Source organism: Conger conger, chromosome 13 (assembly GCF_963514075.1).
Source record: "Conger conger chromosome 13, fConCon1.1, whole genome shotgun sequence".
Classification (NCBI taxonomy): Eukaryota; Metazoa; Chordata; class Actinopteri; order Anguilliformes; family Congridae; genus Conger; species Conger conger.
In genome coordinates this window covers 3099628-3243463 of record NC_083772.1, presented here as the reverse complement: position 1 = coordinate 3243463, position 143836 = coordinate 3099628, and the positions used below count along the sequence as shown (strand labels likewise).

The 143836-nt window shown below is 48.7% G+C and overlaps 3 protein-coding genes across 3 annotated transcripts in view; all 3 read left to right on the top strand.

Annotated features, from left to right (window-relative positions):
• Positions 1-9052: 9052 nt before the first annotated feature.
• foxl2a (forkhead box L2a) lies at positions 9053-11106 on the top strand. Its single transcript, XM_061217100.1, has one exon. It carries the CDS (start codon positions 9272-9274, stop codon positions 10187-10189), a length of 918 nt encoding a protein of 305 aa, XP_061073084.1. The 5' UTR covers positions 9053-9271; the 3' UTR covers positions 10190-11106.
• Positions 11107-26771: 15665 nt separating this feature from the next.
• pik3cb (phosphatidylinositol-4,5-bisphosphate 3-kinase, catalytic subunit beta) lies at positions 26772-108881 on the top strand. Its single transcript, XM_061217115.1, has 24 exons — positions 26772-27088; positions 46288-46359; positions 64809-64995; positions 69658-69886; positions 71822-72045; positions 76871-77053; positions 80211-80378; positions 83922-84011; positions 84928-85179; positions 86108-86204; positions 86714-86844; positions 87689-87742; positions 88030-88218; positions 92697-92818; positions 93350-93493; positions 94178-94277; positions 96180-96376; positions 97808-97917; positions 98078-98156; positions 101537-101704; positions 105200-105323; positions 105425-105570; positions 105669-105801; positions 106938-108881. Exons 3-24 carry the CDS (start codon positions 64843-64845, stop codon positions 107073-107075), a joined length of 3231 nt encoding a protein of 1076 aa, XP_061073099.1. The 5' UTR covers positions 26772-27088; positions 46288-46359; positions 64809-64842; the 3' UTR covers positions 107076-108881.
• Positions 108882-125904: 17023 nt separating this feature from the next.
• Positions 125905-143836, top strand: part of LOC133108211 (period circadian protein homolog 2-like) — a 19455-nt gene continuing 1523 nt past the window's right edge. Inside the window, exons 1-20 of the mRNA XM_061217668.1 lie at positions 125905-126200; positions 128252-128341; positions 128870-129024; positions 129513-129634; positions 130538-130739; positions 131045-131096; positions 132389-132531; positions 132833-132911; positions 133035-133141; positions 133651-133804; positions 134058-134166; positions 134445-134588; positions 135042-135147; positions 135764-135905; positions 137370-137509; positions 137773-137964; positions 138977-139222; positions 139652-140427; positions 141144-141354; positions 142021-142231. Of these exons, the coding sequence (XP_061073652.1) occupies positions 125905-126200; positions 128252-128341; positions 128870-129024; positions 129513-129634; positions 130538-130739; positions 131045-131096; positions 132389-132531; positions 132833-132911; positions 133035-133141; positions 133651-133804; positions 134058-134166; positions 134445-134588; positions 135042-135147; positions 135764-135905; positions 137370-137509; positions 137773-137964; positions 138977-139222; positions 139652-140427; positions 141144-141354; positions 142021-142231 (3677 nt within the window). The remainder of the gene's footprint in view (positions 126201-128251; positions 128342-128869; positions 129025-129512; positions 129635-130537; positions 130740-131044; positions 131097-132388; positions 132532-132832; positions 132912-133034; positions 133142-133650; positions 133805-134057; positions 134167-134444; positions 134589-135041; positions 135148-135763; positions 135906-137369; positions 137510-137772; positions 137965-138976; positions 139223-139651; positions 140428-141143; positions 141355-142020; positions 142232-143836) is intronic.

Sequence of the window (143836 nt, the reverse complement as noted above, 5' to 3'; positions counted from 1 at the left end):
CAAGTCCCTGTTCAAAATGTGCATTCTGTCAAAATAACACCAAAAACATGATCAAGTCCCTGTTCAAAATGTGCATTCTGTCAAAATAACACCAAAAACATGTTCAAGTCCCTGTTCAAAATGTGCATTGTGTCAAAATAACACCAAAAACATGATCAAGTCCCTGTTCAAATTGTGCATTCTGTCAAATAACACCAAAAACATGATCAAGTCCCTGTTCAAAATGTGCATTCTGTCAGAATAACACCAAAAACATGATCAAGTCCCTGTTCAAAATGTGCATTCTGTCAAAATAACACCAAAAACATGTTCAAGTCCCTGTTCAAAATGTGCATTCTGTCAAAATAACACCAAAAACATGATCAAGTCCCTGTTCAAAATGTGCATTGTGTCAGAATAACACCAAAAACATGATCAAGTCCCTGTTCAAAATGTGCATTGTGTCAGAATAACACCAAAAACATGATCAAGTCCCTGTTCGAAATGTGCATTCTGTCAAATAACACCAAAAACATGATCAGGTCCCTGTTCAAAATGTGCATTCTGTCAAATAACACCAAAAACATGATCAAGTCCCTGTTCAAAATGTGCATTCTGTCAGAATAACACCAAAAACATGATCAAGTCCCTGTTCAAAATGTGCATTCTGTCAAAATAACACCAAAAACATGATCAAGTCCCTGTTCGAAATGTGCATTCTGTCAAAATAACACCAAAAACATGATCAGGTCCCTGTTCGAAATGTGCATTGTGTCAGAATAACACCAAAAACATGATCAAGTCCCTGTTCAAAATGTGCATTCTGTCAGAATAACACCAAAAACATGATCAAGTCCCTGTTCAAATTGTGCATTCTGTCAAATAACACCAAAAACATGATCAAGTCCCTGTTCAAAATGTGCATTCTGTCAAAATAACACCAAAAACATGATCAAGTCCCTGTTCAAAATGTGCATTCTGTCAGAATAACACCAAAAACATGATCAAGTCCCTGTTCAAATTGTGCATTCTGTCAAATAACACCAAAAACATGATCAAGTCCCTGTTCAAAATGTGCATTCTGTCAAATAACACCAAAAACATGATCAAGTCCCTGTTCGAAATGTGCATTCTGTCAAAATAACACCAAAAACATGATGAAGTCCCTGTTCAAAATGTGCATTCTGTCAGAATAACACCAAAAACATGATCAAGTCCCTGTTCAAAATGTGCATTCTGTCGAAATAACACCAAAAACATGATCAAGTCCCTGTTCAAAATGTGCATTCTGTCAGAATAACACCAAAAACATGTTCAAGTCCCTGTTCAAAATGTGCATTCTGTCAAAATAACACCAAAAACATGATCAAGTCCCTGTTCAAAATGTGCATTCTGTCAGAATAACACCAAAAACATGATCAAGTCCCTGTTCAAAATGTGAATTCTGTCATTGGAGTTCTCAGCATTTTGGCCTCTAGATGGCTCACTGTGGGCAGTCAGGGATTTGTCCTCAGGGAGAATCTTACAGGCCAGCGTTATGCTGCTCACAACTGAATCTAAAACCTCAATTTAAGTCCTACCGTAGTGCGCTTTTCTCAGTAACTTTGTGCAATACGTTCAAGCAGCAGCAAAGTTTTCTCATTTCTTACACATTTGTTTCAGTGATTCCCAACCTCCCAACCTCGTGATACAGTGTAAATGTTTAAATATGAAACATTTCCTGAAAAGTTCAAGACAATGCACATGGTGGTTCTATTTAACAGTACATTTGAACCAAATCCTTGTACCTGTGCCTTGTACTCCTCAATTTCGATTTTTTTTTTTTTTTTTTTTACGTATTTGAAGAAATACATATTTCATTTTCCAGTTTTATTCCAATTTGAATAACATATCAATGTATAATATAAGGCAATGCGTTCTGGTTTTATTTTCTCATTTGGATTGTATGGATATTCATTAGAACATGCTGTGTTTTAATTCAGAGTAAGACTGCATTCAGGACACAAAGTGGTATGTGTCTGTAAAATCGTGTTTGAGTGCTCGAGAATATCAGTGTCAAACATTGACTTTGATCTGTCTGCAAACTGTCTGCTGACAAAGATGTTTGTTTGGCCACATAAGTAGCCTGTTACAGTAATTACTTCTAACAAATTGACTTGTTTTGAGTGTGTTAGACATCTAATCCTCCAGAAAAGTTGAGGGAAAAAAAAGCAAAACGTTTGCTTAAAGTCATCTCTACCCTGACAACACTTTCCCCCACTGCATGATGTATGATGATATATGCATGTCTCTCTGGTGTGAAGCTTGAATTGTGTGAAGCTCCCTTTCCATACATTTCCTCTGAAGCATTTAGCGCTGGCCTCCGTTCAAGTCTCAAAGAACTCCTCTTGGCAGGATGCTCCCGCGATTCACCTTTTAGCAGAGGTTAGCAGGAACGCATTGTGTCTTTTCTATCAAAATAGTTAGATCGTATATATTGTTGTACTCCAAGGAATAGAAATGCAGCTGATAAACTTTGCAGAGGAAAAGCGAGTATTGTGTATAACAGGCTATTGTGGTGCAATCGTGCCCGCGACTTCGTCCAGGACCACTCTGTTTTTCTGTAATGTATTATAATTATGTGACAGGGGAGCAGTTGAGAGAACGGCGTACAGCTTCCCATAGGTTTCCTCTCTGTGATAAGGAAGATAAACACTCCGCTTTGCGCAGGACAAAAATACTCTCCACCTTCCGGAGAGGTAGTAAAACTGGAGGGGGGCCCTTGGCCCTTTTTAATTTTAGACAATGATCTCTGTGGAAGGGGCCTGGGTGTACAAAGTAAGGAAGCCCAACTCCCCCCCCCCCCCCCCCCCTCAGTAGTGAGGTGTGCTGGGGTTCTTCCTGCGGGAGGGAGGGGGGACACTGAAGCTATGCACCAGGAGTCCTCTGCCGCTCACACAGCCTTATCTGCGCGGGTGTTTATTTTCACAGTGCCCTCTCTTCTTTTCTGGCGGAATGAGAGCACTTTTTTGAGTCGCTGCATGAGGGATGTGGGTATATCCTCCTGTTTTTTAACCGGCCACCAGTCTTGGTATTAAAGACTCCATTCAAAGGGGATGGTATTTTGACAACTGGCTCAGTATACCTTATCCAAGCAAACTGGAGAAGTACAAATGAGCCCAAAATCCTATTTTTTTTACTCAGCAGCAAAGAAAAAAAATATTATAATGGTGTGAACCTACGAGGCATTTAGCCGCCCCTTCAATACACCTCTGTGACGTACTACAGAATACTTATTCCACTTCGCTTTGATATCGCGGTATTTGTTGAGGTGTGTGCTGTCAACATGCCTTCAAAGGACAAAGGCATGACAGCCGACGTGGCCACTGTCAAGTGACCTTAAGCAGGCAGATGAGGTGTTGCGCGCCACTTTCTCCGACACTCCCAGCTAAATGTGTTTTAAATCAACTGAGTACACTTCAATCTGAAAGAGTACCTTTATCCGTTTACGATTTATATGACCACTGTTACACGTGAATCACCGCTTCGTTGTAATCGTTATTGCTGTGCACAGTCTCCTACATGACTATAGATACAGTGGTTATGGTGTTTCACGCCAAACAAGTTAAATGAACGAATCTTCAGTACAAAAAATAACAACCAAAGTTAAATCACAATGTGTACAGCATATCCGTCATAGACAAAAAAAACGTTACATGAAAATATAAAATGTACCTTATAGACTAAAATATCGGATATAGTGTGTTTTTGGAATTATCTTTAAGCAAACGAATAATTGTTGCAGTTTGAAGTTATAGGAATTAAGTTATTTGTTTTAATGAATCTCACACACTCTCGCACTAAACTGTATGTAATGTACGTGCACGCCCTCCAATGATACTGCGCTCTTAAAGTAACTAAAGCGATGAAGCATTGCACAACACAATTTAATGAAAAGTATCCTTAATACATTAGACGGATATAGTTGATCTTGAACTCTTACTAGCCTATATTATTTAAAAGTGAATTTCGGCAAGATACATGTCCTTTAGCTTCCTGGGTGCCAGCTGTGTTGTCTGAGTAAACAGTTTTCGGTAAGCTATAGTCAAATAGCTGTAAAAAATATTGTCAAATATTTAAAACGTTTGGCTATTATGAAAAACACAAGCGCGATTAATTACACCAGTACGCACAGATAGACAAGCAGACATCAGAATGAAATATGTTTTTTAGTTGAAACCAGAAAACGTGAGTTGATAGAAAAAAGTAATATTATAGCAAGGACAGAACCTGCTGCGGTAGGCTAGGTAAAATACAGCCTACATAACATAATATAGGCAGTTTATAGTTCAAATAAACAAACTTATATTATAATCAGCGTCCAATTTGCCTTTAAATGCCTTTATGTTTCAGAGTTCATGATCTCAATTTTTATTCATTTTCTATTCTTTGCAATAATATCTGTGATGGGACTACACTACTAATAATAATACTACGGCTACTACTACAACCACTACCAATACTACTACTAGCTTTCTACTACGACTACTACTAATAATAATAACAATAATAATAATGAAATAATCATAATCATCATCATCATCATCATCAGCTAAATAAAAACGACATTATATCTTTCTCCTTCTTCTTCTCATTATTATTATTCTTATTCTTCTTCTTCTTCTTCTTCCTATAATAATAATAATAATAATAATAATAATAATAATTATTATTATTATTATTATTATTATTATTATTATTATTATTATTATTATTATTTTCATCATTATTATTATGAAGCTTCGGTTTTAAGTGAGCTGTAATATAACAACTAATTCAGCAGTACTGGTTTGCCCGTTGCGCCCGTGACTTTATTGCAGGCGCTGGTTTGAGTTCGCTGCTCTGACCTGACGGGTTTATTCCTCCGCATTCCTACCGCAGTACCAACGATAAACATCCTCGTTTCAAACTGAGGACAGGAAGTCTGTAAGGACAGGAATTTAAATCTTTCAAAATCCATTAGCGCTGAGGTCCAGTTAGAGAGGCGATATTGCCATGTTCGTTTTTATTGTTTACACACGCTCTGCACGCTGCCACACACACTTCAGCTATAATACCCGTTGTTGTTCGTGTTATTGTTATTCTGTATTGTGGCTGCAGTGGTTGATAATGAAATAATTCGCGCTGATTGGCATAGTTTATTTTGATTATCCGTATTTTGACTAATGGAAAACAAAAATAACAATTCAAATCAGTGAAAATGGCAATATCATGATTTAACCCAATTTGGTTGCAGTTGCTTTTCCAGTTGAGCATTCTGCAGAAAATGTATTTTTTGTTTTTTTTAAATGTATTTACACCAGCGACCTCTAACACATTGCTATCCATTGCGGGAGCTCATGGCCTTCCTGACATTTTTTCAGTATTGCCAAAATATTTAATTGTTGCAAGTTGTGTTTCCTGTGTAAACACTACCTTGTAAAAGTTGCGGTTTTAACTTTGAAGGGGTATTTTGTCTCTTTTGTTTTTTTGTCACAACATCTAGGCCTATAAGAAGGCCTCTAAGTCAGATATAGCATCTTTAGAGGTAAAAACTTTATTCCTTGAGGTAAAAGCAAAATAAATAACCATCGATCTCGCATTTAGCAGAACTATGTATTTAAGTCATTGAGTCATTGAGCATATCTGTGACTGTATTTTAATGATCCCAGAAGTCCTATCACATAACTAGCTGATTGTTGTTAATTTTGAGAAATACATTAATTGTGGTAAAATACTTGAGAAGCATATATAGCCAATGTATTTTTATTTATTATTATTTATTACTGATATAAAGACAGGTCACATTTTATTTATGGTAATCAAATCTCCCCTTTAATTATAAGCCTATCCAATGCGTAACGGTCTATGTTAGGGCCCTGCCTTGCTCCATTATCCAATATTTGTAAACAATTGTGTTGCAGAAGTGGCAAGGAAAACAAAAAAATCCACCAATTAACATTCCACTGGGCTACCGGGTCAACCTGGGCGTTCTGGTTTCACACTCGCGCTAGTCAGTGTTTACAGAATCTTAACATGTTTATTTACAGCTTGTTTTGACTTGCCGCGTGAGTCCATCCGCGGAGATCATAGATGCTGAGGCCAGGTGAGCGCGTGTGTGCGCGCGGGAAAGCGCCTCACGTGTGCGAGCTACTCCAGCGTGGGCTACTCACATATTTGTCTTGGTCTGACCGACGAGAGGCAAGAATAAAGCTGTTAATGAACACTGCAGCTGCATCTCAAAAGGCACTTAAAAAAAAAAAAAATTTTCTTTTTTTTTTTTACACTTTCTATCTTACTAAATCTGTAATGGAAAATAAAACCATTGCTACTTCTGTAATGGAAAATAAAATAATAATATTATCTTATTACCGAGTGACTTACTTCGTCCGTTTTTTATTTTTGAACGTTTTGGATATTTCAGGTTGGAAAAGATAAAGCACGGCCTATTTTTTCTCATGATGTCCAGTTGCATATCAGATCTAAGATAGTCTTCGATAAAGAGATGGACTTTGACGAGGAAACTGGGGTGATAGTTCGCAGCGTTGTATAATGGAGACTGTAATTATAAAATATCATATTCGCTTAATCAATTACGGACTACGAATAGCAGCAGCCTATGTGCCTCCTTGCCTCGTTTAAATTTCATGTAATCTCTGCGCGTGTACCCTACTAGTTTTACGCGCGTGGGTGTGAGAGTAAGCGATGGGGGGTAGGCGGGGGGGAGAGAGAGACTTAGACAATTTTAGCCTATACGTAAAGACAAAATGTTGCGTCAAATTATGAACACATTATATCAGCTGAGCACAATTTCTCCAGTTGACCCAATCAAACATAAAAGAGCAAGTAAAATAGACAAGCTCGCATGTGAGGCAACCGGTGTAAAATGAATACATGAAGGTAAGACTGATATTTGTCGAAAATATTAATTATTATAGAAAACAGTACTTATAGCAGGGCAATGTAGAAGACAAAACAATAGCAAAACAACCGAAGCAGCTGGTATTGCCGATAGCTTGCGCAGTCAGATTTAACACAATATCAATATTGTGCCATATATAGCCATTTAAAAACATATGGTAGACTTCATGCATAGGCAAAAAAAATGTTATAAAAGACTATTAAAATGATTTAATATAAAATGTAAAATAATAATAATAGGCCTACTAACAATAATATTAATAATAATAAAAATAGAAGATGAAGAAAAATATATTAATATAAATAAATGTATTATGTTATGATGATGATGATGATGATGATGATGATGATGATGCTTATTAATATTACTATTATTATTATTAGTAGTAGTAGTAGTAGTAGTAGTAGTAGTAGTAGTAGTAGTAGTAGTAGTAGTCGTAGTAGTATTATACCACGACAAGGAAATGGTGACGTGAACCTGGAAGAAACAGATGATGATTAAATTCAAAGTTCTAAGTTCACACTGCTAAACTGTAGGCTATCCCATAACATAGCGTTAATGTTTAATTTGCATGATATTTTACTTTGTCTAATATGACGTGCAGGTTCACCTCTGAGTAAAAGCTGATTGCACCTTTAGAGGATATTCAGTAGCGCACCACACTGAGGCTGCGCAAGATCTCCTAAAATTCCACAAAACAAATCAAATCAACCAGTAAATATAATCTCGGATATTGCACGCGTATGCTATTGTATGAACATCTGACTTAAACATATGTCACTATTGTGACAGTTTTTAATTAAGATATATTTGCATGAATACATACTATTTGCTATTAACACTGCCCGCTATAATCCTGAATAAATTGCCAATGTACAAAATAGATACATTTAAGCCTAACACGTTTGCAGCACTTTATGATGTGAGTCCTTGGTAACAAATGTGTTGAAAAGTAATGCAATGACATTCAGACTGCGTAAATAAAACTAGATTATCTTAAATCGTAGTAGCACTTTCCCAGTTCAGCTGTTCCCCCTTGGCGATCTCTCAGGCTGCCGGGCTCAGGCTGCCGGGTACAGGCTGAGGCCCAGACAGCGGGCCGGTGGCGAGGCGATGACAAACATGAAAATGCTGTTCCACCTGCGCCAGCTCACATCGCGGAATTATCCTTCTGGAGATGGCCGAAAGAGTCCGCATGGGTGGTCACAGAAATGTATACCTCCACCCCCATACACTTCCCAAAAAATGCGAGCAATTAAGTACTCTCCATAAATCCCTTTTTCTTTTCTTTTTTTTCTTTTTTTTGACAAAACGAGGCCAACTACGGCTGTTACACGTGAGGGGACCTTTATATACAATATGCCTAGATCAATAATATAAATCTTATATTGTATGCATTCATAACTTCATATAAATATTGACGTTGTTATTTTAATTAAAAAGTATTCAAAAGTTTTTCATAACTTTAAATGAATTGTATCTTTGTGAATGACATATTTAAACAAAAAGCCAAAATCTTCCAAATTTACGATATTTTAGGGGCATTGAACCATACGAACTAACTAATAGTAAATTAATAATTATTAATTTAAAAATATTGTCACAGGAAGAGCATGTACTAGTAGGCCAATACTCCTGTTGTGACAGCGTAACTTTCGCTGAAAATCAACAAACATAACAAATGAAAGTGCGTGCTGCTTAGTAGGCAGAATTATTGTTTTACTGGTTCTCCGTGAACTTCACCCTAAATCAGTGACGTTGTCACGTTTTAATGTTCAAAATGAATGACTGACATAATCTGACTGCGTCGGGTCATCTTCAAAAGCCTCGAAAAATGAATCATATTGGCTACAGTAAGTTATTTTACGGCTCGTGCGTAATTATGTAAATCAGTTCACTAATTTCAAACATCGCCCATGAATGCGGTAACTCTACTACACTTGCCCGTAGAGAAACGAGATAGTGACGGAGGCGGAACAAGTTGACCCATACAAATCAGAAAGCAGTACATCATCGCTGGTTATATGAGAAACCGGCAGAGAACCCTTTCAGCTTCTGGGAGGAGAAAAGGGTGGGATTAATCGGCTGGGCTGTTCCTGTATCAGAAACAATCCCATAAGAAGTTGTGTTAACTTAGAAGAGAACTTACTGCTTCACGAGGACAGGAATTGTGGTACTAATTACATCTTCTATCGCGCGCCAGACGGAAAAGACACTTTTTAACGTCGGGCACCGTGTTTAACGGAGATTGCTGCTAAAGGTTTTCTTTTCTTATTATTGCTGTTTAACGGCAAGTATTATTCGTCTTATATCTCGAGTTTTGTTGGGTTTGTTTTTGTTATTGTGTGCGTAATGATGGCTACTTACCAAAACTCTGAAGATGACGCAATGGCCTTGATGGTCCATGACACTAACACGGCTAAGGAGAAGGTGATATCCAAAGACGAGCCGAACCAGGAGAAGAGTTCGGAGAAGTCGGATCCGTCTCAGAAACCACCGTACTCTTACGTCGCCTTGATTGCCATGGCGATTCGGGAAAGTGCAGAGAAAAGACTCACATTGTCGGGCATTTACCAGTACATAATCACAAAGTTCCCTTTCTACGAAAAGAACAAGAAAGGCTGGCAAAATAGCATACGGCACAATTTAAGTCTTAACGAGTGCTTCATCAAGGTACCGCGCGAAGGCGGGGGCGAAAGGAAGGGAAATTACTGGACCTTGGACCCGGCGTGCGAGGACATGTTCGAGAAGGGAAACTACCGAAGGAGGCGGAGAATGAAGCGGCCGTTTAGACCCCCACCGACCCACTTTCAGCCTGGAAAGTCTCTCTTCGGGGGCGATGGATACGGCTACCTGACTCCTCCAAAGTATCTGCAGTCCAGCTTCATGAACAATTCTTGGTCTCTCAGCCAGCCGCCCACACCTATGCCCTATACATCTTGCCAAATGGCAAGTGGAAACGTGAGTCCCGTCAACGTCAAAGGACTGTCAGCTCCATCATCTTACAACCCGTATTCCCGAGTGCAGAGCATGGCTCTGCCCGGCATGGTGAACTCCTACAACGGCATGAGCCACCACCATCACCCGCATGCTCACCACCCCCAGCAGCTGAGCCCGGCCACAGCGACGCCGTCCTCCGTCCCTTCTAGTAACGGAGCGGGGCTCCAGTTCGCCTGCTCCCGTCAGCCGGCGGAGCTGTCTATGATGCATTGCTCGTACTGGGACCACGACAGTAAACATTCTGCATTACACACACGGATTGACATTTAAATTATCTAGGGGGGATCCATTCGAACACACGGGACTCCTGAAAAAAAAAGAAAAAAAAATGGAAGTCGAAATGCGTATTTTCAAGATTTGTTATCATTTCAATGGCTGTTTTAGTGCGTAGCCTCCTGGAAAGCAATCTCGTTTTCGTCCCTGTGAGTGATCGGGAGTTATGAGTGCCGAGACATGACAGTATGTACTTTGACAAACTGGAAATGTTGAAGAAAACGAGAAAAGCGGGAGGCAGGGACATGGAAGCGCCCTGTCCCTAACATGGCCGTTGCGCCTCTGTGCCGCAGCGCTATAGAGGATAGTGTGTTTGTATGGTACATCTGTACAATTCGACCATTTTCCTGAACAAGGGAATCACGATTTAAAACACTATTTAAAATGTCTGTCGAATGCAAGCTCGAATATGCGTTTATGCTGTACCGAAGTAAATATCATAGTCACATGAAATAGAAAATAGTCCAAACCCCAATTGCTAATTCATTCAAAAAGATTGAAAACAACTAATTTTTGAGTAAGTGTAAAGCAAACTAACATCGGGTATTGGGCAGAGACGGACAAGGTGATAAATTCAGTTCTTAGTCCCGAAACCCACATTGTCTTATTAATGTTTTTACATGGGGCAAGTTAATATGTGATGGATTTATAGAAACTGAGAAGTCAAACTTACCTGTGTACTTTGTTAGACCAAAGATATATTGTTCCTTCAGGAGTCATTTATTTGTAGACTTTGTGACCTCTCATAGAAATCGTTAGTTTGCCATAACATCATCCAGTGCCAGTTTTTAACTTTCTTATTTTATAAACGCAATTATTTTGTCTCATACACGTTGGGACCATGTTAAATTAGCACTTTCTTCCTTTTTTAGTATTGTGAATTTCTTAATAAACCTGTATTTCTTTCAAAGTAATACTCTCGTCATGTAGTATCATTGGCCTTACAAACATTTCATTGTCGTTGGGTTTGCTGTCAGCACGAGTTGAACGCTTGCTTTGGAATTTTGATATGACGCACATATAGCAGAGACGATTATTATCATTAGTATTAGCAGTAGTTGCAGAAATATTATTATTGTTATTGTTGTTATGATTATTGTCTTTATTATTGTTGTTGCTATTGGTAGTAGTAGTAGTAGTAGTAGTAGTAGTAGTAGTAGTAGTAGTAGTAGAAGTAGTAGTAGTAGTAGTAGTAGTAGAAGTAGTAGTAGTAGCAGCAGTAGTGGCGATGGTGGCAGTTGTGGTGGTGTGCCATACCTGAATTATGAAAATAAATGACTTTATTTGTTCCGTAGGCAAGGTTGGAGGACAGTGCTCCTCTTGATTACGAGAACATATAATAGATAGTATATATAAGCCTAGAAAATATAATATGAATATAGTTATCACGTCACCAAAACAGAGGAAACACTGCTGCCTAATTTCTGGCATTTCAAGTTATTTGCATACAAGTTAATTGTTCTGCTGTTCATTATAAAGTTCAATGAATGTGCTTTTTTGCATACATACGGCTAATTTTAAAATGCTACAGACCGAAGTGTCTCCAAAGGTCTTAAGATAAAGGAGCAAGAAAAATAACTTTGCTACATTAAATCCCAGCGAACACATATTACAAATTGACCTTTTAGAGAAAAGCAGGATAAATATTTTCGCATCAGGTTGTATGTTAAGTCATGTTATGAGACATAGCCCACTTTAATCACTTGAATACGCAGTCCACTTCATTACATTGATCGACTTATAATTAGCAATTCTGTAGGCCTATGAATTACAAATATGAATTACGAGATGTAGATATCCTAAGAAAAAATGTACTGTTACTTACAATAACCAGAAATGACTTAAATAGAATGCTGGTGCATGTCGCAAAGCGGAGATAGAGAGGTTGTGTTTGTTAATAAATGGAAATACCGTCACTGATTGGAACAAAGCTTAGCTCCCAATTTTACCACGAGGCCAAGGTCAAATGTCAATACGCATAATTGATAATTGCAGTATTGAAATTACAATATTATTGTTTAAGTATCAGCATCATCAATTATCGCCATAACTGTATAATACTATTATTATTATTATTATTATTATTATTATTATTATTATTATTATTATTATTATTGTAGTTCTTCTTCTTCTTCTTCTTCTTCTTCTTCTTATTATTATTATTATTATTATTATTATTATTATTATTATTATTGTTGTTGTTATTATGCTTTAGTTGTCAATACCCACACAATTCAGTGTCGTAGCCAGTGCTTAATTACTTTTCTACATTTCAGAATAACATTTCAGGAAGTAACAGATTAATTCTGTCATTTTCAAAAACTGATCATGTACAACCAGGAGGAAAACAATTATTTATATGGTGTGTGTGTGTTCTTACAAATAGCCTCAACCGTGGAGGGTGTGCCAGCCTCATGCATGGTAGGCCACTCGATGAAAATGAAGGCTTCAAAATAACAAAACGCTGTATGTGGGCTATATGCTACCTATAGGCTGTAGCTTTTATGCACTGACTTTCTCTTTGGTGCGTGGATTTAAAAGGCCCTGATGATACCGTTACAGTAATAATGTCCGCTTTGGTCTGATGTGATGTGACAATAGAATTGAAACCGATCGCAAGGTTTTCCAATTGCTTGTTAATGTACACCAGTGAACCCATTCTCTCTCTCTCTCTCTCTCTCTCCCTCTCTCTCTCTCTCCCTCTCTCTCTCTCACTCTCTCTCTCTCTTTTTTTTTTAAAGTGCTGGATTCGTTCTCGCAGAAGCCGACTTCCCTCGGCGGGACTTGATCTATCACTTTGTCCCCTGAGGCTCTATTCAAGAGAAACTCTGACGAGTGAAAAACTCAAAATAAACCGTAAATTCTTAATCACTTTGTTTGTACAATGTAGCAATTATAGGCCTAGTGGTGGAGAATGGCAACTTGAACACGTGCGTTTTAATAACTGAAACTATAATGCCATAATAAGAATAAGGCTAATCGTATTTACGACTTTCATTATAATAATAAAAATAATAATACGAATAATAATAATATGAATAATAACCATAATACTACTACTACTACTACTACTACTACTACTACTACTACTAAATAATAATGGCTAACTTAAAAAAAAAAAAAAAAGGGCCACTACATAAACAATTTTAGACGAAATACTATACCCAATATTAGCCAAAAATGGAAACATGTAAACACAACATAGTACAGGCTGTATTAATGTAGGCTAATACTCTACTAATACTAACACTAAAATAAATACTAATAAAGGCTAAATAACAATACAAAGCATGTGATTATTATTATTATGATTGTTATTATGATTGTTATTATTTTATTATTATGAGTATTATTATGACTAGTATTATTATTATAGTTGTGTTGTTATTGTTCATTTTGAAATTCTATATTTCACGTGCGTCATTACCGTTGAAGGCGGATTACAGAATAGTGACTCATTAACTAATACTAATAATAGTAGCTAGTTATTTTGACAAGCATAAGTAGGTTTACCTATTATTATTATTATTATTTATTTTATTTCTTTATTTGGGGGGGGGGGTATAATGTATTTTCTGCTTTGTATATTCATGATTTTTTCTTTTTTTGTCGTTTTGATTCAGTGACAGTTTAACTGCTGCGGTCAATCATTCGGCATAATATATATTACGCATTAATAGTCATATATTATCGTGCCACAGGTAGATAATTCAAATTGCATTGACAGTCAGCTTAAAATAAAATCAAACCGAATGGAGACCGACCGTCACTTTCACATGGAGAAATCAGCGTCTTCAGGTGAAAAGCTCAATGCATTTGAAAAGTAAATAAAAAAGACTTTCGATTAATAAACGCTTCAAAATCATTTAGTGTTTCAGTACTTTGCTTTCGTAAAACTGGAACCTACTCTGGTCAGCAGTCTATTATTTTCTCTTATTTATTTGCTTAGCTGACGCCCATATCCCATGTTCAGGACCACAGACTGCGCTTTCAGTCTCACACACCAGCAATGCGGTTATTCCAACGGGCTCCTACCACAATCGCAGGGAGGAAGCACAAAGAAAGAGTTTAAATGAATGTGAGAAAAGGGTAAGTCTGTGGTTGATGCTGTTTAATGAAGTGTTGCCCAAATAAATGTAATAACAACTAGTTGCCAATCACCAACAGCCCCACATGAGGAATGCATTATCCGAGAGTGTGGTAGAGTTAGTTATAGTGTTCTAAATGTTTAAATCTAAAAATGTCTTACATTAACATGATACACAATTAAATTAATTAAATACTTATATATATATATATATATATATGCCTATATGTATGCTATATGATGACATATATAATACATTTAGCACATGTTTGTTTACAGTTTGCAGTTCACTATACACGAAAAACTGCGACATTATCAGGCTCCTATTCTTCCTCAGGGTGAACGAATCAATTACGTATTAGCTTGGTTATTTTTTGCTTTTGTTTTGCATTTATGTATTCCTTATTTTTTCGTAGGCCTAGTTTCATTCATTTTCAAAGAAAACTATCCCTTAGAGAAAAAACAGACCGAACCCCGAACAACGTAAAAGCGAAGGTGGAGAGATGAACGGGTTGGCTTCTCAGAGCCTTAGCTCGAGCCACAAGTTAAGAGGTCCAATTAACAGCGTTCAGCGCCTTTCAACGCTGAGTGGCAGCGTCAGCTGGTGAGTTTATTTTTCCTGTTTTCTAACGTTGGTGTTTGCAAACAGAATTGATAAGGACGTGTAATCGAGAGGATAGGACAATAAACTAGCCTACTTCAAAAATTAGAACAAAGAAGAGGAGAATTTCTGAGAATGGCACGTTACAAGTTAACAGTTACTGGGCAGGCCTATTTGGCCGGTGTCCGTTTTTATCAGGGAAAAATGTAGGATAGAAACCGGCAACCTTTCTTGAAGTAAACACTGAACTATAAGGTCTTAGGTATCAAAAACATGCGATTGCATATTCTAAATTGTGGGAAAGCACAATGCGATCATATTACATCTGGGCATAAGTCATATTAATAGCCTATGTTAATATGCCTTCATTTTATAAGATCGAAAGTGGAGGACGCATCATGTTGATATTTCAAGAGCTTTTGTCAAGGTGAAAATAAATAGCATGCATTGACAATAATAATTTGCATACCTTTAACGATTTGATCATTTACATTTCCAAAAAATCCAGCAATTGTCATATACAATTCATTTCGGCAGAGGGACAACATCTGCAAACAGACACAGGAAAAGTAAAATAAAAAGATGGATGTAACATTATCACAATAAATGTTCTTGCGGAAAATGCATCGTCATAAACCTATTGGTGCACCACTTCTATTCAAATTCATACAAATGAAAATACGTTTATAATGGAAAGGCTAATTTCTCGTAGGCTATGACAAGTACGGAAACACATTTATTTTTTAATGTATCTCTCTCTCTCTCACACACACACACACACACACACACACACACACACACACACACACACACACACACACAGGCAGCAGACACCCACAAACCGGTCTGAGGGTGGGGGGGAAACTACAGGTGTGTTCTTCAGCAGAGCAAGGCAGTCCTGAACAATGATCGTTTATGCAGGACGTCCTCGTTGTGTTCACTGGATATGTGATGGCATGAGTGTGTGTGTGTGTGTGTGTGTGTGTGTGTGTGTGTGTGTGTGTGTGTGTGTGTGTGTGTGTGTGTGGAAAGAGAAAGATAGAGAGAGAGAGAGAGAGAGAGAGAGAGAGAGAGAGAGAGACAGCGAGAGAGAGGAGTGTGTGTGTGTGAGAGAGAGAGAGAGAGAGAGAGAGAGAGAGAGAGAGAGAGAAAGAGAGGAAGCAGCTGAGCTGTTCAAACAAAACATACATTTAGCCTACATTATATGTACACAAACATATATATAAACACACACCCGCAGCATATTGCGAGTGATTCAAATTATACTGTTAGCTGCACACTGCAGCAGCGCAATGCATATAAATTAAGCTTTCACTTGCTTATCTAATTAACTAATATTACGAATGTAAACGAATGTACATGTTTTCAAGAATTTGCCTAAGTATTTTGAAAATGAGCCTTTTGGATAAGTGTTTAAATTTATGTGCAAAGCACAGATAAGATCAATTACCGCACAAAGCAAGTATATGCACGTCTCCGCACGTGATTTCCAATCGAACCTTTTGCTCATCACTCCACTAAACGCTGTTAAAACACGGTGCTGCTTGTCTTACCTTTCAGGCATAAATGCAAAATGTTGCAGAGGCAATTGAATAGGGTATATTCCTATAAATGCTTAACTTTAATTCCATTTCAGTTCGCTGTTCACTTGATCAAATATAGCCAAATCCAAAGGCCAAACCGAAGTACTTTTAAAACAAATTTAACACGCATTAGGCAGCTTTTCTTTTTTCAAACCTCCATGAAATACCAAAGACAAACACAACCGGAGAGTTATCCTGTAATTTGGCAACATTGCTCGACAACCCCTCGTGCCGTGCATGATTTGCATCCATGTTTTTGACCTGGATATGTTTTCAGTTAACAGTAACTTAAATTCTCGTAGAATGTATCAATCATTGCAATGCACTAGCATCTTGAAAAATGCAGTGTGAATTGTCCGATTAAGAAAATCTTAATTCAAGGTTTCCAACTGCTGACATGGGCTAGGCCTACACTCTCCGAAAAAAAACCGGTTATTCTCTTCCTGGAGGAACCGATTTCAGGAACGCTATATCGAATGTGTGAAGTATGAAAGCTCCCAGCCAAAGAACCATTATTGAACAAATAATTATTGAACTAGATAGGGTTCTTCTATGTTATCAAATGGTTCCTTTTTTCTGAGAGAGGGTTTAATATAGTGCACATAGACTAAGACTAGGCCTACACAGTGCAGTAAGACAACAAACTAACTGGTGTTCCAAATAGCGAAATAAAAAAATAAAAAAAGTATTGTGGTCTAAGCCTATTAATTTGACGGACAAGCATCGTGCATTTAAAATATACACTCAGTGAGCAATTTAATGTTAATGCGCATTTAATCAGCCAATCATGTCGCAGCAACTAAATGCATTTTGGCGCACAACAGTCTTTAGAGCTTGCAGATAATGGAAAAGCAAAAAAAACATCCAGTGAGCAGCAGTTCTGTGGGCAAAAACGCCTTGTTAATGAGAGAGGTCAGAGGAGAAGGGCCAGACTGGTCGAAGGTGACAGCAACGCAATTAACCACACATTACAGCAGTGGTATGTAGAAGAGAATCTCTGAACACACAAAACGCGTCAAACCTCTAAGTGGATAGATTAGCAGAAGACCAGTACGTCTAATAAGTTTAATAAATATATAATAAAGTGCTCACTGAGTGTATATTGCCGATGTCAGGTGGAAAACACTTTTTTTTCCTATTTCCATTCTTGTTTTGCTATGAAGCTAATAGGCTTACGGTCCGAAATTGTTTTATGCCACTTTCAGTGAATTACTATGATTGCGTCCTTTGTCGTGCGCAAAAGGATGATAAATCGTAATCAACGAGACACGCATGAGATCAAACCGTACGCAGAGCAAACATTTGACCCGTGTCGCCCTTATAAACGTACCTGGGCTTGTCTGAAGCATGCGCGCGCGCCTGTGCGGCGCACCCGGGCGAGTTGACCCGGCCGCCCGAGTCACATGCAGGTTGTCGCTTTCCCAAATGCCTTTACACAATTGAATGCCTGACATTCTTCAGAATGTTTTAGATTTAAGCACAACTATTTCCAGTTGGACGGCGCACACATCACCCCAAAGCCATTGAAAAAGGAGAGTGGGGTCATAAGTGTTTATTATACACTAGATAGGAACAGGAAAATATGCAAAGATTGGATTCGCAGAAATCCGGCAATTGTTAAGACCTCCGTGAGGCTTTTTTTTTTTTTTTTTTTTGGTAAATCAAAAATACGTTTATCTAGCAATATTCCCTTTGTCTCATTTGAACGAGCATGTACATAAATACTTCATTCTTTCTTAATTGTATTCCCAGGACGATTTCGAGGAGTTATGAGCAAGAACTTACACTGTGATATCTTTCGATTCCGTTGTTGGATTTCTTTCTTAATGACAGCTCCATGAAACAAGTTTAATGACTAATTTGCAAGCCAAAATAATAAGAAATGCAGAAATGTATAAATAAAAAATATAAAACGCAATAAATATGGCCTACACGCGGAGAGAAGTCGGCTACTGAGAAAGAATATCTGCCATGTGTAACGTTATGTATTGGCGTCTTTGTTCCACCCCCCCCAAACCAAAGGGCATTTATAACGTTGCCTCTCTTTGCAAAGTCAAAAGTTCGTGACTGAAAAACAGTCCCCAGAATAATATTTTTCTCGACTCTTAGTTATTACAGCATGAATACAAAATTCGCCAATCTTGGAGAAGGACAGTTGACATGATACATACCGCGTGACGAGCGATGAGCCAAAATTAATATTGTTGCGATGGATATATTCTTACGCAGTCTATATTTATACGACAGGCTTTAAAAAATATAGACAACAAACAATTCTAAATTCAATATTAATCTAAAAATAGATAATTTACAAATTAGTTTACGGTATACGAAGTGGGAAGAAATACAATCGTTGATAATGATTGAAATGATATCATACACGGCTAAAATCAACGCCTGTAATTATTGTGCTATGACCCCACTGAATCCGGCTTCAAACTGTAATAACATATTATGGCCTCTAGAGGGCACGCTTGGCTCGAACGCTGCAGTCTATCGCTAAGTGACAAAAGTATAGTTTAAGACAATAAAGCCTTTCTGCTTTGAATATTGTGAGGTTTAAATTGATTTGTCGATTGGCATTGTATATGTATGTATTTTCCCCATAATAGACAGTGATTTGGTCTATTTTTAAAACGTTTATTCCCTGGTCTTTCTTAAAAGTTTCCTGTCGGCGGGGTATGGCTTGCAGTAGGTTATTGCAAGTCTACAGTTCATTAATGGCGTTACTTATATCTCTCGCGGGGCCTGTTGGTGTAAGATTAAGGCAAAAATAGGCCTTGCTTTAGTTGTAGAAATTACAGGCTCACATCACAATATGATAGCACTTGGTTAGCACAGCAAAAACAGTAAAATGTCAATTGAAAATAAAAACCTCCCTGTATCCTATCATTTTAGTATACAGCTACCGCAGAGCTGTGCCAGAGCCATCATTGTCTTGCTGTTGGAAGCACTATCCAAAGAGTTTGGAGGCCTGAGCAAGTAAAATGCTTATGTGCACTTCATAATTCATTCTGCTGCTGCGATCAGCAGCTCCGTCATCAAGGAAGTGAGCCAGCACCACGACATACATTGTGTCAATGGTTCGGGCTGCTGGTGGGGGTGTACTGGGGTGGGGAATGTTTCCTTGGCACTCATTGGGGCCCCAAAATACAAATTGAGCGTTGTCCAATTGCACAGCCTACCTGAGCGTTATTGCTGAACACATGTAGCCTGTTATGGCCACCGTCAGCCAATCCTCTGACTGCTGCTTCGTGCAGGATTGTGCACCATGTCTTATCAAGCTGCTTCCATGAATACGACAGTGTGACAGTGTGCTGCAATGGCCCCCGCAGTCACCAGATCTCAATCAAATAGAAACGCCCTCACGCTGTGGTGGAATGGTAGATTTGCAGCATGAATGCGCAGCTGACGAGTCTGCAGTGACTGCGTGATGCTACGACGTCAACATGGACCGGAATCTCAGTCAGGAATGGTTTCAGCACCGAGTTCAATCCCCGCCATTAAGAATTTAGGCTGTTCTGGGCCAACGGGAGGTCGGGTACTAACCAGTACTGGAAGGGTGTACCTAATAAACTGACTGTGTGTATATACAGTGTACAGTATTTATACAGAGCATTTCATTGTATTTTCATCTCAAATAGCCTTTATTTAGTTTTTATGTTGGCAGCATACAGTCCCTGAAGTGCATATCATTGTTCCACCGATATAACAAGTCACATCATATGAGAAGGGCCGGAAATCATATGGCAGTAAATACTAGTGCATGGTGGGAATAAACGCCTGCATAACTATATACTGTGCATGCACTGAATTAAAAGTATATAAAGGATTATCCTGTATGCACACATGAATAAACACACACACCACACGCGCACGCACACACTCACACACACACACACATGCACACGCACACACACGTTGGCTCTCTTCTCAGTTGTGTGGGCAATGCTGGGTAGCTCTTTCTGTATTTGTCTGTCCTGCTTGTGGAATGCCCATATAAAGCCCTTTCATTACTCATATGCTGATTAACTGCTTAAATAACCCCAGAGTCACTATAGATTTTGCCTCACATGCAAATAACAAATTGAAGAAGTAAACAGCCAGTCCTGTCGGTATGGGAGAGAGCTGAAACCGAATGTCATTCCAAAATGGGATGCTACAATGAAAATGCTTTTTTCTCATGAAAGATTTTGTGCATTAAGCAAATCCATTGTGTATCACATTTATGCAGCTCAAATTATATTTCAGATGAAACTATCAGCCAAACCTGTGAGTTGGCGAAGCTTGTGACTTATTCACATATATTTTTGGTATGCAGCAGGACTGTTGTGTTTGGCAGTGTGCTGTATCTGCCGTGGTAGATGTTCTCCTCTCTATCTTCCTCAGATTTCCTGGCAGGTAACTCTAAGCTTGCCGCTAAAATCCAGGACATTTTTCTTTGCAGAAATAACTGTTGAAAATAAAACTGTATTGAAGGGTTGGCTGGAGCCCCTGAATGCCAGCAATGCTGTATGGCCTGGTTATTTTTTTGTATTATTCTCCTTGACATACGGTATATACTGCATGACTTAGCCAAGTTTCCTGTAACACAAGGAGTGCATGTAGCATGTACATCCGTCCAGGACTAGGCATGACAAGGCTTTTCCTATTTCTCAATTTCTTCCACAAAACGCTCATAGATTTCAGGCCAATGTCCGAAAAGCCTTTGTTTGCGATGTCTTCCAACAGTGCCAGTGCAGATTGCTTGAAGCTGAGTGCGCAACACATCTTGCGAGGCTTGTAGTTATATTTGCATATTTCTTCTAGTTCATAATTCTATCGTGGAATTCAAACATCAACGTTCAATAAGCTTCGATCAATGCACTCGCATTCTGCTTGTCTTTTGCTGTCTTGTCTCTCGCTCAATATTTGAATACATGTAGATATGTAAATGTGTGAACACGTTTACGTTATTCAAGTATTATCCCTACCGCTAGATTGGGGAAATAAAATTCAAGATTGGGGAAATATCTCTGCAATACAACAGCGCACCAACAAGGGGCAATTCCAGCGCGTGGTCCAGGCGCGCGGGCTGCACTCATGTCCAAGACGAGTCAAACTCTCGGTTTATAAACCATTGTTGGCTTTTGTTTCGGTCAACAGTTTTCGATTTAATATGTGCCTACAAACGTTAAAAAAAGAGACTACCATAGTTTCTAGTTATTGTAGCGAGGAAAAGGACTGTTATGCTTTGAATTTGTTTAGCTATCTATCGGAGTTTATTTTATTTTTACAGCTTGGGTGAAGACACGATGGTGCGTAACAATAGAAAACACCGCTGAATTTCTGACCGCAAAACATCTATATGTGTTCATTTGGCTGGAACTTTATTTATTTTTGTTGGTAATAAACGATCGGTCCTTTGCACCGGACACTCACTGTGTTTGCTGGTTTTCGGTCCAACAAGTGCAAACGAGCTATTAAATGTTCTTAATTATTGAATGACTTAAGAATGACGTATCCTGCCATGGTCAGATAAGTCAGTAAAATGCGGGGTCGTGTCATTGCGAGGCTAATGTAATCGCGAAGATACAGACATTTAGTTCTCAGAAGTTTGATTCTGTGAAATCAAATAATGTTTTATTTTTCTGTAATGTTCTGTATAACCTGTAAACTTTTTCTCTCGTAAAAGGATTTTAGTTTTCAGTTTTAGACTGAGAAATGTAATCAGTAGGGTCCGTATATCTGACTGTGGCCCTTCATCACTGAAACTGAAAGCTTGATGACAAGTTTAATGACAGAGCAAATTGCAATAGGCCAAACCTTATGCTGGAAAAATGAAAGTTATTACGCTAAACACATTTTCAACAATTGTAATTTATCCGGATAATAGCTTATTGTGATATTGTGACAGAAACCAGCAGAACGGACTTTATTATTATTATTATTATTATTATTATTATTATTATTATTTGCAAAGACATGAGTGTTTACCATACTGTACTTGCTATAACGGAGAAACTAGTTCTCAAGTGACGAGCCTGCTTAGCTAAAACTAAAAAACTACAATGAATGAAGGAGTCATGTAGGGGAGACAGGCTGGTTGACTGCAGAGGTGGGGGGGTCATGGTGCTTTTTACGGCCACACTCGAGTGTCACATGAGTCTCGTATCAGACTGTTTTGAACGTCTCTACGCGGTTACTTCCACAAGGAGGACCACAACTGTGATGTGAGGATAATTCTAGTCTTTTTCATCGGTCAATGTAAATTTTCATCTTTGTGGGGTTTAAACAATAAAATAGTTGGTGTATGTTCCATATATCCATAATTATGTTGAAAAGAGAAGGGGGATAGCTCAAAAATAGCTAAAGAAGTTGGATGGGGCTGGCTTGCTTGCTTGCTGATTGTTATTTAGGCCAGTGTAAGACAGGAAGTGGATTGTTGCAGCTGAAGTTCTGAATAACCTTTGGAAAGAGAAGGTCAGCATTCCATTCATTGAATAATGCTGTTTTTTGCAAATACATTTTCGTTCATTCAACTTTTTTTTCTATAAGGATGAAAGACTGTAAATGCTCACTGAGTCTGATAATGTCAAGAGAGGTTAGATGAGCATCGCAGAGACAGATATTTCACAAAAGTAAAAATAGGTTTGGTTTCTCTGGGTTAAAAAACAAAAAATCTATGTTATAAAATGTTTTTCTGCGATTGATCCATTGAGAAATATAGGGTCAACCCACCCTGTATCTTGTGACAATCCACCCTGCAGTCTGGCCAAATTGCCACAGTGGGCCAGGACGTATTTGCTGGTTAATAACTTTCTAATCAAAGGTTTTGCACGGATAAAAGAGATGCCAGTCTACCCAAGACTTGAAGCTATCTATTGGTCTTGAAATAAATCTGGTTAGATACACTGATTCTGAGAAATCAACAAGAGAGTAAGAAGTGTGTCAGCTAGCCCCAGTCTCCCCTAATTGCTGTTGTTTTAACACAATGCACTTGCAGGCAGTGAGCAACAAAGGCTTTTCCTTATATTTGCATCTGGGCCAAGTTTTACTGATGTATGGAGATGGCCTTGAGTTTGACCTTGGCATTTTGCCCTCTATTCAAGTGTGCCCCATGTCAGATCTGAGACCTTCAATTTACTTTCAATGGAAAGTACTCCTTTCAAGCAATTACATACGTTCTTGGCTGGCATTCACAATTAAACAAATTATATATTTCGATATCTGTATTATACGTATTCATATGAGGTCTCCTTTTAAGTCAATGTGTTTTTTATTACATGGTAATCTCATATTATCCGATTATACAGACTTCTAGTTTGGATTGAATTAGAGTGCATTTAATCAAATAAAAATGGAATAACTCTGTAATGGAAGCATGCTGGACATAGCTCCGCGGGCTGTATTTCTCTCTTAAAGTTGATCTTATGTTTAGCAAATTAAGGGCAATAAGAATGTTATGGTGGTATACGCCTCTATGAACGGAAGAACAAAGATGCTCGCATAGCCGATGACGCATGACGCAAGTGCACCAGTGTGGCGATCTGGGAACTGCTGAAAACTGATCTCTTCATTCGTCATATTTTCTGCATTTTCAGCATAGCATAGGGAACGTTAACGCTGCAGATGGGGGGGGGGACGGACGTTAACCCCCTATCTACAGCGTTACCTTCTCAATAAATAACTGCTATCACAGAATCGCAGAGGCATCTGCGCCCCCGTGTGGAAGTGGCGACTGAGGGGGTAACTTGCGCGCTACTCGGCTACTGTAGCCCCGCTTTTCGGTTTCCTGCGTCGTGCACCAAGCAGGCGAAACGCTAACATATAGGTCTACTTACGTACTTCAAACGGAGAGGGGGTGAATGCATCTCTTTTGGTGATTATACGTTAAAAAATATGTATGACGGCGAGAAAGTGTGGATGGGTGCACTTTTAAATAATTTTACTCATTATTACACTCGTCGCATTTTGATGAGCGTTCCCTACACTTTTCACTCTTTGCCCCATTTCTCTTGCATAATTTGTGTTAGAATATTCTAAGCAGTAACAAATGGAAGGTTAAGGTTTTATTTATAAATTAATATCTGTTAATGTGCAGATGTTTCGCCAGATTTGCTGATTAAAGTCATGTCGCGCACCCAGGCTGTTGGTTGGCACATGTTACGGGGTTGGTACAATGTTCAAATGCCATAGTTACCAAGAATGAAGCAACCAATAGACACTATTTTTCTATATTTAGAAAACACAAATACTCAATGGGATAAATACAATGTATACAAAATGGAATGTAAAATAAAAATCATGAAAAATAAAACCAAACTGCTGTGTGTGTGTGTGTGTGTCTGTGTATCAGGCCTATGGAGCATGCATGCCTGTGTGACTGGTGGTTCAGTAACCCTTTCACACACACACCCACATGCATATGGATTTTTATATAATTATGTTTAACACATGAATACTGCATGAATTATCAAACGATCAGTGTGCCAACCAACCCTACTCCCGCTGGAACCCACCTCTGTGATAATAAGATACAAACCAGCTAGCATCACTCATCACAGACTTTCAAATCTTATATCAAAATGTAGCTGTATAATAACTAGAAGCAAGGCATTTCTGATATCTCTATGGAACACCGTTTTATGCTACATTTAGTGTGATTTTTCAGATTTTGTATCATAACAGATGAGTGCAGTACAAGAAAACAAACATTTTGATGTTACATTTGTGTGTCTATGACCTTCAAAGGACCAGAAAATAGCTGCATGCCAACCGACCCGTGTGCCAACCAACCTCGATCTCTCCTGCTAAATGTGTGCCGATCTGGATCTGTTGCAGGGAATTGGGCGTCTAACCCTTCTCGTAAACTGTCTTAATCATATTCATATAATCATAGGACCCAGACCCTGAACGATCGATTAAAATATATATGTATGTAGGTATGTAGTAACAATCGACAATCCTACATTTGAAAACGGATTTAAAATTTCCACACATAAAATGTGGAATTAGTAGGCCTAATCCAGTGCCTTGTTAGTAGTACTATTTACTAAGTGCATTACAAACTTACATGGCTACGGGGCGACATGGCTCAGGCAGTAAGAGCAGTCGTCTAGCAGTCGGAGGGTTGCCGGTTTGATCCCCCGGCCGGGCTGTGTCGAAGTGTCCCTGAGCAAGACTCCTAACCCCCAAATGGTCCTGACGAGCTGGTCGGTGCCTTGCATGGCAGCCAATCGCCGTCGGTGTGTGTGTGTGTATATGAATGGGTGAATGAGAAGCATCAATTGTACAGCGCTTTGGATAAAGGCGCTATATAAATACCAACCATTTAAAATGTGCTTATTTTCTACAATGCTATTTTTTATACATACAAACAATTGGAGGAGTAAACACAAAATTGCTTCCATTTAACACGAGTCGCGTTACAAATGAAAAAAAGCCAGTCTGTTCCGGCACTGTTCTCTCACAACCACCAGATGCCGACAAAGATCGCAAATTATCATTGAATTGCATAATTCCTTCTTGCAACTGTTATTTATTTATTTACTTACAACTACTTATTTATTTATTCATATATTAATTCATTTATTTTAAAACATTGGTTTTCCTGGTTGGCGATTTCTTATATTTTTTTTAAAGGAGGGTACAGAGAAACATTCGGCCATTTTGTTGCAAGGTCACAAAGAATCTAAATTTCTGATAGGTACTGCAGTGGGCGTGCTCAGGTATGCGTCAGGTGGCGTATTTTCTGAAGCGCAGAAAAGAATAACAGGATTGCCAGTTATCACTGTACAGAAATACGCACAATAAAATCAGCGTTATGCCGCACCTATTTTACATTGGATGTGCTTGACTATTTAATAAACTTAGCTCTTCGATAAGCTACACACGAGTTGCGACTAACGTGTAGCCTACAGCCATTCACAGTAGGTTACACGGTATTCGAAATTGGCGAGGCTATAAAATCTAAATAACTGTGTAGTACGCTCGCCCTAAACAAAGTGTAGACCATAGCCTAAACACAGCCATCATAGATGTGCACTAAGTGACGAACTATCAATAATTATCTAAATGAACTTCCATAGAGAGCAAATGTGTGGCGTAATAGCTACCAGAACTTCAAAATTAAGCAATTCCGATGGACACTGTGTCGCATCATAAACAAGCTTACTCTGAATTTCCTGTAATTTGGCTATTTTGTTCATTCTTTCTTTCTCCAATGAAGGTTTTAAGACTTTGTATTTCCGGGTGAAATCACGGCACACATTATTCAGAAAGTTGGGGGTGTGCATATGGGAAGTCGCCGGCTGCGCACTGCTGCGAGACTGAGGAAGGGAGGGGAAATCGGGGAGCGAGCGAGTGAGAGAGAGAGGGAAAAAAAAAGAGAAAAAAAAATCCGCAGCTGAGCTGTGCGTGTTTCACCTTCTGAAAAACAGGAAGATACGCACTCTAACCCACCTGCTCCGCATTTTCTCAAGTGTTAGACGCCCCGTGAAGACGCCGGGCTGGCAGTACTCGTCTTCGCATGGCCAGAGAATTCCAAAAACTAGCTGCCAGGTGGATTGAAATCTGAGAAATTAAAAACTTTCTTTAGAACAGTTGAGCGATCGCATAAAACGCCGACAGGGCTGCATACAGAGGTACGTACTGCCTGGGCACTGTTACACGTTTGACTGCTCTGTTGTTTTATTGTCGCCAATGCTATTTGTTTAATAATAGTGACGTTATTACAGTGACGGCGTCGTTCTCCTGTTGTTTCGGTACATGTATATCGTTTGTTTTTCTTTAAGGAATCGAGCTGTCACCCTTGCGGTACAACAGTTATTGTCAAGCTACGCAACTAGCTAGGTTGTTTGTCGAAACGTCCGTAGAGGTCCACGGCCTCAGGAGTGTGTGGATTTAAGCCTTGTATCTTGTTTTAGGTAATCAGGTTGCTGCATTGTAATGGCTCGGTGTTTTGAGGTCCGGTACTTGAAAACAAGGCTCGGTGAACGTATGGGGATGACTATGGGTGTTTTGAGAAGACTCGCATTAAGTCATTCGTCAAGTTAGCCACACAACCTCACAAAGTAGCGCAGGCATTTCAGTCATTCATTTAACCTTCTGTTGGGAGTTGAGGTTCCAGTGTTCCTTCTCTTTCTTGACCGTTTTCATGTGAAGCCGGAAGCCTGAACTGTTTGTCATAATAATAATAATAATAATAATAATAATAATAATAGGTAAGTAATAATAATCATGAACGCATGCAAGGGCGTTAATAGTGTAGTTTTATTTTGTTTGTTTGTTTGTTTGTTTGTTTTGTACGGGCGACCAGTGTTGTCATGTAATTATTGATTCCCACTGCTATTCCGCTGATCCGTTGCAATGGGGAATAGTGTTGAGAACATTAGAATTTGCTGTAAACAATTATTTGGATCGGTGATAAAATGTGGTAGAATGTATTGACGTTTCCCTTGATTGGTTTATATTTAGCTCAGCTCAGACGTCACATTGGATGAAGACCGATGCTGTTTGTGTGGGGACAGGGAGTGGTGGTGGTGGGGTAAGCTAGAGGGTGATGTGCATACTGTGAAAGTCGAACTTTGTTAACCAACTAGTCGGTTTCCCTGCGTTTGACGCCGAAAGCCGGCATTTATTGGTGTGTATCCACGCAGCATTCCTGTTTAACAGACAGGTAGCATGCATGCTGTCCAGAGATTCCCAGCTCTTGAGACTTGATAGTAACGGGAGAAAGATAGGATATCAGTCGCTGTCGATTACCTTTAGTGCTGTGCATGCTGTTTGGCTGCGTTCCGTTCTGTCAATTTGTGAGGCGCAGATAATGTTGTGAATTGTTAAATGGATCGGTGCCGTCTTGACCATTCAACGTTTGAAACGTCTTTGTTCCCATGTCACCTACTGAGATGTTCCAGACTGAGCCTTTGGCTTTGCACATTCAGAACTGAAGCAGCCTGTAGCTCGCGCACATGCTCAGTGCGGCTGGTACCATTTCACTTTTTATTTCGCGTCAGACTCTCTCCCCTACATGTTCCAGCACAGTGACGCCCCTCCTCCCCTTGGCTGCTTCTACGAAGCCTGGGCCGCGGAGTGAGCATTCCTGATGAGAAAATAGCACCGCGGCAGGTTATAATGCGGCCCAGCAGCCCTTAGAAAACATTCAAACACGGGCAGGCTGTGGCGTTCGACTCATCTTTGTGTTTACCATAACAGCGTTTGAGTCTGCTGCCTGTGGTGTGTGTGGTGGTGGTGCATTGATGGGCAAACTAGCCTTTTATGTGTTCCATACTTTTGCATTGGTATCACCTGTTTAAAAAATGATAAAATTTTGAGGCCGACAAAAATATTTCATTTTTAATGTCCTCACAGTCAAGCTAATTTAAGTTACAGAATCCAGTATTACAGTATTAGCTTAGTCTAATCAACTGTAAGTCGCTTTGGATAAAAGCGTCTGCCAAATGACATGTAATGTAATGTAATGCAATGTAATGTAATGTCATGTACTGTACCAGTATTACATTCCCTATCTTTCCATTGGATGAAGCTCATTTGAAAAAGACAAAACTTGAGGGTGATTTAGCAGGCCTGGCTGCCTCCCCCCCCCCTCAGACGGCCGCTTGCGGGCCCTTGCTGTGCGCGTTACGGAGCAGAACAGGGAACGCTGTGCAGCTGGCACTGCGGACGAGGAGCAGTGCTGAGGTACAGAAAAACAGGGGGGAGGGGGAGGAGCCGGAGCGCTGGTTTTTGTGAATCGGTGCCTGGCTGCGGCCCAGGAGCATGTGACAGGGCATGAGCGGGGCGGCGCATTGGCCGGCGGCACTGAAATAGCTGGCGTGATGTCACCGGTCAGAAGACAGGGCACGGAGGGTAACCGGGTCAGGGGACGGGAGGGAGGGGGGGGGAGTGTATGTGCCTCGCTCTCATGGCTTGGGCCCTGGGTAGGGAAGCCAGGACCAGGGCGCGGAGTGCACACAGAGTTCCTCTGTCGTGTCATGTGAAAGCTTCTGCTTTTATGAGGAAAAATATTTTTAGTGTTACGCACACAGACGCGCATACGCACTCTGAGACTGGCTCTCTCGCACGCACGCACACACACACACACACACACACACACACACACACGCACAGTGTGACTCACTGTAGCACACATAAACACACACTTTCTGTGCTCCGCCCTATTCCATGTTGAACGGATGCCTCTGGGGTGGAGAGATGGTCCCAGATATTTATCGTGCACAACTTGACCACGGTGGAGTGGAAGTCGTGCCGTGGGGAGAGCTGGGTGCAGACGGGTCCAGACGGGTCCAGACGGGTCCAGACGGGTCCAGACGGGCCCTGGGCTCCCCCTGCTTCACCGCGTGTCCTGAGGTGGTGGCGTATGACTGTACAGGGGGCTCAGGAGCCCGGGTGCGGTGGGGTGCACCTCTGTAGCACCTCTGCAGGGCCCTGCGGCCGGCGGGGCTCGTTAAACGCAGCAGAGCGGCATTCACACGGCCCTTTACGGAGCGGTGGGCTCGCCAAACGTAATTGAGCGGTTTACAGAGTAGCGGGTTGGCAACGTGAACCGGCTGAAAAAGAGCAGGCGTCTGTGCTCTGTGCCACTGAGCCCCCGTGCACTCCTGTGCAGCTAATCCCACCCCCCCTTCACACAAAAACAGATTAGCGGGCAGTCCCCCTATTAAAAAGTGGTCTTAAACAGGACGCTGTTGTTCCGTCACACTATATTTTCAGGGAAGACATAACTGCCATGTCTTTGACCTTTTGCGGGGTGCAAAAAAATTTGGGCACCCCAGGTTTAAAGCTAAACATGAGACCTTTCTGCTAATTTTTAAGCGGCATCGCTCACTGTTTATACAAAAAAGGAAAAGGGCCCTCTGCAAAAAAAGTCTGCAAAGTTATTATTTGTTTCTTTTAAAAAGAAAATGACTTAAGGCCCAGTCCCAGGTGAGAAATGCTCAGAAGTATAGTATAGTATACTATAGTATAGTATAGTATAGAAGTATATCAAAAATAGTAGCAAACATGCAGGTCTAGCTGTTCACAGGACAACAATACAACATACTTTAGACAACAAATACCTACATGGTATTGAGTTGCCAGAAATCAAAACCACCACACAAAATTAATCATCTGAAGTATGCAGAAGAAAACATTGTGAAGCCTGAAGCCTTTTGGAACAATGCGCCTTGCACTGACAAAACCGAAATTGAGCTTTTTGGCCACCACCAAAGAGAGAAGAACACCTTGCCAACTGTTAAGCAGGGAGGTGGATCCATTATGCTTTGGGGTTGTGTGGCAGCTGGGGGCACAGGAAATATTGTGTGAGTGGAAGGAAGAAAGGATTCTATGAAATATCAAGAAATTCTAAAGGCTAATGTTCAAGGGTCAGTTTGGATACTCCAGTATAGCTCAGCTAGTTTGCTAGTAAGCACGGCGAAGTGCAGAGAAAACAAAGGCTCAAAGCAGGTTACCGCAACAACGATGACGTAACCCTCAAATTCAAAAGAACGTTGTTGCCCTTGGCTAAAGCCGATTTCGTCGGTAGCTGACTGGTAACGCATTCCTCCAACAAGTATTTGGATCTGGATAAGGTTCAAATCTGAATATTTCTCAATATCTCTCTCAATGTCTCTCAGTATTTATCTCAATATCTCTCCCTCGTTACACCAGCAAGACTATGATCCAAGCTTACTTTGAAATCAACCGTGAAGTACCTCCAGGAAAGATGAATGAAGGTTTTGGAATAGCCGCCACAGTCCCCAGACTTGAATATTTTTTTTAATCTTCTGGAATATTGAAACGTCCGTAAATGTCAGAGGCCAAAGTTTATAGTTTGCTTCTATTCATTGTTCATATTAATTGTAAAAGGCGTTTTGACCAGGGCTGCTCAAATAGTTGCACAAATGTACCTTGTGAAGCCCCCCCTAAATACAGAGAGATGTGAGAGATGTGAGAGATGTGAGAGGTGTGAGAGGTGTGAGAGATGTGAGAGATGTGAGAGATGTGAGAGATGTGAGAGATGTGAGAGATGTGAGAGATGTGAGAGTGTGAGAGACAGCAGGCCCAGTGTAGCGTCTCTGAGCCAGTGTTCAGCAGGCCCAGTGTAGCGTCTCTGAGCCAGTGTTCAGCAGGCCCAGTGTAGCGTCTCTGAGCCAGTGTTCAGCAGGCCCAGTGTAGCGTCTCTGAGCCAGTGTTCAGCAGGCCCAGTGTAGCGTCTCTGAGCCAGTGTTCAGCAGGCCCAGTGTAGCGTCTCTGAGCCAGTGTTCAGCAGGCCCAGTGTAGCGTCTCTGAGCCAGTGTTCAGCAGGCCCTGTGTAGCGTCTCTGAGCCAGTGTTCAGCAGGCCCAGTGTAGCATCTCTGAGCCAGTGTTCAGTAGGCCCGGTTCTGACTCACTCTGCCTCCATCTCTCCGTTCATATTCCCCTCAGAGTTCTCTCTGCTAGTGCTCTCACACCCACCCGCGCCCCCTGCCCGCTAATAATTACTGTTTGATTCGTGCCAGTCGTAGCTGTTCTTGGAACTTGCGCTTCGAATGGCTGGTTCACAAATAATGCTCAGTAGGGGCCACGGTGGGCAGACTTCAGTTTCTTTTCTTGCGAAGGAACCCTTCTGTGATGTGTGCATTGAGGTTGAAGTATCCATCCATTCTGTCTGTGCTGCCTCTCCTCTCCTCTCCTCTCCCCTCCCCTCCCCTCAGCTCAGTGAGGTCTGGCTTGGAGCCATTCATGTTGGATCTGAACCTATGAATACCCCTAAAGGCTCTCCACCTGCTGGAGAGGAGGAACACTTGACCTCACTGCATTGCTTCAAAATCTCTGTCACTCACACTTCCTGTAGTAGGTGGAGTAACATCCCCTCACCCCTCCCACACACACACACACACACGCACACACTCGCACACGCACACTCATTGATCAACAGCGTTTGCCTCCTTGTGTAACATCCTCCCTGTGAAATGGCAGAAGTCTCTCGGGAGTGATTTCGCAGGGAGGGCGCGGGGTTGGGCGGGGGCTCGCTCCAGGAACAGGAAGCGGGGCGGGAGGCTCGGAGCCAGGCGGGCGCGGAGGAATGTCTCCGGCTCTGCGCTGGAACGAGCCGAGGCCTGCAGGAGATTCCGGGGAAAGACGGGGAGATAAAGAGCGCCCTCCGTCGTGCCCCCGGGGGGGCGCCGTGGCTTTGTGTTACCTGAGAACAGGTGACTCTCGCTTCGCCATGGTTACGTTGCCCGGGGGCAGGAGACGGCCCCCCCCCCCCACCTGCGACAGGTCATCACTGCTGCATTGCGTTCCCTGTTCCTGCGCAGGGCTCCCCTCCCAGCCAAATGCCCGTGCTGTACCCCTCCTTTTTGCCTCTCCTTCTCGTCATCTATGACAGGGACATTTATCTGTCTCTGCCACCCACCCGCCCTCGTGCTGTTGCCTCACAGATCTGCTGGAGGGATGCATGCTGGGACAGGCTACCGTTAGTGGAGGAAGCTTAGCCGCACGCAGAGCAAATCGCGTTGCATGCTGTCAGGGTATTAGGGAGGACGCCGTTTTTGACCAGGCAGGCTTTGTGTGGCTTGCTGCAGATAACCCCCCCCCCCCCCACCCTTTCTGAGGATGCTCTGTGGGTGCTAGGAGCCTTTTCTCACTCTGGTCTGAAGTGCGAGTGAGTCTCTAAAAGGGCCGGAGCAAATCCTCTGCAACGTGCGGTCATCTGTCTCCAGTCCGCGTTAGCGCTGACCATTAGCCAGTTTTAGCACACCCTGCACTGGTGTCGCAGTGGAGGCACTTCCTGTTTTTGTGTTTGCACTTGTTGTTTGTCGTGGCTATCTGGTCCGCTAGCTTCTCCGCTGCTTCACCTGCATGCATTTTTACTGAGATCCGTACAGAACACAGGGCAGCAGTCACATACAGGACACAGGGCAGCAGTCACATACAGGACACAGGGAAGCAGTGCATTACAGCAACCATCTTGCGCAAGATGGTTGCTGTTTTGACAGCTTGTTTTTCTTTTGGTCATTTCCTCTTCCGACGAGCAGAACAGAGCTGCTTTTCAGTCAGCGGGCCGCTGATGGGCGGAGCCGGTCCTGTGGGCGGTCCAGTCACGCGCAACACTGGGCCGATGCTTCTGTCCCTTTCTCTGCGTCCCTGTTCCCTGTCTCTGTCTCTGTCCCCTGTCCCCTGTCCCCTGTCCCCTGTCCCCTGTCCCCTGTCCCCTGTCCCTGTCTCTCTGCCTCCGCCTCCGCCTCCGCCTCTGCCTGTAGCCTCTGTAGCATTGTGGTTAAGGTGCATGACTGGGACCCACAAGGTCTGTGGTTCGATCCCCGGTGTAGCCACAATAAGATCAGCACAGCCGTTGGGCCCTTGAGCAAGGCCCTTAACCCTGCATTGCTCCAGGGGAGGATTGTCTCCTGCTTAGTCTAATCAACTGTACGTCGCTCTGGATAAGAGCGTCTGCCAGATGCCGTTAATGTAATGCTCTGCCCCTCTCTCAGAACCGCCGTGGTCTTCCCGCTGGGGTCGGGCCCAGTTCCCGGGGGAGCCTCTCCACAAACGCTAAACTCCTCCGCCGTTCCACGGGGGGGGGGGGGGGTTTCTGTGCACTCCACGCTGGGCCCCTGGGAGGGCCCCAAACCGGCCCCCTCCTGGCCCTTAAACAGGGACCTTTGTTCTGTCGGTCAGGGGAAGGTAACGGAGTAACAGGCCGGGTCCCCCCGGGCCCCATTGTGTTGCTGAAACCTGTGGCCCTGGATCCTAAAGGTCGCGCTCACAATAGGCTCTATATATAGTGTGTGTGCGCGCACTGGGAGTGGGCGGGCTGGTCAGACATTGTGGCCCTATATCTGAACAGCAGGGTTACTCACTCCGAGCGCTTCTCTTTCTGCGCTTCCTCTTCACCCCCCCCCCCAGATATCACTGATGCTGTTTATCAACTTCCCCATTCCTGTGTGACTGCACACGTGTGGGTGGGGAGGCGGTTACGTACATGTGTATGTACGTGTGTGAGAGAGACGGAGTGTATGTGTGTGTTTTTGTGTGTATGGGGGTCGGGCGGGGGGGTCGGGCGGGCGGGGGGGGGGGGGGTCGGGGTCACTGCGGAGAGAAATGGCCTGAAACCACTTCGGGACGCGCACACAGTTCCCTTTGTCCGATTCTGCAGTGGTGACGCAGCCATCTTTGTCGTAATGTTGCCTGGAGGTCTGTTTGCACTCATTGTGTGGGTCTCATAAACGCTTTTACCAGCTTGCACTTTATTATGTAAATGACTTGTTTATGGCACGGAAGTGCACTTGGGAGTGTGGTTTTGCAGTGAGTAGATAACTTAACTTAATGTTGTACTGCTTTTTTGACCGATGCCCTCATGCCCTGAAGTGTGGTAAAATGGGGAAGGAGGGGGGGGGGCGGGGGGGTGGGGGGGTGTCAGCTTTGCTTTTGGGAGTTAAAACTCCGTTCATCTGACACGTTCAGGCCTCCACAGTTGCAGTCGTGGGTTTTACAGCTTCCAGGCAGGTCCTCCATCACAAGCAGAAAATGACTTGTTATCCAGCTGCTGCCAGTGATGTAGCCACTGTGCATGTGCTGCCTGCAGACTGCTCACGGCTCGTGAGGGGCAGACGAGAGGGCCACAGTCACTGCCTGTGCTGATGGTACGGGGGAGGCCTGTAGCGTGGTGGTTAAGGTACAGTGCTCAGCGTAAATGAGTACACCCCCCTTTGAAAAGTAACATTTTAAACAATATCTCAGTGAATACAAAAACAATTTCCAAAATGTTGACAAGACCAAGTTTAATATAACATCTGTTTAACTTATAACATGAAAGTAAGGTTAATGATATAACCTAGATTCCACATTTTTCAGTTTTACTCAAATAAGGGCAATGCAAAAATGAGTACACCCCACAACAAAAACTATTCATCTAGTACTTTGTATGGCCCCCATGATTTTTAATGACAGCACCAAGTGTTCTAGGCATGGAATGAACAAGTTGACAACATTTTGCTACATCGATCTTTTTCCATTTTTCAAGAATGACCTCTTTTAGAGACTGGATGCTGGATGGAGAGTGATGCTCAACATGTCTCTTCAGAATTCCCCACAGGTGTTCAATCGGGTTCAGGTCAGGAGACATACTTGGCCACTGAATCACTTTCACCCTGTTCTTCTTCAGAAATCCAACAGTGGCCTTAGATGTGCGTTTAGGATCATTGTCATGTTGGAAAAGTGCATGACGACCAAGGGCACGGAGTGATGGTAGCATCTTCTCTTTCAGTATAGAGCAATACATCTGTGAATTCATGACGCCATGAATGAAATGCATTCTCGACATTTCTCTTCCATGTGGTGCCATTGCTAACAACATGAAATGGGAAGGGAAGTAACACCCTTTTATAGTCAACAGTCTGCTGGACACCTGTGTAATGAATAATTAGACTCACCTGTGGTTGATTATTGTTAAATTAGACATTTGTAGTCTAAAATTGAGCTTTGCTCCAGAGACTTTCAGTGGGGTGTAGTCATTTTTGCATCACCCTAATTTGAGTAAAACTGAAAAGTTTGTCCTCTAAGTTATATTATTAACCTTACTTTCATGTTATAAGTTAAACAGATGTGAAATAAAACATAGTCTTGTCAACATTTTGGAAATTGTTTTTGTGCTCATTGAGATATTGTTTAAAATGTAACTTTTCGAAGGGGGTGTTCTCATTTACGCTGAGCGCTGTACATGACTGGGACCCGCAAGGTCTGCTATGCAGGCGGGCGGATCGATAGTCGACGGTGCCTCTGGGAACTGCGTTTCCTGTGTGGGAGCTGAGGGGAGCAGGATGAGCTCTGCTTCTCTGAGCGGGTCGGTTGGGGCGGGTCGGTTGGGGCGGGTCAGGAGGAGCGGGTCGGTTGGGGCGGGTCGGTTGGGGCTGGTCGGTTGGGGCGGGTCTGTTGGGGCGGGTCTGTTGGGGCGGGTCAGGAGGAGCGGGTCTGTTGGGGCGGGTCGGTTGGGGCGGGTCGGTTGGGGCCGGTCGGTTGGGGCCGGTCGGTTGGGGCGGGTCTGTTGGGGCGGGTCGGTTGGGGCGGGTCAGGAGGAGCGGGTCTGTTGGGGCGGGTCGTTTGGGGCGGGTCGGTTGGGGCGGGTCGGTTGGGGCGGGTCTGTTGGGGCGGGTCTGTTGGGGCGGGTCAGGAGGAGCGGGTCAGGAGGAGCGTATCGGTTGGGGCGGGTCGGTTGGGGCGGGTCAGGAGGAGCGTGTCGGTTGGAGCGTGTCGGGTGCTGCTTCACTGACTCGTCCATCTTCTTAGAGTGTCCATTTCTCATTCCCGAGTTTTCAGATTTCTCTCTTCGAAGTGGCAGCAGTTCAAACATCGTGGAACGTGGCCTTTCCCCAGCACGGCATCGCTAATCTCCTTAGTGCCCTAGAGCAGGGGTGTCAAACTGCAGTCCTGGAGGGCTTCAGTGTCTGCTGGTTTTTGGTGTGTTCCAGGACTGGACTTTAACACCCCTGCTCTAGAAGTTCCCCCGCCACACTCCTGGCGGTCTGCTGCAGGTGGCCTCACTCAACCCCGTTCCTCCTTTCTGGTTCTGATCAGCCCCGGTCTGACCCGTCCGCCCTGGGCCCGGTCACACCCATTCGCTGGGCCCAACTCCGCGGCGCCCTGCTTTGCTTCCTGAAGTGCTGACCAGCCAGATTGAGCCCCATCCCCCCCCACCACCTCTCCCCCTTGCATTTGAGTGCTCTGCCCTGCTTCCTTCCCTCCTAATGGACAGAAGTGCATCACGCTGAACTCAGAGCCAGGCCTTTCAGCGGCAAAACAAATATAAAATGGACGCGACGGCTCAGCGGTGGCAGGGTGAGAGGAGGAGCGCAGATGTGTAGCAGGTGTGGCTGGGCTAGTTAGCGAATAAGCACAGTGTAAATAGCAGTGAAGCTAAATCCTCCTAGCAGGTTACGGGGACAACATCAGAGTGAGTTTACCTTCAGCTGACAGGTTTGTCTTCGGTGCCTTCAGGCGAGCGAGAAGCGCGTGCTTAAAATCGCACCTCAGCGAGTGCTCCTCACTCCTTACTTCGGTGCCGCGAATCGTAAAAAAAGGTTCCTCCGGAGTTCAAAATGGAGGGGCAGTCGAAGGGGGTTGAGTGCAGCGGGCGTCACTCAGTGAGGTGAAGCGGAGCTAAGGCCGCGCAGCAGGTTACCATAACAACACTGTCTGGCGAGGTAACCCTCAGGTTCAACGTGACAATGTTATCTCTCAGCTTAGGGCAATTTAGCTTTTAACGGACCGGTAACTCCGTTCATCTATGGATTCTTTGGTTGAGCCAGAGACACAGTGGGCCTGATTTTAAAGACATATGGTGTGTGCATGTGGAAAACCTTTTAGCACATTTTAACACTAATAACACAGCCAACGGTTGGTGCAAAACAAATCCCATGAACAATCACTGAGTAATTGTACTGGCCTTGTGTACATGCTAACAGTGTTTGCTCATCACGCCCAGTGTTCAGAGACGCACCACGCTGTTCCAATGCGGGAACCTTCTGCCTGTTAGTCATAGAAGGCAGCTATTTATGACACTGTTTTCCCGGTGACACTGTGTGTGTGAGTGTGTGTGTGTGTGTGTGTGTGAGAGTGCGTGCGTGCGTGAGTGTGCTTTTGTCAGTGTGAGTGCTTTTGTCAGTGTGTGTGAGAGTGTGTGAGAGTGTGTGAGAGTGTGTGAGAGTGTGTGCTTTTGTCAGTGAGTGTGTGAGTGTGTGAGTGTGTGAGTGTGTGAGTGTGTGTGCTTTTGTGAGTGTGTGTGAGTGTGTGTGAGTGTGTGTGCTTTTGTCAGTGTGTGTGCGTGTCAGTGTGTGTGCGTGTCAGTGTGTGTGCGTGTCAGTGTGTGTTTGTGTCAGTGTGTGTTTGTGTCAGTGTGTGTGCGTGTCAGTGTGTGTTTGTGTCAGTGTGTGTGCGTGTCAGTGTGTGTTTGTGTCAGTGTGTGTGAGTGTGTGAGTGTGTGAGTGTGTGTGTGTGTGTGTGTGAGTGTGTGAGTCAGTGTGTGAGTCAGTGTGTGTGCGTGTGTGTGAGTGTGTGTGTTTGTTTGTGTCAGTGTGTGTGCGTGTGTGTGAGTGTGTGTGCTTTTGTCAGTGTGTGTTTGTGTCAGTGTGTGTGCGTGTCAGTGTGTGTTTGTGTCGGTGTGTGCGTGTCAGTGTGTGTTTGTGTCAGTGTGTGTGCGTGTCAGTGTGTGTTTGTGTCAGTGTGTGTGCGTGTGTGTGAGTGTGTGTGCTTTTGTCAGTGTGTGTGCGTGTCAGTGTGTGTTTGTGTCAGTGTGTGTTTGTGTCAGTGTGTGTGCGTGGCTGAGGAATGATATGAATGCTCAGCCACTGGGGGACGCGGTGCTGCTGGACCTGGCTCCTGGAGCCGCCCCGTGAGGAGAAGCCTGTTTGTGAGCTCCTCTCCGCCTTCCAGCTCTTTCTGTTTGTTTTCTTCTCAGGCATCCAAACAATGCTGGATTACCTCTCCTCTCCCCCGACGGCCACCCCCTGCCTTAGACCTGACCTCCCCGGCCTTCGCTGGCCGGATGGGTGGGGCCAGATTGTTTTAATTCCCTGCTAAGAATACGACTTACTTTCTGCAGTATTGTGAAGCTCGCGCTAAGCTAAGCGCTGCCCATTCAGTTTGCTCTTGGAAATGCAGGGGGGACGCTCTACTTTGTACCACAAAGTACTCTTAAGGGTTTTTGCACGTGGAGGTGAAAGTAGTTCTAGATGGACAGTGCTTGACCGTAGGGGTTGGGCGGGTGTGGGGGTGTGGGGGTGGGGTAGATGGCGGGGGGGGGGGGGGTGTCGGACAGCAGGAGGGAGCTCACACGGGGGACAGAGAGGATTTGTGTTTGATCTTGCTCTTCCCAGTTGGAGGGGAAACCGCATGCTTGGCATTCCACAGTAAGGGAGGAGACTGGGTGAGATGGATGGATAGTTAGAGGCAGGAAGGGAGGACGAGGGAGATGGAATAAAACGGGAGGAGCCTCGGATGCGACACGCTTGGGCGCACTGGGGTTGGGTGGGGCGTTGTAAATGTGTGAGCCGTGATGTTCATAATTTTACACAAATAATAACACAAATCCATTATGTTTGGTTTGGTTATGTAACTTATGAAATTTAGGCAGGAGTTTCTTCAGACCAGTCTGTCAGTGGGCAGGGGTCTCTTCAGACCAGTCTGTCAGTGGGCAGGGGTCTCTTCAGACCAGTCTGTCAGTGGGCAGGGGTCTCTTCAGACCAGTCTGTCAGTGGGCAGGGGTCTCTTCAGACCAGTCTGTCAGTGGGCAGGGGTCTCTTCAGACCAGTCTGACAGTGGGCAGGAGTCTGTTTAGACCAGTCTGACTGTGGCAGGAGTGTCTTCAGACCAGTCTGTCAGTGGGCAGGAGTGTCTTCAGACCAGTCTGACTGTGGCAGGAGTGTCTTCAGACCAGTCTGACAGTGGCAGGAGTCTGTTTAGACCAGTCTGACTGTGGCAGGAGTGTCTTCAGACCAGTCTGACTGTGGCAGGAGTGTCTTCAGACCAGTCTGTCAGTGGGCAGGAGTGTCTTCAGACCAGTCTGACTGTGGGCAGGGGTCTGTTTAGACCAGTCTGACAGTGGGCAGGGGTCTCTTCAGACCAGTCTGACTGTGGCAGGAGTGTCTTCAGACCAGTCTGACAGTGGCAGGAGTCTGTTTAGACCAGTCTGACTGTGGCAGGAGTGTCTTCAGACCAGTCTGACTGTGGCAGGAGTGTCTTCAGACCAGTCTGACTGTGGCAGGAGTGTCTTCAGACCAGTCTGACTGTGGGCAGGGGTCTGTTTAGACCAGTCTGACAGTGGGCAGGGGTCTCTTCAGACCAGTCTGACTGTGGCAGGAGTGTCTTCAGACCAGTCTGACAGTGGCAGGAGTGTCTTCAGACCAGTCTGACTGTGGGCAGGGGTCTGTTTAGACCAGTCTGACAGTGGGCAGGGGTCTCTTCAGACCAGTCTGACTGTGGCAGGAGTCTCTTCAGACCAGTCTGACTGTGGCAGGAGTGTCTTCAGACCAGTCTGACAGTGGGCAGGAGTCTGTTTAGACCAGTCTGACAGTGGGCAGGAGTCTGTTTAGACCAGTCTGACAGTGGGCAGGGGTCTCTTCAGACCAGTCTGACTGTGGCAGGAGTCTCTTCAGACCAGTCTGACTGTGGCAGGAGTGTCTTCAGACCAGTCTGACAGTGGGCAGGAGTCTGTTTAGACCAGTCTGACAGTGGGCAGGAGTCTGTTTAGACCAGTCTGACTGTGGGCAGGGGTCTGTTTAGACCAGTCTGACTGTGGGCAGGGGTCTGTTTAGACCAGTCTGTCTGTGGAATCCTCTCTGCGGTGCTGTTTTCGGGCTCCGTGCTGGAGACGGCGCTGTGCCGGGTTGCGCTGTGGTCAGGACAGAATGGTGGGTGTGGTCTCTGGGGTTGTGCAGGAAGGGCAGTGGGGGCTGTTGGGTGGTGGGTGGGGTGGTTGGGTTGGGTGGGGTTGGGGGTGGCGGGGCAGGAATTGCCTCAGACTATAAACAGAATTTCAGAGAGTGGGGGAGGGGGTCAGTGCTGCGTTTAGGGGAATTGAAGGTGATGAAATGCCAAGACAATCTGTTTTTCTACCCATCGCCCGCCCACCAATCTGTGTGTGTGTGTGGGTGTGTGTGTGTGTGTCTCTGTGTCTCTGTGTGTTTGTCTGTGTCTGTCTGTCTGTGTGTGTATGTGTGTGTGTGTCTGTCTGTCTGTGTGGTTGTCTGTGTGTGTGTGTGTGTGTGTGTGTGTGTGTGTGTGTCTGTATGTGTGTGTGTGTGTGTGTGTCTGTGTGTGTGTGTGTGTGTGTCTGTGTGTCTGTGTGTGTCTGTATGTGTGTGTGTGTGTGTGTGTGTGTGTGTGTGTGTGGAGCAGAAGTAGGGATCAGCAGGGGACCAGGGGACCCAACCTAGGTCCAGACCCCAGGTTGCACCCTACTGTCACCCTGTGGGCCTGGCGACACACACTGCACACACTGCACACACTGCACACACTGCACACACTGCACACACTGCACACACTGCACACACTGCACACACTGCACACACCGCACACACCGCACACACCGCACACACTGCAGTGAAGCCCTTGTATGGGAGGCCGGCGGGCAGATGATGCATGATGTAATCTAATGAGGCAGTGCAATGATAGGGCATACAGATAGTCTGCCTTCATCCATGCCACACAGGAAGTGGGGGAGGGGGGCTTCCCACATTCCTCTCAGAGGGAGAGAGACTGAGAGAGAGGGAGAGACTGAGAGAGAGGGAGAGACTGAGAGAGACAGACAGAGAGACAGTTGAATGCGTTTGTGAATGGGTTCACTGGTGCACATTAACATGCAGTACAAAAACCTCATGCCTCACATCCTATCACACCAGAGAGGAGGGAGTGTGGTGCGGATGCGAGGTGAGGATGTGAGGTGCGGATGGGAGGTGTGGATGTGAGGTGTGGATGTGAGGTGCGGATGTGAGGGGTGGATGTGAGGTGTGAGGTGCGGATGTGAGGTGTGGATGTGAGGTGTGAGGTGTGGATGTGAGGTGTTTATGAACTGTGCAGGTTTTCTCCACGAATGTAATCGAGTGAGACTTCCAGGTATTGCACGAGGAGGAGGAGCGTAGGGGTGTTTGGACGAAGATGCAGAGGGCAGCAGAGACTGAAGCAGATGGGCAGTCCTGTGGGGGTGGCGATGGGGGTGGTGCTGGGGCGGGGGCGGGGGTGTTGATTTGGGCAGCGCTGTGTTTTCTAAGCGCACCAGAGTGTCTGCGGGGAGGGCGGCCCTGCGTCATCAGCCCCCGGGCCCCCGGGCCCCCGCGTCCTCTCCTCCTCTCCTCCTCTCCTCCTCTCCTGTCCCACGCGTCAGGCCTCTTCCCATCGCCCGCCTGCTCAGAGGGAAAGTGTTTTTACAGTCGCTCACTGTTTTTCTTTTGACGTGCCCTCCCTCCCTCCCCTCCCTCCCTCCGCTGACGGTAAGCGCGGCTGAACGACGGTGGAATTCCTGTCGGATCACATTTTAACTCTCCGCTGATCAAAAGCGGAATTAGGTAACGGGGCGGATCGCGTTGGCGTCTCCGCGCGGGCCTGCGTTCCCCGTGGCACGACGTGTCGGTCCTACGCCCGCTGCGGCTCCTCAGTGAGAATACGTTTCTCATCGGCCCTCTCGCCGAAGGCCTTTGCGAGGGTTAATGTTTAACGCACAACGCGGATGTGACCTCGTATCGCAAACAGCTGCTCAGCCTGTCGGTGATTATGGTCTCAGTCTCAGGAATCCTGCTCTTCACTTCCACATCAACCTCTGAGCCCTGCCACACGTGGCATGCAGAAAGCACCGGGGATAAAAAGCACTGTGGAAAAAAAATTATACGGCAAGGTTTGTAGGTGAAGGTTCCAAGCTTTTATGAGTGGGCTTGGTAAATACCCATTCACGTGGAACTTGTTTGATACCAATTAGGCACTGTACGTGCTATTCATTTCCAGCTGAATTTAAACGTCTATCGTCGGTTTAAATTAAAACCGTAGCCCTGCTAAAGGTTTTGCAAATCCCTCCCACGCACACACACACACGCACTCACATACACACACACACACACTCACACACACAAACACACACACACACACACACACACACACACACACACACACACACACACACACGTGACAGTTCTGCTGCACTTTGCAGAGAGCAGCACTAAGTGATGGTGAGCGCTGGCCTGTGACACATTGTGGGGAAAGCGGTTAGAAACCCTTCCTCTTTGTGATGTCATTTCCTGTTCCACTTAATGGATCGTGAGCTGAATCAATGTTCGTATTCTGATATTGTACTGGTCTCTTGACGGGTGGTGGTTGGTGTTTCCGCTGGCAGTTTTGGAACATGTAAACATGACTTAAATATTCCTACAGTCCTCTCCTAACCTTCAATTAGCTCAGCATTTTCGTTCTTGGTACATCAGGAAACAAGACTATAAATGACAACAAAAAAAAAGCAGAGCCAGGGCTGGATAGAGGGTTATCCGCTGGCACGCACACGTGCCCATATGCAAACGCACTGGCATAAGACCTCTCTGGGGGGGAAATAAAGCATGTGAGCATGCTTTGGCCGGACAGTGTTGCTTGCGCACTGCAGAACTCACTCTCAGAAGCATCGGCACACACACACTCCAGTACATTTCCCAGAGCAGAAGTCTCTGTGAGGCACCCAGACGCTTCTTAATCCATTTTTAGAGTGCAGTCAGCAGAAACGAGAAACCAAACTTCAAAAAAAAAGTGTGATGTTATGGTGTTTTCACACCGTATATTTTGTTTATTCTATTTGGTGTCTATAGCACATCTAGACCGAGCTGTCATCTAGTCGTGGTGGCTGTTTTCAGTGCCACGCAAGGTCATGCCCTCGTAAACAAGATTCTTGTCTGTGGGGAATGCTCAGGAGGAAATAAACAGCCTAGTGTTTACATCTTAATTTATCCAACTGTAAAGTCCCAACATTTACATCTCTGAAGCTAGTTGCTGTACTCTTTGATAATGGGGAGGCAATGACATATTTCATATTTGAAGTTTAAATTTGACACATTAATGCTGTTGATGTGTAAATCATTTTATGTAATCCTTTGCGTGTACGAGCTTGTGGTGCCTACATGCAAGGAAGGAAAATTTTAAATGATCCAACACACGTGTGCTGATCCATAACATATAACAAACCTGCTGTAGCAGAGATAAATAGTTCCTTATTCAATGTCCCTGCCGGTTGGACAGGTGTGTTCAGCGCTGCGATGTTTGCTCAGTTGTAAATGAATAATGTGGATGACGTGTCTGTTGTGCAGGAGAGGAAGCGCACCTGTGGAAGTCCCCCGCTTGCTGGCTTTTCTAAGGTTCTATTGTGTCTCTGGACAGTCAGTTGACAGTTCTGCTTTCTCCTAGTTTTAAAAGGGCACACTGTGTCCTGGAAAACACAGCACAGGCTGAAATACGCAGTGCACTGGCTGAAATACGCAGTGCACTGGCTGAAATACGCAGTGCACTGGCTGAAATACGCAGTGCACAGGCTGAAATACGCAGTGCACTGGCTGAAATACGCAGTGCACTGGCTGAAATACGCAGTGCACAGGCTGAAATACGCAGTGCACAGGCTGAAATACGCAGTGCACAGGCTGAAATACGCAGTGCACAGGCTGAAATACGCAGTGCACAGGCTGAAATCCACAGTGCACAGGCTGAAAATGCAGTGCACTGGCTGAAATACGCAGTGCACTGGCTGAAATACGCAGTGCACAGGCTGAAAAACACAGGCACGTTCAGTAGTACACGCAGTGCACTCAGAGACCCACAGAGCCTTTCTCTACACACACAGGGACATGTGTGCGATGCAGCACTCGACAGCAGAGCACACACAGGCAGCACCCTGAGACAGATTATGTAGTGCGCGCACGTTCCAAACACGCTCAGGGTACCCGTCCTATTTAAAGTGACACGCTGCAGGACGCTGAACGTCCGCCGGCACCCGCGCACACTGCGTTACCGGGACGATGGACGCTGGCGTCAGGCGCTCTGCGTTACCGGGACGATGGACGCTGGCGTCAGGCGCTCTGCGTTACCGGGACGATGGACGCTGGCGTCAGGCGCTCTGCGTTAACGGGACGCTGGCGTCAGGCGCTCTGCGTTACCGGGACGATGGACGCTGGCGTCAGGCGCTCTGCGTTAACGGGACGATGGACGCTGGCGTCAGGCGCTCTGCGTTAACGGGACGATGGACACTGGCGTCAGGCGCTCTGCGTTAACGGGACGATGGACGCTGGCGTCAGGCGCTCTGCGTTACCGGGACGATGGACGCTCTGCGTTAGCGGACGCTCGTGCCCCCTTTCCGCTCCCCGGAGGGGGGGAGGAGAGGACAGAGCCGGCTGTCCGCTGGCAGACCACCACTTTCTGTTTGCCTTTGAAACATTAACCGGCACTTATCAGTGTCTGTTAATGGGGTGGTGAATAATTGAAAAGGGCTGTTTGCATGTGCTGCCAGCCGGAGGGAAGATGATGATGATGATGATGATGATGATGGTGATAGTGGTCGAGTGGTGTGGCGTATTTTGATAGTGTAGCACAGTTGACCTGCTGGTGCCTCTCCTGTCCTGTCTGTCTAGTCTCTGTCCTACTTTACTCTGGTTTGCTGTGTACACATCCTGCGTCTGTAAGAAGGGCCTGGTGGTTCCATAATCACTAACCGACTCTTGCACTTCTGCTATATATGTAAATATAGTATTAACTCTGACCTTGACAGGTGTGTGTCTGTCTGTGTCTGACTGTCTGTCTGTCTGTCTGTGTGTCTGTGTCTGTCTGTCTGTCTGTCTGTCTGTCTGTCTGTCTGTCACTGTGTGTGTGTGTCTGTGTGTGTGTGTCTGTGTGTGTGTGTGTGTGTGTGTGTGTGTGTGTGTGTGTGTCTATATATGCGTGCGTGTGTGCGTGCACAGAATCCTGCTGCAGGTCCTGTTACAGGGCTGCAGTCAGCGCTGCGAGGTGCAGATAGCGGGTCTCCGCTGTCTCAGGGCGACGGGCTCACCTCGCCCTGCTCAGTCGAGCATTCCCACAGACCTCCAGCCCCGGGATTCCACAGCCCAGGTTTCCCCGGGCTCATCCCGTCGTCTCCTGCGTTTGCCATATCCTGCCCACACTGTCCCCACTGAGCATGTGCAGGGCGGGCCATGCAGCAGTGGGTTTCCGAACACTGCGAAGAGTGCCTTCTCTCTCTCCCTCCCTCCTTCCTCCCTTTCCCTCTCCCCGTCTCTCTCCCTCTCTGTCTGCGTCCATTTTCTCTCTCTCTCTCACACACACAATCTTGACACTGATTCCTCCTTTCAGATGCTGTGCCTCCACCCTTGAAGTCTGAATCATGGAGAGTCACAGGAAATAAACATCCTAAGGCGACACCAGGTAAGTCCTAGTGTGTGCGTGTGTGTGTGTGTGTGCGTGCGTGCGTGAGTGCGTGCGTGAGTGTGTGCGTGCGTGCGTGCGTGAGTGCGTGCATGCGTGCGTGCGTGCGTGAGTGTGTGCGAGTGTGAGTGTGTGCCTGAGTGTGAGTGTGCGTGCGTCCGTGCGTGCGTGTGCATGCTTGCACATCTCTCTGGGTGTGTGTGTCTTCATACGTGGGGCCCATTGCCCGAACATCTTCTCTGAAATCTTTCTCTTCTCCAAGCTGTGGTGGCCACGTCATTAGTCTGACTGTCAGAGCATTGTTTTATAAACATGGCTGTTTATGTTTGTGACCCGCTGGTGACCACTGAATGAAACCTGGGACATTTGGGTCAACATTGGAAAAACCACGACCGGAATGTGCGCATCCACAATCCGGGAGCGTTTTTTTGTGCTGACCTGGAAATTTCCGCAAGAAGAGAACGTTTATGAAGTGCGATGAGTACTACCCTCTAGCATTTGATGTTTGGTTTCGTGCAACCATGTTAGAGAGGGAAGGGGAACTTTGTGGGCTTCTCAGGAGGGAGATGTGTGGGTGTGAAGCCGGTGTTCCTGGAATACAGCTCACAAATTTCTGGAGTAAAGTGTTTGTAAAGCGTTTCAGACCGCTGTGAGGTGGTTCTTCGGGTGGCAGGTCCACACGGTGTGCAGACCCGTGTTTTTCTTGATGATGTGGACTCAGATCTCAGTGTTTGTGCTTTTCCAGGTGTGCTGTCGTTTTTTCCACTGTTCTTGTTTTTTTTCTCTGTGTTTATCTGAGGCCGACGCTTTGTTCAGTTTTTCTTCAGCATTGGTGCTTCCATCTCACAGTAATTCCTTTCACAGGAGCGATGCCAAACACTGGGGGCTTTTGGGGTTTTACCTGTCTGGTCAGGTACCATTGACTAAAGCCATCTGAAGAGAAACATGGTCAGGTTACATCAAATGAGGCACCGTTTACCTCTGTGTGCACGTGCAGGCCAACGTTTATGATGTCTGTTTGGTCTGTCTGACTATATTAATGTGAACCTTTTTGTATAGTATCCTTCAAAGGCAGAAGAGTGAATCAAATGGAGCTGTAGTCCTCTTGCTGAATTATATGACTTCCCCATTCGAGTGAATGGAAATTCTGCTTTGGTTCGTGGCTGTGTTGTTTGGCACAATGCCTATATTTGGTCTAAATGAACTGCACTCATTTTACTTTGGATACTAAGATGAACCAGATCATGTTTTGCGCAAATAATTACCAGTTTGTATTTTAGAAATTCAAGAATGATAAGCATGATGTTACTGCTTGCATCATGAAATTGAAGATGCTGTTAGAAACCATTGTATGAGATCCAGTGTTTAATGGCTCTTCTTGAAGGACTGTTGGAAGCCGGAAGGATTTTGGCTGACGCCTTCCATACCTAAATTATGACGCTTTGATGATCCAGGAAGCTGGCACGCCGCCCTTTTTTCTCGCAGGGCTTTGACGGTCGCTCCTCCAGGTCTGGTGGATGTGTCTTCAGCGTTGTCATCTGCCTTGTGCTGGGAACAAACATTCGAACGCCCGGAATCGCTATTGCGAATGTTTGATTTTTTTTTACCTTTGATCTTTTTTCCTTCCCTGCGGATTTCATTTTGGCACTAATAATAGACACGCAGAATGTCACCAGCCAAAGTACACCTGTGGGCAAGGCTTTTGTCTGGGACACAATAGTATGCTTATATTCTCATGAACTGTACCGAGAATATCAAATATTATGTCACATACCCCTTTTCTTACACAATCTGAGGATATCCTGCCGTGCTCCACGCACTCAGACATTAGTCGAATGTCTACTCCTTTCCTCCTTTCCTCCTTTCCTCCGTTCCTCCTTTCCGTGCTCGCTGTCCTGAGGCTCACCCGCTGTCCTCTCCTCGGGCTTTACAGCTGCTATAAACGTGCACCAGTCTGACAGCACACTAGCACACATTATCATAGTCACAACACAGTGACACAGTCTGACACAGCACACTAGCACACATTATCATAGACACAGCACAGTGACACAGTCTGACACCGTACACTAGCACACATTATCATAGACACAGCACAGTGACACAGTCTGACACCGTACACTAGCACACATTATCATAGACACAGCACAGTGACACAGTCTGACACCGTACACTAGCACACATTATCATAGACACAGCACAGTGACACAGTCTGACACCGTACACTAGCACACATTATCATAGTCACAACGCAGTGACACAGTCTAACACCGTACACTAGCACACATTATCATCTATCACACACAATCACACATTATCATAGGCACAGCACAGTGACACAGTCTGACACCGTACACTAGCACACATTATCATAGTCACAACGCAGTGACACAGTCTAACACCGTACACTAGCACACATTATCATAGTCACAACGCAGTGACACAGTCTGACACCGTACACTAGCACACATTATCATAGTCACAACGCAGTGACACAGTCTGACACCGTACACTAGCACACATTATCATAGTCACAACGCAGTGACACAGTCTGACACCGTACACTAGCACACATTATCATAGTCACAACGCAGTGACACAGTCTGACACCGTACACTAGCACACATTATCATAGTCACAACGCAGTGACACAGTCTGACACCGTACACTAGCACACATTATCATAGACACAGCACAGTGACACAGTCTGACACCGTACACTAGCACACATTATCATCATCTATCACACACAATCACACATTATCATAGACACTGCGCAGTGACACAGTCTGACACCGTACACTAGCACACATTATCATAGTCACAACGCAGTGACACAGTCTGACACCGTACACTAGCACACATTATCATAGTCACAACGCAGTGACACAGTCTGACACCGTACACTAGCACACATTATCATAGACACAGCACAGTGACACAGTCTGACACCGTACACTAGCACACATTATCATAGTCACAACGCAGTGACACAGTCTAACACCGTACACTAGCACACATTATCATCTATCACACACAATCACACATTATCATAGGCACAGCACAGTGACACAGTCTGACACCGTACACTAGCACACATTATCATAGTCACAACGCAGTGACACAGTCTAACACCGTACACTAGCACACATTATCATAGTCACAACGCAGTGACACAGTCTGACACCGTACACTAGCACACATTATCATAGTCACAACGCAGTGACACAGTCTGACACCGTACACTAGCACACATTATCATAGTCACAACGCAGTGACACAGTCTGACACCGTACACTAGCACACATTATCATAGTCACAACGCAGTGACACAGTCTGACACCGTACACTAGCACACATTATCATAGTCACAACGCAGTGACACAGTCTGACACCGTACACTAGCACACATTATCATAGTCACAACGCAGTGACACAGTCTGACACCGTACACTAGCACACATTATCATAGACACAGCACAGTGACACAGTCTGACACCGTACACTAGCACACATTATCATCATCTATCACACACAATCACACATTATCATAGACACTGCGCAGTGACACAGTCTGACACCGTACACTAGCACACATTATCATAGTCACAACGCAGTGACACAGTCTGACACCGTACACTAGCACACATTATCATAGTCACAACGCAGTGACACAGTCTGACACCGTACACTAGCACACATTATCATAGACACAGCACAGTGACACAGTCTGACACCGTACACTAGCACACATTATCATCATCTATCACACACAATCACACATTATCATAGACACTGCGCAGTGACACAGTCTGACACCGTACACTAGCACACATTATCATAGTCACTGCACAGTGACACAGTCTAACCCTGTGGTGCTTTGTTCTTGTGAGGGAGCACAGTCTGGCACAGTTGCAGTCCTCAGCTGTCTCTGTGCTGCTCTGGCTTATTTTTTTAAAGACATATCTGCACCCACGGCCATGATGGTACTGTCCTCGAAAGCACTCTCCCACCGGCTCGGTGCAGGTCACGGAGTACCTCAGAAGAGCTAATCCCAGTTGAAATCTAGCTCCCTGTCAGCCTATTGGTGCCTGTCAAGTATGGGTGTTAAACCAATCCAACAGCAACCCGAATAACCCTTTCTGAGATAATCTACTCTGCCCCATTTGAGTTCCGCTGATTTAGATTCGTAATTTCCCTCGAATACACAGAATCCCCCTTCAGTTAGCCACTTGCAAAACGCGATAGCGCCGTCTGAACAGATGAGGTTTCAGCTGGTGCCCGGAGGCCCTCGTGGGATGGGGAGGTTTCTGTGTCAGACTGTGTCCGCGTGTGGAAACATGTCAGCAGGACCAGAGGAACGTGTGAACGCTCTTCTTTCTCGCCTGAATGAGACTGTGTGTTCATGCGTCTGTGTGTGCGTGTGCAGTCCTATTGTGATTCGGACTGGCAGCTGCAGTCTGTATATTCCCACAGCAGACCAGTAAGCAAATGATAATGGGGGGGCCAAATGGCATGTGCGTGCATGTGTGCATTTGTGTTTATGGAGATTGTAACAATATTAAAAATGATTAGTAATGGTAATCAAAATCATAACTATACGGAAAGTGCTTTAAAAATGTGTTCGAAGCACTTTCCGAGTAAAAAAGTAAAAACAAAAAAGGCAAAGCTGACGCACAAAATACATTGTGCGCTTGGATATTTTGTGTGTGCAAGTATTTGTGTGCCTGCGTTTATGTGTGTGAATCTGCATTCCCACTGCACCGGCATGGGTGTTTTGAGCGTGTATGAACATGCGCACATGCTGTTCTGCGTGTGTGTTTTTTTTTTTTTTGCCTGTGGGGTTGGACTACCCTGCCCAGTGAAACCCTTCCTCCCTGGGCAGCACCGTAGCCAATCACATGCCACCGTCAGGGCAGCTGACCACTCACGGCGCTGCCACGCGGAGCGTTTGATTCCAGGAGGCGGGGCTAGCGGCTGTAGCCCCACTTCACCTCTGCTTCAGCCTGGCAGCCCCCCGCTCTGAGAACGAGCGTCATCGCAGAGCAGAGCGTCATCGCACACGGCGCCCCAGGCCTGTGAAAGCTGTGTGTAAACCTCACCTCCTGCGCCGTCAAAATCCATCCCTCTCCCGGCGAAAAACGGCACCGCGGCTCCAATTCTGGCGTGTCGTCGTTCGTTGGGGTGGAGCGCCCGAATATCACGAGCTGCGTGACGCCGTCAGGTGTCCTCACGGCCTCACTTTACCTCTCAGTTCTTTTCAGTCCAGGCCTGGAGCTTTCACTGGGCAACTCAGTGACATTACCTCTGCCAGTGTTGTTGAGGAAATCTTACTGTTCACTCATCATGCATCATACAAAGCTGAGGTTTTTACTTGTCTCCAAACTGCTATCAAAACTGAGGTCGACTGAGGTCACTGTTAAGCCTTAAAGGAGAATTGTACCCATATCTAATGTAACAGCATGCTGTCCTTCATCTTTGCAACACAAACCCGATGGTATATTGTTTGGTATATCAGATACTAAACAAGCAATTAAATTTGTCTCTGCAACTTCCTGTTCAGCGTGCTTGGCCTAGAATGAGCTGTAATGTGTTCCTTTCTCTGGAGCGCACAGCCATAAAAAAACGGGTATTACGGTCTTGAGAAACGAGGCAGTGGAAAAGAGAATAGATCACGCCATCTTGTTGAAGACATGGCAAAATATTGATGTTGTGCTTGCAGTATGAATGGCTTACTGAGCTATAAGACAGCACTGTAACATACGTCTCTCACAGAACTGGGTGCTTCAATGTACAGTATGTCTCTTACAGTACAGACCTACAGGACCCTACAATGTATATCTCACACTACAGAACCACAGGGCGGGCACTGTAGTGTACATTACACACAGTACAGAACCACAGGGCTCTGTACTGTACATTACACACAGTACAGAACCACAGGGCTCTGTAGTGTACATTACACACAGTACAGAACCACAGGGCTCTGTAGTGTACATTACACACAGTACAGAACCACAGGGCTCTGTAGTGTACATTACACACAGTACAGAACCACAGGGCTCTGTAGTGTACATTACACACAGTACAGAACCACAGGGCTCTGTAGTGTACAATACACACAGGACAGAATCACAGGGCTCTGTAGTGTACATTACACACAGGACAGAACCACAGGGCTCTGTAGTGTAAATTACACACAGGACAGAACCACAGGGCTCTGTAGTGTACATTACACACAGGACAGAACCACAGGGCTCTGTAGTGTAAATTACACACAGGACAGAACCACAGGGCTCTGTACTGTACATTACACACAGGACAGAACCACAGGGCTCTGTAGTGTACATTACACACAGGACAGAACCACAGGGCTCTGTAGTGTACATTACACACAGTACAGAACCACAGGGCTCTGTAGTGTACAATACACACAGGACAGAATCACAGGGCTCTGTAGTGTACATTACACACAGGACAGAACCACAGGGCTCTGTAGTGTAAATTACACACAGGACAGAACCACAGGGCTCTGTAGTGTACATTACACACAGGACAGAACCACAGGGCTCTGTAGTGTAAATTACACACAGGACAGAACCACAGGGCTCTGTACTGTACATTACACACAGGACAGAACCACAGGGCTCTGTAGTGTACATTACACACAGGACAGAACCACAGGGCTCTGTAGTGTACATTACACAGAGTACAGAACCACAGATTATTCCATGTCTCTCGCAGTGCAGAGATACAGAGGGCAGGGATGCCTGCCTCACCTGGCGCAGAAACACACAGGGTGCTGTAATGGCTGTGGTGGTGGGGCGGGGCTTTGACAGGGTTGTGTGGGAGGCACAGCCATGGGGGCAGTTAGCGCTCACGCTCTCAGAACAATCATCCAGGGCTGTCTGATCAAATCTTTTTTCTCCTGTGCATTTATAATGTGCCACATTGTTCGTGTGTTTATTTGCACGCCTGTCCTGAATGAGTTTTTGTGTGAGATTCTGGGAGCTGGTCGTGAGTATCGCACTAATTATAGACGCAGCCAGAGTCATTGTGCTGCGCTCTGAGGATCCAGTGGAATTTCTTAGCAGGCTGTCGTCATAGCGGCAGGGTAGTGTCTCTTTGTTAATGGGCACTCGCCTTGTCCTCAAATGACCTGCAACCATTTCAAGGGACATCAAACAGCCTTTTAACAGCCATCTGTGGAAGGATCTCTTCCCTCCATCTTTCTCATTGTCTTAAGTCCCTCTCCCCTTCTCCCTCCCTCCGCTGACTGGGGGAGGCACCCTTCATGGGTTGGGAGTCTGTAGTCTTCAGCGGGCTGCAGCTGCCTCCGTGCTGGCCCCCGGACTGGAAGGGGTCATCGATGTGCAGTTTTCTCTCAGCTCCTCACTGAGTGCACCTGTCATTCTGAAAGTGTGTATGCAGAACACCCTGTTCCGAAAGTCTGTCTGTGAAAGGTCTTCACCGTGATGCAAGTGTGCCCGCGAATAGCCCTCACTGTCTGCGGAACATCCTCTCCGTTAAGAAGCTGCGTGAAACGTCTTGACCACTGTGAACGTATCTGTGATCACCTAATCAGACGGACTGTGGACGTGATTGCATTGCAGGACTGTGGTTGGCGTCCCTATTGCTAGGAGGTGGTGGGGGGAGCTCAGTGTAGCTTACGTCCAAGAGAAATATCGTCCGTGGTTCGTGTCTCTCGCCTACACTTTGCCGCTGTGGAGCTCTGGATGATGTTGAGCCCACCCCAGGCCCGGCCGGGGAGTAGTGCCGCACGGTGCACACAGAGAATCATTTTCATTCGTTTCAAATGCGTAGAGGTCCAGACGGGGCGGGGCTTCACGCCGTTTGGACCGTGGCTTTTTAGAGAAGTCCCGCGGTGACTCAGCCAGCGGACCAATCTCGGCTGCCACTGTCACGGGACGCGTTTCTTCCACACGCTGAGGCTCCAAGAGCAGGACGCCGAACTTGGCTATGAGTGACATCCTGAAATGTAATCCCACCCATGTTTTTAATGCTAAAATAAGTGTATACCCCTGCAGCAGCCTACCTGTTGGCTGAGCCTAAACATTAGCCAGCCAACGCGGTAATTCCGCTTCTGTACGATTCCTTCTATTCTCATTCCTTTCATTTCGTTTTATAATTGGTTTAATTATCAACGTGTACATGCCTGTCAATTGTCAGACCCAATTTATGGTGTCGTGATAGGCGATGTGTTTAAAGTTTAATATTCAGAGACTGCACGTGCAGCGCGTTACATTTAGCAGGAAGTGCCGTGTGAAGTTCTTCCTGTCTCTCTTCCAAACGTGGTACATTCTGCCGAGCCGCATTCCTCTATCTGGGTCTGTCACACTGAATGATTCTTGGAAACATAAAGCGAGTAACTGGAACAGTTTCTTCTTTTTTAAAATAATTTTCTGTAGACGCAAGTTATTCGACCTTCTCCCGTTTCACAGGAACTGATAACATCTCCCAGTTTTTGCATATGGTTTTTCCTTACATTATGACTCCTGCCTCCTTGGTCCAAAAATATTTAGACTAAAAAGAAAAAATTGCCAACACCTGCCTCATCAGTAGCGTAGGTGTTGTTCAACTCCCTGTAGTACAGAGCAAAATGTCGATATATTTTGTTGATCAAAATGGACTGTTACAATTGTCTTTTATTGTCTGTTGGATTCAATCCCGGTTTTGGTCTGCCGTATGGTAAACAAGAAAATTAGATGAGCCATTTCCTTGCATTCTCTGCAGTTCATTTATGTTGTTATAATTCAATTCAGAGCATATTGGAAATGAAGCACAGTATACTGTGCTGTTTGTGGTTTGTTATCTGGCATATTTTACTGTCAGCCCACACTGCACCACTCTTGTGGCTGCGAGGCTCTTGTCAGGATTGAGTACCCAACTGTGCCCTGTTTCCCCTGGCAACCCCAATGGCACTTTTTAGGTGTCTGTGCGTGGGTGGTTTGCTTGTTGAGTGACTGGGGATGAATAACTGAATCCAGTGTTTTCTCATTCTCAAGTGCGCTGCTGTTATGGTGTTGGGTGAAACTCTTTTGTAAAATGCATCACAAACGCCAGATAAATAAGTACAAAGTACAAATGCCAGATCAGATTGTGTACAGGCCAAGTGTGGGCATGGAGTGTCCCTGATAGCCACCACTGCAGAGCTACACAGTGCTCTCATTTCTAGGAGTGTTCTCCTGAAAACGGATGTGTGCTAGCCATAAAAAAATAATGTTGGAGCACTTCTGCTAACTGGGAGGCATGAGTGTGGCGGCTTGTAGCGTGGTGGTTAAGGTACGTGACTGTTGGATCAAACCACCACTAGATCGGTGTAGTGAATGCTTGCAGGTGCTGGCAGGTGCTGGAAGATGCTGTGATGAAGCAGGGCCTTGGCTGTGACCGGTTCTGGTCCGGTTGTCGTTGGGTTGGTGCTGGTCCGGTTGTCGTTGGGTTGGTGCTGGTCCGGTTGTCGTTGGGTTGGTGCTGGTCCGGTTGTCGTTGGGTTGGTTCTGGTCCAGTTGTGGTTGGGTTGGTGCTGGAGGATGCTGAGATGCAGCAGGGCCTCGGCTGTGACTGGTCCCGGTCCGGTTGTCGTTGGGTTGGTTCTGGTCCGGTTGTGGTTGGGTTGGTGCTGGAGGATGCTGAGATGAAGTGGGCCCTTGGCTGTGACTGGTTCTGGTTCTGGTTCTGGTTCTGGTCCAGTTGCTGTTCGGTTGGTGCTGGAGGAAGCTGAGATGCAGCAGGGCCTCGGCTGTGACCGGTCCCGGTCCGGTTGTGGTTGGGCTGGCTCTGGGTGGCGTGTTGTGGTTGGGTTGGTTCCGGTCCGGTTGTGGTTGGGCTGGCTCTGGGTGGCGTGTTGTGGTTGGGCTGGTTCCGGTCCGGTTGTGGTTGGGCTGGCTCTGGGTGGCGTGTTGTGGTTGGGTTGGTTCCGGTCCGGTTGTGGTTGGGCTGGCTCTGGGTGGCGTGGTGCGGTAGCAGCCGCTCTGTTGACACAGCGCAGCGGCCGGGGCACAAGGCCGGCCTTGTGAGGCACGGGACTGCCCCTCACTGACAGCGTGTGTGGAGCCCGGGCACAGAGCCTCATTGTGGAGGTGCTCCTGGCTGCCTGTCCAGACAGTCACGCATTGTTCCTTTCGCTCAGCGCACTTCGGTCAGCCCTGTCCGTCTCTCCCTCCTGCCCCACCGTCTCTCCCTCCTGCCTCACCCTCTCCCTCCTGCCCCCTGTCTCTCCCTCCTGCCCCCCCTCACCCTCCTGCCCCCTGTCTCTCTCTCCTGCCCCCCCCTCTCCCTCCTGCCCCACCGTCTCTCCCTCCTGCCTCACCCTCTCCCTCCTGCCCCCTGTCTCTCCCTCCTGCCCCCTGTCTCTCCCTCCTGCCCCCCCTCACCCTCCTGCCCCCTGTCTCTCTCTCCTGCCCCCCCCTCTCCCTCCTGCCCCACCGTCTCTCCCTCCTGCCCCCCGTCTCACCCTCCTGCCCCCCCTCACCCTCCTGCCCCCTGTCTCTCTCTCCTGCCCCCCCTCTCCCTCCTGCCCCACCGTCTCTCCCTCCTGCCTCACCCTCTCCCTCCTGCCCCCTGTCTCTCCCTCCTGCCCCCCCTCACCCTCCTGCCCCCTGTCTCTCTCTCCTGCCCCCCCCTCTCCCTCCTGCCCCACCGTCTCTCCCTCCTGCCCCCTGTCTCACCCTCCTGCCCCACCGTCTCTCCCTCCTGCCCCCCCCCCTTCTGCATTCCTGCCGCTTCCGTTGTTCAGACGGGTGACGCGCACGCACACACACACACACACACACACACAGGTCTTACAGGTACAGTTAGTTGAGTTCAGGAGTGGCAGAAAAGCTTACAGAGTGTGAAAGAAGCAGAGAGGAGCAGAACGGCTCAGGGCAGAGAATCACACGGTTACGGAATAGCTCTCAAAATCAGTGTGTTGGTGTGAGAGGGAAAGATCTGTAATGCAGCGTTGGAGTGTTTGTTCTGTGCGTGTTGGCATGGCTGCATTAGCACTTTAGCCCCTGTGCTGATCAGAGCTGAACTGCTTGAGTGATTTCTGGCGAATCAGAGCTCGATGCCTCTGCCTCCACAGCCCCCACTCTGCTGTGATTGGCCAGCCCCCACTCTGCTGTGATTGGCCAGCCCCCACTCTGCTGTGATTGGCCAGCCCCCACTCTGCTGTGATTGGCCAGCCCCCACTCCGCTGTGATTGGCCAGCCCCCACTCCGCTGTGATTGGCCGGCCCGCACCGCTGTGATTGGCCAGCCCCCACTCCGCTGTGATTGGCCAGCCCCCACTCTGCTGTGATTGGCCCCTCGCACTGCCAGCCCGAAGTCCGGCCTCTCACCCCACACCACTGCTAGTCCAGCCCTCACACGGCACCCGTTGTTTTCCCTCCGCTGTCCTCAGCCGTCCAATGGCCTCGCTGCTGTCGGTACACGGTCGGTTCCCAGTGGCTGCCACGTCGCGGTGCCCGTCTGCTACCGGTGTCCCCTCGACGTGGGCAGCCTGTGGAAGTTAACGGTAAGCTCGGTGTCCTGCTTCGGCCTCTGTGCCGCAGAGAGGAGGGGATTAGCGTAATGTGTTTGCTTTGCCCGTTAAAGTCTCGGCCGCTCCGCTGATTGGCAGGATCGTCCCGACCGCCCGTTTTTCCGCCGCGTCCGTGCCGTTACGCGTCCTGATCCGAGCCCGCTGCCAATTAGGCGGCGCCCGCACTTGTGTCTGTTTGTGTACGAGCGCTTACGCCCGTTCGCCCGGGAAAAGCCCTTAATCTGCGGGGTTTGTTAAATGGGGCTGAAAGGTTTTGCGTTTATCTCGTGACGCACGGACCGCCTTTCTGCGCCCCGGGGCCGCGGCAGCAGAGCGGAACTTGCCGGAGAACTGTCGGCCCCGTCCGTCTTTCTCCTTTCTCGAAGCACCCTCGAGACGCTGCCGCTCGTATTAACTAACGGTGGGGCGGCCGGTCCCCAGTCTATGGTTGGCATTCATATAGCGCCTTTATCCAAAGCACTGTACAATTGATGCTTATCATTCACCCATTCATACACACACTCCCACACCAACGGCGATTGGCTGCCATGCAAGGCACCAACCAGCTCGTCAGGAGCATTTTAGGGGTCAGGGACACTTTGACACACCCAGAGCGGGAATCGAACCGGCAACCCTCCGACTGCCAGATGACTGCTCTCACCGCCTGAGCCAATGAGACGACTGCTCTTACCGCCTGAGCCAATGAGACGACTGCTCTCACCGCCTGAGCCAATGAGACGACTGCTCTCACCGCCTGAGCCAATGAGACGACTGCTCTCACCGCCTGAGCCAATGAGACGACTGCTCTCGCCGCCTGAGCCAATGAGACGATTGCTCTCACCGCCTGAGCCAATGAGACGACTGCTCTCACCGCCTCAGCCAATGAGACGACTGCTCTCACCGCCTGAGCCAATGAGACGACTGCTCTCACCGCCTGAGCCAATGAGACGATTGCTCTCACCGCCTGAGCCAATGAGACGACTGCTCTCACCGCCTCAGCCAATGAGACGATTGCTCTCACCGCCTGAGCCAATGAGACGACTGCTCTCTCCGCCTGAGCCAATGAGACGACTGCTCTCACCGCCTGAGCCAATGAGACGACTGCTCTCGCCGCCTGAGCCAATGAGACGACTGCTCTCACCGCCTGAGCCAATGAGACGACTGCTCTCGCCGCCTGAGCCAATGAGACGACTGCTCTCACCGCCTGAGCCAATGAGACGACTGCTCTCGCCGCCTGAGCCAATGAGACGACTGCTCTCACCGCCTGAGCCAATGAGACGACTGCTCTCGCCGCCTGAGCCAATGAGACGACTGCTCTCACCGCCTGAGCCAATGAGACGACTGCTCTCACCGCCTGAGCCGACGTCGCCCCAGCGTCCGGGGCGCTCTCTCCAGGCGCTGGGTTGCGGGCGGAAGCGTGCGGGGAGACCGTGGACAGGATGTCCGTCACACATCCAGCCTGCAGAAGCGTTACGTGCGTGCGGCTCGGAGCGGTCCGGAGGAGCGTGGAGCGCTGTGAGGTGGAGCCCCCACGCGGCCCTCAGGGCCCCCACGTCCTGCCCGCTGCCGCGCGGTCGCGTTGTCCCCAGGGCCCGGAGCGTGCGCCGGCCATGAACGGGGTCTGTTGACACACGGGAGGCCTCCGTATCAACCCCAGAGCGTGGGCCAATAAGCCTCACGCATTGCTTTTAAATATTAACCGAGCTATTCAGAAATGATGGTTGATGTGCGGCGAGAAAAAAAAAAAAAACCCAGCCTTTATAGCTAGTAGTCTAATTCCGCCGGAGACCAGATGTCACCCCTCTAATGACATAATGGCGCACGTTCGCCCATTTAATTCACCGTGGCCGATGTTTACAGCCATCGAGTCGTCTTGTCACAGTGCCCCGGGGAACGAATTAAAGAGCTCATATCCTGCAGCGTGTTTTACAGCCAAGGGTTTGTATTCTTTACCTGTCACATTCACTCAAAACGACTTTCCACAGAGCAACTGGTGTTACTAATAATATCCTGCCGATCCCCATGGGTGTGTTTGCGTTTGTTTTTGTGTGCGTGCGTGTGTGCGTGTGTGTGTGTGGTGCGTGTGAGAGAGTCCCTGTGTTTCTACCTGAATGTTTTCTTTCCAGTGAGATGTAATCAGGGAAGTTGGTTTGTGGTACTGGAGGCCATTTTAAGAAGGAAACGTGCTGGGCTCTGCTCATGTCTGAATAGTGTGGGGTAGGGTTAGGGTTAGGGTGCTGGACTCATGTCTGAATGGTGTGGGGTAGGGTTAGGGTGCTGGGCTCAGTTCTGAATGGTGTGGGGTAGGGTTAGGGTGCTGGGCTCTGCTCATGTCTGAATGGTGTGGGGTAAGGTGAGGGTGCTGGACTCATGTCTGAATGGTGTGGGGTAGGGGTGGGGTGAGGGTGCTGGACTCATGTCTGAATGGTGTGGGGTAAGGTGAGGGTGCTGGACTCAGGTCTGAATGGTGTGGGGTAAGGTGAGGGTGCTGGGCTCAGGTCCAGCACCCTGAATGTTCTGAGTGAGTGTGCAAGCCCTGGGTCTGAAACAGCGCTGTAGTGCTGTGCTGTTCGGCCCACTCGCTCTGAGCCCCTCTCCGTCTGCGTGGCCCGCCCTCCCGATTCTGTGCATCTGGACCGGCTCACAGGTCCGGCGCAGTTCAGCCCACTGTCACCGCGCTCCTTATGTCCGTACGGCGCTGGGCAGCCCGCTGGAGAAACCCCCAGCACACGAGCTTCACCGGTAACGCCACCGTCTGAAGGGCACGTCGCCCTCCTGTGTATGTTGGGCTGTTCCTGGGGGAAACTCCATGTCATTTACCTGAGGGTCGGGCTGTGTAATGCCAGGCATCTCTCTCCCCCCTACCTCTCTCTCTCATTCTCTCCCGCTCCCTCTCCCTCTCTCCCCCCTCTCTCCCTCTCTCTCTCTCTCTCTCCCCCTCTCTCCCTGTTTCCCTCTCACTCCCACTCTCCCCCTCTCACTCCGACTCTCCCCCTCTCTCTCTCTCTCTCTCTCTCTCTCTCTCTCTCTCTCTGTATATGTATGTATGTGTGTATATATATATATATATATATATATATATGCTTCTGCCGTGACGTGAGCCGTGCGGTTTTTCCCGGAAGGACTGGGCCCACACCTGTCATTAGGCCCCGTTCGGTCGGGCCGCTGACCTTAGTCTGCGGTCGCCCCTTATTTTCCACTGCGGTCGCTGCTGTGCCCGTTTACAGACCCCTGATTGGCCGGCCAGCCGGAGCCACAGTGAGTCAGGACCACAGTGCCCAGGTCGCTGTGAGTCAGGCCCGCCGGGTGGCTGTGGGGCCGCAGGTCTGTCGCCGGGCTGTTCTGTCGCCGGGCTGTTCTGCGGGGGCGCTGATCTTATCTCCGGGGGGGGGGCGGGGGCGGGGGGTTTAAACGGGCCCTGTTAGCCCGGCGGCGTTGGGGAATGCTGAATCAGGTGATCCCGTTAGATCCCCTGTGTGAAGTCACTGCTGGATATTTATAGGATGGGAGTGGGGGGGGGGGGGGGGGTTGGGGCCCATTTAGGTTCACTGCTCACCAACAAGGAATGTTTGTTCTCCTTTTTTACAATGGCGTGCTCAAAAAGTACAAAACATTCTGCCGTCAGCCGATTCAGCAAATGAGATATCCTTTCATCACTTCTCTTTTTCCATTTTCGCTAATGGTTCGCGGACACCTTCATGCATTTCTGGAGTGCTTTCGCTGAGGTTATGTACTTTTTACTTGTGGCCCCAATGACCCGAGTGGGAATCACGCAGTGAATGCTTTTAAAACAAAAAAACCCGGCAGGGGCTCTCTTGAACTTTTGACCTTTGATCCACTGTCTTGAAAAGTAGGTTCATGCTCGGTTGGTGAGAGACTGTGAGAGATTGCCGGTCGTCGAGGTGTATCTTTGGATATCCTGTTTCTGCGGTTCAGAGAGTGCTCATGTGCTCTTCCCCCTCCAAACCTTCCTGTGATAAAACCACATCTGTGTCTTGGAAATACTGACTGCCTGTGTGCTAAGATCTACGTGCGTTTATCCATGTGTATGGCCTTTGTTCTGGGCAAATGTTTTGTAGGCGAAATGGTTTTGGGGCGGGAGGTTCCTACTGATGTGGTTCTCTCTGCCACCCCGGGCTCTCACTCAGTCTCAGGTATGAACGGCTCTTTCAGCGGCCGAACCAGACACTCCAACCTGCCTTTGATAGTCTTTACACCTCTCTCCTGGATGAAAGCAGGTTTTTGTGTCATTTGTCACACAAAAGGTATTGCGCAGAAGTGTCAAATTAAGCTGTTCTTTTCCTAGAGCGCTGATAATGACCACTTTTCTCTGGAAACCACTGAGCTTTGCAGCTCCACACCGGTGGCTCTGTTGTCGTGGTATCTGTGTCAGGCTCTTTATAAATCAGGAGACTGACTGTCACACAAACCCATGCTGGTCTATGGGAAATCTGAGCTTGTATGAAAGCTGCATCGTGTCAACTTTTCGGCCCTTGTTCAATATTTGCAGCGCAGCCGAATTATGTACTTATGTCATTCACGGTTGACTGTATTAGTTATGAACATATTGGTTATGTACATTGACCAGTGTTTCATGGCAATACAATGTATTTACTATGGCTGTCGGCGTTGGGCTGCTGGCTGACGATCAGTCACTAACATCCCTTGTCTTAGCTAATACCTTTGAGCTATTGATGGTGAATTTGGATGTGGTGAAATATTGTTGAATTTTATTACGTGTTAGTGGGTCGTCATAGGTGAATATACTAATTTAATGTGTCTGGAGAAGGAACGCATTGTAGGGTTACCCATATGCCTAGTATGCCGAGGGCTTTTGGTGTCAATTCTTACTTCTGACAGAACATCAGTGCGGTCGGGGACTGCTGGGCATCTGGCCCGGTCTCACGGCAGTGCCGGTCCAGACGCTGGTCCAGTCTCTCTCCTGAGTGAAGTGCCATCTGTTCCCGCTGAGTCCCCTTGGCAGCGCTCTGCCCAGGATGGCTCTGTGATGTGTCCCTTCCCAAATCGCTGTGCCAGGACCTGCTGGTGCAGGCCTGAGCCCGCCGGTCCACCTCCCCCTCTGCCCTCAGCCCCGACAGGGGCAGCCAGTGCCCCCGCAGCGGGAGGTCAGCTCAGGATGACTTTGTGTCTGTCGGCAGAGAGCCGTTCGGTCCGCTGCGCTGGGCTCGGTGTTTCTCAAAGGAGGTCCAAGCACTTCTTCCCCCGTTTGCTCTGGGACTGTCTCCGGCTTTCCCGTTTGGGTTTGGGTTTCGTAGCGCTTGCTAAAAGGGCGGCGTGTCCGTTCCACTCAGGCCTGTAATGTGCGGCTGGCGTCCAGGTGCTCCTCTTTTCGTTCTGCTGCTGTTTCTGAGACACGGTATGAAAGACTCGGAGACACACGTGCTTCAAGGTTTCAGAGCTCCTCGCTCTTTGAATTGCTTTGAATAAGCCTGAATAAGCCTGGAGTGACTCATGTCGCCTTGGGGAAAAAAAAAAAAGAACATTTTTCTGGTTTAACGCCCCTCCAGAAACAAGGCTGACATGACTGCGTTATAGATGTGGTGTTTAGGAAGCTCCTGACTTTATGTTGATGGGAAAAGCAATCCTTTTACATGACATGTAATTTGGCTGCCGCTTTTAGCCAACGCGACTTACAGTTGATTAGACTAGGAGACAATCAGGGTTGAGGGCCTTGCTCAAGGGCCCAACGGCTGTGCGGATCTAGGGTCCAACGGCTACCCCGGGAATCAAACCACCTACCTTGCAGGTCCAAGTCATGCACCTTAACCACTACGCTCTGCCTTCATGATTTTTGAAGGTAGACATGCCTAACTCGTTTTGTACCCTTGTGGTGTTTTTGCCATTACTGGAGTCCCTGTCAGTGGCACTGGGATATTAAGTGGAGATGTGTAATCTATTTGTTTTCTTGGGGAACATTACCATTGAGTTTATTCATGCATGACAACTGTTTGAGTGTGGTCCAAGTGTGGTTTCGGGAGAGGCATTGCAAGCACCAAGTGTATTTTGTGGCTTTGTGTCCTTACATCTACTGTACATCTTCTGGAAACCTGTTAGTGCTCTTGAGTGCTCCTGGCAAAGAGTGTTTTCAGACCGCACTGTCCCCAGACAAAATCATCTGGGACGGAGGCCAAGAAAGTTCTGAGGAATTAAATTGGTTCTAGAAAACACTGCCAAATGAGTGGATCTCAAAGCAGGACCAAAGCTTCATTGATCTTGGGATCGTACTGAAATTGGGTTCATTGAAACCACATCTAACAACGGTCCTGCAGGAGTTCTAGTCTCTGGTCTCAATGTGAAAAATGTCTCGGTTTGTTAATAGTCACACTCTGGATGCAGGCGAGCACAAAAACCAGAACACATTAATCTGCCGTTGGGTTAACTGATCTTTTAAAGCATAAATAAAAGAAAGATGATACTTTGTTTCATTAGCAGTTTTGAAATGGGTCACAGTCAAAAAAAAAAAAAGAGTTTGGTTTCTTGGAGTTGGTTTCTCGGTTCCTTAAATGCTGAAACGGTGCACGGTTAACACTCTTACTCTCAGAACCTTTTCAGTGTGTCTTCTGAACGTGGTTTTATACGTTGGTCTCGGACATTGACCCTCCATCGGAGCGTTAGACACGGCACAGGCCTTGTGCTGCTGCAGCGTTGTACGGCACGGTCTGCGTCTGCTCCTCCAGGTCCATACGGGTCTGCCTCTGCTCCTCCAGGTCCATACGGGTCTGCCTCTGCTCCTCCAGGTCCATACGGTTCTGCTCACAGGTCTGCCTCTGCTCCTCCAGGTCCATATGGTTCTGCTCAGGGGTCTGCCTCTGCTCCTCCAGGCCCATACGGTTCTGCTCACGGGTCTGCCTCTGCTCCTCCAGGTCCATACGGTTCTGCTAACGGGTCTGCCTCTGCTCCTCCAGGTCCATATGGTTCTGCTGGCGGGCAGAACCTGCCATGCCTCCCGCCATGACCGACATGCTGGACATTTGGGCGGCCAACTCGCAGCTCTCCGATGAGGACTGTGTCCGCGTGGACTTTCTGCTCCCCACTGGCATCTACATCCAGATGGAAGTGCCGTTGGAAGCCACCATCCAGCACATCAAACTGGTGAGTTTGGGGAGCTTCGCTCTGGAGCAGGGGGTGTGGGGCCTGTTCCAGATCAATGAATGCTAAATGGTTCATGTTTATATAGCGCCTCTATCCAAAGCGCTGTGCAATTGATGCTTCTCATTCACTCATTCACCCATTCACACACACACACACACACACACACACACACACACACACCAACGGCGATTGGTTGCCATTCTGACATGTTGCAAGGCATTGACCAGCTCGTCAGGAGCAATTGGGGGTTAGGCGTCATGCTCAGGGAAACACCCAGGGCGGGAATCGAACCAGTGACCCTGCCAGACGACTGCTCTTACCTCCTGAACTAATGTCGCCCCATAGATGTGGTGGGGAGGATATGTCCACTGAGACCCCAATGTGTGACCATTCTCACATGTTCTTCCAACCTATATCAATGGAGTGAATTGATTTTTAATTTGCAAAAATAAAATTTGGCCAGATATCTACCAAAATGGCAAAATCCTATTTAGAAGTGCGTATTCATGTGTTTGCAACACATTTTAATGAAATCAACAGAAATGTATTCTGTCTCCAAGAATATGTAGAGTTTTTGCTACCTTGCTTGCCTGCGCAACTAGTTGTTTTATCATGGTTGAAAAAAAAATGTTCTGATCATTTTTATTCTTATTTCTGAGTACTGTATGTATGAAGTACGGTTGAAGTGAAAGGGTAAAATTGAATCGAGATTCTATGCATTTCATTGGCAGATGCTCTTGTGCAGAGAAACAGACAATGATACAGAATATAAGTCTCATGCAGTCAGTGGCAAACCTGGATAGTGATATTCCCAGACCAGTAAGTGTAAGCACATCATAAGAAAAGCACAGAATGCAAGTGGATCCATGCTGCCTGGAACCAGAGTAGCTTAATGCGATAATACTGGACATAGTTCATGTACTTGATGAACTTACATTACATTTACATTATTGGCATTTGGCAGACGCTCTCGTCCAGAGCGACGTACAGTTGATTAGACTAAGCAGGAGACAATCCTCCCCTGGAGCAATGCAGGGTAGAGGGCCTTGCTCAAGGGCCCAACGGCTGCGTGTCCCAGTCATGTACCTTAGCCACTAGGCTACAGGCCGCCCCCCAACTTCACTGACTTCCTTTCCCAGTCTTCATTCGGCACGACTGCTACGACCACTGAAACATCACTGCCATGGAAACACACCCTGCAAATGAGCATCGCTATAAAGAACTGCACAGAAACTGACAATATGACGACTGCACGCTAAACTGCACTATGAGCCACAATAGTTACTTCAGTACAGCGAGAAACTTAAGATTACACTAGATATTAATACATTATACGTAGTAATAGATGTCCGTATGGTTTATAATTTAATGGTTTTTATGATCAGTATCAGCTAAAACAATACCTTTGTATTTAATTGCCTGAATTGAAAAGTGGCCTAATAATTCCTATTCAACTGGGCTTTTTTCAAGTTCATGTTTGTCTTTGCAGAATACAGTGCATGCGAAGAGACTGTACCTCATTTGCTTTTCTGGTAAAGGCAGATTGTGAGCGTGCTCAGTACATGCAAATCCTCGGTCATGTGGTCCTGCCTCCAAACGTGTTGGTCAGGTGGGGTTAGTATTCATCAGGTGTGGTGTGGTGGCATGCATCGGGACGGTCGTAAACACGTCACGTCACCTTCTGTGAGAATTCTCGCGTAGTAAACAAGGTTTTGTTGGAGTGTTGGTTTTGCAGTACTGTGAAAAACAAGGCACCACCAGACACGCTTTGAGCAGCTGAATTTTACTGTCTCTCCACACTTTCTCCTTAAAATTTATTATGAGGCAGGTTAACACACACCTTTTTACATTTTGTTAATGTATAAAACTAAAACATTTTATTGTTATTGATAAATGATAAAATGGCAGCAACTAAATGCATAAAAGCATGCAGACAGGGTCAAGAGGTTTGGCTGTTTTTCAGACCGAATATCAGAATGGGGAATAAATGTGATCTTAATGTGACTTAATGATTGTTGGTGCCAGACAGAGTGGTTTGAGTATCTCAGAAACTTGTGATCTCCTGGGATTTTCACACACAACAGTCTCTAGAGTTTGCAGAGGATGGTGTGAAAAACATCCAATCAACAGCAGTTCTACGCCTTGTTAATGCAAGGTGACCGTATCGCAAATAACCACGCATTACAACAGTGGTATGCAAAAGAGCATCTCTGAACACACAACGTGTCAAACCTCTAAGTGGATAGGCTTCAGCAGCAGAAGACCAATAAGTCTAATAAATACCTAATGAAGTGCTAACTGTGTATCTACACTTTATAGGCTAAACATTGACAGGTTTACCACTTGCTGGTTTGAATCTCCAATTACTGTAGTGACCAATTCCTATAAATGTGGGCATTACATTTATATGACTGATTTGAATTGGCGCTCATCCACGTTGACTTGCGATGACTGAGGAAATGTATCTGAAGCAGACAGAAATGTTTCAGTCCTGAATAGTCTTGAATAGTCTTAAGGGAGCTTTAGCAGCACAAAGGAACAAATAAAACAAAACCTCTTGGCTTCATCCTGGCCTTCTGCCATTTGTCTTCAGCCTTAGTTTTTTTTTCTCAGTGGCAGTTTTTGGCAGCAGGCCAGGATGTTACCTGGAACTTCAGGGAGGGGCTGTGTGGATGTGTGTGTCCCTGCTGGAGCTGCAGTGTGTGTGGATGTGTGTGTCCCTGCTGGAGCTGCAGTGTGTGTGGATGTGTGTGTCCCTGCTGGAGCTGCAGTGTGTGTGGATGTGTGCCTCCCTGCAGTGTGTGTGGATGTGTGTCTCCCTGCTGGAGCTGCAGTGTGTGTGGATGTGTGTGTCCCTGCTGGAGCTGCAGTGTGTGTGGATGTGTGTGTCCCTGCTGAAGCTGCAGTGTGTGTGGATGTGTGTCCCTGCTGGAGCTGCAGTGTGTGTGGATGTGTGTGTCCCTGCTGGAGCTGCAGTGTGTGTGGATGTGTGTGTCCCTGCTGAAGCTGCAGTGTGTGTGGATATGTGTCTCCCTGCTGGAGCTGCAGTGTGTGTGGATGTGTGTCCCTGCTGAAGCTGCAGTGTGTGTGGATGTGTGTCTCCCTGCTGGAGCTGCAGTGTGTGTGGATGTGTGTCCCTGCTGGAGCTGCAGAGTGTGTGGATGTGTGTGTCCCTGCTGGAGCTGCAGTGTGTGTGTGGAAGTGTGCAGCCCTGCAGGGAGGGACTGTGTGTGGAAGTGTGTGTCCCTACAGGGAGGGGCTGTGTGTGGAAGTGTGTGTCCCTACAGGGAGGGGCTGTGTGTGGAAGTGTGTGTCCCTACAGGGAGGTGTGTGTCCCTGTAGGGAGGTGTGTGGCCCTGCAGGGAGGTGTGTGTCCCTACAGGGAGGTGTGTGTGTCCCTACAGGGAGGTGTGTGTCCCTACAGGGAGGTGTGTGTCCCTACAGGGAGGTGTGTGTCCCTGTAGGGAGGTGTGTGTCCCTGGAGGGAGGTGTGTGTCCCTGCCGGCCGGTGGAAGAGGGGAGGGGAGCATAAAGCATGTGCAGACGCCATAGGCGGCCGGATGGTGGCCAGGGGAGCTGTTATTTACGAGACTGGGCGCTGGAGAATAAAGGTTTAATTGTGGCCACAATGAAAAATATACTGCCTGGTTTACTGTGGGGGGTATTTGATTTCGCACTAGGCCGGCTTGAGGATTTTTCTTTTCTGCTGGAAAATGCCACAGCTCCCTTAAGTGAGACCAATAAAGCCGGTGATATACCTCCACGGCGCGTCGCTCCATTGGTTATTTTTTAATAGAACAATGCAGGGAATTTGGTGATATCCCTCTGCAGAGGGTGATAGCCCTCTGTGCAGCTATATATGTCTGGATAAAATAAATTCCTTGACGGCTAAAACCGGCGTGAACTTTTAACGTGTGATATAAATATTTGAAGCAACTTACCATCAATAGAATAGAATAGAATAGAATAGCTTTATTGTCATTGCACAGTACAGAGCAACGAAATTACAGTTGACAGTTTCATCCCGTCCAAGAAACACACAGTGGCCATTTCGTGGCCAACACGGGGAGGGAAGACTGATGACGTATTCTTATCGATACGGAAATGAAGTTCCTCCTCTGGTGCCGGCGCAGGTTGCGATGCGTGAACTCTGCAGTCCGTGGTTACGTCAGCGCCCCCGCCCCCGCCGTGGAGACGGGGTGTGATGTCATCACCCCGTGGCCACACTTGTGGCCCCTCAGCAGTGAGCGGATCGGCCGCAGGAAGTGTGAAATGTGATTGATGTGTTTGCCGCTCGACGGAAAAAGGCCTGACTCACGCTGTGTCATCACATTCGCCGGAACGCAAGCGCTCGAGGGGTTGCTGCCATTTTATGATTGCGCTCAGCTTTTCTCCTTCGAAGCTTCTTCTTTTTCTGCTTTCTGTGGTCGCACAAGCACATTTGATTTTGATGAAGAGGGCAGCCCTCTCACTTGTAAAGGCTTTCTTTCTTGCTGTTTGTCATCAGTGGTTAGTGGTGGGAGGAGTTTCTATTGGGCTGTTTTTTGTTGTTGTTGTTTTGTCCGTACGTACTATCTTTAGTCGCGATGGGCCTGTTTGTCGCGGGCCTGGGGCTCGCGCGTGGCCTCCGGGCGCTGAAGACGTGTGCCCTCGTCTCCGCAGCTCCTGTGGAAGCAGGCCCAGGCCTACCCCCTGTTCAGCTTCCTGGGGGAGATGGAGTCGCACATGTTCGAGTGCATCAACCAGTCGGCGGTCCACGAGGAGCTGGAGGACGAGACGCGCCGGCTGCGTGACGTGCGGCCTTTCCTGCCCGTGCTCCGCCTGGTGACGCGCAACTGCGGGCGCGCCGAACGCCTGCTCGACTCCAAGATCGGCGTGCTCATCAGCAAAGGTACGCCGACCCCCGACCCCTGACCCCCGACCCCTGTCACCCTGACCCCCGACCCCCGACCCCTGTCCTCAGCCGCACCTGCTTCCCTGTTTGCGTGTTGCCCGTATCGGAATCAAAAGGAAAAGAATGTGAAGAATGTTATGGTAGAACCTATGCACCTATGCACTTGTAAGTCGCTTTGGATTAAAAGCGTCTGCCAAATGACTAAAATCCATCCATCCATCCATTATCTGAACCCGCTTATCCTGGTCAGGGTCGCAGGGGGGCTGGAGCCTATCCCAGCATGCATTGGGCGAAAGGCAGGAATACACCCTGGACAGGTCGCCAGTCTATCTCAGGGCACAAATTACTAAAATGTAAATGTAAAATGAATGTTCCTTGAACCGAGTTACAACTGGTTCTGACTTCACTGAGACTTGCTTTGTCCCGGATCTCTCTATAAACGGTTTTTAATCTTGACTTTGCGGTACATTTGAGCTTTTCTGAGTTAGAATGACATTATCAACTGTTCACCATCAATGAGAAAAAGGACCAATTTCAATGACCGGGCATATTGTCTGTGTGATTTCCCTAGATCAGTCTAGCGTGGACTGGAGACTTCAACAAGAATATTTCGGAAAACAGCATGTTATCAGCCCGTAGAATGCTGGTGTTTATTTGGTTATTTCTGCCAGAACTCCCTGGAGCGGAGCTGCCAGGGCTCCTGGTTTGTGTTTATTTTTGGGCGGCTGTGGTGGGCCCCCGTGCCCCCGTGCCCCCGTGCCGCAGAGCTGCATCCCGGCCGTGGTGCGCGTTGGCGCGTCTGGCACTCAGCCTCGTGTCTCTGTCATCAGAGGAGACCGATCAAATCAATTTCACACACCCCCCCCCCCCCTTCATCACAGCTCTGTCAGGTGCGTTTATCGATGCCTGAACCAGTTCGCCATCTTCGGCTGAACGGGTGAGATGAACGTGCCGCGCGTGAGCAGAACGCCGCAGGGCAGGGGTGAGCACGGCTCCCCCAGACTCGTCCCCATGGTTACCCGAAACGGAAATGAACGATGGATTTGAATAAATCCCCCACAGGAGAGCATACATTACATTACATTACATTACATTACACTACATTACATTATTAGCATTTGGCAGATGTTCTTATCCAGAGCAACGTACAGTTGATTAGACTAAGCAGGAGACAGTCCTCCCCTGAAGCAATGCAGGGTTAAGGGCCTTGCTCAGTGTAGCCATGATCTGTGTAGATCTTATTGTGGCTACACCGGGATTAGAACCACCGACCTTGCGTGTCCCAGTCACGTACTTTAACCACTACGCTACAGGCCGCCCCTTCCTTGGGAGAGTGGGAGGGATCCTGGCAGTGAGGTTTTAGCAGTATCAGAGTCACTGTGTAGACACCGTGTCTGTGCGTCGCGTTATGTAAGAAACGCACAAGAGGCTCAGGGTCTCAGGGACAAATTGCGTATTACATTACGATACGTTTTATTTAGCGGACGCTTTGATCCAGAGCGACACACGAAACAGCGCACAACCGCTCAAGGTCGTACAACAACCAACCAAACGCTTCAGATAAGCTACAATTCATATTGGATTGATAGTAAGGCTATGAACTTATGCCAAGCTAGATAAAGTCTGTAATTACCATACCAAAAGTATTTGAGGAGCTACAGTACCGAGACAAATACAAATGCAAAAGTCCTAGATTAAGGTATAAAATACAATGGGCTGAGCGGGTCAAAAACAGACCACAATTGATTACGGGACCCCCGCACAGGAGTTAACGTACAGCGTGACGTATGACTGTGTGAAGTTGGCAAAGTGAGTGACTGAAAGGAGGAAAGGGCACGTGTGTTGATTACCGCTGGCCTGGAGGAGCAGCCGTTTGCCGTTCGGCGCGGCGGCGTCAGGATGACCGGCGGGTTTTTGGGATGTTCCTCGCAGGCCTCCACGAGCTGGACGCCCTGCAGGACCAGGAGGTGAAGGACTTCCGCTCCAAGATGTTCCGCATCAGCGAGGAGAAGATGCACCGGGTGCAGATGATGAGCTGGACGGAGTGGATGCGCAGCTGCTTCGCCCCGCAGCTGGAGGCCAGCGGTGCCGAGGGTCTGCAGGACCGGCTGTACGAGGGCACCCTGAAGGTCACCATGCACTTAGACCAGTCCCAGGTAACCGCCCGCTCCACCTGCCCTGTCCTCTCTGCGTCCGACCTCTCTCTCACTCTGCCTCCAACCTCTCTCTCTCTGCCTCCAACCTCTCTCTCTCTGCCTCCAACCTCTCTCTCTCTCTGCCTCCAACCTCTCTCTCTCTCTCTCTCTCTCTCTGTCTCTCTCTCTCTGTCTCTGCCTCCCCTCTCTCTCTCTGCCTCCCCCTCTCTCTCTGTCTCTCCATTTTACTCTGCCTCAAACCTCTTTCTGTCTATCTTTCTCTGCCCCCCCTCTATCTGGCTCCATCTCTCTCTCCCCCCCTCTATCTCTATCTCTCTCTCTCTCTCTATCTCTCTCTATCTCTCTACTCCCTCAGTCTCTCTTTCTCTTTCTGTCTCCCCTTGCACTTTGAATCAGCCCCTTGTGCACACAGAGCAGATGACCACACACTCCGGCACTTACACACTCACTCATGACCTCACGCCCTGGTGACAGAAGGAAGCCATCCGTACCCTCGTTTGTTTTTAAAGCGCTCTGTGATTAAATGTCTTGTGTAAATGCTAGTTTCCTACATTACTCTCTCCTTCTCTCACACACACACACACACACACACACACACCCACACCCACACACACACACACACACACACTCATCACCCCCGCGTGCGTGGAGGCTCACACACATGGCAGTGTCAGATTCTCCAGTACATTGACGTTCTTGCTCATAATCCCTGACGCAAAGACCCTTCAGCGTGAGGTTTATGAGGGCCTCCGTCACGGCCATGTTGACCCTCCCCAGGGTGTGGCCTTTAGGGAGGGCCGTGGAGCCGGGGGCTGCTGCCGGGGTCAGGGGTCAGGGGTCAGGGGTCAGCGCTGTCCCTGGCCGCAGAGAGGGGAGGGCGAAGAGGGAGGTGGCGACCGGCCTTTTTCCCTCAAACGGCGCCCGTCACGTGGCCCCGCTGCAGAAGAACGGCCCTCTGACAGCACTAACTAGGTCATAGTGGCTACAATCTCGCCATCTGTATGACGACTGGTGAACTTCCCCCCCGGTCACCGCGACACAGCGACAGCGCTTCAGTCTGTGGCTGAAGCACATTATTCTCACACAACACGGAGTAAAAAAAATAGAACTGCCAGTAATTGTAGAATGGAAACTGGTTAGCATTATGGTCTGTACGTGCGTGTGTGTACTCTTTCCACGTGTGCGTGCGTACCTTGCTTTTTGGATGCATGCCGCTACCTTGCTCACTGGTCTGCTAAAATATGACGCGGGCTTCGTCTTCACACTTAAAGCCGGTCACGCTGACGAAGTGCTCTATCGACGTATCAGACTCTGCCTTTTCTGTCTTCAACATGCCCGGACAGGGAGCCAAGTTGAAATGGAGCTATGTTTACTGAAAATACTTCCTACCAGATACAGTAAGCCCATTCAACACCCTGTGCAGAGAGTTCTGAATTCTGTCCGCCCTATTTCCTTTTCTCTTCAGTTCAAAAACATTGCACCCTGAGGTGATGTGCAAGACTAATGTGATATAATCAAAGCTAACCATGTAAGGGTGCAATGTTATTGAACAGAAACCTATTTGCTGAGCAAGATTATGTCCACTTCTACCCGATAGCAGGAAGGAAATCTGCTAATCAGATTACAGCGTTAAACCACGCTATGTCAGGAAATATCATTGCCTCGCTTTTAGTGACAAGCAGACTGACCGGTTCTGAATGACAGTCTTATCTCTATATTGTGCTAATTTAAGTATTTGTTTTCTGATCAAAATACATGTCTGACTCATGTGAGAGGAGACGTGCTTGTACTTGCTGGCAGTCTGCAGCATGGGCTGTCAATGGCGTGTGCAACTGGGCTTCACCGGAGTCATTCAGAGAGTTCCTCGGAGACGAAGCCTTCCCAGAAACTACCCGCAACGCCGTGGCGTCCGGGATCCGTGGAACCCCTCCGCAACGGGCCCCTGCTTGTTTCTCAAAGTGTCGTTCGCATTAATGCAGCTCCTTCATCTCACCCCGACCGAGAAAACGCAAACACACACACACACACACCAGCACACTCAATCCATAATGCATAATGGCCACTTCCCACAATGGTAGCATTTAGCAGGGAGTACAGTCAGGCGCTCATTATAGGTGATGTCATTGCTGTTGACTTTACAGATCAGGTCACACAGCTGCCTGGTGACTTTGCAGTAGTGGGAGGGAGGGAGGGAGGGAGGGGGGAGGGTTGTTGTTTTGTTTAGCTTTGTGTGCGCGAGACGGAGCGGCCACGGTCCGGTGCTGTCGGGGGGCTGTGTGGCCGGGCCCAGTGGAACAGGAGCTCTATGTCAGCTCCACAGAGCCCTGCACTGATGCCCTGAGAGCGCCAGGCTCTCTGCCTGATCCCCGGCGCTGTGACAGAGGGCCTCTGTGCTGCCTCCAGGGCGGGCCTTCAGACACCGCGCGCGGCAGTGGATACGAGGGGCCGTAAATATTTTTAACCGCCCTGCCGGTCGGGCGGCCCAGACGGACCCGCACCGGGAGCAGGGTGCGGCGCTGCCCGCCGCGGGGTGAACGACACAAATCTGTGGACGAGGCGGCGCACGTCTGGCCAGCCTCCCCTAGGCCCGCTGCCTGGTCTATTCAGGCCCCGGCCGTTATTCTCCTGCTGAGTGCTGCCCTTCGTCCAGGGATGTAAATATGTCCCAGTTACACAGTCGAGACCGGACGTCGGAGGAGTACTACCGAGTCCTGGGGTTGTTTTCATTTCAGTTCTGTTCATTTTTTGTTCTAGAATACGTTATTGGGAACAACGGGGGCTAACGGGAATGGCGTTCCCCGGCACAGTCACAAAGGCCTGAACCCGATCAACAGTCTGTGGGAACTGACGAGGGAAAAGGCCGAACGTCACGTAACTTCCACCGGGGCCGTCGCCCTGCGGTCGTGTGCCGAAAGGCCCGCTGGGGCCCGTTGCGTCACGCTGTGAAATGTTCGGTGTTAATTAAAATCAAACAGAGGGCGTCCCTGGTGGGTGAACGGCGCTCCATTAGAATAGAATGTACTGTGTCAGAATTGGTTTTTGCGCCCAGCTCCGTGCTCTCTGAGTCCCGGCCGCAGCCGAGCAGCCGTCGGGCTTCAGGGCCAACGGGGAGCGAGGCTCTCGCTTGTTTACAGTGTTCATTAATCAACCGTCAGACAGGCAAGCGCTCCAGTGCTCCTGAGGACCGTCTGTGCCACGGGGAGCTGATTCTCGTCCTCAACAAGGGCTGAGAAGTTGCTGTTCCTCCCTCCCTCTCTCTCTCTCTCTCTCTCTCTCTCTCTCTCTCTCTCTCTCTCTCTCTCTCTCTCTCTCTCTCTCTCTCTCTCTCTCTCTCTCTCTCTCTCTCTCTCTCTCTCTCTCTCTCTCTCTCTCTCTCTCTCTCTCTCTCTACTGTGCTCCATTCATCTCTGGGGGGGGGGGGGGGGGGGGAGAGAGAGGTGATTAAAGTTCCTGAAACACGTGACTGACCCCCTCCCAGCGGGCTGGCTGATATGGGCGGTGACGGCCCAGGGCAGAGCTGACTCCGGCCTGGCGCTCGGAAGCCTGCGCTGATTTATCGCGTTGATTCCTCAGTCAGGGGGGGGGGCGTCAGGGGCGCGCGTCAGTGGGGGGGCGTCAGGGGGGGCTTGACGGATGTCACGGACCACCACCGCCACGGCGGGATGTAAATCTGAGCGGGACGTCCAGTCGTCCGGGGTCGGGCCCCGGGGTCGGGCCCCACAGGCCCTGTGCTGGGCTGGTGTAGATCTCTGCTGCGTGCTCAGAGTTACAGACTCCGGGGCGTGTCTCGGTGAACAGGCGCGGGCCTGTCCCTGCAGGAAGCGGATGCGCGCATTTCTTACGCAATCTCGATTACGTCCGCCAATCACCCCCCCAACCCCCCCCCCCCGGGTGATTGGCGGACGAGGCGGAGTGACATCACGCTCACTTCCTGTCCTCTCCTCCGCAAGCGGTTTGGGTACGTGACTGGGACCCGCAAGGTTGGCGGTTCGATCCCCGGTGTAGCCATGATAACATCCGCACAGCCGTCGGGCCCTTTGGCAAGGCCCTTAACCCTGCATTGCTCTTGGGTAGGATTGTCTCCTGCTGGTGTAGCATGGTTAGCTCAGCTACTTCACTAGTAAGCATGGTGAAGTGCAGTGAAAGTGAAGGCTTGTAGCAGGTTACCTCGACAACACTCCCCGATGACATAACCCTCAAATTCAAAAGAACGTTGTTGCCCTTGGCTAGAGGCGAGTTCGTCTTTTGCTGACAGGTAACGCGTTCGTTCAACAAATATTTGGACAAGTGAGAGGCCGGGGGGGGGGGGGGGTGTTCAAATCCCAACCTGGGACTCGAGCGATTTCTCACCCGTTAAGTCTAATCGACCGTAAGTCGCTTCGGATAAAAGCGTCGGCCATTACATTACATTACATTACATTACATTATTGGCATTTGGCAGACGCTCTTATCCAGAGCGACGTACAACAAAGTGCAAACCCATAACCAGGGATAAGTTCGCTGAAAGACCCTAGAGGGAAGTACAATTTCAACTGCTACCTGTACAAGACAGATAAGGACGAGGGCCCTTTTTTTTTTTTTTTTGAGAACAAAGAAACAAACAACAAAGCAAAAGTGACCAAAGTTAACGATCCAAACACTGCTTACCTAGCCAACTAAAAATACCGATGCACAAAGCAGGTCACAGAGACAACAATTAAGGTTCACAGGGAGGTAGGGAGGGATGGGGAGAGGTTCAGCTTGCGCTTGAAGGTGGGGAGAGAGTCTACAGTTCCGAACGTGATGTGTGGTGTGAGCGGCGCTGTGGTGCGCTTCCCTCCCGCAGGACACCGTCAGCCTGAAGGTGGCGCCCAGCACCACGCCCGACGCGCTGACGGAGCAGGCGGTGCGCAAGTGGCTGAGCACCCACGGGCCGGAGGAGCAGGCGGGGGCCTGCGGCGACTACGTGCTGCGCGTCAGCAGCCGGCTGGAGTTCCTGTTCGGAGAGCAACCGCTCGTCCACTACAAGGTGAGCGCGCGGCACGCCACTGCGCCGGCCCACAGCGTGGTGGCTCAGGTACATGACTGGGACAGCCTGTAGTCTAGTGGCTAAGGTACATGACTGGGGCAGCCTGTAGCCTAGTGGCTAAGGTACGTGACTGGGGCAGCCTGTAGCCTAGTGGCTAAGGTACGTGACCGGGGCAGCCTGTAGCCTAGTGGCTAAGGTACGTGACTGGGGCAGCCTGTAGCCTAGTGGCTAAGGTACATGACTGGGGCAGCCTGTAGCCTAGTGGCTAAGGTACATGACTGGGGCAGCCTGTAGCCTAGTGGCTAAGGTACATGACTGGGGCAGCCTGTAGCCTAGTGGCTAAGGTACATGACTGGGGCAGCCTGTAGCCTAGTGGCTAAGGTACATGACTGGGGCAGCCTGTAGCCTAGTGGCTAAGGTACATGACTGGGGCAGCCTGTAGCCTAGTGGCTCAGGTGCGTGACTGGGGCAGCCTGTAGCCTAGTGGCTAAGGTACATGACTGGGGCAGCCTGTAGCCTAGTGGCTCAGGTGCGTGACTGGGGCAGCCTGTAGCCTAGTGGCTAAGGTACGTGACTGGGGCAGCCTGTAGCCTAGTGGCTATGGTACGTGACTGGGGCAGCCTGTAGCCTAGTGGCTAAGGTACGTGACTGGGGCAGCCTGTAGCCTAGTGGCTAAGGTACATGACTGAGGCAGCCTGTAGCCTAGTGGCTAAGGTACGTGACTGGGGCAGCCTGTAGCCTAGTGGCTAAGGTACATGACTGGAGCAGCCTGTAGCCTAGTGGCTCAGGTACATGACTGGGGCAGCCTGTAGCCTAGTGGCTAAGGTACATGACTGGGGCAGCCTGTAGCCTAGTGGCTAAGGTACGTGACTGGGGCAGCCTGTAACCTAGTGGCATTTGGCAGACGCTCTTATCCAGAGCGACGTACAGTTGATTAGACTAAGCAGGGGACAATCCTCCCCTGGAGCAAGGCAGGGTTAAGGGCCTTGCTCAAGGGCCCAACAGCTGTACGGATCTTATTGTGGATACTCCGGGATTAGAACCACCGACCTTGCGGCTCCCAGTCATGTACCTTAACCACTACGCTACAGGCTGCCCATACACGACCTTAAAAACACTCCCTCTTCTGTGATTCCAGTAACCTCAGCTCACTGTTCCCCGCGATGTTGTTGTGTTATGTTAATGTTCAGGCTTCTAGTGCGTGACTCAGTTACGTCATGCTTTGGCTCCCATTCAGAAAAAGAATTTCCTTGTTGAGGACAATAAACAAACTTGTCTATCTATAACCGCGCAGTCTGCCAAAGGGGGCGTGGCCTCCACCAGTTCAGACTCTGGTGCGATTCGTCTCGGCGTAAGAGTGAAAATGAAGATGAGTGCGTTGAGCTTTTAGCCTTAAGAGTGAGTCAACTCGGCTGGAAAAACTGTCCTGGCGGATGTGTGCAGCCGACAGGACAGGGCTGGGGAAGGGCAGTGAGTCATCGGCACGTTTAAGCCCCATTCTCCACTGAGTGTGATGGAGTCAGCTGAGGACTACGCCAAGCCCTGTTCTTCCTCAACAAGGAACAAGAGCTTATTTTGAGAAATGCATGGGCCGCTCATCCAGTCCACGCCAGTAGTTGGAGGGGTGATGCACGTTTGGTTATATTGTTACCCTGGGAGGGAAGAATCTGAGGGGCGGCCTGTAGCGTAGTGGTTAAGGTAAATGACTGGGACCCACAAGGTCGGTGGTTCTAATCCCGGGGTAGCCACAATAAGATCCGCACAGCCGTTGGGCCCTTGAGCAAGGCCCTTAACCCTGCATTGCTCCAGGGGAGGATTGTCTTCTGCTTAGTCTAATCAACTGTACGTCGCTCTGGATAAGAGCGTCTGCCAAATGCCTATAATGTAATGTAAAAGATTCTGTCAGCAATGTATTGTTGCTTATATAGCTTTTAAGTGATTATTATTATTATTATTTATTTTCTTTTTTTTCCATGTGTGGACATGGTTGGCTCTGCACCTTTCCTTCGGATGTAGGGGGAGGTGCTTGTGTCGCTCATGACAGTTCTGCTGAAAGTCACCATGCTTGTGCTCTCATCCCTAAGCCTTTTGAACAGTGATGGTGAATGTATCCTCAGGGTGACCTATTCTGTCGTTGACATTCATGGAAAGTTGAGGCAGATCCTGCTCTTTAATCGTGTTGTTTTTTTAATAGAAGTGCACTTGTAGAATACCTGCTCACGAGGCATATCGTCCTCTTTTCATGAGAGCGTCAGGTGACCCCATTAATGCTCACCCCCCCACCCCTCCACATTAATTATTAGCGAGCGGCATGCTCACTCAAGCAGGCCTCCTGGCCGACTCTTATCTATGTTGCTTTCAAGAACGGTCTTAAGTGGAAGCCTGACCTTTCCTGTGAAGCGGACTCTGGCCTGGCAAGGTCGAGCTGGTAGTGTCCATGACATCCGGCAGGCTCTGCTCATGTGCGTCACTTCTCTCCGGTGAATGTCACCAGGGTTTAGATCAGGGATGGACAATTCCGTGTATGCAGGTTTTTATTTCCACCGATTACCCCGGCTATTACATTACGTTACAAGGCATTTAGCAGACGCTCTTATCCAGAGCGACGTACAACGAAGTGCAGATCAAACACAGGAACAAGTGTGAAGAGGACCCGAGAGGACAGTACGGTTCCGAGTCCTAGCGTGACCATACAGACACAATCGGAACCCTTGAAGAATACATCAACTTCCAAACTAGCATACCACGGTTGGCAGCTAGAATACCCCGAGTACAACAATACAATAGCTAATACAAAAAATAAATAAATAAAATAAAAAATAAAAATGGCTAAATGAGCCAACTGGCTGTGTACACCAACAATGGATCACTGGTTGATTACGTCACAGTGAAACATTTCATATCGGGACACCCGCGCGCTTATCAAGAAATGTAGCTAAAATGCCAGATGGAGTAAATATTTGGTCTAATTAAGTAGTTAAGGCCTGACGTTGAAAAGCCTGCATGACAGCCAGAAAGGGACAGGGCCCTCATTGCACACCTCTGGGTTAGAGCCTGCTCCTCTCGGGCGATGTGTGCGGTTCTGTCCAGAGCTGGGCCGGTGGTGTCACTCCTGTGCGTGTTCCTCACAGTCTGCCCGTCTGTCCCTGTTCTCCAGTACATCAAGGCCTGTATCATGGCAAAGGAGAACCCACACCTCACCCTGGTACACAGCAGCACGGTCCAGGAGCTGTTCAAGAAGGAGATCACGACCATCGGAGCGGTGGTCAACCGCAAGACTTCCAACCCTCCGTTGCCCCTGCCCCCCAAGAGGAGAGGGCCCTCGGTGAGTGTTTGGCATGTCTGGTATCTCTGTCTTCCACTGTGCCCATTTTCCCACTATGTTTGGTGTCAGTGTTCCATTAGCTCTGGTGTCTCAGTGTTCCATTAGCTCTGGTGTCGCAGTGTTCCATTAGCTCTGGTGTCGCAGTGTTCCATTAGCTCTGGTGTCGCAGTGTTCCATTAGCTCTGGTGTCTCAGTGTTCCATTAGCTCTGGTTTCTCAGTGTTCCATTAGCTCTGGTGTCTCAGTGTTCCATTAGCTCTGGTGTCTCAGTGTTCCATTAGCTCTGGTTTCTCAGTGTTCCATTAGCTCTGGTTTCTCAGTGTTCCATTAGCTCTGGTTTCTCAGTGTTCCATTAGATCTGGTGTCTGTGTTCCATTAGCTCTGGTTTCTCAGTGTTCCATTAGCTCTGGTGTCTCAGTGTTCCATTAGCTCTGGTTTCTCAGTGTTCCATTAGCTCTGGTTTCTCAGTGTTCCATTAGGTCTGGTGTCTCAGGATTCCATTAGGTCTGTTGTCTCACTTTTCTCAGTGACTGCATTATTTCCTTTAAACAGCTTGTCCATTCATGGTCACCAATAAAAGATAATGTTCACTGCGATTAGCATGATCAGTGACCACAGCCATCTCCATCGTGAATACACAATATTCTCCAATGAGAAATGCAGCTGTTGTTTTGACAGGGAGAAAAAATGAGAAGGGCTTTTCTACCCTTTGATGTATTTATGCCTCTTTGCTCTCATTTGAAAGGTCAGTTGGGTTTTTTAATTGGAGGTAAACGATTTGATGGTGCGCGTCTCCCAGCAGGGCCCCGAGTGTGTAAATAACACCGGCCTCATTAATGGAGCCTCTCTTCCTGACTGTTTCATCTCCTAGGCGATGCTCAGAGGGACGGTGATCAGACCACCCCCCGGGCGCATCACGCTCCCTCCTTACCGTCCGCCCCAAGCATAGCACGGCACTGAGCTGCTTATAGAGTCACGCGGGATGGGCCCTGGCCTGGATATTTATCCTGATTCATATTTAATTTTATGTGATCGTGAGGGTTCTTTTATTTTTCTACCATTTTGCACCAGTTTTTCTACCAGTGCAGATTTAGTATTTTTAGTTTAAAAGTGTGAGATGTGCAAAGTATCTTTATCAATAATAAACTTTTATTTATTGGCATTATTATTGTTATTATTGTCAGTGCCCAAGTGCTAAATATTTTGTCAACCTTGTTGGACGGTACATCGCAATACTGTCGTTTACTATTGTTTACTATCTATTACCGGTATGTATATGGGCAGAATGAGGCCTAACATTTGCAGAAATGGTCTGTTCTCTCTACTTGACTGTTCTCTATCTAAGATCGAGGACGCTGGGATAGATGTGGAAGATCCTGCCTGTGTCCTGTTAGATTATCTTGCCGCATGCAGCAGTGTAACTGGCATCAAATTGACAGTTGCCACCGGGCTAGTGTTGGTACATCTATCATCTATCAGTCCCGAGCCAGCTGTGTCTTAGAGGCTCCTGTAGTGGCTGGGCTGTATTAGAGGCTCCTGTAGTGGCTGGGCTGTATTAGAGGCTCCTGTAGTGGCTGGGCTGTGTCTGAGAGGCTCCTGTAGTGGCTGGGCTGTGTCTTAGAGGCTCCTGTAGTGGCTGGGCTGTGTCTTAGAGGCTCCTGTAGTGGCTGGGCTGTGTCTGAGAGGCTCCTGTAGTGGCTGGGCTGTGTCTTGGAGGCTCCTGTAGTGGCTGGGTTGTGTCTGAGAGGCTGCTCACCCCGTTGTGGCTGGGTCGTGTCTGAGTTGCTGCTCACCCTGTAGTGGCTGGGTCGTGTCTGAGTTGCTGCTCACCCTGTAGTGGCTGGGTTGTGTCTGAGTTGCTGCTCACCCTGTAGTGGCTGGGTCGTGTCTGAGTTGCTGCTCACCCTGTCGTGGCTGGGTCGTGTCTGAGAGGCTGCTCACCCTGTAGTGGCTGGGTCGTGTCTGAGCTGCTGCTCACCCTGTAGTGGCTGGGTCGTGTCTGAGTTGCTGCTCACCCTGTAGTGGCTGGGTCGTGTCTGAGAGGCTGCTCACCCTGTAGTGGCTGGGTCGTGTCTGAGTTGCTGCTCACCCTGTAGTGGCTGGGTCGTGTCTGAGAGGCTGCTCACCCTGTAGTGGCTGGGTCGTGTCTGAGTTGCTGCTCACCCTGTAGTGGCTGGGTTGTGTCTGAGTTGCTGCTCACCCTGTAGTGGCTGGGTTGTGTCTGAGAGGCTGCTCACCCTGTAGTGGCTGGGTTGTGTCTGAGTTGCTGCTCACCCTGTAGTGGCTGGGTTGTGTCTGAGTTGCTGCTCACCCTGTAGTGGCTGGGTCGTGTCTGAGAGGCTGCTCACCCTGTAGTGGCTGGGTCGTGTCTGAGTTGCTGCTCACCCTGTAGTGGCTGGGTCGTGTCTGAGAGGCTGCTCACCCTGTAGTGGCTGGGTCGTGTCTGAGTTGCTGCTCACCCTGTAGTGGCTGGGTTGTGTCTGAGTTGCTGCTCACCCTGTAGTGGCTGGGTTGTGTCTGAGTTGTTGCTCACCCTGTAGTGGCTGGGTCGTGTCTGAGTTGCTGCTCACCCTGTAGTGGCTGGGTTGTGTCTGAGAGGCTGCTCACCCTGTAGTGGCTGGGTCGTGTCTGAGTTGTTGCCGGCGGTGTCATGTGTGTGTGTCGGCTCCGCTGGCCCCAGTGGAATGTTAATGAGCCCAGAGCCTGGCGCCACATGACTCCATCGTCACACACACACCAGCGAATCACAGAAATGTGCACCTCGAAAGTTCCAGGAACTGAGCATCTGATTCACCTTGTGGGTTTGGCCATTGGCGGCAGGGCTGAGGAGGACTCATGTGATGGTGTGTGTGTGTGTGTGTATCAGTGTGTGTGCGTGTGATTGTGTGATTGTGTGATTGTGAGTGAGTGCGTGTATCAGTGTGTTATCAGTGTGAGTGTGAGTGTGAGTGTGAGTGTGAGTGTGAGTGTGAGTGTGAGTGTGAGTGTGAGTGTGAGTGTGAGTGTGAGTGTGAGAGCGTGTGTATCAGTGTGTATGTGTGTGGTGTGTGTGTGTCAGTGTGTGTGGTGTGTGTGTGTGTGTGTATCTGTGTGTGAGTGTGTGTGTATCAGTGTGTGTGGTGTGTGTGTGTGTGTATCAGTGTGTATGTGTGGTGTGTGTGGTGTTTGTGAGTGTGTATCAGTGTGTGTGGTGTGTGTGAGTGTGTATCAGTGTGTGTGTGTATCTGTCTGTGAGTGTGAGTGTATCACTGTGTGTGGTGTGAGTGCGTGTGTATCACTGTGTGTGGTGTGAATCAGTGAGTGTGAGTGTGAGAGCGTGTGTATCAGTGTGTGTGGTGTATGTGTGTGAGTGTGGTGTGTGTGGTGTGCGTGTATCAGTGTGTGTGTGTGTGTTTTTATTCCCTCCAGTAAGCTCTGACCTTTCATACAGTCACTTGCCTCGCTATTCATTTGATCCGCCTGACATTCTCTGGAAATTGAGCTTTGCTGAAGGAGTTTCTGCTTCCCTTTCATCCAGCTTTTCCCCCTCTCCCCGTCTCTCCAGCAAGTGCAGACCTGTGTTTGGGATGTCGCGGCACAGTTCAAGATCGTCCTGGTCAAAGGGAGCAAGGTCAACGCAGAGGAGCACGCGAAGGTGAGAGACCCCCTTCCGAGAACTCAGAACATCCCTCTATTGCATTACAGTCTCATCACTGTAGCCCCGTTACAGTGCTGTACTATTAATATGACTCTGCTACGCTATGGTGCTGTTACACTATGGCCATGTCACACTGCTCTACTGTTACATTGCAGCCCTGTGCGACTGCTGTGCTTTCATACTGTGGTCCTATCTCTGTGGCCCTGTTCCACTGTGACCCTGTTAGACTGCTCTAGTGTTACACTGCAGCCCTGTAACTGGTCCTGTTAAGCCGGTTCTCTTGTTCACTCTGTTCTTTCACTGCAACTCTGTTACCCTCTGTGAGCGTTATTGCTCTGCAGCCTTTATCGCACTGCCAGTCAATACTATCCTGGCAGAATGGAGACGTTTGGAACAAGTGACCGGGGTGATTGTGTAACATCGCTGTGGTCGTTACAAAGCTCGTCTCCACCTCTCTGTGTTATTCACTCTCAGGGCTATAGTTCACGGAAAGGAAAATGCACCGCTCACTCACTATGTTCTCTCTCTGGTCACTTAAGACCTGTAAACATTGTATTACATTGCGATAGCTTCCAGTATAAACGGCAGACATTAGAGAAAATCATAGGGCAATATGGCTCAGGCAGTAAGAGCAGTCGTCTGGCAGTCGGAGGGGTTGCCGGTTCGATCCCCCGCCCGGGCTGTGTCGAAGTGTCCCTGGGCAAGACGCCTAACCCCCAAATGCTCCTGACAAGCTGGTCGGCGCCTTGCATGGCAGCCAATCGGCGTCGGTGTGTGAGTGTGTGTGTATGAATGGGTGAATGGAGAAGCATCAATTGTACAGCGCTTCGGATAAAGGCGCTATATAAATGCCAACCATTTACCAGAAAAGAGCAGCTTGCCCTGGGTCTCTCTCACCTCCCGCTCCACGCAGGTGCTGGTGCGGGCGGGGCTGTTCCACGGCACGGAGCTGCTGTGCAAGACGGCGGTCAGCAGCGAGAGCAGCGGGCGGGCGGAGCACGTGTGGAACCGCACGCTGGACTTCGACATCCAGGTCAGCGACCTGCCGCGCATGGCGCGCCTCTGCTTCGCCGTGTACGCCGTCATGGACAAGGTGAAGAAGCAGCGGTCCACCAAGAACGCCCACCTGCCCAAGTACCAGACCATCCGCAAGGCCGGGAAAGTGGTAGGAGCCGCGCCGCCCTCTCTGTGTCCTCTCACGTCCTCAATACCCCCTCACCCTCACCCTCACCCTCACCCTCACCCGTCTTAATGCCCCGCTCCGACTGAACCGCGTTCCTACGCCCCTTTGACTTTAAGCATCGTTTTACAGCCCGCGTGGGCGCCCGTCACCTTCAGGAAGGGGACATTGAACACCCGAACGCCGGTGAACAGTGGCATCAGCACTTTTCCCCCCCTCTCATTGCGGTTTTGATGAGGTCTGCCCGTTGGGCAGGCGTGTGACGGTGGGCGAGTATCCTCTTCCCTCTTTGTGCTACGCTAGCGCTAGCGCTGCTTACTTTGCGTCTGTGCCACCCCCCTGATGCTCGGTCCGTTTCCATCGCTCCCCAGAGCTCCGAGCGCCCCCCTCTGCCCGGGCGGGGGTTCCTGTGGGACGGGAGCCCGTTTTTAATGCAGCCTCACTCCGCGTACCACACATGACATTTGGCAGACGCTCTTATCCAGAGCGACGTACAGTTGATTAGACTGAGCAGGAGACAATCCTCCCCTGGAGCAATGCAGGGTTAAGGGCCTTGCTCAAGGGCCCAACGGCTGTGCGGATCTCATTGTGGCTACTCCGGGATTAGAACCACCGACCTTGCGTGTCCCAGTCGTTTACCTTAACCACTACGCTACAGGCCGCCCTGTACGCCCCTCGCCCCCATTCGCCATGACGGACCATTCGCCCCCCTCGCCCTGTGTTTCATCCAGTCCTGTGTCCCATCTTCTTCTGTTTCCACTCCCCTCAGAGCTGGGTCCAGCCCTGTGGTTCTGTACTGTCTGCTGATGTACAGGAGTCCTCTGCTGTGGTCCAGGTCATGTAGGACATTTGGAGGAGCGTGTGTTTGTGTTGTCCTTGACCGCGTTGCCCGTGTCCGTCTCTCTTTTGGCAGCACTATCCCATCGCCTGGGTCAACACCATGGTGTTCGACTACAAAGGACAGCTGAAGACCGGAGACATCATTCTGCACAGCTGGTCTTCCTTTCCTGGTAAGAACATGCAGGATTCCTGAAGCCCCTACTGCTTTAAGACTCTGTTACCCTCACACACACACACACACACACACACACACACGCACACACACGCATCCACACATTCACTCAGAGAAGTCTTGCAGGTCTAGGATTGATGTACAGGTAGTAAACAAAATGCTGAGCACATTAATGTACAGTCACGTAATGTGAGTGCTGGCCTGTGTGTAGTGGAGTCACAATGTTCAGAATTCTCCCGGAATGTGATCTCCTGTTAAAGTAAAATATGCTGTTTTCATTCCTGCATAAATTATGTGCAGGCATAAATCATATTCCTACACACATCATTTTAAGCATTTAATCCAAATAAGCTCAACTGAGAAAAGTGTGACAGTGCTCCATTAATTATAATAATAAAATAGTAAATGAACACCACTGCACCCTCTTTCACTGTACTTTCTGTCTCCATATTTTATTATCAGCCATAATTCTGTGTGTGATTGCGATCATGGGTTTTTGTCCTTCAGATGAACTTGAAGAGATGTTGAATCCCATTGGCACGATACAGACCAACCCGTACACTGAGAACGCTACTGCTCTGCACATTCACTTCCCCGATTACTCCAACGCCCCCGTCATCTTCCCTCCGTTCGACAAGGTGGGCTCCGTGTTCCCGCCTCTGACTACACCCCTCTTTTACACTGATACTCTCTACACCCCTCTTTTACACTGATACTCTCTACACCCCTCTTTTACACTGATACTGTCTACACTCAGATTTTACACTGATACTCTCTACACTCAGATTTTACACTGATACTGTCTGACTATATTCAGATTTTGCACTGATACTGTCTGACTATATTCAGATTTTACACTGATACTGTCTACACACAGTGCCTACACTGTAACTGTCTACACACAGTGCCTACACTGTAACTGTCTACACACAGTGCCTACACTGTAACTGTCTACACACAGTGCCTACACTGTAACTGTCTACACACAGTGCCTACACTGTAACTGTCTACACACAGTGCCTACACTGTAACTGTCTACACACAGTGCCTACACTGTAACTGTCTACATACAGTGCCTACACTGTAACTGTCTACACACAGTGTCTACACTGTAACTGTCCACACACAGTGCCTACACTGTAACTGTCTACACACAGTGTCTACACTGTAACTGTCTACACAGTGCCTACACTGTTACTGTGATTGCACACAGCTTTTTTACTGTCACTAAGTACACTTTGTGACCACACACAGGTCTTAAGCTGCTAAACTGAAAAGTGAGAGGACTACCCACTTAACTGCCCTGACCTTTGCTCCCAGATGAGAGGGAAATAAATCTACTGCTGTTGTTTTTGGAGGGTTGCTCTTGTTGCAGTAACGCTAGATTTAGGTTTCGCTGCAGTTAAATAAAACGTACTCATGATAATCCTGTTCATACTGTGATATGTTTACACTGATTTTTCTCTAAATACGCCCACACAGATTTTGGAAAAGGCTGCAGAGATTGCCCGGGGAAGTGACTGTCTGCCCATGGTGGTGAGTGTCCGTGGTGTCCTCTTCTCTCCAGAGTATGGCCAAGGTTTCGGTTGAAAGGATGGTTATTGTAAAATTGCAAATGTTCACATTTTCACTGTAATAGTGATGGTGTGTTTTTTTATCTTGACACGCATGCACTCCTCCTCGTGCAGAAATTTGACGGCTTATGTAATCTTGCCTGACTCTGGGGACATGCTGGGACTTGCCTTCACAACTGGTTTTGTGAATCCTTACACGACGTCGCCACCTGGTGGTGGTCCCGTGTAACCGCTTGTTTTTTTGCGCAGGGCCGCGGGGGGAAGAAGTTTCACATCGAGCTGAAGGAGATCATGGAGAGAGACCCCCTGTCCCAGCTGTGTGAGAACGAGAAGGATCTCATCTGGACACTACGCTACGACTGCAGGGAGAACTTTCCCCAATCCCTCCCCAAACTGCTGCTGTCCGTCAAATGGAGCAAACATGAGGACATGGCACAGGTAACTCTCCTTGTCTCACGCTGTTTGAATGTACAGTACTGCGCAAAAGTCTTAGGCACCCGTATAACATTCTGTACAGATAGGATTCTTTCAGAAATAATTCAATGGAAGGTCCTAAGTAAACATACTATACATTTTACATTACATTTGAGTAATTTGGCAGAATAGTTAAAAACTGAATCAAATCAATATTTTTTTGTGACCACCCTTCAGCATTAAAACTGCATCACTTCTCTGAGATAGCCAACGCTGTCCTGCAGTTCTATAAGACAGTCAGCAGGGAGGTTGTTCCAAGCATTTTGGAGAACTTGCCACAGTTCTTCTGCAGACTTTGGTTGGCTCCTTGCTTCTGATCTCAGACAGCCTTGGTCAAGTTTTTATGTAAAAACTAGTCAATTGCTTACAGTAATGTGTTACTTTTTTAAATGAAATAAAAAATGTCTCTGTAAAATTAAATCCTTTAAACTCAAATCTCAAATGTGTTCTTTTATACTCACACACACATATATTTTATTATGTATATATAATAACGTCTAGGGTGCCAAAGACTTCTGCACAGTGCTGTACTTGGGCAGCTGTGTGGGACAATTGATTAGATCAATATAACATTTATATATTTATAGTTCCTTCCATTCCCAAAAGCTGCAGTTTAGCCTTTTATAATCGGGATAATCATCCTTTCTCTGTTAACCTGTGTTCTTGCTGGGACCGCAGTTGTTCGGCAGTCACACAGGTCTTATTAGCTATCAGTGAACATCACATTACATTTTATTTATTTTATCCAAAGTAACGTGCACATACTGAAGGTCCTTACAACAACTACAGAGCAGGTGGGATAATGTACAATTCTCAAAGAATTAGCTGCCTTCAGCAATGAATATAAAGACTAGTGCGTGTGGTTAATAGGCCTAAGTTATAAGGTAAACAACTTTAGTATGAACCAATACAAAAGCAACAGTCCTAGATTAGAATGAAAAGTAAAGTTCAGCACGAGGGTAAAAGATTGAGAGTGGTGATACACAGGTGATAAGAGATCAGGGCATGGCCGTTGAGGAGGGAAGTTATCGCTTGTGAAAGTACTGTACCGCTCCAAGTACCGCTCCCAATACCGCTCCCAATACCGCTCCCAATACCGCTCCCGAGTACCCTTCCCAATACCGCTCCCAGTACCCATCCGTGTACCGCTCCAATACCACTCCCTATACAGTTCCCAACACCGCTCCCAACACCGCTCCCAATAACGCTCCGAGTACCACTCCCAATACCGCTCCCAATACCGCTCCCAACACCGCTCCCAATAACGCTCCGAGTACCACTCCCAATACCGCTCCCAATACAGTTCCCAACACCGCTCCCAATACCGCTCCCAACACCGCTCCCAATAACGCTCCCAATAACGCTCCGAGTACCGTTCCCAATACCGCTCCGAGTACCACTCCTAATACCGCTCCCAGTAATGCTCCCGATGCCCCCAATACCCCCAATACCCAATACCCAATACCCCCAATACCCCCAATACCCCCAATACCCCCAATACCCAATACCCCCAATACCCCCAATACCCAATACCCAATACCCCCAATACCCCCAATACCCAATACCGCTCCAAGTACCGCTCCGAGTACCACTGCCCGTGGTGCACTGTGAGCTTTGTTCCTCTGTGAAATTAGATTAAACAGGAATGCGTGTTGGATATCGCGCCACTTGCCCGTGCAGGCTGTGTGTGTGTGTGTGTGTGTGTGTGTGTGTGTGTGTGTGTGTGTGTGTGTGTGTGTGTGTGTGTGTTGTATACTGCTGAAGAAAGTGCCGGGGTTGACCTCCTGACCTCTGCACTGGGGCTGATCTCACCACTCTCGCCTGCACAACACCGTGCGGCTCAGCCAGCCCCCCCCCCTCCCCCTTTATCGCCCTCCTCTACATTCCTTTCTTTATCACTCTCAAAGGTCTATCTCGCTTTCATCTCTGTCCACACTTATCTCGTTATCTCTCTGCTTTCTCTTCCTCCCTCCCCCTCTCAGTCTCTCTGTCTCTCTCTGTGACGTCACCCAGTGCTGCGAGCCAGCTTCAGACTGTGGAAAGAACGCTTTCGGTCTGTTTCTCATCAGAGGAGCTCCACGGCTAATCATCCAATTCTAATGGGTTTTTGGATGAGCCTGTTGCGTTTCCAGGGTTATCAGTGATACGTCCAGAAACCACAACCTGCTAGCCAAACGGCACCGAGTATCTCCGGCGCCCCCCCCCCATCCCCCCCGACCGCTTACGAGCCCGGCCGCATAGTCGTTGTCCGGGCAAACCGCCTCGGGACCCCAGTGCGCTCTAGGAGGGAAACGAGTGTGAGACAGGCCCGTTCCTCTGGCGGGAAGCCTTGTGGGAGAAGCAAAAAATGTGTTATTTGGGTTCAAATCCCCTGCTCCTGGCTCAGTCAGACTGGGGGGCATAACCAGAGCCTGTCTACCCTACCTTACCTGCTGCCCCCACTCCCCGCTCTGAGACAAACGTGCAGTCCTGAGGTCTACACCAACATACCTGCTGCAGTCCTGAGGTCTACACCACCATACCTGCTACCATACTCTGAGTCCTGAGACTTGGACATACAGGCACCTATTCTATTCACTCCCCCCCCCCCCCCCCCCCCTTCCCCGTGGTTAATGTCATTACCGCGTTGAGCACTGCACTGTAATGACATATTGATTTAAACTTTGTTCCCTCTGAAGATGCTTTGCGAGGCATGTTATTCTTAATTAAGCCGTCAGGCCGAGAGAGGCCAGCGGTTCAGAAGCAGCTGCAGAACGGAGGCCATGTTTTTCCCGATCCGGGGCTAGATTAGCGTAACGGGGCTAATGAAGGCAGTCGGAGCTCGTTAGGCCGGGCTCCCCGCTCCGCGGCCGGTGTCCGGTGTCTGGGCGTGTTTCAGAGGAGCGGCGTGCCCGGGGAGTGCACAGACTTCCTCACAGCCCGCCCCCGTCTGCAGACCTTCACCCTGATGAAGGGAGTCGTGCGGACCGAACTGCAGCGATGGACACCAAACATCGGTGCTAGCCTTCCAAGCGGTTAAAGGGTCTTCCCCAGCTTATCTACAAACAATCATCAGACCCTACACCCCTGCCAGACCTCTTCGTTCAGCCTCCACAGGCCGGTTTGGCACCTCCCCCTCTCCGAACCTCCACCTCACGCTCACGACTACTGTCTGTTCTGGCTCCACGGTGGTGGAACGAACTCCCCGTTGAGGTCAGAACTGTAGAATCTCTCCCCACCTTCAAGCGCAAGCTGAAGACGCACCTCTTCAAGCAGCACCTCTCCCCATCCCTCCCTACCTCCCTGTGAACCTTAAGTGTTGTCTTTGTGATTTACTTTGTGTTTTGGTATTTTTAGTTGGCTAGGTAAGCAGTATTTGGATAGTTGTTTGGTCACTTTTGCTTTGTTGTTTGTTTATTTGTTGTTTAAAAAAAATTGTACTTCCCTCTAGGGTCTTTCAGCGAACTTATCCCTGGTTATGGGTATGCTCTTTGTTGTACGTCACTCTGGATAAGAGCGTCTGCCAAATGCCAATAATGTAATGTAATGTAATGACACGAAACCGGATTGGAGAGAGACTAAATGTGATGAGAGAATGAAAAACTCATGCACAGACTGCAGGTCAAACAAAGTGGGATGGGTTCATGCAAACATGCTGGTCACTTAAAAAAGCATTTAACAGTGAAAATGAGACTAAAGATTTTCTGCATGCTGGCTTTTTTAGTGAATGGTATTTTATGCTAATGGTAAGCTTATATAGCCAGCTGTAAGTCACGGTAACTTCACAGGCAATTTCCTATGGCGGTTAGCCAATTAAAATCATTTATTGCCTAGCAAGAATGGAATAGCAAGAAAATAAATGAATTCAATTGAACTCTTGTGTACAGCGATGGTCCTGGTCATAAAGCTCACCCCTGTACCCGGCTCTTAAACTCACCCCTGTACCCGGCTCTTAAACTCACCCCTGTACCCGGCTCTTAAGCTCAGTCCTGTACCTGGCTCTTAAACTCACCCCTGTACCCGGCTCTTTAGCTCAGTCCTGTACCCGGCTCTTAAACTCACCCCTGTACCCGGCTCTTAAGCTCAGTCCTGTACCCGGCTCTTAAGCTCAGTCCTGTACCCGGCTCTTAAGCTCAGTCCTGTACCCGGCTCTTAAGCTCAGTCCTGTACCCGGTTCTTAAACTCACCCCTGTACCCGGCTCTTAAACTCAGTCCTGTACCCGGCTCTTAAGCTCACCCCTGTACCCGGCTCTTAAGCTCACCCCTGTACCCGGCTCTTAAGCTCAGTCCTGTACCCGGCTCTTAAGCTCAGTCCTGTACCCGGCTCTTAAACTCACCCCTGTACCCGGCTCTTAAACTCAGTCCTGTACCCGGCTCTTAAGCTCAGTCCTGTACCCGGCTCTTAAACTCAGTCCTGTACCCGGCTCTTAAGCTCAGTCCTGTACCCGGCTCTCTCCCCTCAGCTGCAGGCCCTGCTGCAGATCTGGCCCAAGCTCAGCCCGCGGGATGCCCTGGAGCTGCTGGACTTTAACTACCCCGACCAGTACGTGCGGGAGTACGCCGTGGCCTGCCTGAGGCTCATGAGGTGAGCACAAACCGCTGTGTCCCGTTTGGGCTTTATCTGGCTATGCGTTCAGCCAGCGTGGATTAGCCAGCGTGGATTAGCCAGCGTGGATTAGCCAGCCTGTGAGACTAATGACTGGAATGGGCCGTGATCTGGAATTACGGAGCAGGTTTCGGTAAAGCACTCCGATCCCTGCTACGGCTCCTCGTACAGGCCCCTGTGTGAGTGTCTCTGAAATGGTGAAGGGTTGGCATTAATATAGCGCCTTTATCCAAAGCCCTGTACAATTGATGCTTATCATTCACTCATTCATACATCCACTCACTCACACACTCACACACCAACGGCGATTGGCTGCCATGCAAAGCACCAACCAGCTTGTCAGGAGTATTTGGGGGTTAGGTGTCTTGCTCAGGGACACTTCAACACACCTGGGGCGGGATTGAACCGGCAACCCTCCGACTGCCGGACGACTGCTCTTACCCCCTGACCCAATGAGACGGCTGCTCTTACCCCCTGACCCGGTGTCTCTTCCTCTCTTGTCTCGGCCAGCGATGACGAGCTGTCCCAGTACCTCCTGCAGCTGGTGCAGGTCCTGCGCTACGAGCCGTACTACGACTGCGCCCTGACCCGCTTCCTGCTGGAGCGCGCCCAGGCCAACCGCAAGATCGGACACTTCCTGTTCTGGCATCTGAGGTGCGTGCGTGAGTGTGTGTGTGTGTGTGTGTGTGTGTGTGGGGGGGAGTGTGGGGGTGTGTGTGTGGGTGTGTGTGTGCATGTGTGGGGGTGTGTGCATGTGTGGGGGTGTTTGTGTGTGTGTATTCGTGTGTTTGTGCACAAATGTGTGTCTGTGCATGTGTGTGTGTGTGTGGGGGTGTGTGGGGGTGTGTGGGGGTGTGTGGGGGTGTGTGGGGGTGTGTGTGTGTGTGTGTGTGTGTGTGTGTGTGAGTGTGTCTGTGTGAGTGTGTCTGTGCATGTGTGGGGGTGTGGGGGTGTGTGGGTGTGCGTGTGGGTGTGCGTGTGGGTGTGCGTGTGGGTGTGTGTGTGTGTGTTCATGCTTTTGTGCACAAATGTGCGTCTGTGCTTGTGTTTGTGTGCGTGCGTGCGTGTGTGCGCGTGTGTGCGTGTGTGTGCGTGCATGCGTGTGAACATGTGTGCGTGTGTGTGTGCGAGGGGGGTCCTTCTGCTATGTAAGACTACACCAGTGGGGTCCGTAGGAACACAAACACCCAGCTCCCCCTGTGTCCCCGCTGTGGCCCGGGGGTCAGGCGGATGTGTCGGCCGGGCCCCCGCTGGGCACCTCCGTGAGAGGGACGCTCTGTTTGTTGTTGCTGGGCGTCGCTGACTGCGGCTCCCGCTGCCCCCTGCTGCCCCCTGCAGGTCAGAGATCCACATGCCCGCCGTCTCCGTCCAGTTCGCCCTGATCCTGGAGGCCTACTGCCGCGGAAGCATCCCTCACATTGAGGTCCTTAAGAAACAGGTAGGCCTGGTGTCTGCTGTGCGCGGGCCTGGTGTCTACTGTGCGTGGGCCTGGTGTGTACTGTGCGTGGGCCTGGTGTGTACTGTGCGTGGGCCTGGTGTGTACTGTGCGTGGGCCTGGTGTGTACTGTGCGTAGGCCTGGTGTGTACTGTGCGTGGGCCTGGTGTGTACTGTGCGTGGGCCTGGTGTGTACTGTGCGTGGGCCTGGTGTGTACTGTGCGTGGGCCTGGTGTCTATTGTGTGGTCACACTGATGTCATCACTGCCTTTATACAGTACTCTGATGTCATCACTGCCTTTATACAGTACTCTGATGTCATCACTAGCCTTTATACAGCACTCTGAGCCCATCATCAGGGTTATTATTGTTGAGCAAAACTCTAAATAAAACAAACAAAACCAATGAAAAAAAATTCCTTTGTTAATTAAAATAAAAACCAAAACTAAGCTTGTGTGGAAAAACTCCTAAAATGAAATCATTGACTGAATAGAAAGAGTAGTAAAATTGAAGAAAAAATTGCATTCATTATTGTTTTTTTCTTGTCGTCAATTGAGATTTTTCTTCTCAAAAAATATCTCCCAGCCATGACTTTATATTGGACACAGCCACATGCTGGTGGTCGTAAAAGAGAATGTAGCATTTGGGAACATTTTGTAATAACAGTAAGTGCACAGTTATTACTGCAAATACAATTTGTGGCATCAACTTGTTGAGAGGATCTTATCTGTGTGTGGTGAAGAGAAACGCATAAACAAACTGTCTGTTTTTAGGAATTTTCATTAGAACCGTTCAACTTCTACTGTTCAAATCGCCTATGTTTTGCCGTTGGCTTAATTTAAACATACTTCCCAATGGTCAGTACAGCTGCTGTTGGCAAAGCTGGCGATGTCAAAATGGAGAACAGACAGAAAGCCCCGCGGATGTATTTGAAGTCAGTTTAGCTTGGTGTCAATAACATCTGAATGTTAAATGTGTTCATGTGTTTGCATGGGCACAGAATAGCACAAGTTTTGAGGCTTCAAGGGAGGGTTTGGCGCAAAAATTCTACTAAAACAAAGAATATTAATGATAACTAAAGCTAAGCGCGGGTCCAAAACTAAATCTACAATAATAATATATCAACCTGGCCTGGGACTGCCGATGGAAAATGTGGTCCAAAGCATCTCCTCATAAAATGAGATTACTGTTTTTTGTACATTATCCCTGACAAATAAACAAATTTTAAAAAACAAAAAATACCGGCAACTCGTCAAAACAAACAAACTAAACCGAAATGGTAAGAAACTGTAAATAGAATTGAAAATGATTGAAAACTGATTTTTAAAAGGAACAAAAATCATCACTGCCCTTGTCCAGTGCTCTTGCCGTCTCTCTCCGGTGTTGCTAGGAGGTGTTTGCTGAAGGCTCCCTGAGGTTAATGGGTCACACAGAGCTGTGTAAAGCCTACATTTTCAAGCCCCAAAGTGTTTATAGATCACAGATCTAAGTGACAGCTGGCTGACCTCAGTAATATCTGACCTCCAGACCCCACCTTTGCCCACCCCCCCCCCCCCCCCCCCGATTCCCCAACCTGACGGTGCTGTCCCTCACACCTGGGTCAAATGGGTAATTGGCTTTTAGATCGAATACTTTGCCACGCTTTACTGAGCCTGTCTGGTTTACTGGAGAGCGTGAAATACTCTCAAAAAGTGCAACCGCTGCCTTTCTGGTCCTCTTGGTTGGCTCAATTGCTCAAGGCAAGATCAGTCGAGTGTAGAAAAATTATTTCAGTCCAAAAACAATTGTGTGTTTCTCATGGCCCTTTGGAGGTCGAGCCAGGCTGCCAGCGCACCGTTCCGCACAAACAGCAGGGCTCTGCTCACTCACTGCCCTGTCTCACCTCTCTGTTTCACCCTCTCCCAGGTGGAGGCGCTAAACAAGCTGAAGGCCGTCAACGAGCTGATCAAGCTGGGCACCATTAAGAACGCCCGCAGCAAGACCAAGGAGGCCATGCTGACCAAAGAGGCCATGATGACCTGCCTGAGACAAACCGGCTACACCGAGACGCTGTCCGACCTCCACTCCCCCCTCAACCCCAACATCATCCTGTCGGGGATCAAGTAAGCCGGGGTCGGGGGGGTCAGGGGTCAGGGGTCGGGTCACCGCCGCTACGTGTTCTAATGCTTCCTGCGATCCACAGGAAGCGAACGTCCCGAGTGATCGCACGCCTCTCACTGCGGGTTATCCGGTAGTTTCCTGTGGACACACCGCTGCATTTGTCTCGGGACAAGTGCACGCGTTTACGTGCATTCTGGCCTTTAGCGCGTTCTCTTATCCAGGAGGACCTACGTAATAGGAGTTTTGGGGCAACAAAAAGAGCTGACGCCAAGTCATTAGGGTCACAGCTCGTAGTTAATACATCATTTACAGAGAGGCATTAAACACGTAAACCCTACAACATAAAATTAAGTGCCATAGCTGGATTGAGTGCTTCAAGTAGCGAATGGTTTTGCGGATATAGCTTTTAGATGTTCCATAGGTGGGGCGTAGGAATGTCATAAATACACTCGGTCAGCATGTACTAGAACTGTGTGTCCCTCCCCACGGCCGTTAGTGGGCTCACGGTAAGGCTGGTGCTGTAGTATATGAGCCATAAAAGGAGACTGGGCCTTTTGTGTTAGGCAGTCAGTAGCTGCCTGTTGCCCCGGGGCGCCAGAGGAATGATGATGAAACTGAACTTTGTGCTCACGCTGGGACAGGCGAGTCAGTCAAATGAGTATTAAAATAATGAATAAACTTTGCACACTGAATCTCTTTAGGTCTGTACTTTACCGAAGAGAAAGCCCTGGGTAACACTCCCAAAACTCCCTCCACTTTTTGGGACTATGATGCTGCTTGATTGTAATGTTTGAGCAGAGCCGTTGCCAATCCCTAACTTCAGACTCTCTGTGTAATATCTCAGGAATGTGCGGAGGGATTATGGAGGGGAGGGCGCAGCGAGATGAAAGTCGTTAGAATATGATGTTTTTTTTCCCCCGATGACATTTGTAACTCTGTCATTGTTGGCGAGAAGCAGATTCAATGTAGTTCCATCTCACCTCGAGCCCCAGCTCCCTCCGTAGCGTACGCTGCCTCCCTCTGGACCCGCGCCCTGGTCAGAGCGGGCGGTGGGAGCGGTCCAGCGGGGATGTTAATGCGGTCGGAGCTTATCTGGGTTGTGCAGCGGTTGTGCGCTGCGTGCCCTGTGTCTGTGACCGCTGGGCTCCGGCCACGCACAGCGAGGGCTCAGTAGATGTGCTACGGGAACAGCCCTCATCCAGGGTCTCTGCCTAGCCCTTCTCACTTCCTGCATCCTATTCAGAAGATACCCTGACTTCACCCTCGGATCAGTTCACAGAACACAGCATATTTTGTTGAAAAAAATAATAATAATAAATTTAAAAAAACAGCAGCCTGACCTGGATTTCTCTTGCCTTCTCTTCCTGCTCTTCTTCCTGTCGTTCCCTCTTTCCTCCTCTCTCTCTCTCTCTCTCTCTCTCTCTCTCTCTCAGTGTGGAAAGGTGCAGGTACATGGACTCCAAGATGAAGCCCTTGTGGATCGTGTACAACAACAAGCTTCTGGGGGGTGACACGCTGGGCATCATCTTCAAGAATGGAGACGGTGAGTCAGAGAGAGAGAGGGAGGGGGAGAGAGGGAGGGGCGGATAGAGGGAATGGGAGAGAAAGAGATGAGTGCAGAGTGTATACCTGTGGACCCCTGAATCATCTTCAGCCTCCAACCACTTTCTTTTGTTCTGTCTCCCTCTCCCTCCCCTCTCCAGACCTGCGACAGGACATGCTCACCTTGCAGATCCTGGGTTTGATGGACCTGCTTTGGAAGGAGGCCAACTTGGACCTTAGGTACTACAGTCCACATATGCATATTCTTATGGTGGCTATGTGCGCCGTCAAGTCTAATTACTGTGTGCTGTTCAGCATTCCTGTGTTGTGAACTTGTGGAGAAAGCACCGATATCTGGTCACTTTTACTGCAGCCCCTCTAAAAGAGTTGGCCAGTGGTTGTGTTTTATGGTCGAGGGACAGGGTCAGGGTGCTCTATTGGGAACGCTCTCTGGCAGTGAGCTCCATGCTCTGCTTTAGACCCTCTCTGCTGTCAGTCTGAACACTCCTAGCTGTCTGTCTGTCTCCCTGCTGTCTGTTTCTGTCTGTCTCTGTCTCTTGTCTGTCTGTCCCCTGCTGGCTCCTCTGTCTCCCTACGGTCTGTCTGTCTGTCTGTCTGTCTGTCTGTCTCTCCCCTGCTGGCACCTCTCTCCCACTGCTATTTGTCTGTCTGTCCGTCTGTCTGTCCATCCGTCCGTCTGTCTGTCTGTCTGTCTGTCCCCTGCTGGCTCCTTGTCTCCCTGTGTTTGTCCTCTGGCTGTGGCTCTGTGGGCGGAGGAAGGAAGCAGGCGGTCAGTGAGCCAGAGGAGCGTGTGGGCCTGTCAGCCGTGCTGTCAGCCCGGGGGCCACGGGATCGACAGGAGGGCAGGCCAGACGGGAGAGGAGAGGGCAGGGAATATAAGACCAGTGAAGTGAAGCGGCGTTCATGAGACAGAGATTTGAGAATGAACGGTGGAGATTGTAGCAGAGGGAGAAGGAGAGAGAGGGTGAAGAAGAGGGTAAAAGAGAGATGGAGAGGGTGTGGGGGGAAAAAAGGTTAAAAAAAAGGGACCAAAAAAGAGCAGTGAGAGAGCAAGAGAGGGAGAGTGAGAGTGAGAGTGAGTGAGAAGGAGAGAGTGAGAAGGAGAGAGTGAGAGTGAGAGTGAGAGTGAGAGTGAGAGAGAAGGAGAGAGCAAGAGAGGGAGAGAGCAAGAGAGGGAGAGAGCAAGAGAGGGAGAGAGCAAGAGTGAGAGTGAGAGTGAGAGTGAGAGAGAGGGAGTGAGAGAGAGGGAGAGGGAGTGAGAGTGAGAGTGAGAGTGAGAGTGAGAGTGAGAGTGAGAGTGAGAGTGAGAGTGAGAGGGAGAGGGAGAGGGAGAGGGAGAGGGAGAGGGAGTGAGAGGGAGAGGGAGAGAGAGAGAGAGAGAGAGAGAGAGAGAGGAAGAGTGTGAGTGAGGGAGAGGGAGAGCGAGCGGCGGTCCACAGGACGTGCCCTCAGGCTGACTTGTGTGAGAGGCCGTCCAACCGGGATGTTTGTTCCTGCCGCAGCTCTGGGGCTCTCATCCTCTCCTGCAGGGAGGGGAAGCTGACGGGGGGGGGGGGGGGCTGGCGTAGCTGACACACCGCTGGGCCCCCTGCCAGCGTGACCCCCGACCCCCGATACGCACGCGCACACGCACGCGCGCACACACACACGCACGCGCGCACACACACACGCACGCGCGCACACACACACGCAGACACACGCACATGCACACACACACACACACGCGCACACACGCACATGCACACACACACACACACACACACACACACACACTCTCACACACGCATGTGTACGCACGCCCACTCGTGCGCCAGGCACCACTGCTGCACAGCACAGTCACACAGTCACACAGTCACTCAGTCACTCAGTCACTCAGTCACACAGTCACTCAGTCACACAGTCACACAGTCACTCAGTCACACAGTCACACAGTCACTCAGTCACACAGTCACTCAGTCACTCAGTCACTCAGTCACACAGTCACACAGTCACACAGTCACTCAGTCACACAGTCACTCAGTCACTCAGTCACTCAGTCACACAGTCACTCAGTCACACAGTCACACAGTCACTCAGTCACACAGTCACTCAGTCACACAGTCACTCAGTCACTCAGTCACACAGACACTCAGTCACACAGTCACTCAGTCACTCAGTCACACAGTCACACAGTCACACAGTCACACAGTCACTCAGTCACACAGTCACTCAGTCACACAGTCACTCAGTCACAGTCACTCAGTCAGCCGGCCCTCCACCGGCGCGGAAAACACCTCCCGGAATATTCTATTCCTCCCGACGGTGCCTAATGGGATCCAGTCCTGCTTCCACACGTATTCCGCCCGGCGTTGACCGCCCTCGCCCCCCGACCCCTCCACGGCCTGACGCCGCGCCCGGCGAAGCCCTGCCAGGTCCAATGAGCTGTGACAGGGCCTCAGGTGCCTTCGCCGAAATCAGGACCAGCCCTCCAACCTCCCCCCCCCCCCTCTCCCCTCCTCCGCTGGGGGACAGGAGAAGGGAGATGGCTCCTCCAGCCCGTCACAGGAAGTGTGTACCATGTCCAGGAAAGGTCTCACGGTTTGTCAACAGCCGGCCGCCTTTGTACTGGCTGTCCACATCTGGAGCTGGGCAGGCGAGAGGCGGCCTGTTTTGACAGCGGAGCCCCTGCAGCGTTGTTTTGCGAAACGGGGCTCAGTCCTTCAAAAGTTGGACCCGGGGTGTCGAGGAAGAGAGACGTGGGGGGGTGGGGGATTGGGCTCTCTCTCTCTCTCTCTCTCTCTCTCTCTCTCTCTGTCACTCCCCCTCTTCCCCGTCTTCTCATTTCTTTTAACTAATGATTTTCATCCTCCGTGTTTGGTGATGCGTGTCCAGAATGTGGGATTAGGTGATCCCTGCAGCGTAAATGCAGCACACATGCTCGTCAAAATGTTCCCCCCCCCCACTCCCCCCCCCCCCCCCCCGACTCATCCCGCACATGTTGGTGACTCACACACGGTTAATCCAATCTCCCTGCTGCTTATTCCTGCCATGACCAAGGCTTGGAATTCATTAACAACTCGCAGAGCCTGAGCCCCGGGAAGTTCACCCGGAGACATTCCAAGGTGTGGAGGGCCCTCTAGTGGAAGATTGTTTATAATGCGTTTGTGAACACCGGTTCCCCCATAAGAAAGGGTTTAGGCACCGCGTGGAGCATCTGGATGCTGTTGCTGCTTCCATTTGAAGTTGAAATGAAAAATACAAGTGAGGTCAGTCAGTATTTGGACAGCGGTGCAAGTTCTGTTCTTTTGGCTCTTGTACACCGGCACGTTGGATTTGATGAACTGATGACTATGAGACGAAAGTACGGACTGATGTGGATGCAAATGCCCTCAAATTAAAGGGGCCAGTCATTACAGAGCCAAAATGATAGAAATGATACCACTGTCCAAATACTTATGGACTGTAAACCTTAAACCTGCATTGCTCCAGGCGAGGATTGTCTCCTGCTCGGTCTAATCAACTGTATGTCGCTCTGGATAAGAGCGTCAGCCAAATGCCAATAATGTAATAATGCAAAACGATGAATCTTGACGGAGGCGCGCTGTTGTGTTCGTGTGCAGAATCGTGCCTTACGGTTGCCTGGCGACGGGGGACCGGTCCGGGCTGATCGAGGTGGTGTCGGCCTCGGAGACCATCGCCAACATCCAGCTCACCAGCAGCCAGGTGGCGGCGGCTGCAGCGTTCAACAAGGACGCCCTGCTCAACTGGCTCAAGGAGAAGAACTCTGGGTAGGCCTGTAGCATAGTGGTTAAGATACATGACTGGGACAGCCTGTAGCATAGTGGTTAAGATACATGACTGGGGCAGCCTGTAGCATAGTGGTTAAGGTACATGACTGGGGCAGTCTGTAGCCTAGTGGCTAAGGTACATGACTGGGGCAGTCTGTAGCCTAGTGGCTAAGATACATGACTGGGGCAGCCTGTAGCATAGTGGTTAAGATACATGACTGGGACAGCCTGTAGCATAGTGGTTAAGATACATGACTGGGGCAGCCTGTAGCATAGTGGTTAAGGTACATGACTGGGGCAGTCTGTAGCCTAGTGGCTAAGGTACATGACTGGGGCAGTCTGTAGCCTAGTGGCTAAGATACATGACTGGGGCAGCCTGTAGCCTAGTGGCAAAGATACATGACTGGGGCAGCCTGTAGCCTAGTGGCTTAGATACATGACTGGGGCAGCCTGTAGCCCAGTGGCTAAGATACATGACTGGGGCAGCCTGTAGCATAGTGGCTAAGGTACATGACTGGGGCAGCCTGTAGTGTAGTGGCTAAGATACATGACTGGGGCAGCCTGTAGCCTAGTGGCTAAGGTACATGACTGGGACAGCCTGTAGCCTAGTGGCTAAGGTACATGACTGGGGCAGCCTGTAGCCTAGTGGCTTAGATACATGACTGGGGCAGCCTGTAGCCCAGTGGCTAAGATACATGACTGGGGCAGCCTGTAGCATAGTGGCTAAGGTACATGACTGGGGCAGCCTGTAGTGTAGTGGCTAAGATACATGACTGGGGCAGCCTGTAGCCTAGTGGCTAAGGTACATGACTGGGACAGCCTGTAGCCTAGTGGCTAAGGTACATGACTGGGGCAGCCTGTAGCCTAGTGGCTAAGGTACATGACTGGGGCAGCCTGTAGCCTAGTGGTTAAGATACATGACTGGGGCAGCCTGTAGCCTAGTGGCTAAGGTACATGACTGGGACAGCCTGTAGCCTAGTGGCTAAGGTACATGACTGGGGCAGCCTGTAGCCTAGTGGCTAAGGTACATGACTGGGGCAGCCTGTAGCCTAGTGGCTAATATACATGACTGGGGCAGCCTGTAGCCTAGTGGTTAAGGTACATGACTGGGACGGCCTGTAGCCTAGTGGCTAAGGTACATGACTGGGGCAGCCTGTAGCATAGTGGTTAAGGTACATGACTGGGACGGCCTGTAGCCTAGTGGCTAAGGTACATGACTGGGGCAGCCTGTAGCCTAGTGGTTAAGGTACATGACTGGGGCAGCCTGTAGCCTAGTGGTTAAGGTACATGACTGGGGCAGCCTGTAGCCTAGTGGCTAAGGTGCATGACTGGGGCAGCCTGTAGCCTAGTGGCTAAGATACATGACTGGGACAGCCTGTAGCCTAGTGGCTAAGATACATGACTGGGGCAGTCTGTAGCCTCGTGGCTAAGATACATGACTGGGACAGCCTGTAGCTTAGTGGCTAAGGTGCATGACTGGGGCAGCCTGTAGCCTAGTGGCTAAGGTACATGACTGGGGCAGCCTGTAGCCTAGTGGCTAAGATACATGACTGGGGCAGCCTGTAGCCTAGTGGCTAAGGTACATGACTGGGGCAGCCTGTAGCCTAGTGGCTAAGGTACATGACTGGGGCAGCCTGTAGCATAGTGGTTAAGGTCCATGACTGGGGCAGCCTGTAGCCTAGTGGCTAAGATACATGACTGGGGCAGCCTGTAGCCTAGTGGCTAAGATACATGACTGGGGCAGCCTGTAGCCTAGTGGCTAAGATACATGACTGGGGCAGCCTGTAGCCTAGTGGCTAAGGTGGTTCGATCCCCAGTGTAGTCACAATAAGATCCGCACAGCCATTGGGCCTTTGAGCAAGACCCCTTAACCCTGCATTGCTCCGGGGGAGGATTGTCTCCTGCTTAGTCTAATCAACTGTACATCGCTCTGGATGAGAGCATCTGCCAAATGCCATTAACGTAATGTAATGGGTAATGTGTGCTGTAATGTAATGGGAGATGTGGGTTGTAATGTAATGGGAGATGTGGGCTGTAATGTAATGGGTGATGTGGGTTGTAATGTAATGGGTGATGTGGGTTGTAATGTAATGGGTAATGTGGGCTGTAATGTAATGGGTAATGTGGGTTGTAATGTAATGGGTGATGTGGGCTGTAATGTAATGGGAGATGTGGGCTGTAATGTAATGGGTGATGTGCTAGCAGGCTGTCTGTCTGTGGGCTCACAGGGAGAATGCCGCTGTGCTGTGGGACTGGCCTCCCACGACCCCTCTGTATCCCGTGGTTACGGGCGGAGGACGTGCGCGCTGTGGTGGGGGAGGGGAGGGGAGGGGAGGGACTCGGGGATAATGCAGTGCCATGGCAACCGAGGAGCAGCATTGTGACTCCTTAAGTTTAGAGTCCAGGTCAAATCTTTCTGCAGCTGAGAACGGGCTGCCTGTGAGGAGTGATGCCAGATAATGTGGTCATACCCGTTTTCGTGATAACAGTGTTATAATTTTACAATAATATCATTTTGGCCTGCTTGCAAAATTATAATTGATTAAATTCACTCAGATCTAGCTAAATAATACAAATGAGAGTAACAATATTGTGTTTGTGTAATACTTTTATTTATTTCCAAGACAAAAAATGTTTAAATCTCCAAAGTAAAAGAAATCCAATCCAGGCCAACAGCTCATCAAGCTGAATCTGCAATTCGACAGAAACTCTTTTCTTTATGAGCAAGTAGCTTAACTCAGGCCAGCCTTTATTGTATTATTAGAAAGCCCAAACTATTTATTTGTCATGTATTTATGCAATAAATGTCTGTATTTTTTCTGGGATATTCTGGGTTTGGCTGTGTTAGCGGGATTTCTGGAGGAGGTTAATCTACTGCAGATGAGTGCAGAACAGAAACCTGTGGGGTGTGAAATATGAAATATGAAACACTGCAGGAGAATGGAGAAGCTGATGTGAAAAGCTCTGCAATGCAGCCCACTTAGGAAGTGATGTGTGTGTGTGTGTGTGTGTATGTATGTATGTGTGTGCACGTGTGTGTGTGCATGTGTGTATGCATGTGTGTGCACGCGTGCATGTGTGTGTATACCTGTATGTGTGTATGTATGTGTGTGCACGCGTGCGTGCGTGCGTGCGTGTGTGTATGTATGTATGCGTGTGTGCGCGTGTATGTGTGTATGCCTATATGTGTGTTTGCATGTGCGTGCGTGCGTGCGTGCGTGCGTGCGTGTGTGTGTGTGTGTGTGTGTGTGTGCGTGTGTGCGCACATGTGCTTGTATGTTGGTATGCGTGTGTGTGCGTGTGTGTGCGTGTGTGTGCGTGTGTGTGCGTGTGTGTGCGTGCGTGTGCGTGCGTGTGCGTGCGTGTGTGTGCGTGTGCGTGCGTGTGTGTGTGTGTGTGTGTGTGTGTGTGTGTGTGTCAGTAATGAAATGTCACTGCTGCTGGCTGCTGGTCTAACAGGCTCTGTGCTCTGTGCTCTGTGCTGTGGTGTTGCAGAGATGCTCTGGAGCGTGCCATTGAGGAGTTCACCCTGTCCTGCGCCGGCTACTGTGTAGCCACCTACGTGCTGGGCATCGGGGACCGGCACAGTGACAACATCATGGTGCGCAGCACGGGACAGGTGAGATCCCGCTGCAGGGCCCGTTCGGCCCCGAGGAGGGGCCCAGAGGCAGCCACGCGCGCTTTCGGGACATCTGTTTGAATTTTGAATTTGTGTTTTAGCTCTTTCACATTGACTTTGGACACATCCTTGGGAACTTCAAGTCCAAGTTTGGAATCAAGCGGGAGAGGGTTCCGTTCATCCTCACCCACGACTTCATCCACGTCATCCAGCAGGGCCGGACGGGGAACACGGAGAAATTCGGCAGGTGAGTGCCCGTTCCTCGGGGTCCTCTGCCCCACTGTGACGCGGCTGTACTGCTGGGGCGTGAGGGCGTGAGGTGACCTCCTGCTCTCTCCTTCCCAGTTTTCGGCAGTACTGCGAGGACGCCTACCTGATCCTGCGGAAGAACGGGAATCTCTTCATCACCCTGTTCGCCCTGATGCTGACCGCCGGTCTGCCCGAGCTCACCTCCGTCAAAGATATTCAGTATCTAAAGGTGAGCGGAGGGAGGGAGGGAGGGAGGGAGGGTGGGAGGGTGGGGTGAGGACAGAAGGTTAGAGTGTAGAGGAGAGAGAGAAGGTTGGGGTGTAGAGGGGAGGAGGTTGGAGTGGAGAGAAGGGTTAGGTCTGGGAGGGAGTGAAGGTGGGTGTGTAGTTGGTGTTGTAGAGAGCAGGGTGCAGTGTAGAGAGGTTGGTTGGTGTGTAGTTGGGTGTAGAGAGGGGTGTTAGTGTGTAGTTGGGTGTAGAGAGGGGGGTTGGTGTGTAGTTGGGTGTAGAGAGGTTGGTTGGTGTGTAGTTGGGTGTAGAGAGGGGGTTGGTGTGTAGTTGGGTGTAGAGAGGGGGGTTGGTGTGTAGTTGGGTGTAGAGAGTGGGGTTAGTGTGTAGTTGGTGTGGTAGAGAGCAGGGTGCAGTGCAGAGAGGGGGTTGGTGTGTAGTTGGGTGTAGAGAGCAGGGTGGGTGTATATTCAGTGTGGTAGAGAGAAGGTGGGTGTATATTCAGTGTGGTAGAGAGAAGGTGGGTGTATATTTAGTGTGGTAGAGAGAAGGTGGGTGTGTAGTTGGTGTGGTAGAGAGAAGGGTGCAGTGTGGAGAGGGGTGTTGGTGTGTAGTTGGGTATAGAGAGGGGTGTTGGTGTGTAGTTGGGTGTAGAGAGGGGTGTTGGTGTGTAGTTGGGTGTAGAGAGGGGGGTTGGTGTGTAGTTGGTGTGGTAGAGAGAAGGTGGGTGTATATTCAGTGTGGTAGAGAGCAGGGTGGGGTGTAGAGAGGGGGTTGGTGTGTAGTTGGTGTGGTAGAGAGAAGGTGGGTGTATATTCGGTGTGGTAGAGAGAAGGTGGGTGTATATTCAGTGTGGTAGAGAGCAGGGTGGGTGTATATTCAGTGTGGTAGAGAGAAGGTGGGTGTATATTCAGTGTGGTAGAGAGCAGGGTGGGTGTATATTCAGTGTGGTAGAGAGCAGGGTGGGGTGTAGAGAGGGGGTTGGTGTGTAGTTGGTGTGGTAGAGAGAAGGTGGGTGTATATTCAGTGTGGTAGAGAGAAGGTGGGTGTATATTCAGTGTGGTAGAGAGCAGGGTGGGGTGGCGGATGGCGACAGGGCCGGGTTTACGCTGTACTAACGGGCGTGTGCTGACTGCAGGACTCGCTGGCCCTGGGGAAGACCGATGACGAAGCTCTCAAACAGTTCCGGCAGAAGTTCGACGAGGCTCTGAGAGAGAGCTGGACCACCAAAGTGAACTGGATGGCACACAACGTGGCCAAAGACAACCGGTCCTAGTGCCAGGCTGCGGACCACACCACTGACCAATCAGGGCACTAAAGAAGGGAACTGAGGGGCGGAGCTTCCTACCAGTGACACCCCCCACCAACCCCCACTCCAAAAAAAAAAAAAAAACCAGCCCTGCACTCTAAGCTACTCTGCCTCCTCACAGACCTTGACCAGGACGGTGTCTGCCCTCCATTCTGGTTTCCTTCATTCTGTGACATAATTGTGTGTCGATGGTAATCCCCGTGTTGCGGAATTTGCACGTTAAGAGTGGGCGGGCACTGCTGGGCACGACCCCTGCGTTGTGTTGTTGTGGAACAGCCAATGGGGAAAGGGCGAGGGAGGCCCTTCACCCACCTTACACTGTAGCCACGCCCTGAGCGTCTAACGGCTTTATTTGAACTGAAGTAGGTGAAAAGCAGATCGAATTGTATGGGTCCAGAAGGTCTAATTTTGTATTGCCTTGATAAAAGGGGGGGGGGGGGAGTTGCTGAGGTCAAAGGTCGCCAGGCCTCCAAGCTACAAATGACAAGTGTCTTTCCCCCCCCCCCGAGGTATGAGGGGACAAGTGCTTCCCTCTCCGTCGAAAGACTAAAGACCAGCACAGTTACCGGACACAGACTAAGTCGCCTTCACCCGTGTCTTAAACGACGCCAAATGTAGAAGCCTGAGCAAAGTGCATTTCTTAACTGTTCATAGCGACGCCTCCTTTGGGAAGATTTCAAACACGTGCCTCAGACTGTGGGGGGATTGAAAAAACAAATGTTTCTTTTTGTTTTTTTTTTCTTTTTATGTTTTTTTTGTTTTGTTTTTGTATGTCTATGTGCCAGACTACTTCAGAACTGTGAACGGAGCCTTGGGCCTTGAGCCTTGGTCCGGGTTCAAATCGCCACCATTTTGGACCACTAAACACTGGAATCTTATGATGTGGAGATGCTTTGAGTTTCACAGAAAGAAAGAGTGTGTTCTAAACATGTAACTCACTTCTGCTTTTCAATGAAGATTTTTTTCTTAAATCGCTTCACGTGAAAAGACTGTCTGGGAAAAGGAAGCGTCTTTCCTCGTTTTGGAGATGTATAATTGCCCTGCGTCAGTGATGCGCGGGGAGAGGGTGTCTCATTCCACGGGTTCAAGGGTTGCATGGCAGGGGTTTGAGTCTGGTTGTGTCTCACAAGTATCTATCCCATTCCCTCACGGTCCTCAGTTTCAAATGGGAACGTGTCTTAATACCATTTGCTAAACAAAATAGTTTACCCTAAACAATTTTGACAATAACTATACAAATATACTTACAAAAGAAAATAATACAAATTAACTGATCCGGGACCAAAAACGAAACCAGACCAGTCACGTTTCTTTTACTGTGTTTTCTGCTCAAAGGGGAATGTATATTTTAAGATGAGGAATATGTATGTTTTAAAGTGTATGTTTTATATCTGCAGGTGTGGGTGGTACTGTGTGGCAAATGAAACCCACAGGTGAGAACTGCCCGCCAGAAAGCATTAAGGACCATTTAGTTTGAATGTCTCAAAGCTACTTGTTTTTTTTGTTTTTTTTTACGAGGTGCTCTTCCAACATCTGCATTTGATTTTGTGCAATATACGTATATAAATATATATATATACACACATATATATATGAACCTAGGCTCCTGGAGTCTGCTTGTCATGTATATTTCAGTGGGTTCTTATGTGATGCTGCTGTACTTTGCACCGGTAGCCTTGGAATCTTGTAGACACTGAATACTTTCAAATGTACAGGCTTTGTTTGGTAGATGTTTTTTCATAGGAAGTTTTATTAAAGTTATTTTCCATTTTACTGATTATTTTTAAAAGTTATTTTCCATTTTCACTGGTTGTTTCGGGGTTTCCCAACTTTTAAGACAGAAGGGCCTGTGATGGGCCAGCTGGCAGACCTTCTCCTAGCACACGGGTGGGCAACTCCAGTCCTGGAGGGCCGGTGTGCGTGCAGGTTTTTGTTTCCACCAATTACTCTGGCTAAATGAGCTAATTGGCCGTATACACCAACACTAGTTCCCTCAGATTAGATCACAGTAAAAGCATTATCATACAGGGACACAAGAACAGTCTTTAATGCCTTCATCAAGAACTGTAGCTAAGATGTCAGATGACGTAAATGTCAGGACCAATTAAGTAATTAAGGCCAGCGTTCGGTATGAAAACCAGAAGCAGACACGGCCCTCATTGCCCACCTCTGAACTAACAGCCTGTTTACGGACCCCTGCCCTGGCAGCCGCTGGGACACGGGGAGGAACGCAGGAGGCCAGAGGAGCGTAGTGAGCCATGAGGTTCCTCTGTCCCAGGGGTGTAGGGCGCGGTCTCTGTGGTCTCCTGAATGTCCCCGTACGGCACACGCGACTTCAGGAGTTCGTCCAACGTCTACCCTGAGAAGTGTGAAGCGGGAGCTTCATTCACAAACCCGTCAATGCCATCGCCGTGTCACACTACACTTTGATTTAAAAAAAAGAGAAAAATAACCTGACCTACTGCTGCTGACTTCAGTTATGCACTGCAGACTTTGTGACCCACGGACAGGGTAACAGTGCTGTTATGATGTCGGTTTGCACAGTCGGAGGGGTTGGGGGCGGGTTGGTGTGTTGATAACTGTCACGCGTAAGCTACTGTGTGCTGTGTGCTCGTTTGCCAACATGTGGGTTCTCCAGTTGCGCCATTTCCCCGGTGCTGTCCGTTAGAGTGCCGGGCCTGGTCCTGGTGAGGTGGGTTGGGGTGGGTTGGAGCAGAGTGCCCAGGCCGTGTGGTTTAGAGCCCCCTGTCTTTCTTTCCACCGACAGCATATGGGAGCCGTAGCAGCCTCCTCTAGCACACGTTCCTTCAAGTCTTTTCTATTCCAAGTGGCTTAATCTCAGTCTCCGTCTTAGTGGGGGGAAAAAAGGTAGAAGACGTAATGTGCTGTCTCTGAAACGTCTAATTCCCTCCCAGCACATTCTGTCCATGGGCAGCCTCTCAGAGGCTCTAACCGCGTCCTGGTGTCCTGCTCCACGTCAACGAGGACACGGACGTTACCCCGACCGGTACCTGCCTCCCTGTATTCAGCTCTTTCACAGCATGTTCTCTTTTTAGCCTAAAAACCAACGACATCGGAACACTATGTTTACCACATGATAAAGGTTGAGTGGTGTTTGAATGTGTTCCCACCACTATGTTTTTAGGGCAAAATAACAATCACAATAAGTATGCCTCCGCATTTTAGTCTCTGATTGTTAGATGCACAATATGGCATATCGGGCACTGGAAAATGGATAAAGATTCTCTTGGTTGTGAAGTAACTTGCTGGTTAGAGTAGTTAGACGTGAAGCTGTCCTTCTTACTAGCTGTTAAGCAAATTGGCATTTCTTAGCTATCAAGATAATTAACTTGCTTCTTCATTACTTGGCTAGCAAGATTTTTGTTTTCACAAGCTCCCTCAAATCTTTTCAACTACAAGCAGCGATATAAACCTCTGAGGTCTTTTAACAAAGATGGAAACGGACACCAGTAACCAGCGGTCTCGTCTTTAGTGTCTGATCAGTGTCTCTCAACGTTTTCACCAATCAGAAAAAACTAGTATGAATTGTCATTACATCAGACATCCCTTTTATAATTTTGTCTGAGAAATAAAAACCCATGGAATATATTCTTCTCATGATCTTTGCCTTACAGCACTACATTTTGTTGCAGTTGTATTGTATGCTATTGAGGAAACTGCTTTTGTGGCTTAAAGTTTGATTAGCAGGAGGCTCGTGCTCCGAGCAGTGCTTTTTCGCATTTACCCACAGACCGCTGTACTGAGGGTCTCGCTGTAAGTGGTGATCTCACTGTCTGGGTTAACCAGACCCAGTAAGGGGCTACCTGTTTATTCAAAGTCTCTCTGTGTTTTTGGCATGGAATGAGATGTGTATGTGTGCGCTGAGCTGTTTTTGACAAGGCTATAGACTCTTAACGAGTTACTTCTAGATCATTCCACTGTGCGATGGCTGCTGGTCACCCTCATAGTGAGAATTCTGGGCATTTGCAGGTCAGACTGAGCGCTTTTGCTGAATGGAGTTCAACAGCACCCGGTTTCATTTTGTGTATTTCTATCACTTAACTCAGGGGGTGGAGGCCCATGCATCACCTACAGTTTTACCTCCATCTGGATCTTTTTTCTTTTTCTTTTTTGTATTTTATTTGAAGCTGCCTGTGACCGTTTTGATTGAAAAGTGCTTTGGTTCTCGTAAAAAGGGGATAAAATTACCACAGTGACCCGAGACCCTGCCATGTCCTCGCACACACGTGACGTTCTGCTGTGGCTCTGTCTCAATCGTGGGCAGTCTTTCCGATTACCAGTTACACAGCTTGAGTGTGCGATGTGACCTTTTTATTATTCCGTGTCCGCGACTAAGCTAACAGATATCACGGGGTGAGGCTTTTAAGAGCAACCCATTCCGTTTATGGCCACCTTGGTGTCACTGCTGGGTGGAAAAGCTTTTTGTTTATTTTTAAAAGTGTTTTCATCCAGGGAGAGGGACCGGACATGATTCACCTCCACCGGCTCTGGGAGAGAGGCAACGTGCGGTCCCAAAACATCATGGTGCGCTTGGCACTGAAATGACTACTGCACACCACAAACCACACTGGTTTCCAGCTTGTCGGTGTTGTATGATGCATACAGTTGATGGTATAGAGTTTGAAAACAAGGTTTGTCATAATCTATTACTAGTATTATTAAGAGTGTTTCTCCCGTGTGTGTACTTTAATAAGTGGTTGTAATGGGTCCGTGCTGCATCCTGATTAGATTGGTGCAATGTCTGACTGGTCAGAACTCCCCTGACATGTTTAATCAGCTGTAATATTTGCAGGGACAGAGGGTTCTGGTTGGCAGGGTAACCTCAGAAATGACACCTCTCTTCAGTCAGGGACCTGTTCCAGCTCTGTGGAGTTACATTACATTATTGGCATTTGGCAGACGCTCTTATCCAGAGCGACATAAAGTTGATTAGACTAAGCAGGAGAACATCCTCCCCTGGAGCAATGCAGGTTTAAGGTTTAAGGCAGACGGAGGGTTGCCGGGTCGATCCCCCGCCCGGGCTGTGTCGAAGTGTTCTTGAGCAAGACACCTAACCCCCAAATGCTCCCGAGGAGCTGGTTGGTACCTTGCATGGCAGCCAATCTCTGTGAGTGTGTGTATGAATGGGTGAATGAGAAGCATCAATTGTACAGCGCTTTGGATAAAGGCGCTATATAAATGCCAACCATTTACCATTTACCAAGCAGCTTCAGTGATAGAATTACAGGTTTAATTACTTTGGGATAAACGTCACGTTTGTTTTATCCTATTTCTCCTGTTTCAGTGTCGGTGTTGTATTTGAAAGGCATCTTCCAACTGGTGAATTATTTTCATAACCCCAACACGCATCCGCGCACGCTCACGCGCGCACATACACGCGCGCGCACATACACACGCGCGCACATACACAAGCGCGCACATACACACACGCGCGCACACATACACACGCGTGCACGCGGACCATCTCTGTGCTTCTAATTACCTGGCATAATGCTAGGCCATGACTCACGCTGGGGGAGGGTGTGTGTGTGTGTGGGGCCCGGTCCTCCGGGAATCACCCCTCACTGCTCAGACAGCGGCCCAGTCAGGAGCCACGCTCCGCTACTCCGTCCCACGCCTGACCTGACACGCATGAGCACCTCGCCCACACCGCCGAGCCCAAAGAGGAGCGGCCCTGGAGCAGGAAAGGACTGTGAGCTTCAATCTCTCCCGGGGCACTGATCACCACCACTGAGCTGCTGGAGGGGCCGTCTGCCTCCTCCACCTCCGCTTCCCCTCCCACACCCCCCCCACGGGGAGGACTCTGTTCCCTGGCCACCAATCCTTGCACGTGCAAATTGGGGGCGACCTGTAGATTGAAGAGAAGGGGAGTTTTGCTGTTAGTGTGGAGCCAGAGTAGGTTGTACGCGACTGGGGAAGAGGCATCCTCTGTGTTCCACTTTCATTTTCACTTTTATATGGAACATTTTCCAAAGGATTTGCTGCAACATGTTTCCACAGTCTAAACCACCACGAAAACAAGCTGAGCAACAGTGGTAAGGGATGCTGGAAGACTATGGGTGTGAGTCATTGTGGACATTGATTGCACCTGTTAGTATTGCTGGAATTAGGGGTGGACTATATATCTAAACTCTATCCTTTACATTTTTAAATAGGAAATGTGCTTAAATCACCTGCAAATACAGTTCAAACAATGTGAATTAGTTTGCTGTTGTATTTTGTTTATACATATGGAGTATTTTTATTTTTTTAATGGAGATGCATACGAATGCAAACACACGCAACATTTGCACTCGTGCAGAATTCCACCAATTTTCTTTGGAACATTTTTGCTAACCTATGAATCACTAACAAGCCCTACAAGACATAAAGCAGATATGATCTCCTCCTAATCCCATCAAACAAATAGAAACTGAACTGACGTGTGCCCTGTGCAAGAGGTGTGAAAACGAAGCTGAATAATTCCATTTTTATTTTGTTTATTTGCAAAACAAAGAACCAATAAATGTAAATCCATTTTAGAATCCACAAACATGCAGAAACCATGCTAAATGTTCACCTGCGATGGCGATAAATCTGCAATTTTGTTGATTTGAGGGCATGACGGCAGCCATTTTGCACTTACACAGTTGTGTGATAACTATGGACTTGCAATCTGAAGTACCCGCACCCAGCATTCAAAATTCCCTGTTGGTTATGAAGGTGTACAGAGAGGCAAGAGGCAGCGTGTTTGTGTTTGGCAGTAGCAGATTTTAAATTCTGCTATTTGCTTTGAAAACAGTGTTTAATGTATTATGGGTATGCCAAGATGAACGCAGAATTGATGTCTTTGACTTGACATTTTCTGCTGAGGAAAAGCAACAAACAGAGTTACTGAGGTGAACACTCAGTGCCCCAATAAAACACTTAAATGAAGCATTCTGCTGTGATGCAGAGTGCAGGGAGCTGTTTTATTGGCGGATACCTGATCTCCTGTGACTCAGTCTGCTGATTGACGTCACACAATAAGAAAAAAGAAAAAACATTGTTCATTTGGAAATGGCTGTGTGCTTATTCCTTTGTATACCTGGGTCATAGGTCCACCAGATGTTAGGTTTGGAGTGATTTGCAATAAATGGCTGGTTGTGCCTTTGCAATGATGACACATCTTGGCACCAATTTCCACCCAGCATCCACATCAAATGGTAATGGGGTTACTGTTGCTGACTACACTCTGCGTGGGGGTCTACTTTGTTTGGTTGAAGTCGCTTCAACCAGAACGCATCCGAATATATTAAACTGTGGATATCACTTTGATGTAGCAACAAGGAGCACCTGAAAGAAAGGCAGTGTTTTACACAAACTAACGCTAATTCCCCCCTCTTGCTTATCTTGCTTATTGATTTGTCATTTGCTGGGGCATTCCAGTTCCCGTGGCTGAGACATGCAATTCTCAAACATTCCAACAGAGGGAGACACAGTGCAGCTGCGGGTACATGATGTTGTCCACTCGTGGACAGTTCAAATGGCACACTTCCAGAATTTAGCATTTGCCTTGCATCCTTCTACTAGCATTTTTCCCATTTGAATTTCAATTTTTTTTTCTACATTTCATACAGTTCTTCATTTGAATTTAGTGAGGTCACAGTTCTGGGTGTAACTCAATTTTGTCCTGTGCTTTTATTGCCAGTGCAGAACGCATGCAGATTGGTTGAGTGATCACATATAGTGTTCAAACACAATTACCTCCCCCACAAAACAGGTTCTGTATGAATTCTCATCCTGGGAATGAGTCATAGCGAGCGCTGAAACTGTCTGATTATTATTACCGGAAGTATTGCCTTATTAAAACACACAGCAATAGATGCGGCATGTATCATCAAGCCAAAAAGCAAATATATGCCTAGCGCACTGAACGCACACCACACCTAGCCCCCCGATTCTATTGTTGTGAAAATTGCTTGTGAAAATAAATGCCAAGTTACAAAGGGCTAAATCTCAAAGTATGCAACACCAGCAGAGGCTTTTAGTCTTTTATTCCAGGCAGGACCTCTCGTTTTCATGAATTGTTCTTAAATAGTAAGGGGGCCTACTGTTGTAGGTATACAGCACATGCTTCAGAATGCATATGTATTCAAACACGTTCTCATTGTTGTGTATGTGTCTAAGGCAGGGGTCGGCAACCCTGGTCCTGGAGAGCCGCAGGGTGTGCTGGCTTTCGTCTCCACCTTAAAATAAGCAACCGATTCAGACCCAAGAAACCAGGTGAGGCGAGTTAACTGTGCAATCAACGGCTTTCATTGATCAATTAATGCCAAGTAACAACGAAAGCCAGCGCACCCTGCGGCTCTCCAGGACCAGGGTTGCCGACCCCTGGTCTAAGGACAATGCTCTGATGCTAAGTGCACATGAGCGCCTCTGTACAGGTAAACGGGCTGAGCTGGGGGTGTTTCCGCTGCCTGCCCTTACCCACTCACGTCTCCGTGACTCAGCTTTCTCCGGGGTTCCACCGCACAGAGCCGCCCACGGTGCCTGAGTGAGGAAGAGGGCCCTGGAGGGAGAGGGCCCTGGAGGGAGAGGGCCCTGGAGGGAGAGGGCCCTGGAGGGAGAGGGCACTGGAGGGAGAGGGCACTGGGCGCACGCGCGTCTGCGTGTGGGAGAGCCCGGAACAGGAAAGCCTCCGAGGCTCTGCTCCGTGGAGAGGATGAGTCTGAGCTGAGCTGTGTGTGTGTGTGTGTGTGTGTGTGTGTGGTTCCCATACGCGTATAACAGGAAATTATATTCACATGGACATATTTGTCTTTCATCTCCATCTTCCTGAGACCCCTATGGGTCCCTGAAGGTACTGCAAGGGCTATCAGGCCAGACTTAATATGCAGTGACTGTATTATAATATATACAGAACAATTTAAAAATATATGCATATTTTTATTTTTAATATAACGCTTTATAACACATGACTTGGAAACTTGAAAACCCCCTGTACTAAAGTACTTTCCTGTGAGTCTGAACGGAACATTGTATCGGTCTGCTCTCCTTGTTCATGGCATCACCATCGGATGAGAAAAGGTAAGAGTGCCTTTAAAGAGTGTTGCTTGACCCTTGGCTGCCTGTATGTACTCTTGAAGCGTTCTCAAACCCTGGTGGGGCTCTGGGGCTGTGTCCAGTGTGTTATCTACAGTCACTCCGTCTCTAAGCTGAAAGGCCACCGTCTGTGGCTGCCAGTACTCCGGCTCAGCGTGGCTAGCCATATTGATGGAGTTGGCTCAGGCCTTTAGCAGTCCGGCGTTTGGGCTTGTTTATGTACTATTCCGTCCCCATCTGCTCCGTGCCCGTATCATGTTCATAACGTCACATTTCCTGTGGGTGCATGCACAATGAATAGGCCCAGGCCTATTGATGCATACCGCGCGCCTTTCATTGAGCGATAGTGTGACAACAACACCCTCTCTGGCATTATACGTCGCTTTGTAAGCCAAGTTGAACGGAAATATATTTTTAATCATGTGTAGTTCTCTCTCTGTTTACCAAGCAAATTGCACAGAATTGATAAGCTTTTCCGCCTGTCAATCAGACCTCTCTCGGTGTATGGACCATTCATTAATGTCTCTCCCAGCATCCAATGGGGCACTGGAGACAGAATGCCTTCGACTACAAAAATACTGACTTCATAATGTATGTGAAGTAGGGTCCCTGACAGAGGAAATGCCATCGCCAAAGTCGCCAGAACTCAAACTTCCTGTGAGGCAGCAGGGCTAAACCACTGCACCAACATTCCACCCCGTGTCAATGACCGTTCTGCACCTTCTGACCTCATGCAAACCTATAAATTAGATTCAAGTCTAGATAACATCCTCCACACGAATGATGTTGTGTGTTTCCTTATTGTTTCATGAGCCTTCTGAATTGAACTGGCCAAATATTTTCCATACCCTCTTTATTAGTAGGCCTATCTCGATTCATCTTTCCTTAAGTGCTATCCTAAATTTATTCTGCCAACAAATTCGTCTCAAATCACAATTCTATTGAAAATTAAATTGTTTCACACGTTGTTTAATATTAGTTTTGCAAGTGCCGCAAACATGAATACAAGTTGTCAATTCATCACTTTGAAAACATGTATAGAAGACCCAAAGTTTGTGAAACAGAAGCAAGAAAGGAGCCAGGTGTACTGAAATCAGGCTGAAATCTAACAATGCCAGATTGATGTTATTCACTCAACTGGGAACTGGCAGATCAGATTAAGTGAACGTCCAGCAATCACAACACACCAAAACCGGACGAGACCCACATTGATACCGCATTGCAGGCTTATGTAATAAAAATGTGATACTTTCGGTTGTATAACCCGCAACTGAGAGTACCATGTTTCCCATCAAAGTAATTCACCTGCCCGACTTCCCCTCTTTACTTTAATTACGACGACGCAATATGCTTGTTTCGTAATGACCAGTCTTGTAACCAGCACGTGAGGTATGAGGGCGGAGTTTTGTGCACTGTACCACTAGCCAGTTCCCCAGTTAAGACTGCTATGCAAAATACATTTATCAGAACTCTGTCGAGCCTTATATACGATAACCACTGATACTGTGGGCTACTGGTCCCCTACAGTAGAATGTGCAGTCAGCAAACGGGGATAAGCAAGACTATTCGAGTTTATTAGTTACATGCGAGCTAAACTTGTGGAACCGTCCCCTACAATTCACGTTATCTCAAACAACAACGAGAGGCTTCTCGGATTGTGCCAGGTGTGTTGTTAAATGGCACACTCTCAAGAAGCGCAGTGCAACAGCGGACTGAAAGTTATTTTATTATATTTTTTTTATATTATTTTTATAAGTAAGGGCTGAATTGTGCTGCTTTAAATGAATATTGTCACATAGTTGGCAACAATTTAAAGATACGCGCAATGTCGTATCTTTAAATTGCGCCCTACTATCCTAACGGGATGTATAATAGGCTAATTAATCAAGAAGACGTATTGGCTAGTAATCGATTCATTTAACCTTACATTTACATTTACATTTTAGTCATTTGGCAGACGCTTTTAATCCAAAGCGATTTACAAGTGCATAGGTTCTACCATAAGTCAAAGCATCACATCCAGAAACTAGCAGAATACACATGAAATGCTGAAATGCTGAAAACCTTAGATACCGTTTAACTAACTAGCTGTCCACATTGACGGTACACGCCGTTGTGTAACTGCTTTAGATAACAGTAACCAACCACGTTTTGTCACTGCTCGATTCATCCAACTGTTCTTGTGTTAGCAACCTCAGCTACTACGGATTCGTCGGAATTGTCTGACGGCACAGCAACATGGATTTCCACGTGAGGCATTTGACATATTTATATAAAGAGACTGGCGGGGCTCTGAACCAATCGGCACGGAATGATGTCATATGCAAATATCTCCATGGCGACCTCAAGATACTGACCAATGCGTAGGCAGTAGGGGTGGAGTCCATATTGGGGTCACGTTTGACACTCGAGGAGTCGAGAGTAGGACAGCGTTGACAAAGCAGAACAGAACCTACTAGTGCAGTCAGTGTGTCAGTCAGGCTGGCTTTTCATACGAGTTAAATAGCTCTCATAACTAGCTCATTAATTGATTTAATATACAGACGGGGCCAAGTTAAGGATTTCTCTGGAAACTGGAAAGTGCGCAGGATCCCTCGTGAATTCACAGGTTTGTTTTAAAATTACTTTTCTCGCTGGTGTTAAGATGTAGCTGTAACTCAAAGTGGCAGTGCGCATGATGCTCCGGCTGCCCATTCAATCGCTGGCTTGCGACAGTCTTCAGGTGTAAGGTTAATTTAAAATAGCGTGGGTGCAGTTTACCTTCATGTGTTTACTAATTAATATTTCCAACTAGCAGTATAGCACATAGGTGTGACTTGTTTATACTAAGAGCTGGCTTTTGGTTTGTTGCGTGGCTTGCGAGTTGAGTTTACGTAACTGTGTCAGACATGTACATTTATGATGATAACGTACCGGCACGGCTGCTCATTGTCGGTTTTAACCGATTTCTCCAGAAAAACTGGACAATTCGGATTACGCCCGGATTTTTGCTTTTCTTATTGATGTTTCCCCCCCTGTGAAATGTTTTTGGAATTTAAATCTATAATCGATTTTGCCATTGTTGGGAAATGAGGGTTAGCAGCTTTAAGAGTGGTAATGATTGGGGTTTCTGTTTTGTGTGGTTTGAAAGAGAGGTTGGTCGCGGAGAAAAGCTGGTAGCACAAGGGAATCCATGTAATTTTCTTCGGTGCAATAAAAGAAGCAAATTGCTTCAGGACTCGTTTTTGCAGCAGAGACATTAAGTCATTAAGCTGGGTGCTACTCCGGAGAGAGTATTCATGTCGTCTGCGAAGTTGAGGTCCCCCCGTGCATGTTATAAAATAATAAACCGTTGTTGATAAAACAATGGTATCCTGAATTAATGCGGAAATGTTCCTATTTCTTGTATATGAAAAAAAGTATTGGAACAGCGAGGTCAATTCCTTTGTTTTTGTTATGCACTGAAGACAATTTAGTTTGATTTAAAAAGATGTACACGAGATGACAGATCCGAATTTCAGCTTTTATTTTCTGGGGTTTTTTTTAAATCTAGATTTGTTCAATAACTTAGAACTTATCACCTTTTTTTATCAGACCACCCCAATGTTTAGGTGAGCAAAAGTATTGGAACATGTAGCTGACAGGTTGCCCAGATGTGTCCTGTTAGATTGATTGGTTAAACAATACATTGTTCTGAATGTCTACTCTTGGTTTTAGCCTTGGGTTTTGCCTGTGATGACTGCATTTGTGTTAGAAAAGATAAACCAACATGAAGACCAGAGAGGTGTCTTGGGGAGAAAAGCAAGCCACTTTGAAGCTTAGAGAAGAGGGGAAATTGATCAGAGCCATTGCACAAGTATTGGGGATAGCTTGTACAACAACTTGGAATGTCCTGAAAAATAAAAACATTACATTACCTTACATTAATGGCACTTGGCAGACACTTTTATCCAGAGCGACAATCAGTTGATTAGACTAAGCAGGAGACAATCCTCCCCTGGAGCAATGCAGGGTTAAGGGCCTTGCTCAAGGGCCCAACGGCTGTGCGGATCTTATTGTGGCTACACGGGATCGAACCACCGACATTGCAGGTCCCAGTAATTTACCTTTACCACTAGGCTACAGGCCGACCCCCAAAAACCGCTGGCATATTGAGCAACAGACATCGAACAGGTCGACCAAGGAAAACAACCGCAGTGGATGACAGAAACATTGTGAGAGCTGTGAAGAAAAAAACCCCAAAACATCAGTCAGTGACATCACAAACAATCTCCACAGGGCAGGGGTGAAGGTATCTCAATCAACTGTCCGAGGAAGTCTTAGAAAGCAGCAATATAGAGGCTATAAGATGCAAACAAAGAAGTACAGAGATGAGCCACACAAGTCCTGTAACCGACTGATGAGTCCAAGATTAACCTCTACGAAATTGAGGGAAAAGTTAAAGTGTGAAGAAAGAAGGGATCTGCTCATGATCCAAAACATAGGAGCTCATCTGTGAAGCACGGTGGAGGAAGTGTCATGGCTTGGGCTTGCATGGCTGCTTCTGGAGTGGGTTCACTTATCTTTATTTATGATGTAACTCATGATGGTAGCAGCAGGATGAATTCAGAAGTTTACAAAAACGTTCTGTCTGCAAACTTACAGAGAAATGCGTGCAAACGAATTGGGAGGAACTTCATTATGCAGCAAGACAATGACCCAAAACACACTGCCAACACTACAAAGGACTTCATTATGGAGAAAAGTGGAGGGTTTTAGACTGGCCAAGTCGATCACCAGATCTTAACCCAATTAAACATGTGTTTGAAGTTCTGGTCAAAATAGAGAAGCTAGGCAGATGGCTAAGTTCGGTTTTGATGGGGGGACTAGAGACATTGTTTTTGGAGAAGATAGACAGTTGGAACTATAATCCGCGCACCTTCTGAAGGTAGAGCTAGTACCTTCTTCACTGCACTCAACCAGTGGTAGATGGAAGGGTATGTCAGTGGTTAAAGTTTTCATGACACACTGATGGCTTTGGGTCTCTCCTTAAGTTGCAGCAAATTGCAGGCAGTGTATGAATTTTTTATGGTGATGAGGCTTGACTGGTACTATCTGCCAAAGATTGAACGACTTGTATGAAAATAATCACCACCAATCATAGCATCCAATGGGAATCGAGTATTCACCCAGACCGTGGTATAAGATCTTATTTACAGTCATGCAATTTAAGAGTAAAGACACTTTACATGAATGTACGTTATGCATGTTTCACTTAATTTGTTTATCTTGTCTTTGTCTGTTAGCAGCAGTAGCAGTAGCAGTAGTAGTAGTAGTAGTAGTAGTAGCAGTAGCAGTAGCAGGAGATGTAGTTGACTATTTACTCTTATACTGTAGGTAGCATTGATGCATTGTTCTTCTCTTCAGCTCTGATTCATCATTTAATGGCATGCATTTAAGTAGAGTGTTTCATTGTAGCTGCTTCACTAATCTGCAATGTCAAGCAAATTAAAGTAATTCAGAAAACAAAGCTGTTGTCCTCCGGGTATCAATTGTATTTGTTTTCCTGATCGGGCTGCTAATTACAAATGGCCTACTGTAGCCCCACCTGAGCTGCTCCAAGTACACATCTAAAGCTGGCTTTACTGAAAGCGCTCTTGGTATCACTGCGATAAGGTTGCTGTATTCACCTTACTTGGCCTTGCTGATTACTATAAATTGCACTGATTGGTGTGACAAGCCATTACATTTTCCATCCTATTCCTATTGTTTAAAATGTCCACAGCTAGTCCCAGTGGTCCTTATGTTTGTGGCTTTTACTGCACGTACAAAAACAGATCTGTAAATTCGACAGTGAATGTAAATACAACGGGGGTTGTGACACCCCCACTGCGTGTTGGGCTGAACAACGCTCCATAGCTGTGATAAAATTTCTATATACCACTGTCGTGAGTTGTTGCTGTGTAAGTAGTATTGTATAAAAACAGAAAGTGTGCAAACCCATATAAAATATGGAAATGAGGGTTTGAATCATCAGCGAGATGAGTACATTACATTATTGGCATTTGGCAGACACTCTTATCCAGAGCGACTTACAGTTGATTAGACTAAGCAGGAGACAATCCTCCCCTGGAGCAGTGCAGTGAATTTACAGATCTGTTAAGGGCCTTGCTCAAGGGCCCAATGGCCGTGCAGATGTTATTGTGGCTACACCGGGATTAGAACCACCGACCTTGCGTGTCCCAGTCCTTTACCTTAACCACTACGCTACAGGCCTCCCTATGATTGGGCAAATGACAGTACTGCTGTCATTTGATTCATAGTGGTATGACAGTTCTTGGCTGCTGTCAGAAATATGTGGTTTGGAGCCACAAGCGTGGATGATTTATACAAGGCGTCCTGAGAAGCCCAGCGGGCTGCTGCACACTCTGGTGATTTGGGTCTCATTAGCAGAGATGATGCGGTGCTGTATAGCATCTAATGCATCTCCAGTAAATGGCTTTTGGTTCCACTCAAGTATCATCATTCGGCTTATTCAGCCTAATGGGGGCGTTAGATGGGTCCTTTTCAGGTGTCTACCAGTGCACTGCACACGTGCAAAGACCGGTCGCAGGTAATTTGCTATTTTTGGTCGCCTGATAATTGGCACATCAGTGCCTTTGCTGATGGGTCTTGATGTGCCTGATACTGACGTCTTCTGTGTAGTATCCTCTGCAATATTATCTCGTAGGCATGTTATTTAATATAACACCTGAATGTTATTGTATTCAGTAGTGGCTACTCCTTGCCCATTGATTTAATAGTTTTTTCTGCTTTGAGCCTCCGCTCTAATCAGTTTTCCCATTTTGAGAAGGCTGTTTTAACGGCAGTTGGGCGCCTCCGAATGAGTGGGATGGGTGCCGGTTGATGAGATGAGGTGTGTGTGTGTACTGTTTGCCATCTCGGTCCTGGTTGCGGGGTTTTGTGGACCCGGGCGGGCGGGTGACGCACAGAGGGCCCTCTCTGGGCCCGGTGCTGTCGTGATGCGGTGACTTTCTCTGTGACCGCTCCCCCGCACTCTCTCCATTAACATCACCGATGCTGAAGAGGAACTGCGTGGGGCTGATGGCAGATGGCCGCCGGCCGGTTCACGTGCTCCCAGAGCCCACAGCTTCACAAGTGTTACCTGCTACCTTTCGCTGAAAAGTAGGCGGCCTGTAGCGTAGTGGTTAAGGTGAATGACTGGGATACGCAAGGCCGGTGGTTCTAATCCCGGTGTAGCCACAATAAGATCCGCACAGCCGTTGGGCCCTTGAGCAAGGCCCCTTAACCCTGCATTGCTCCAGGGGAGGATTGTCTCCTGCTTAGTCTAATCAACTGTACGTCGCTCTGGATAAGAGCGTCTGCCAAATGCCACTAATGTAATGTAATGAAATTATGCTCTTTTCTGAAATTTAAGTCCCAGCACCACCGTGTGCCGTATTTTGAAATGGAAACGGGATGGGGGGGGGGGGGAGAGATGACCACTTTAGTTTTATTGTTGATAAGAGTTAAGCAGACGGGCGTAATTGTGTTACGTGTTGTGTTGCAGACAGGCGTAATTGTGTTACGTGTTGTGTTGCAGACAGGCGTAATTGTGTTACGTGTTGTGTTGCAGACAGGCGTAATCGTGTTACGTGTTGTGTTGCAGACAGGCGTAATTGTGTTACGTGTTGTGTTGCAGACAGGCGTAATTGTGTTACGTGTTGTGTTGCAGACGGGCGTAATTGCGTTACGTGTTGTGTTGCAGACGGGCGTAATTGTGTTACGTGTTGTGTTGCAGACGGGCGTAATTGCGTTACGTGTTGTGTTGCAGACGGGCGTAATTGTGTTACGTGCTGTGTTGCAGACGGGCGTAATTGCGTTACGTGTTGTGTTGCAGACGGGCGTAATTGCGTTACGTGTTGTGTTGCAGACGGGCGTAATTGTGTTACGTGTTGTGTTGCAGACGGGCGTAATTGCGTTACGTGTTGTGTTGCAGACGGGCGTAATTGTGTTACGTGCTGTGTTGCAGACGGGCGTAATTGTGTTGCGTGTTGTGTTGCAGACGGGCGTAATTGCGTTACGTGTTGTGTTGCAGACGGGCGTAATTGCGTTACGTGTTGTGTGGCAGACGGGCGTAATTGCGTTACGTGTTGTGTTGCAGACGGGTGTAATTGCGTTACGTGCTGTGTCGCGTTAGGCGTGGGCACTTAGAGGCTCCTGTGTCCCAGAGCCTCCGCAGGGAATGGCCGTCCCACACATCCCGTCTCTGATTCAGAATTCCCCCCTGAGAGCTGTTGATGGCGGCGCGCGGCGGAGGAGCTCTTTGCGTTCTATATCGGGCCCGGTGGAGCAGCGGGACGTCCCGGCCGGCGGTGGCCCACCGCCGCGCTCCGGGCTGTTTCGGTCCGGCGTCACAGCGAGGTTCTGGGTCAGCGCCACTCGCCTCAGAGGGGGGGGGCTAATCCCCGCGCCATCAGCTCACCGCGGGCGACGGCCTTCTGCCGCACGCACGCACACACATAATTAGACATGCTAATCCCCATACACAATGTTGCACAGAGCTGTGCTGGCACACACACACATACACACACACACACATACACACACACACACACACTCACACACACACACACTCACACACTCACACACACACACACACAAACACTCACACACTCACACACTCACACGCTCACACACACTCGCACACACACTCGCACACACACACTCGCACACACACACACACTCACACGCACACACACACACACACACTCACACGCACACACACACACACACACACACACACACCACTCTCCTAAAGCTGACCTGAATTGTGCCTGTAGCACCAGAGTGGATGTACTCAGCCCTCCGGTCTTAAATGTGTGGTGTGGGCGACTGTGTAACTGTCTAGTGACGCTGCGTAGAGGAACCTGGATCTAACGGTCATAACGACCTTAAACGAGGGGCTGTCGTACAAATGGGAGGGATTAAATATGAGTTGTGGTGTACCACTTCTGGAACTGTTCTGAAAATGTCTTCCAAAGTGATACCCCCAACCTGTTTTTGGCCATTTGGCAAAATGTCAAGGTGACATTAACATTTCAGAGTTATATAAAGGATGGGGAGTCTGGTCTCTTGCGTATTTTGTGACAGTGTAGCCCCGCTCACAGGCGCCCAGCCTGACCTGTGTCTCAGAGCATCCCTTTCAGAAGTGTGTGAAGCCTCTGGTCTGGCCTGGTGGGGAAAGGGCAGTGGCACGCTGGCTTTGGCCAGCCTTTGAAGGTTTGGGGGTGGCTGTTTGATGTTGTAGTCTTGTGTGTTATGTGGCTTAGGGTACAGAAGGTTACTAGGTTAAGAGGTCTGTTTTTTTGCAGCTCCCATTTATTTGGGGTGTGTGAATGTGGGGTAATCTTTCTGTAACAACCGTCCTTTTACAAGGTAAGGTGTAATACTGTCATGTGCCATAATTTCGCTCCTCGTTTTTGTTTTTCACAGACCTCCACAGCTGCCTACACCTCCCAGCACTCTCTTGCAACATTTCCCAACGGCGACGCCATGTTGACGATCGGGTGATTCCCCCCCGCTTTCCCCGTCGTCCTGCCAATCGATCGATCGAGTGAGCAATTGATCAATTGATCCGGGCTCCGAGCACTCGGCGAGTTCCAGGCTGGAGGAGCGGGCTTCGTTCGGCGAGGGGGCCGTGCCCTGCGGGGGCTCCATGCCCTGCGGGGGGTCCCTGCCCTGCGGGGGCTCCATGCCCCAGCTGCACCGGCGGAGCGGGTTCGGGGCGGAGCTGGGCCTGGCCTCCGAGGGCAGCGACAGCAGCCAGGACCCGGGGGCGTCTCCGCGGGGCGACCGCGCCCTGGCGCTGCACGAGGACGCCGAGATGCTGGGCAGCGGGTCCAGCGGGAGCGGCACCGAGTCGCACGGCAACGACTCCCACGGCGACGGGTCGCTCGGCAACGGGTCGCTCGGCAACGAGTCGCTCGCCAGCTCCAACGACAACGGCAAGGACTCCGCCCTGCTGGAGTCCTCCGGGAGCAACAAGAGGTGAGTCCTCTGCGGGGCTGGGTGTGTCTTCTCTTGCCTGTTGTGAGTGCTGGTCTTCTCTTGGCCCCGTAAGTGAAGCTGTGGTCTCTTCATACGACAGTATTTCTGTAGGCTGTTCACCGACTACCAGCCCTACACAAGGAGAAAGTTTTCAGAGCCACTGACGCCAAAATTGACGTACCACAATGCCGACTACTATGTGACCGTTAAGCGCTGCTCTTTTCCGCAATGCCTGGAAGTCACTGGTGTCTGGAGAACGTGGATGTGGAGACCATGCGGGAGCAGTCACCTCATCGGTGGCTTCCTGGCGTGCGACACTAATGTGAAACGAAAAGGGCTGCCGCCATTTCCGCGCGCGTCCATCGAGCCGAGAGCGCTGACCCTCAGCTGCTGGTCACAGTCTGTTCAAATCAGCTCCATCGGAAAAAAACAAACAAAAAATAAAACCCTGAAAGCTCACCGCAAGGTAAATCAGAAAAACACCATGTGACTTTTTATAGCTGGGCTGGGAAATCTTTCTGGATTTGGCACATTTCACGTGGAGGTGGCTAAGTGCTGCAAAGAAGGGGCGCGTGAGAGCACTCTGGAGACGGAATGGATGATTCATCCGGCTCTCTCGACCGGACGCAAGGCCAAAGCCCACTCTCGCCCGGGATGGGCGCCCCAGTGTTGCTCACTCCAGTGCTTCTGAAGGCACATGTATGTGCCATATGTGTGTTCCATTTAGACACGTCTTCACTTCACTAGGTCCCAGACCATTATGAGCACTAATATTGTGAAACCACTATAGATGTTTCTGTGAATTATTCTTATGTTGGGAGCGTGTGCAAGCTCTCACACCCTCACATTGTAACTGAATGGATGCTAGACGCAGCATTAAGCTCTCCGTATTAATTATGAGTCTTCCTATGGGAAGCAGAGTGAGGCAAGGATTTAATTTCAGTGTTTCAACTGTCGGTGTCCAAACACCCTGTAATTTTGCATCGTTGGCCGACTCTGACGTGTGCATGTTACTATCAGTAATCATTATGCCTAAATTGTGCTCTTGCTATTTTGCAATTTCTGGGCTATTTCTGAAGGCTATTCATTTCTCTCTAAATTTAGCTCCTTTGTACACTATATATATCCTCTCCCCATTGCAAATCCTGGACCTGGCATATTAACTGGAGCTCTTTGTAGTCTCTCAGGTGTTAAGGAGCTAATCTGCAGAGGCTCAGACATGGTGAAGTTTCTCAGGATAATTCTCCTGAGCTCAACACTGTGGGGTTTTATTCACACACAAAAAAAACAAAAAGAAAAAACACGGGGCAGAGTGCTGGCACTGTCTGAATAGAAGTTCCACTACCTCTGAGAGAAAGTAGAATTAGCATTATGTTGTTAATTAATGGGTTGCTTAATGCAAAACAAGCCTCCTCCAACCCCCCCCCCCCCCCCAATACCAAAATATATCTTCTGTCGCACCAACGGAAATGCACTGTAAACCAAATTATGAGTAAGCGTAAGAGACTTGAGTCAGTTGCCCTTAGATCCATTTTTCCTATTGTGCGAACCCACCCTGGCCATCAAACGGGAAATTGGCCGAATGCCTTCAAAGGAGATGTGGAACAATGGCACTGAGCAATAAAACAGCCTGCCAGATCCACTTTCCCTTTTCCCCCTCTGCCCGATACTCCGGTGGCCCTGCGAATCTGCCGTTTTCCCACCTGTCCCTTTGTCCCGCCCGATGTTTTTGTGTTCCGCTCTGTCCTTTTGTGCCTGGTCTGGTGAAAAGAAACCCACAAAAGTAGGCGGCCTGTAGCGTAGTGGTTACGGTACATGACTGGGACCCGCAAGGTCGCTGGTTTGATCACCGGTGTAGCCACAATAAGATCCGCACAGCCGTTGGGCCCTTGAGCAAGGCCCTTAACCCTGCATTGCTCCAGGGGAGGATTGTCTCCTGCTTAGTCTGATCAACTGTACATCGCTCTGGATAAGAGCGTCTGCCAAATGCCAATAATGTAATGTAATGTAATGTAATGGTCATGTTTTTGTGTTGTGTCTGTCCCCCACAGCTCAGACTCCCACAGCCCCTCCCTCCCCAGCTCCAACCCCTTCAGCCTCCTGAGCTCCGAGCAGGACAACCCCTCCACCAGCGGCTGCAGGTGAGTGCAGTCCCACACCCTGAGCAGTCCCACACACTGAAGACCCACACACTGAAGAGCTTACTCATCAGCAGTCCCACACACTGAAGGCCCACACACTGAGCTGTCCCACACACTGAAGAGCTTGCTCATCGTTTTCATATGACAGCAGTGCTGTCGTGCTGCAGAAAGGGGTTAACGCAGCGTTTGGCGGTTCAGAGCAAGGGTGTTAAACTCCAGTCCAGTCCTGGAGGGCCGCAGTGTCTACAGGCGTTTGTGGTTTCCTTTCAATCAGCAGCCAATTAAGGCCTTGACAACAAGGTGTGTGTGTGGACTCCTTAGCCAATGAGAGACTTTGAGATGTATCTCTCGTGCGGAAACGCACCAAAAACCACCAGACACCGCAGCCCTCCAGGACCGGAGTTTGACAGCCCTGTGGTTTATAGTATGAAGCACCGTTCACCGCCCCGGTGAGAGTCGACAGTAGCGCGGGGGATTGATGGCGATGGCGGTCACTGACGCCCCTCTCTCTCGCCTGTGACTCTGCAGCAGTGAGCAGTCGGCCAAGGCCAAGACCCAGAAGGAGCTGCTGAAGACGCTGAAGGAGCTGAAGCTGCACCTGCCGGCGGAGAAGAGGAGCAAGAACAAGTCCGGCACGCTGAACACGCTGAAGTACGCCCTGCGCTGCGTCACGCAGGTCAAAGGTGAGGGCTCGCCGTCTCGCTGCAGTCAGGGCTCATCAGCTGACCGTCGTCTTTCTCCCTTTCGGGGACTTTTCCATGGTCGTTATTAATTTATATACGCAGCACAGGGGAGTGTGTTAGGATTTTCAACGGACTCTGAATAAACTGAACAGAATGAGTGTGGAAACAGCATGAGCATTGTTCTTTAGCGTCATACACAGTTATGTTTGTTATTATCGTTACTGTTGTTGAATGATGAAATTGAAAAGAAAAACATGTTTTGAGTGTGAAAAATGATTTCACATTCATTGGTTGGAGGTGTAACGTGACACATAAACACAATTTTTCTCAAACGATAATTATGGCTTGATGTACATTGATGGCTGTTCAGCACAGTTTACTACACCAGCATTAGTTGTGACCCTCCGTGGCGAAAAGGCGTTTGTCTCCAGACTTGCGCCGTGGGCGATGAACGTGTGAATCAGCGTGTCTCGCGTGCATTTCTGCAGCCAATGAAGAGTACTACCAGATGCTGATGAACAAGGACAGCCAGCCGCCAGGGCTTGACGTCTCCTCCTACACCATCCAGGAGATCGACGGCATCACCTCCGAGTACACCTTCAAGAACACGGTGAGTGGAGTTTGGTGGGCACTGTGTTAGGAGGGGCCCCTGGGTGGTGGGGCATTGTGCACTGTACTGGGTGGGAACGGCAGGGTGAATGGATTTAATCTGTATGCCAAGCATCAGCACCAGGTGCTGGGTCACCTCCGCTGCCCCTGTGTACCCCCTTCTGTGATGCTCGGTGTCCACTGGGCCTTACATCAGTTGAGCTGTGGAGGCCACATTGAGTGAGCTGGGTGGAGTAGACCCAGAATATTGTTGATATTTTTTAAAGCAACACAGGAATAAAATGTATGGAATAAATATCCATCCATCCATCCATTATCTGAACCCGCTTATCCTGATCAGGGTCGCAGGGGGGCTGGAGCCTATCCCAGCATACATTGGGCGAAAGGCAGGAATACACCCTGGACAGGTCGCCAGTCTATCTCAGGGCACACACACCATTCACTCACACACTCATACACTCATACCTACGGGCAATTTAGACTCTCCAATCAGCCTAACGTGCATGTCTTTGGACTGTGGGAGGAAACCGGAGTACCCGGAGGAAACCCACGCAGACACGGGGAGAACATGCAAACTCCGCACAGAGAGGCCCCGGCCGACGGGGATTCGAACCCAGGACCTCCTTGCTGTGAGGCGGCAGTGCTACCCACTGCACCATCCGTGCCGCCTTGGAATAAATATATCTTGTCATAATTCCAAACAATATCAACAATATATTTATAACAAAAAACGATGTTTTAAGTGAAATTTTTGCATCTCTCAAAAGTGACATTCCTCTTTCATGAAAAGTTGAAATCGAACACAAGGGATAAGTAGAGAGGGAGTAAGACATTATTCCCTGAAGTCGTTATGGTGCTGTTTGATGACTCGGGGAAATGACCAGGGTGTTTTCTTGCTCAGCAGGACACCTTTGCGGTGGCCGTGTCCCTGACCACGGGGAAGATCGTCTACATCTCGGACCAGGCCGCCTCCATCCTCGGCTGCAAACGCGACGTCTTCAAGAACGCAAAGTTCGTAGAGTTCCTGGCGCCACAAGACGTCAGCGTCTTCTACAGCTTCACCACCCTCTACCGCCTGCCCTCCTGGAGAATGTGCACGGGAGCTGGTACGCTCACCAGACCTTACGTTAACCTGAACCTTATTTACTTACACCTTAACCTTTCTTACTTTAACCTGAACCTTACTATCCGGCTGTACTTTAATTGGAACCTTACTTACTTCAACCTTACTTTCACTGTGCTTACTTTAGCCTTAACCTTACTTACTTTAACCTTAACCTTACTATCAGCTGTACCTACTTTAACCTTTAACACAAACCAGCATCCCCAGGACCAAGTGTCTGGAAATGTGAATTTCAATGAAAAGCTGCCTCACTTTGATGTTATTTTCCTTTGCTCTTTTTCCAAACAGAGTCCTCTCCATCCGAATGCATGCAAGAGAAATCATTCTTTTGTCGCATCAGGTAAGCAACGTGATTTTATCAACTTGTTTTTCACTTTGAGTAGAGAAGCATAGGCTGTGAGCTCAGAGCTTGGATCGCCCCCTTGAGGACATTGAGGGCATGACAACTTGAGTGACATGGTGGGAGATGTGCAAACAACAGTAGAACATTGGCTGCAGCCTCCTCTAAATGAAGAACAGAAGTTAAATCAAAGTTGAATGTGGATTTTTACCCAGTGTAATATTCAGGGTATTACATGTGTTGTATCTGCACCCCAGGGGCACTCCTAACTCATGTTTTAAGGTCAAACACAAAGGCAAAGAGGCCAGTTTCCTTTGACATACGATTTGTGCAGGAAAATATCCGCTCCTAAAACACAAGCTTCAACCGCTATTGATAAAATCCCATTTACTACGTATGTGTGCTCTGTTTCTGGACAGTGTAGCACAGGGGTGTCAAACTCCTGGTGTAGCATCACCCATTAAGGCAGTTGTCCTGGTGTAGCATCACACATTAAAGCAGTTGTCCTGGTGTAGCTTCACGCATTAAAGCAGTTGTCCTGGTGTAGCTTCAGGCATTAAAGCAGTTGTCCTGGTGTAGCATCAGGCATTAAAGCAGTTGTCCTGATGTAGCATCACACATTAAGGCGGATGTCCTGGTGTAGCATCACACATTAAAGCAGTTGTCCTGGTGTAGCATCAGGCATTAAAGCAGTTGTCCTGGTGTAGCATCATGCATTAAAGCAGTTGTCCTGGTGTAGCATCATGCATTAAGGCAGTTGTCCTGGTGTAGCATCATGCATTAAGGCAGTTGTCCTGGTGTAGCATCACACATTAAGGCGGATGTCCTGGTGTAGCATCACACATTAAAGCAGTTGTCCTGGTGTAGCATCATGCATTAAGGCAGTTGTCCTGGTGTAGCATCATGCATTAAAGCAGTTGTCCTGGTGTAGCATCACACATTAAAGCAGTTGTCCTGGTGTAGCATCATGCATTAAGGCGGATGTCCTGGTGTAGCATCATGCATTAAAGCAGTTGTCCTGGTGTAGCATCACACATTAAAGCGGTTGTCCTGGTGTAGCATCACACATTAAGGCGGATGTCCTGGTGTAGCATCACACATTAAAGCAGTTGTCCTGGTGTAGCATCACACATTAAAGCAGTTGTCCTGGTGTAGTTTCATGCATTAAGGCAGTTGTCCTGGTGTAGCATCACACATTAAGGCGGATGTCCTGGTGTAGCATCATGCATTAAGGCGGATGTCCTGGTGTAGCATCATGCATTAAGGCGGATGTCCTCTCTCGGTCTCTGCAGCGGGGGGTGGGAGCGCCGGGGCGTCCTGCAGTTCCTCCCGTTCCGCATGACGCCGTACCTGATGAAGGTGCAGGACGCGGAGGTCGCCGAGGACCAGTTCTGCTGCCTGCTGCTGGCCGAGAGGGTGCACTCTGGATACGAAGGTGCGCCCTCCAGAGGAAACGCAGGCAGACACACAAACACACACACACGCCAACATGAGACATAAACACACACATGGGGCCGCATCGGCTCAGGCAGTAAGAGCAGTTGTCTGGCAGTCGGAGGGTTGCCAGTTCGATCCCCCGCCCGGGCAGCATCACAGCGCTTTGGATAAAGGCGCTATATAAATGCCCGCCATTTACATAAACACATAGAAGCCACCGTGCTAGCTGAAGTGACATACTGGTGTATGAATAAGGGGGACGATGTTGACTCTTGATTTTCGGTTTGCGTCCCCTGCAGCTCCCAGAATCCCCACAGACAAGCGCATCTTCACCACCACGCACACGCCCAACTGCGTGTTCCAGGATGTGGATGAGAGGTGAGTGAGTGCCTGTCTCCCTACCCGTGCGTCTCTCTCTCTCTCTCTCTCTCTCTCTCACTTCCTCTCTCCTCGTGCACGTTCTGCTCCCTGGCTCAGCCTAACAGTGTTCCCCCTCCCCAGGGCTGTTCCTCTGCTGGGGTACCTGCCCCAGGACCTGATCGGCACGCCCATGTTGCTGCACTTGCATCCCAGCGACCGGCCCATCATGCTGGCCGTCCACAAGAAGAGTGAGTTCGCCCTTCTCACGGCTCCCCCGGGTACCTCCGGGCCCGCGGGCCGTGTTCTGAGACCCGTGGCGGGTGTCTGTCTGTCTGTCTGTCTGTCTGTCTGTCTCTCTGCCTGTCTGTCTGTCTGCCTGTCTGTCTCTCTGCCTGTCTGTCTGTCTCTCTGCCTGTCTGTCGGTCTCGCTCTCTGTCTGTCTGTCTGTCTGTCTGCCTGCCTGTCTGTCTCGCTCACTGTCTGCCTGTCTGTCTGCCTGTCTGTCTGTCTGCCTGCCTGTCTGTCTCGCTCACTGTCTGCCTGTCTGCCTGTCTGCCTGTCTGCCTGTCTGTCTGTCTGTCTGTCTGTATGTCTCTCTCTGCCTGTCTGTCGGTCTCGCTCTCTGCCTGCCTGCCTGCCTGCCTGTCTGTCTGTCTGTCTTACTCTCTGTCTGTCTGTCACCCTGTATGTCTCTCTGTCTGTCTCTCAGTCCCTGCCCTGCTTTAGCTCAGCGTGCTCTCCTCTGTCTCCCCCGCAGTCCTGCAGTACATGGGCCAGCAGTTTGACCACTCCTCCATCCGCTTCTGCGCCCGCAACGGCGAGTTCGTCACCATCGACACCAGCTGGTCCAGCTTCATCAACCCCTGGAGCCGCAAGGTCTCCTTCGTCATCGGCCGACACAAAGTCCGCATGTGAGTGAGGCCCTCGTCTTCCTCTCTCTCTCTCTCTCTCTCTCTCTCTCTCTCTCTCTCTCCCTCTCTCTCTCCCTCTCTCTCTCTCTCTCTCTCTCTCTCTCTCTCCCTCTCTCTCTCTCCCTCTCTCTCTCTCTCTCTCTCTCTCTCTCCCTCTCTCTCTCTCTCTCTCTCTCTCGTCTTCCGTGTTTTATGATGTATAACAAAGGTTCCACGTAATAGTGTGTAAATGGTTTGTGTGTTTGTGTCCCAGGGGCCCTGTGAATGAGGACGTGTTTGCAGCCCCTGCGTTCACCGGGGGAAAGATCATGGACTCTGACATCCTGGAGATCACAGAGCAGATCCACAAGCTCCTGCTGCAGGTCAGGAGACACAAGCACTCACGCGCGCACACACACACACTCACACACACACTCTTACGCACTCTTACGCACTCTTACGCACTCTCACGCACTCTCACGCACTCTCACACGCTCACACACACAGACTCTTACATACACTCACACTTTCACGCTCTCACACTCACACACACTCACATACTCTTACACTCGCACACTCCATCAGTACCAAGATATGAGGCGTGGAACATGAATGAAAGAATTTCTGGGTGTTTTTGCTCACTTGCGTTTCCTTTGATCAGCCGGTCCACAGTATCGGGTCCAGTGGTTATGGCAGCCTGGGCAGCAATGGGTCTCACGAGCAGCTGATGAGCGCCCCTTCGTCCAGCGAAAGCAACAGCAACGGGAACAGCAACGCCAACGACGAGGCACGCACGGCCAAGCCGGTGGGTGATTCAGCTTCTGCGGGGCCTGAACCGGACGCGCGGAATTCAGTCATTTCACAATTACCAAAATGAGCAGAGCAGTCGTATATCTGTGTTCCTCTGATTACTGAATATGTCTGATGCCGGTGAAGTTGGTTACTTAATTGTGTTTTGTGCAGGTTTTATTTTTTGTCTCTTATTTTACCAAATTAGCTTTCAAGAGCAAATACAGATGGCTTAAGATAAGGCTTAAAAATATTTGTGTTTTTCTTTTTCTTTTTTTAGATTTGCTATTTGTAAAATCGTGAAAGGTTTGAGAAACCTTTTGTAGATATCTCGGGAATGGAGTTATTGGAATATTTTTTCTTGTTTTCAGTGCAATATTTTGGACTTTACGAATTAGCCTCAATTAGGTGTACAAAGATTACAAATGACTCTGGATATTTAGCTGTGTGTATGTGGTCCTCCCTACAGAGAACATTCCAGGAGATCTGTAAAGGCGTCCACATGCTGAAGAACCAGAACCAGCAGGTCTGCATGCCCCCTGCGGCCCGGCCAGAGCCCAGGAAGGCCTCGGACAGTGAGTAATGCTGTTCATATGCACCCACTCTCAGTCACAGCAGTGTGTGTGTTTGTGTGTGTGTGTGTGTCAGTGTGTGTGTGTGTGTGTGTGTGTGTGTGTGTGTGTGTGTGTGTGTGTGTGCGCGTGTGCGCGTGTGTTTAAGCAGCAGTATGTGTGTGTGACAGTGTGTGTTTAAGCTGCAGTGTGTGTGTGTGTGTGTGTGAGACGGTGTGTGTGTTTAAGTAGCCGTGTGTGTGTGTGTGTGTGTGTGTGTGTGTGTGAGACGGTGTGTGTGTTTAAGCAGCAGTGTGTGTGTGTGTGTGTGTGTGTGTGTGTGTGTGTGAGACGGTGTGTGTGTTTAAGCCGCAGTGTGTGTGTGTGTGAGACGGTGTGTGTGTTTAAGCAGTAGTGTGTGTGTGTGTGAGACGGTGTGTGTGTTTAAGCAGTAGTGTGTGTGTGTGAGACGGTGTGTGTGTTTAAGCTGCAGTGTGTGTGTGTGTGTGTGTGTGTGAGACAGTGTGTGTGTGTGACAGTGTGTGTGTTTAAGCCGCAGTGTGTGTGTGTGAGACGGTGTGTGTGTTTAAGTAGCCGTGTGAGACGGTGTGTGTGTTTAAGCCGCAGTGTGTGTGTTCAGCAGGGCTGCAGCAGAGGAGCCAGGCGTTGCGGCTCAGAGAGGCTGGGCGGGAGGACGAGGGCAGTGTGGAGGACAGGAGCACGGCGCAGGAGAAGCTGGACTACTCCTACCAGCAGATCAGCTGCCTGGACAGCGTCATCAGGTCAGCCCCTGCCCCATCCACAGCACAGTGCGTCAGAGCTAAAGCTTATTACATTACATGTCATTTGGCTGAAGCTTTTATCCAAAATGACGAACAGTTCATTAGACTTAAGCAGGAGACAATCCTCCCCTGGAGCAATGCAGGGTTAAGGGCCTTGTTGAAGGGCCCAACGGCTGTGCGGATCTTATTGTGGCTACACAGGGGATCGAACCACCGACTGAATGAGACCCACAAGGTCGGTGGTTCTAATCCCGGTGGAGCCACAATCAGATCCGCAGAGCCATTGGGCCCTTGAGCAAGGCCCTTAACCCCGCATTGCTCCAGGGGAGGATTGTCTCCTGCTTAAGTCTAATAAACTGTACGTCGCTCTGGATAAGAGCGTCTGCCAAATGCCATTAATGTAATGTAATTTTCAGCAGCAAAGTAAACAGACCCACGCAGACAGATGGAAACAGAGTTGTAGATTCACCGTGAGAGGAAGCGATGGACAGGTGTTTGAGCTGGCGAGCACGTGGGCATGGCTGAGAGCAGGGGCTCCAGCTGGAGTGGGCGCTTGTTGAGCAGTGGAGAGCGGTGGAGAGCGGTGTGGGTTTAGACTCACTCAGGCCCACTCAGTCTGGAGAGCGGTGTGGGTTTAGACTCACTCAGGCTCACTCAGTCTGGAGAGCGGTGTGGGTTTAGACTCACTCAGGCCCACTCAGTCTGGAGAGCGGTGTGGGTTTAGACTCACTCAGGCCCACTCAGTCTGGAGAGCGGTGTGGGTTTAGACTCACTCAGTCTGGAGAGCGGTGTGGGTTTAGACTCACTCAGGCTCACTCAGTCTGGAGAGCGGTGTGGGTTTAGACTCACTCAGGCCCACTCAGTCTGGAGAGCGGTGTGGGTTTAGACTCACTCAGGCCCACTCAGTCCGGAGAGCGGTGTGGGTTTAGACTCACTCAGGCCCACTCAGTCCGGAGAGCGGTGTGGGTTTAGACTCACTCAGGCTCACTCAGTCTGGAGAGCGGTGTGGGTTTAGACTCACTCAGGCTCACTCAGTCTGGAGAGAGGTGTGGGTTTAGACTCACTCAGGCCCACTCAGTCTGGAGAGCGGTGTGGGTTTAGACTCACTCAGGCCCACTCAGTCTGGAGAGCGGTGTGGGTTTAGACTCACTCAGGCTCACTCAGTCTGGAGAGCGGTGTGGGTTTAGACTCACTCAGGCTCACTCAGTCCGGAGAGCGGTGTGGGTTTAGACTCACTCAGTCTGGAGAGCGGTGTGGGTTCAGACTCACTCAGGCCCACTCAGTCTGGAGAGAGGTGTGGGTTTAGACTCACTCAGGCTCACTCACGGAGACGCTCTTGAGTCTAAAGGGGGGGGGAGCGCGTGACGCTCTCACGTGTGCGTCCGTCCCCTGGGTGTTTACCTCACGGCCCTCTCCTCCGTCCTGTTTCATCAACACTAAGTGGTGTGCGTGCCGGTTCTGCAGGTACCTGGAGAGCTGCAACATCCCCGTCACCGTGAAGAGGAAGTGTCAGTCGTCCTCCAACACCGCCTCCTCCAACTCTGACGAGGACAAGCAGAAAGAGGGCGAGAACGGCATGCAGAAGTCACAAGGTATTTCCACAAGTTTTGTTTTTTTTCTCTTGTTGGCCTAACGTGAATTAACTAGGCAGGGATTTAGAGCCAATTAATTGTAATTGTGGGATAGATTATGATAGATTATTATGGATAAAACAAATAATTGCAAATGGGTTATTTTGTCCCTGCTATTAAGCACATGTAACACAAGCGCATTAGAATTGCATGTTTGTCACAGGACGTTGAGCCCTTGAGATCCCTCCACCCGTTCTGAAGCGCGTGACCTCACCAGGCTGTCTCTCCCCTGGCAGGCCCCCTCCTCTCAGAGAGCCTCTCTGACCTGCCCTCCATGAAGGCCCAGAAGAAGGCCGCTGTGGTTGGCGGCTCCCTGGCGGCCCTCACGCTGCCCAGCAAGGCGGAGAGCGTGGTGTCCGTCACCAGCCAGTGCAGCTACAGCAGCACCATCGTCCACGTGGGGGACAAGAAGCCCCAGCCTGAGTCAGGTACACACCCCAGATCCTGTGCCACAATAAACCCCAGCCTGAGTCAGGTACACACGCCAGATCCTGCACCACAATAAGCCCCAGCCTGAGTCAGGTACACACGCCAGATCCTGCACCACAATAAACCCCAGCCTGAGTCAGGTACACACGCCAGATCCTGCACCACTAGAAACCCCAGCCTGAGTCAGGTACACCCGCCAGGTCCTGCACCACAATAAACCCCAGCCTGAGTCAGGTACACACGCCAGATCCTGCACCACAATAAGCCCCAGCCTGAGTCAGGTACACACGCCACATCCTGCACCACAATAAGCCCCAGCCTGAGTCAGGTACACACGCCACATCCTGCACCACAATAAGCCCCAGCCTGAGTCAGGTACACACGCCAGGTCCTGCACCACAATAAGCCCCAGCCTGAGTCAGGTACACACACCAGACCCTAGAAACCCCAGCCTGAGTCAGGTACACGTGCCAGATCCTGCACCACAATAAACCCCAGCCTGAGTCAGGTACACACGCCAGATCCTGCACCACAATAAACCCCAGCCTGAGTCAGGTACACACGCCAGACCCTAGAAACCCCAGCCTGAGTCGGGTACACACGCCAGATCCTAGAAACCCCAGCCTGAGTCAGGTACACACGCCAGACCCTGGAAACCCCAGCCTGAGTCAGGTACACACGCCAGACCCTAGAAACCCCAGCCTGAGTCAGGTACACACGCCAGACCCTAGAAACCCCAGCCTGAGTCAGGTACACACGCCAGACCCTAGAAACCCCAGCCTGAGTCAGGTACACACGCCAGACCCTAGAAACCCCAGCCTGAGTCAGGTACACACGCCAGACCCTAGAAACCCCAGCCTGAGTCAGGTACACACGCCAGACCCTAGAAACCCCAGCCTGAGACAGGTACACACGCCAGACCCTAGAAACCCCAGCCTGAGTCAGGTTTGCAGTGTAAATGTGCAGAACTGTGTCCGGTGGGTTGTATTGAAACTGTGATCTGTGTTGCAGAGATGATCGAGGACGCAGCAGAGAGCCTGGCTCCCGCTGGTCCGCCCCTGAGCGTCGTGGCCCCGCCCAGCCAGGAGAAGGAGGCCTATAAGAAGCTGGGTCTGACCAAGCAGGTGCTGGCCGCCCACACGCAGAAGGAGGAGCAGGCCTTCCTCAGCCGCTGCCGGCAGCAGAGAGACGCGCAGGCCTTCCAGGCCGACTGCTCCCTGTACCTGGGCCAACACCGCCGCCTACCTGCTGCTCACGGTACTGCCACTGCCTGACTCCCTGATGCACGCACACACACCCTGATACACACAAACTCACACCCTGATACACACACACACCTTGATACACACATACGTACACACACACACACTCACACCCTGATACACACGCACACATACACACACACACACACACTCACACCCTGATACACATGCACTCACACGCACTCACACTCACACACACACACGCACTCACACATGCATACATACACACACACACCACAAAGAACATCAGCTGTGTTACAAAGTGAGCAAACATAGCAGCACAGTGCTCATGGCTTTTCAGACAGGAGAAAATAGGAGGTTTAAAATCGTACAGTGGTGGTATAGAACGTGTCTGTAAGGTGGCACAAAGCCTGGCGTGTGTGTGTGTGATGCAGCGTTTAACGGCCCTCCTCCTGGCCCACAGCTCTGCCGGCCGCGCGGGGGCCCAGACCGGATCCCACGGGCAGGAGGGGCGGCCGCAACAAGAAGGCCAAGAAGGCGCGCGTGAAGAACCACGAGTCCTCGGACAGCACCGCCTCGCACCGCACCCCGCCCCAGCGACCGCCCCTGCAGGGCCTCAACCAGACGTCCTGGTCCCCCTCCGACACCTCCCAGTCCACCTTCCCCATCCCGTACCCGGCGGTCCTGCCCGCCTACCCGCTGCCCGTGTACCCGGGCTCCGGGCCCCCCCGGGGGGCCGACGCGCAGGCGGGGCCGCCGGCGCCCTACTCCGCCCCGCTGGTCGCGCCCATGGTGGCCTTCGTCCTGCCCAACTACGTGTTCCCCCAGCTGGGGGGCGCCCCGCGGCAGCCCTTCTACCCCGAGCCGGCCTCCTTCGCCCCGCCGACCGCCTTCCCCGCCCCGCCCTCGTACCCCGCCCCGCCCCTGTTCGCCCCCCCGGCCCTGCCTCTCTACGCGGCCCCGGCCCCCGCGTTCCCCGGGCCCCTGGGCGAGACGCGGGAGGGCCCCTCGCGCTGCTCCACGCCGCTGTCGGGCGTGGCCCGGGACCCGGCCTCGCCCCCGCTCTTCGAGTCCCGCTGCAGCTCCCCCCTGCAGCTCAACCTGCTGCAGCTGGAGGAGGCGCCCCGCCCCGCCGAGAGGCAGGACGGCACGGCGCCCCCCGCTGGAGCCCCCGGGAACTGCCCCGGAGAGAAGGGCGCCGCCGCCGGCTCCGCCAAACCCGGCCAAGAGCTCCAGCAGGTAGAGACCGCGACCGCGTCTGCCGCCTTATCGAACCTGGGCCCAGCGAGCCTCGCCGTGCCATTACATTACATTACATTACAGGCATTTGGCTGATGCTTTTATCTAAAGCGACTTACAGTTGATTAGACTAAGCAGGAGACAGTCCTCCCCTGGAGCAATGCAGGGTTAAGGGCCTCGCTCGAGGGCCCAACGGCTGTGCGGATCTTACTGATCTCATTTCAGTTGTAGCCTGGTTCAGTAATTGAAATGACAATAAAGTACTATAACTAAAAGAGTAGTGTTGCTGTGTATGCATGACTGCCAGTGAAGAGTTGCATCCAAGCAAATAAGTTTCATCACAAACTTAGGGTTCAATCAGTTAGGGCTCTACGCTCATGGCTATCTAGCTACCCCCCCTGTTCATTCAGCTGCTGGTTAAAACTTCCTCCGACCCTACTCCATGCAAGCGTAGCCGCAGTCTGCAGTGTGAGAATGAGTAGCTGGCGACATGGTCGTGTTTTGGAGCTGCACTCACTGACTGGGGCTACACTGACTGGGGCTACACTGACTGGGGCTACACTGACTGACTGGGGCTACACTGACTGACTGGGGCTACACTGACTGGGGCTACACTGACTGGGGCTACACTGACTGACTGGGGCTACACTGACTGGGGCTACACTGACTGACTGGGGCTACACTGACTGACTGGGCTCCTGGTGTCGTTGTTTCAGCTGGGCTCCCTGGGCGAGGGTCTGCACAGCGACGCTCACTCCTCCTCCAGTGAGCTGCTGGACCTCCTGCTGCAGGAGGACTCCCACTCCGGGACCGGGTCCGCCACCTCCGGCTCCCTGGGCTCCACCTCCCACGGCTGCAGCACCTCCGCCAGCGGCGTGGGTCAGTCCCATGCGCCGCTCTGCCATACCACCCTACCATACCACTCTGCCATCCCACTCTACCATACCGCTCTGCCATCCATACCGCTCTGCCATACCACCCTACCATACCGCACCACCATACCGCACTACCATACCACTCTACCATACCACTCTGCCATACCACTCTACCATACCGCTCTGCCATACCGCTTTACCATACCACTCTGCCATACCACCCTACCATACCACTCTGCCATACCGCTCTGCCATACCACCCTACCATACCACTCTGCCATACCGCTCTGCCATACCACCCTACCATACCACTCTGCCATACCGCTCTGCCATACCACCCTACCATACCACTCTGCCATACCGCTCTACCATACCGCCCTACCATACCGCACTACCATACCGCCCTACCATACCGCTCTGCCATACCACCCTACCATACCGCCCTACCATACCACTCTGCCATACCGCTCTACCATACCGCCCTACCATACCGCACTACCATACCGCCCTACCATACCGCTCTACCATACCGCCCTACCATACCGCCCTACCATACCGCTCTACCATACCGCCCTACCATACCGCTCTACCACACAGTTATACCACACCGCTGTACCACAGTGCTATACAACGGTACTGTACCACACTGCTGTACCATGGCCAACACTGCCACGCCCGTGCTCTGTACTCTTCCCCCAACGCTGACTAACCCCTCTGTCCTCTCACCCCTCAGGGAGCTGCCAAACCAGCAACACCAGCAAGTACTTCGGCAGCATCGACTCTTCGGAGAACAACCACAAGGCCAAGGCGCACGCGGAGGCCACGGTGGAGGAGAGCGAGCGCTTGGAGTTCGTGCTGCAGGAGCCCGTCTGGCTGCTGATGGCCGACGCAGACGAGTCTGTGATGATGACCTACCAGCTGCCCTCACGGTGAGCGACAGAGGCCCTCACGTGCTCTCCCGCCTTTTCTGTGGGATCGCAGTCTTCATTCTGTGTGTTTGTGATTGGCTGAGACATTCTGAAGCACGGTGAAGGGCACTGTAGATGGTTACAGTGGGCACAGAGGTGTCTGTGGGCGAAGGCCAGACAGCACAACTACACCGCAGCTTGAGCCCTGATATTACGCCTCTGGAGGTTGTGTGAAGGCTGCCCAAACACTGTGAATAACTGCAGTTAGAACTATTTCCTGTGGTATGTGAAAAAAAAAAACCCCACAGCCCATATTCATATACCCCACTGCACTCCAGCAAAGAAGTCCCAGCACAATATAAACGTGTTTTTCATGTAACACTGTGTAAAAATGTTAGGCGCCCTAGATTTTTATTTTTTTTCATAGAAATTTGGTGTTTATATTTATTTCATTTTCTGCATTAGTGCTTCAGTACAAAAGGAAACGTTACAGTGAATTTTTTGCATTCCGTTAAATAAAGTAACATATTAAGTAATAACTTGATCAAGGCTGCCTGGGATTACCTGGATAACCAGAAGCAAGTGAGAAAGACACTCCAATATATTTGGTACCAAATACCTACCAGCTGATTTATTTATTTTTTTGTATAAAACTGCAGGACGGTGTACCTTTTGTAAAAATAAATAAATAAAAAAGTAGTAGGCAGTATTTAAAATAGTTAATTCCATATTTTTTTATGGAAACTTTGCTTCACAGAATTATTATTTTATTTATTTTCCCCAAGACTTCTTGCCACAGTACGTGTTGATGTTGATCACATTAATGTTGATCAAAATGTGAGGTTGGTTTGCGAAAATAATGTGTTCCTACGGTCAGCTTCTGGAGACATAGCATCCGTCTGAGCTGCTTCAGAGTTAATCGCTTCAGATCAGGAGCCCCTGAATGCCCCCATACCAGCCGCACCAGACACAACACCTATCTGGGCCAGTCAAAACATACAGCGCTACGCAAACCTATGTGCACCCCAGCTCAAACGGCATGATTTCTTTATTTTCTAAGAGAAAAGAAGCTCGAACAAACATGTCAATGCACAATGACTTTCTATTTGTCTAATTCAACCAATTGAAAAAAGCATACAGTATAAAACTATAAATGTGGCATGTGCACCTTGTCAGTCAATACTTAGTCCTTTGGCAGGAATCACAGCTTCCAAATGTTTCCTGTAGCCAGCTGACGGTCTCTTTTCTTGCATTAGGAATTTTCATTGCAGAACTCAACTATTCAGAAATATTTTTGTCTTATTTCATGCACTGCATGAGTGAGATCTTGACAGATTTTAGGTGATATTAAAGTCCAGGGACTGTGAAGGCCATTCCAAAACCTTAAGCTTTACTTCCTTTTAGTGGTTCATGGTTGATTATGGGGTAAATTGTAGACCATTGTCTTTTTTAAATTTCCAACCTCTTTTCAACTTTAATTTTTTTGGACTGAATCTGGGACATCTTCTAGGATTTAATGATATGTGGCTATGTCCATTATTCTTTCCACTTGCACAGCATTTCTGTGCTTCTGGCTGCCTCACAATCCCAAAGTATAACGGATCCACTCCCATAGTTATTGGCAAG

Bases quoted from the DNA above. Each gene is read 5' to 3' on its own strand.
- foxl2a (XM_061217100.1), top strand. From the start codon at position 9,272: ATGATGGCTACTTACCAAAACTCTGAAGATGACGCAATGGCCTTGATG.
- pik3cb (XM_061217115.1), top strand. From the start codon at position 64,843: ATGCCTCCCGCCATGACCGACATGCTGGACATTTGGGCGGCCAACTCG. The intron at 98,157-101,536 runs GTACTACAGTCC...GTTCGTGTGCAG, and splicing joins GAGGCCAACTTGGACCTTAG to AATCGTGCCTTACGGTTGCC. The intron at 101,705-105,199 runs GTAGGCCTGTAG...GTGGTGTTGCAG, and splicing joins CTCAAGGAGAAGAACTCTGG to AGATGCTCTGGAGCGTGCCA.